This window comes from Pinus tabuliformis, chromosome J (assembly GCF_031772625.1).
Source record: "Pinus tabuliformis cultivar Carrire ecotype Pingquan chromosome J, CPIR1, whole genome shotgun sequence".
Lineage (NCBI taxonomy): Eukaryota > Viridiplantae > Streptophyta > Pinopsida > Pinales > Pinaceae > Pinus > Pinus tabuliformis.
The window spans coordinates 642,527,786-642,671,964 of NC_142295.1; the positions used below are offsets into that span (position 1 = coordinate 642,527,786).

Consider the following 144,179-nt stretch of genomic DNA (forward strand, 5'->3'; position numbering starts at 1 on the left):
ATGGTCGCCTTGTTGTGACCTCCTCCTCCTCTGGTCTTCGGATTTCCTTTCGCATAAACTTAATTAAGAGTTTAAACCTTTATTTCCGAAGGTTTTCACCATGGATCAGGTGATTAAGGTCTGGGACCAGTGATATGCAATTTTATTTGCATAATGTGGGTATTATCGGCTTAGCTCGACATCAGTTCCTCATAAGGCTAAGCCGATCTGTGTCCTAGGAGGGTCGACTTGGCTAGTTGGAAGACAAAATATCAATTATAAAATTCATTTCTTTTCTTTTCTTTCATATGTCCAAATAGGACATATACAAAATTAATTTTCTTTTTATAAAAATAAATGTCTGCTTCAATTAATTATGAAGACCGAACCTAGTTACATTTTCCAATAGGAAAGATTGTGGCCAACATGCATAGGTATGTGTATTGGCCCAAGATGCAAGAACAAGTACTAGGTTCATAAGAGGATGCATGCTTTGTTGTACCAACAAGCCTAGCAACAGAAAACAGGATCTATATCATCCCTTACATATACCCACTTGTCCTTGGGAGAGCATTTCCATGGACTTTGTGGGAAGTTTACCAACAACTAGGAAGGGACATGACTACATGTTTGTGGTAGTTGACAAGTCCAGCAAGATTTGTGTTATGATGCCCTGTAAAAGACCATCATTGGGAAAGAAGCAACAAACATGTCCTTTAAATGGGTCTAGGTGCACTTTGGGATACCATGGAGCATTGTTTCAAACAAGGATACAAGATTTCTCAGTGCATTTTGAACTACATTATGAAAGAAGATGGACACAAAGTTGAAGAGATCTACGACCTTCCATCCATAGACAAATGGGAAGACAAAAGTAGTCAATAGGACTTTGGTGTAGCTTTTAAGGGGATACAACCAAAAGAATTTGAAGACTTAAGATGAAAATATGGTATATACACAACATTCTTGCAACAGAGCAATCCACACCCCTACTAGAAAGTCCCCATTTGAAACTTGTTTTGGATATTTTTTGCCTTCACCTTTGGGCATTTCATGTGCGTAGCAAGGAAGAGTGAGGGAAGATCTTACAGGAGAAGCCTTGAGAGTTGAAAAAATTATAGAGAAGATCAGGTAGATCCATATCCAAGTACAAGAGACACTGCAGAAGTCACAAGAGAAATATAAGGCCAAACATTATCAACATAAAACAGAGAAATTGTTCAAGGTCTAAGACAGAGTGTGGCTACACTGGAACAAGGAGAGGCTACAGGGGCCTAGCAAGAAAATCAAGGTGTTGCAGTATGGTCCCTTTGAGATACTAGAAAAGGTGGGTGATGTCTATCGACTCAGTTTACCACCATATATGTGCATTTTCTCAGTTGTGAATGTAGAGAATCTGAAACTCTATTAGCTTTCCATGCTAGATCAAGAATAGGAACATGTCCTACCTTATGTGGAAGATTTAGCACCAGATGCTCAGTCAGAGTTGACAGAAGATATGGTTTTGCAAAATAGGTTTAAAACTACAAGATAAAGGCGGCATGACCTTCAGCAGATTGGGTTGAAAGAAGAACTTCTGGGCAAAGCTAAATGGTACACCCGAGAGAAGGTGGAAAAAAAATTCATCACATCATTCAGTAGAAGCTTTTGGGGACCAAAAGCCTCCCAAAATGGGGAAGTGTGATCCAGATTGGATTATTATATTGTTTTTCATCCATCTCGATGCTTTCATATTGGAAAAAGTGGAGGATCAACTCACATGATCCTTTTTACCGACAAGACCCAGTTTTGGGCAAAATGGGTATGAAACCTTCTAAGAGCGTTTTGAAGCACCAAACGATGCTTTTCGGAGTAAAACTTTGTTGCTTTAGCACCACACCTTTTTTTTTATCCTACAGACAGAGACCTTTCCAACAACACAAAAATCATGTCAATCAAAGTCCGTATGTAAAAGTTATGTCACTCAGAAGTTTACCTTCCTATTTTCACCACCATAATTTGAGAGGATTGCACATCAACCCCCATTAAACATGAAAAAGGGCTAGCCACGTGATTATGATAAAGAAGACTCTCAAAAATTCTATATTGTATCTCTAGTTAAGAGTTGAGGTAGTCAAACCGAGCCACTAGGAGGAAAAAGTGTTACATTCGTTCAAGTGCATTTGTTCCATCGCTAAGCAAAAATAGACAAGAGGGATAGGAGATAAAGCTCACAAAAAGGATTTGTGAACTGTTGTAGCCCACAGGCCTTAGGCCATACTTCTTTGTACTAGTAGTCATATTTCCATTCAGAGAAAAAGAGTAGAGCGGTCTCACCTTCTAGCTGGGTTTTTCTCCCGAAAGGGTTTCCTAGGTCATATCTTGTGCCAAATGTGTTTGTGAGCTTTTATTTTGTCATTATCTATTTTCTGCATAATTTTAATTTGCATGCATACACTATTAGCAGTGATCTACAAATCTATAAATCTAAAGAGATATAAAACTGTAAGTGTAGATTTGGGGATTTAAGTATAATTTTATCATATATGTTGTGACGAACTGTCCAATGGAATATCCACAACAGTTTACAGGTCATAAAAATATGTTTATTCGACTCGATTAACTATATAAAAGCCAATAATAAGGGCAATAAATTAAGAGGATGGTCCATAGTGCCAAGATAATTAGACCCATTTAAGCACAATTAAAAAATCTATTGAACTATTTATACCCTGATAATAACATATTAAGATTTATAAGATTTAATTAAATATATTCACAAAATTTACCCCTTACACTTTACACTAACTTATATTATTATATTCACAGCTACTAACTTCATCTATCAATGTCTAAGTACTTGATAATGGAGGAGGTACATAAGCATTGGAGATTATTAGAAAACCATAACCAATGGTAAGATTCAACTACTAATCTAGAAGCCCTTCAATTCACTGTCCATTGTAATGTGAACATGGAGTCCAATAGATATTCTTGTACCAACTCTAACCCGGTGACCTAGCTACGACACGAAGATTAGTTGCATCCATGATTGCCTACACTATGACTGGCCAACTTGCAATTTCTCAAAAATAAATGCCAATAAGAAGGGACTTCCTAGAGATGTCGCAATCATGATGATTAGTGGGTGGCACAAATATCCTTCCACCCATTCATTAGAATAGAGCACTTGTGATGAATATCCTTCCATCCATCCATAGCAATAGATCTCTCCACCGTCACCACGTTTATCTCATCTCCCACATTTAACTGTTAATCTTCAACACTTGTTTGTCCAGCAATAGTGCACTGAGCCTTTTCTCACCTTTGGTGTATGTGAATCCCTTGTAACAAAGGCCTTTTATACGTCTCCTTATTAAAATGAGAGCGATCAGAAGAAAAAACTTGCAACTCCATCGTCAACATCTTCAGAATGTTGCATATTGTACAGTTTTGCTATGCTACCTTGAGCAAACCTCCTTTAGTGTCTACAACACAAGAAGCCCCCATTACTTCACTAGACCCTTCAACCCCTACGTGACCTCATATACTAAGTAGATTGAAAAGCGTGAGGGGCATTTTCACTTGATATTTTAGTCGCATATTGCATTAGAGGCTTTTTCAAGTTAAAATTAACCCCAACTGATTTGAAATAATATTCCAGGTCAAACAATTGCTCCCATTTCTTTTGGTTGAATGTAGTCTTTTTAAATCCAATGCACAAAAAAGAGAAGATACCGTACATAAAAAATAAGCACCAAAAACAAAGTTTTACTTACATGACTCTCTGCTATTGTTCAAAGTTGAATTAGCAAGTTCAAAATAAATTCAAAAAACCAAAAAAAAACAAAAAATGCTTTTAGAGAATAACAAACCATAAGGGATGCCTACCATACCCTCCAACAATAGGGGCTGCCTAGATGTCCTTGATTTATACTGGACATCCCAACGATGCTACCTTTTGGCAGGGGACATCCTTGCATGTCCCATTCAAATTGGAGATGTTGGGTATTTCTCAATCATAATTACATCCCTGAAATGCAGGATACAGACCTACAACATCCAGGGATGCATCCTTCGGTGATTGACTCCTAATGGGACAGATCATAGGTCAAGAAGACATGCAGGTAATCCTGAAACGAAAGCTCAGTTGGCTACCCCTGAATTCAAAATCTACTGTTGCATTCACTCGTAATTAGTAGCATCTAGTTATGGTACTCTGTAAATTACACAGTGAACAGAAACAAACACTCTTCAGATTGTAAGGAAGTTTTGATATGAAAGGGGTTACTAAAAAACTGTAGACAGTTAACTAATTTAGTACAGTCATCATCTAGCAAAGGATCCAGATAATATATTCCCTCGAGTAGGAGAGGCACAGTACGGTTGTCATACCAGCATGGAACCAGATATAAAATGATTCTATGATAAGGAATCAGAAAACTCAATGTGATAAGCTGCTTGGAACAAAATGTTGCTCACTTCTGTATCAGAAAAGTACCAAAATAAAGAAAAAGACAATAGGAATCAAGATTGCAACAAAAAAAATCCTATAGAATTGTATGTCAGGGGAAAAGAGGACAAACAATAAATAAAAATCCAGGTTTAAAAATAGTATAAATGTTCTACTTCAAGAGTAGAATAAAATAATGAATAATTTTAATAATAAGAAAATTAGAGTTGAGCATAAGATAATGTACAAAAACCAGTGCCAATTGGCACTTGTTTCTTGACCTCCTTCTCTTCCTAATGCGTTGATGTGGAACAAAGGCAGTTGTTGAGAAATCTAGTCAAAAGATTAGTATAAAGATCAGGCTGGCATCTAAGATGGCCAACATGGGGTGACCATACAAAGTCATGGGAGTCCACCTGTCGCCCACATCTCTTTTGTTCTTCAACAAAATCCTTCACAATCTGAACTGGCAGCACCCTATCACCAGAACTATAAAGGTACAACTGGGGATATGGAGGTTGGTTCCTTGACATTAATTCAATTGTACGATTGAACCTCCTGCACAGAACCAGGCACCAAACAAAATTCTTAACAATGATAAGAAGAATTGAATTTATTAGTCACCACATTTAAAGTCCAAATTTGGGAACATGATTCCTTATAAGACAGTGTAATGAGAATCAGACTTTTAGATGATAAGTTCTTCAGAATGGCACACCTTTTAACACGTGGGTGATTAAAAAAAACAGAGAAAATTTTATGCAATAATGCAACAACTACTGGTTCCATAGCATTAGGCTTGCCCACTGCCCCATCTGTTGCAATGAAGGAGCTTCTCTTCTTAAATATTGCTATTGAAAACCCCTTTGCCCACATCTGCAGCAAATTCAGAAGCCACCCTTACATATTAATCCTAGTATTTGACCACTAAAAATCAACCAAATCAAATTGCACTTTGTATGGAATCATGATAGAAAGATGTCCTAACAGTCACCTGAGGATCTGGTTTTGCAAGAGGTGAGGAGTCGATTATACATCCTTTCATCTGAGCAGTCAAATGCTGATAATGCTCTAAGATTGTATCTAAGACGAAACTGTATCTGTACATCTATGCATATTCTATTAGATTCAATAACCCGCAAAAGCAAATGAATTGAGGAAATACATAGCAGATATTGTAACATTAAATATTAAATTGGAAGAATTGTCAAAGATTAGTATTTGATGTATAGACGGAAAAAAAAAAACATGTTAAGCAACTCTCCTACATCCAACCAAACGGCTCCTCCAAGACTCAATACCAAGAAAAGACGCTACTTTCAACAAAGAACATGATTGCTTGTGCAATAAAATCTATGTAAAAAATAAGACAAAGAAACACTGATCATGGTAAGCTCACTACGTACCAAACACTAACCAGTACACCAGCTGGCATCATTCCTACAAAACTAAGGCCACCGTATCAATAATTCTCTTTGAAATGTATACCTGGCCAAAAGTAACTTTGAAGAACAAGAATTGTGGAAGATATAACTTTAACACCCATTGGTCTGTAGGATCCGTTAAACTTGGCATTTTAAATAGGTGCTGACCTCTAGTAACAATACCAAACTGGCAATACCCAAAAAAGAAATCTAAACGTAAGATCTTCATCTGGTAACCAGATCTTCCAGATACTCAATTCGAAGAATTATCCAAACAAATTTGTCTCAGTAGTCTTCTTGTGAGCAATGAACAGCATTTTCAATGAAGGCAGGTAGATTAAAATAAGTCAAATTTCTATTTAATCCACATATTCCAGGTGTTAGCATGCATTTTGGACCATAGGCATAATGGTTTTGGGGTTGTTACCCCTAATACTGGCATGAGTTGTAAATTATGACTCTCATCACATCACATAGTTTCAAGGGTGACATATGGGTATACACACCTCCTTTTTGCTGGGAGATGGTTCACTTTTGGTTGGGCATCTTGATGATTGTGGATGTTCTTCTCTTCATCATGGTGATGCATAGGATGCTACATGTTGGATCAGTGGTTAAATGATGGCATATTTTGGTTGATGGAGCTTTGGGGCTAGGAGTTGGTGGTTGCAATTGATGCCATGGTGAGAGGTGTGAGATTGTCTTTGGTGCTATGGTATTAATGAAGTTGTTCGTTGTTAGCCTATCACTTGATCTTATCATTATGACTTTGGCTCACTGTGCTGGAAAAATTACTTTGAAAGGTCAACCGCTTTAGACCCTCTAAAACATTATAAAACAAGTGAAGCAATATGAAAGGCTATACTATCATAAGAAAGGGATCACCTACTTTATAATCCCATACTAGCCTAAGCAAATATTAAATCATGGTTCAAAAGGTAAAGCAATGGCAAGGTCATTGTATAGGTCATGGTATATCACAAAAAGGGATCAACTCTTCTAAACCGTAGTATTCAAAACCAGTTGATTCAAACCGTAAACCCCGGTCGATTCACTACCTGGAGGAACCTAACTGGTAGAAAAATCTGTTTTTTCATTTGCATGGGCTAGGGTTTCCATTAACAACCAGCCATAAACCGACTGGTTTATGATGGAACTGGTCGGTTTTTCCATAAACCGGTTAGTTTATTGCCAAATCGGCCACAAACCCCGTGCAAATGGTTTTTGGGTGTTTTGGAGCGGTTTTGAGGGAAACTAGGGACTTTTCCCCTCTAAAAATAGCCCCTCCAAGCCTTAAAAGGGATGTATCTCCTCTCATTTGCCTCACACATCTCATTTGGAGTTTTTGTGAGCTTGGAGAGTGTTGAGTTTTTGCTGGAGTAGTGGAACAACAAAGAGTTTGGGCTGAGTAGTAGCCACCATGCCTCCCAAAGCCAAGGATATTGCATGGGCTCATTGTGATATGAATGATGGCAAAATGATCTACAAATATTGCCAAAAGTCTATTGAAGGAGGGGGTATTTAGAGGCTGGTACAACACTTGGCTAGGATAAGAGGCTATGTAAATCCATGTAGAGCACCAAATGAAGTAATAGGGCATATTAGGAAAGAATACCTTCATAAGTTTGAGACTCAAGCAGCTGAGAAGTTTGTGACTCGTCCAGTTGAAAAGTTTGAGACTCAACCAACTGAGTTTGATCATGATGGGCACTGATCATGTTAATCATTGACATGTAGAATTATAGTAGGCCAGTGGCCCCATAGCTTGTAGCATTGTTTTTGGACTCTAAAGGCCATTTAGAGCCTCATTGACTATGTATTTTGTTGTTGATATGTATTGCACTCAGTGCCATTTTGATATATTCACCTTTACATGGTATATAGAGGAGCAAACTTTGCATATTTTGTCTCTATTGCTAAGTTGCACGAAACGGGGAAACAGAAACGAGTTTCCGAAACGGGAAGCGATACGAAACGCGACCTCCCCAAATTTTGGAAACGGGGAAACGCGAATATATATATATTAGAAATATTTAAAAATTATTAATATATGTATGTGCAATCATAAAGCATTAATGATACATTTACATTATATGATTATAATTTATTACATTTAAACATTAAGATTAAATTTACATCACATTTACTCATGAGTCATGAATAATCACATAATGAAAATAAAAATATAGGAACTGGAAAATCCAAAATCAACCTTTATTTATATTAGTATATGAGGCTGCAAGTACAATAAAGACTATAAGGCTGTAAGAACTATAGAGACAAGTCACAAAAGACTAATCCTCATCATAACAATCATCATCAAAAACAGAAGCAGCAGAATGCTCAACAGTGGATGGTGGTGCTGAAGAAGATGATGCACCAATTCCACTTCCAAAATCGTCCTCAATATTCAGGGCAGCAATAGAGAGATCCAAATCAGGATTTTCTGCATCCACAACCCATTCTTTAGAAGGACCACTGTTGTATTCTGGACCCCTACGAGATGCAAGGCGAAGGTTGGAGTGCACATAAACAAGATCCTCTGCTTTCTGTGAGCCCAACCTATTGCGCTTCACAGAATGAATAAAACCATAAGTGCTCCAATTCCTTTTTGCTGATGAAGAGCTTGCCACTTGTGAAAGAATACGAATGGCAAGGCTTTGCAAATGTACACCATTTGCTCCATGACAAATCCACCACCTAACTGGATTCATGGTGCTTCTCTCCTCCAAAGCTGATATATCTGCATAATCATCTATTCCTGCAGCAAAACTGGCAAATTCCTCCTTTACCTCCCTATGTAGATGAGAAGGAAACATTCTCATAAGTGCTTTTTTCACCCTAGCTGAAACAACTGCCAGTCTCCAAGAGAAACGACTTGCTAAATAGTGTGATGAGAGAATGAGACAAACTGCTCTTTTATAACTTTAGAATAGGTTTCTAGAACATCCTGGAAACCCTGAAAAAATTTAAAAACAAATTAAAAAACAACTGTTTTTTTGGGGAAACGTGGCCCGTACGGCCTGGAAACGCATTTCCGGCCGTACAGCGACGTTTCCCGGCCTGGAAACGCGTTTCCGGCCGTACGGCCACGTTTCCGTTTCGGGAAACGTGGCCGTACGGCCGGAAACGCGTTTCCAGGCCGTACGGTACGGGGAAACGCGTTTCGTTTCATTTCCCCTGGGGAAACGACCCCTAGGGCCACATTTCCTGCAACTTAGCTCTATTGGTTTGGAATCATGGTTTTAAATCTTAAAAATAGTTTTTCAATTAAAAATTAATTATGTCATTTATTTTTTTAAAGACCGATTCATTGAGATCTGACCAGTCCTGGTTTTACCGGTTCTGGTTCGAAACCCGGTTTGATAGGTGGATCAGTCCAGTCACCGGCTCCAGTTTTGAATACTATAAAGCATCTATTTAAATTCACTCATCCATGGACCTGTTATCACACAAACTCATAATCTTATGATAAAATCTGAAGCTCAAGTGTGATATGAGTGAAACTCAAAAGGCGGCAATTGTCACCTCACCAACCCTCCTCTCACTTCAAACAAGTTCTCCTCTGGCTCAAGGGGGCTTCCCTAGGTTAAGATTGATGGGGCTTAAGGCGATGAGGATCAAGATGATATGGAGAGTAAACCTAGCAAAATGGTTTTGAAAGAGTTTTAGAATATGAAACTAGTGTCTTCCTTTTCATTGGGCATATGGGGTCACCAGGGCTCCCTTGAGAAGGGAGAGAATGGACATAGGGTGATGACTAAGGATGCCCACTACTAACCTTCGAAGATCCTCTTATAGGGTGTTGACTAGGGTTGTCCACTACTAACCCTAAAGGATCCTCCTATGACTTTTACAAGCTTCAAGACAACTTCAAGGAAAGGTTTTCCACTAGTACTCTTCCTAGGATAGGATTTATCCAAGCATAATACAAAGACGTGTATCCTCACCACTAGATAGTTACATTTGAACTTTGTATACTCAACAAATAAATCCACAAGATTCAAAGAGATCACTTGCTCAAGAAATCATTTCTATTTAGAGATTCTCTTCTACCCATCACACTAGGTCCATTTACCTTTCTCCTTTTATCATTCATTTCATTGTTGCTAGGTTCTTTATAATCCCACTCATTACTACACAAAGTGAGCCTAGTAAACAATAAGTAACCCCCCCCAGCTCCGATTGGGAACCTTTCCTAAATCTGAAGTGACAAGAGAGTTGATGAGGTAACAATAGACAAATTCCTAAAATCCACAAGGATAGTACCCTAGTTTTGGTACTTCAAGCGAAAGGTGCTAGTTTGTGTGGTAACACACTCCATTACCCTTGTTCCCTCTACTTCAAATGGCATTCCCCCCTCTTCAAATTGATTGTTTCCTCGTTGTCATTGGCCCATTCAAATCCCAACAAGGCATGGTAATACCCCTTTCATCAACAATTTTGATGATTTTGAAAGTTGTCTATTTCGATGACTTAAAATTATGCCATTGTCCTTATAATCCCCAAGTTGACCTGAACATCCTCCATGCAATAAATAGGATCTATCCTATATTAATTCGCCAACCAAAATTGAATGGGAAAATATACTAGACATGGTTTTCCCATCATTTCCCATGATATCTTCAAGAGGATTTTCATCTCGAATCCCAAATCCAACATGATATCCCCCACGTCACATCCATGGTCTAAACATCCATCTAGACTAATTTGTCAAACTTTTCTCTTATATAAAGGCACATAAATATGTCCTTTTCCCCCTTCGATCAACATGCCAAAGGCCTATCTAGACTTGCCCATTTATTCTCCATCATCCAAGAGCCTAATGAAGATTTGAAAGAATTTATGAATCAGTTTGGTCGAGACAGTCCCTCTTTTAAGTACTTATTATGTTCCTTGGTTGCACTCTTTCCATAAATGCTCAAAAATGATGGATTCGAAAGATGTATTACAAATTAACTCTACTCACAAAAGCCTCCATTCAGAAATTTCAAGCTATTGTAGTGTTTCTTGCATCATGAGCTGCCTTAGCGACTACTTCATGTAATGCTTTCAAAGCTTCCTTAAAATAGATATACTTTATTACATTGAACCCAAGGTTTGCAAGAGCTTATTTCCTTATATTAGGAGGCTCTTACTTGAAATCATCGGTTCTTATGCAAGCCCCTCCTAATCACCACATTAATCCAAGGATCCTCAGCTCAACTATATGGAAGAGCTATGAATTCACTAGGTTTGCATTTCTTTGTCTTACTTTAGTCTCCCACTTGCTTATTAGGTTGAGACTATCCTTGAGCAATGGCCCGTGGTCCTACAAATACCACATCTCAACATCCTCAGATATGGACAATCTCAAGGGATGTGTGCCACCTCATCATAATTGTAGCATCAAATGTGCAACACAACCATTTCAACCATCTCTATATGCTCCTGTATACCCACCTCTAAAACTTCCACCATATCCTCCTCAACGCCCCCTCTCGACCAATCTAGAATTCGCCTCCTCCACTCAAATGATCTCATCACAAATCATTCCACCAATGCCTATAGGGAAATAGTTTTATGTGGTGTGGGTATTCGTCCTACAAATATCATAAAGAATAGTACATGGGGAAAATTAAATTTTTAAGCATCCAGGAAAGAGGTGGGTGGTGGCCATAGGACCTACAGATTTCACAATATTCACTTGTGATGTTTCCTAGGAATATGGTTGGTAGCAGCATCGAGTTAGGTGCATGTTAACCCACAGGTTTGTTTATGTTACCAATGATATGGTCATCTTGGCCTCCACACTTGAGTGTCTAAAAAGACAATTGGATGGTCTCATGTTGTTTTGCAGCCTTCAAGGATTGACAATCAACCTTGGGAAAACCAAGGTGATGATCTTCAATTGCTTGAAGAAGTCTCTTTCAAATTTACACTTTTACTTCAAAGGGAAGGACATTGAGGTTTCACTTTTCAAGGCCTAGGTTTAGGTTGACGTAAGCCCTCCGAACCGAAGTGAATAAGAGTTATGGGTCTTGTTATCACAAAATCTAGCATGCCTACAACCTAGTGCAAAGTGTTGAAAATGTAGCGAGTAAAGGTCTTTTGGCTTGTGCTTTAGCCAATGAAGACCTCAAGTTGTCCTCATGAGTTAAACTTCAATTAGGATGAGTTATTTCCAGTTTATTGGAATAATCACCAAATTAGCATGTGTAGAGTTGGAGCTTCAATTAAGTGGAGTCTTCATCAGTTTGACTACAAAACGAGGTGGCAGTGACCAATTCAGTTAGAGCGAGTTAGTCTTCAATCTTGACTTAAGGAAGAGCGAGTTAGATCTCTAGTGTTGATTGGAGAGAGCACGAGTTAACAACTCTAGTGATGATTGGAAGGAGAGCGAGTAACACTCTCAATTAACTTGCTATCAGAGCTCGAGTTCTAAATTTTAACTAGCCTAATTTAGCATGGATCGAATCTATAAAGAGGAGGATGAAGGCACGAGGAATCACAAGTTTTGTGCACAAAGGTTTGTGACAAGACAGAGCTCACAAGTTGTGAGAGAGCCTTGTTTGTGGAAAGCGCAGAGAGATTGTGTCCTAAGTAATAGGAGATCACAAGTGTGCTAGGATTTAGGAGTTGGGATCAAGGGTTGGCAGGGCAAGTCCAAGCTAGATCAGCAAGAGAACAAGTATGTTCTCATAGGGACAGATTGCTTTGTATTTGATTCAATTGCTCAAAATCAATAAAACCATGTCAAGGAGAAGGTTTTCCCAGTTGGGTTTCCTGAGAAAAATAAGCGTGTCGATTTGTGTGATGTGTTTTTATCTCTGTGTTTTAATTATGCTGCTTATGAATTGTTAAGAGACTTTGTATCTTGGTGAAAGTAAACTAGATTTCAGTTTTCAGTATTCATCTAAGTAGTTGCAAAGTTTTCATGGAAAATTTAACATGGTATCAGAGCAGAGATCAGCATAAAGACCAGCACCAGATTGACCAGTCAGTGAAGAGCACAGATCAAGCAGGAGGTTTGCATTAGAGTTTGAAGAGAAGTTGTTTTTACAGGCATTTGTTTTGTGCTGATTTAAAAACAAAAACAAAAACAAAACAAAACAAAAAGATTCAAGTAAAAAAGAGCAAAAAGTGCACATGATGTGCATGATGTAATGGCTGGGGCGGATGGCTTTCACACCCCCCACCCAAGTTCGAATCCTGCCGAGGTTGTAAAAATGAGGTTGTAAAGAGAGTGGGTCCTACCGAAGCTTACAAAAAAAAAAAAAGGAGAAAAAAGTGCCCGCCTTTTTTTTAAAAGAAAAAAAAATGAAAAAAAAGTGTAGCGCGTGGTGGTCGACAGCCCAACTGCTGCCAAGGCAGTTGGCCAACCAGCTGCAGCAATGGAAACGCGCAACGAAGGGAGGTCAAGAATGTCGTCGGCAGATCTGGAAGTCGAGACAGTTGTGTGTCAAGAATGGGAAAACATGGGACAGATAACAAACGACCTGACTAAGCCGCCACAGTCAACGGGCCACAAGAGCATGTAGGAAGATTGTGATATGGCAACGGTAGAATGCTCGAGCAGAGGAGACTCTGTGGCTAGTATAAACACAAAGCCAGCCGACTAGCTAACGACAAAATTGCAGCTTCGACACCCTATATCAGAGAACGATGTCAAGATCCTCCAGCCGTCAAGAGTCTGAATCCGGCAGACAGACAACTACGACGCCATGTGTGCAGAGGTGGATCGTGGGGAGGAGTGTTAGCCGAGTTAGTGATCGACAGTCGCATGTAGCTGGACACAGGCTGTCAAGGTCAATATCGACTAAGACAAAAGGCCAACAACCCGGCAAAAAACGCAGGAAGTGTTGGCTTGGTGGAGACGCAGCCGACTGCTGCAAAGCACGACGGGCATAGCAGCCAAGGAATCGAGCTACGGAGTCTAGTGGTGTGTTGATGGAGTATAGACTCCAAGATCCACGGCTCCCACACAAATGTAGCCGCCAATGCAGAGTACAGAAAGGTAGATCCAGTCAGGGAGGACACTGAGCAGCTAAACGTTACCATAAACTATCTCATGTACAGGAGTGTCGGTCAAGTTGCTCGGGCCGAGAACAACTGAGCAAGGTTTTAATAGTGTTGTGATAGAAGCTGAGAGCACAGGGGCTATGGTCGATCAGTGGGTAGGGGACAACAAGTTTGGGCAGCGAGTAGCAGGCTTGGGTAGCCGCCAATGCAGAGTACAGAAAGGGAGATCCAGTCAGGGAGGACACTGAGCAGCTAAACGTTACCATAAACTATCTCATGTACAGGAGTGCCGATCAAGTTGCTCGGGCCGAGAACAACTGAGCGGGGTTTTAATAGTGTTGTGATAGAAGCTGAGAGCACAGGAGCTATGGTCGATCAGTGGGTAGGGGACAACAAGTTTGGGCAGCGAGTAGCAGGCTTGGGTAGCATGCAGAGGACCGTGGGTCAAGAAATCACAAGGTGTTGAAGTCGGCACCGTGCAGGAGTTGGTAAACAGTCAAGCCAACAATCACAGCAGTCGGAGACGGCTACAGGGCATCGTCCCGTGGGCAGGGTGCCATGTCGGGCATGATCAAGGAGCTACGAGATGCAATGGTTAGCCAAATTCATTGGGCAAGGGATCTGCCGCGACAGGTATGGGCCAACGGTGGTTGGCAGAGATGGTAGCATCTAGTGGCAGGTACGAAGGACAGTACTAGCAGCCAGTAGGATTGGTGGAGGTCAACCCTCCGAGGGAGAGAGGGAGACCACACTAATCAGGGGATTGACAGCGAAATTCGTGGGTGTCTCAAAGGACTGAGACAGACACACATTCGTGCTAAGACTTAGCACAAGATCGATGTTAGTGATAGAGAATGGGTAGGAGGCCTCTTCCAAATTTGTCGGGACCAGTTGGTATGAGCTAACATTGATGGATGCTCAAGAGCTAGATTCTAGGAGCATGGTTGGAAGGAACGGTCTTCAGATCAGATTCTGCAGCAGAAAGCAAGGAAGTCTTCTAGTTCAGAGGGAGCAGTTGTAACAACGAATAACGTGGTAGTGTGGAATACAGAGATAGGTGGATGAGGTTCTTCCAAAAGTACCTTCCTCGCTAAGAGGGAGTGTTGAAAATGTAGTGAGTAAAGGTCTTTTGGCTTGTACCTTAGTTAGTGAAGACCTCAATTTGTCATCATGAGTTAGACTTCAATTAGGATGAGTTAATTCCAGTTTACTTGAATAATTGTCCAGTTAGCATGCATAGAGTTGGAGCTTCAGTTAAGTGGAGTCTTCATCAATTTGACTACAGAACGAGGTGGCAGATACCATTTTAGTTAGAGAGAGTTAGTTTTCATTCTTGATTGAAGGAAGAGAGAGTTAGATCTCCAGCGTTGATTGGAAAGAGCACGAGTTAATAGCTCCTGTGATGATTGGAAGGAGAGCGAGTAACACTCTAAGTTAACTTGTTATCAGAGCTCAAGTTCTAAACTTGAACTAGCCTAATTTCGCATGGATTGAATCTATAAAGAGGAGAACAAAGACACAAGGAATCAAAAGTTTTGTTCATAAAGGTTTGTGACAAGACAAAGCTCACAGGTTGTGAGAGAGCCTTGTTTGTGGAGACCGCAGAGAGCTTGTGTCCTAAGTAATAGGAGATCACAAGTGCACTAAGATTTAGGAGTTGGAATCAAGGGTTGGCAAGGAAAGTCCAAGTTAGATCATCAGGAGAACAAGTATGTTCTCAAAGGGACAAATTGTTTTGTATTTGATTCAATTGCTCAAAATCAATAAAACCACATTAAGGAGAGGGTTTTCCTAGTTGGGTTTCCTGAGAAAAAAAAGTGTGTCGATTTGTGTGTTGTGTTTTTTATCTCTATGTTTTAATTTTTTCGCTTATGAATTGTTAAGAGACTTTGTATCTTGGTAAAAGTAAACCAGATTTCAGTTTTCAAATATTCATTTAAGTAGTTGCAGAGTTTCATGGAAATTTAACACAAAGCCTCACTAGGCAACCTAGGACATATGGCAACAAAGAGATTATCCACCAATGATTTAGTGGCCTCTCTCCAATGATTTAGTGGTGGATGTTATCCCCACAAGGGAGGCTTCCCTAAATAATTCACCAATGAGATTCAACAAACCAGGGCTCAAGGGTGATATAAGGTCTAATGGTTATCAAGGAAGGTACTAGCTAGGCCTTGATGACCATGTTAAGAGATACAAGCAATCAAGCACACTTTACACCAATCCCAATATAGACTAGAAGAGGTTGCTATAAACTAGGGTTTTTACGATATGCATGTTTACAACATGCAAAAGTATTTAGCAGCGAGGAAATAGTCTCTAAGAGATAGATTCAATAAAGTATCAAATGCCATCAAGGGGTAAGCCAGGTAAAAGGGAACTTATGTGGTTTTTAATGATTGAATATGCATAAAACAACAATAGAAGCCTAAATGTCAACCCTAATTTGGGGAAAAAAACACAATTGATGCTATATTTTGACTTTTTAGTTTATCAAATGCAACTTTTATCAATAGGATAATGACATATGTGTTGAATTTTCTACAAGATGCACAATAGAATACAATTTTCTGCCAGATGATTACTTCCTAATAATTGTCATACAGTGTTCTATGCCATTGATATAATTGAGCAATTACACTTCAGAAAATATCAACAGTAAATGCAGCGGAAATAGTAAAGATCATAGAAAGACAGTGATAGAAAATAGAGACAATATTTTTACCTTCGGAGAAAGCCTAGCAACTTTTCTTTAGGAGAAATTATTCTTCAGCAAGGTTTACAAATCCACAATTTGTCTAGAAATATGTGCCACATATACAAGTCCAAATACCAGTTAAACTTGGTCAAACTCTAGCAAGTCAACACTAGTCAAATGCCCAAAATAATCAAAAGTCAATGTTGGTCAAACTGTCAAAATCTACGATCAAATCGGCCTAGTCAAAACTTGGACCTACGGTAAAATTTGTGAGCAAATCAGCACATGCGGCCTACAGTCAAGCCTGCATGTGCGGCCTTCGAAATTCGGTCAGACAAAACAATGAACGTTCAGCCAAACAAAACAGTCAATGCTTGGTCAAACAGCTCAGTGAAAGATGGTTAAAAGCATCCTCTTCCACATGTGTGGTTGTCCAAGAGAGAGAAATAGACCTTGAAAAATCAGATCAGACTTGCTCTTCATTTGTTGTGAATGAGGCACCACTCTCTGTTTATACTAGTCAAATGGGGTTAAATAACCCAAGGAACACGTCCCTTCACCCTCCTAGGCTAACATGATTTTTTTGGGCCAACTTGTCATTCAAAAATCCAATTTTTATTTTAATTCTTCATAATTTTTCTAGGCCGACTTAGGCATGCGAGAATACCTCCCGATGCTACACAAAAAATCAACACTCCCTCTTAGTGAGGGAGGTATTCTCCTTGGCTGCAACAAATTTCTCCTTAGCTGAAATTTCTCCTCCACAAGAAAAGTTCATGAGCTTGCTATGTTGATGTAGTGTCTTTTCACATGCACGTCTATAGATCACTCCATCCTAGAGTAGGAAATGTGAGTATCCTGGGCCATTTACCCCTAGCCAAATCAGCATAGCTCCTCAAGTAAATGTATCAATCTCCTCTAGTCAAATCAGCATGACCCAGCCAAAGTCCTTCATGGCTTCTCAGGAGAGGATTTGCCCATGGACCATTCACCCCTAGCCAAATCAACATGGCCCAGCCAAAGTCCCTCATGAATTACAACAATCTCCTCCAGTCAAATTAGCATGACCCAACCAAAGTCCTTCATGGCTTCTCAAGAGAAGATCTATCCAATCCTGTAGTTGCCCTGGGCCATTCACCCCTGGTCAAATCAGCATGACCCAACCAAATCAACATGGCTACTCAGGTGAATGTATCCATCTCCCCTAGTCAAATCAGTATGACCTGGCCAAATCAGCATGGCTTCTCAAAAGATGGTCTGCCCAATCCTGCAAGGACATCAACACTCCCTCTCAACAAGGGAGACATTCTACATCACACTAAGCTTATCTCTGAAGTATACAAACTTCGCTCTAGGCATAGGCTTGGTGAGAATGTCAGCAATTTGCTCACTTGTGGCTATGTACTGGAGTTTCATTACTCCTCTCTACACCATGTCTCGGATGAAGTGATATTTGATCTCAATGTGCTTTGACCTTATCAAATAGCCTTGCACGTAGCTTCCAAAGCCACACTGCTTCCTGAATTGCAGCACTAGCTGCAATATACCCTAATTATGTTGTAATGAGTGCAACAAAAGCCTATTTCCTACTAAACTAGGATATCATAGCTAATCCCAAGTTGAAGCAACACTCCCAAGGTGCTCTTTTTGTCCTCTGCATTCCTTACTCAATCTGAATCTGTATATCCTTACAGCCTCACTTCACCACCTGAGATATATCTCAAACCATATCCAGTTGTACCACGCAGGTACCTCAACACATGCTTTGCTACAGCCTAATGTATCTACCTTAGCTCAACCATATACGAGCTCAAGGTGTTCACAGCAAAGCAAATATCTGACCTAGTGTTAACCAGGTTCATCAAGGATCCGATCAACTATATGTACATCGTGGGATCCACCAAATATGAATCTAAAGGAAAATCACTGAACTTCTTTAGATTGGTCACCATAGGTGTAGTCATGGACTTGTAGTCCATCATACTGAATCTCCTCAAAATCCGAACAATGCACTTCCCTCTCTGAGGAAGATCTCATATGGTCGTTGCCATACCTCCAATCCCAAGAAATAGTGCATCAAGCGAAGATCCTCCATCTTGAACTCTAAGGCCAACTCCCTTTGACACCGAAGCAGATCCTCTTGTGGTAATCCTAGTTGCTTCCTTTGTCACAGAATAAATTCTTCTACCACTGCTACTCCCTCTGTCACTGAAGCATACTCTGTTGTCTAACATGGTCCCCTCAAAGAAAGCATATAGCTCCTAGAGACCTCCCATCTCTAAGCATCTTTTCTGACAATCTAAACACATGACATCCTCTTAGAAGGTTGCTCCTTCCATTTTGCCTGATTGTCTGCTTCCTCAAAATTGGAAGCTCTTCCAACCATCTATCACAGTTCTGGAACGTCCTAACAATCTTTACAATCCTCCCTTTCGAACATCAATCACTTCCTGTTGAGTTTATGCTTGACCCCTTAAGCCATACAAGAACCTGACAATCCAGTGACTGGAGCAAAAACCACCTCATAGTCCACTCCCTCTTTCTCGGAGAACCCTTTTGCCACAAAACTCACTTATATGTTGCCATATATTGCATGAATCATCGCGTTGGCAACCTCCACAATGGCCCTGTTCTTCCTTTTGCCCATTCAAGAGGCCATGGAAAAGGAAGGAAAAAATCATAAGCAAAATACAAGGACAAGAGGCCAACTAAAAATAAAAGTAACAATAATAATCAAGGGAAAATAAATATAAAGTACTTAGCTCTTGACCTGAGGAGTGTAGGGAGTTGCCAACTTCCTTTCTGACAAATTTGTGAGTCTCGAAAACTTGTCATATGCCTTGTCCACAAACCGAACATCACTACAATTATCAATTATTTCTAAAGGAAAAATTTCTTTGACTTCTTCTGAGGTGGATGCTTATCATCATCATCAACATTGGTTGTTGATGCATGTTGCTTTCCCTTCCTTTTCTTCTCAAGACACTAGGAGGCATTGCTAAATTTAGGTATGTTCTATGCTAGAGCAATTTATTTAATTTTCATAGATTAGCAATCACATCAGCATAAAGTAAACTGCAGATAGAACATAAATATAAATCACAGAAGACAAGCCAAGACAAGAGGACACAAGATGTGGCGCTAGCCAGGGACAAACCCCAATGTGGGGAAACCCTTGTCAATTCTTCTTTTATGTTCTTCAAAGTTCAGCAAAGAAAGAGAGAGAGAGAGAGATAGTACATTTACAATAGAAGTAAACACTTTGACTTTTGATATCGCATGAGATCAGTTGAAGACATATGCTTCAACTGATTCTCTGAGGTGACTCCTTCACCTATTTTAGTGCTGCATCTCGTCCATTTGCCGCAACTTACCGTGTAGCACCATGCTGCCCCATCACAGTGCTGGACCTAAATGACTAAGCTGCTCTCATCTATGCTGCATCTTCCATGGTCTCGCCCATGCTTATGATTACATTCATCACGATGTTGTCCATGCTCCATGTATCATTGCGTTGCCCAAGCACATGATCTCATACATCATGCTGCCCATGCATCATGCTGCCCATATATCCCATGATGCTGTCCATATTCATCATGTTGCCCATATATCTCATGATGTCCATATTCATCATGCTACCCATTATCTCATAATGTTGTCCATGTTCAGCATGCTGCCCATATATCTCATGATGTTGTCCATGTTCATCATGTTGTGTCTTTCATGCCATGCCATGCCATGTCATTGAATATGCCGACACAATTCCACTGAAGATTGTTACAGTCATACCATTGATTGCTATATCAACATTGCTGCCCCTCAAAGATGACAGCGTATATGACTGGCACCCTTATATTTGACTACGGCGCCCAATGTAGCTTACCCTGCAGCTTGATTGTGGACTCATGTCCTTATGACTGCGTCTTCCTTTACTGCGTAAACATATTTCCAAGTGTCCCTTATGCCAGCGTATAAGTGTCTCTACAGCTGCGTTGAATATCTCTCCACTTCAGCGTGTATATCATTGACAGCGTGTATATATATCATTGACAGCGTATCTACACTTCTCATATGCGTATCTTGGTTGTGTTTAAAGTGTCTATAACCAGCGTATAACATCCTCTATGATCAACAATGAACAACGTATATATCTCTCCATTACCTGCATGTAAGGTCTCTTGTGTCTGTGTATAGATGTTTCCAGAGACACGAATTAGGGCATCACGTTGACTGTAATTAGGGCTTCATCTACAGTGAGGGCATAGTATCTCTCCTTCTCCAAAAACTCAAGACGTGGAGAGGACGAGATCACTTAAGAATTTGTGTGCAAATGACATCATATCCTCTTCTATTTATACCAAAAACATATAGGTCGAATAGACATGACGTTTGGGCTTCTTGAGCCTACATAAGTCGCAGGTCAAGCCGTCGGCTTGATAATATTTACATAATCAAAATAAATTCATATCTCCATAAATACTTATCAGAATCGGATGATCTTTGGATCAATCCTACACCTCTCGACGAGAGGGATCCAATAAAAATATCAGCTGCTATAAATAAGCTGAACCACATGGAGTTTGGCCCTAGTTGCCAATTTTAACACTTCCTCTCAACTAGGGAGAACTCCATCCGCTGATCCATATGTCCAATGGTACTGTGTTTGCCATCAGTGCCCTGCACTGCTTTGCCTAGCTCTACTAAGCTCTGCTCAGTTCTGTTGGCTCTACTCAGCTCTACTGACTTTGCTCTGCTCTGCTCAGCTCTGCTGGCTCTGCTCAGCTTTGCTGGCTCTACTCTACTCAACTTAGCTCTGCTGAACCATGAAGAAGAATCGATCGAGAATGTCTCATACCATTCTCTACTAACCCGAAGTCAGTCTCAGAGTGCGTACCACTGGTCCCAGACTAGTCTCAACCGACCCAAAGTTAGCGTCATAGTGGTTACCACTCCTACTACTGGTCCCATACCATTATCATCAGTCTCAGAGAGTGTACCACTGGTCCCAGACCAGTCTCAACCGACCCAAAGTCAGCGTCATAGTATGTACCACTCTCACTGGTCCCAAACCAGTCTTCCACTGACCCGAAGTCAGTCTCAGAGTATGTACCATTGGTCCCAGACCAGTCTTAACTGACCCGAAGTCAGCATCATAGTGGGTACAACTCCTACAACTAGTCCCAGACCAATATCATTGATCCCAGATCAATGAAGGTCATCCTAGCATAGGGAGTATGGTAGATACAGCGATGCGTCCATTGGTACTACTATGGTCCCTATCCTCGTTTCCCTGCTCATTGATCAGATGAGAGGTACTTCCCATGAGTCCCAGACTGCATGGGTAGGATGCCTCGATAGGAGAAATTAATCAATCCTATCCTCACAAGAGAACTAATCATCCTACTACACAATCGCCATGGAGAACACATCATCCAGGCCTCACAGGAGAGCTAATCATCCTGCTACATAATCATCATGGAGAACACATCATCCAGACCTCACAGGAGAACTAATCATCCTGCTCCATAATTGTCATGGAGAACACATCATCCAAACCTCACAGAAGAACTAATCATCCTGCTATATAATTGTCATGGAGAACACATCATCCAGACCTCACAGGAGAACTAATCATCCTGCTACATAGGAGAGTGAATCATCCTATCCCACAAGAGTGAATCATTTTGTTCACAGGAGAGCGAATCATCCTGTCCACAAGAGAGCAAATCATCTCGTCCTACAAGAGAGCAAATCATCTTGTTCTAGTGCACACCACCAGGGGAGGGTGAGTCACCCTGTGGTTGTATGTTGCTCGAGTAAGAACCGCAAGCCCCCAGAGCTCCCAGAGCTCAATGTATGCAACATGCAGGACCCTTGAACAAGGATCTCTTGACGACTCCAAGTCGTTCGGGAAAATCACAAATTTGATCTTTCTCCTAGGGCTTTAGCGACCTGTAAATCATCTCAGTGCGATGGAGCCTCCTTGCTCATCAACTTACCATATCCCAGATAAGGTAGTATATGATGTCTATGTGCTGAAGCAATTGTCGAATACGCGATTCCTCAATAATCGAATCCCACCTCCAGTTGTCACAGAGAATCACAATGGTATTCATCATGTGTACTCACTGAAGAGTTTCCACAACCAGGCAACTTCATACAAGGTCATACTCGTAGTTATGTATCCAATCTCGACAGTACTTATAACAACCAACTTCTACTTCCTGCTCATCCATGATATCGAAACAAAATCCAAAGACAACCAGCACTGAGAAGTGCTCTAGTGATCCTCCACACTGCCTGCCCAATCAGCATTCGAATAATCATGCAGTTTTCATATTTCCGGTAGTGTATCTCAATCCATGAGAGATTGTGCCCTGAAAATATCTCAGAAGATTCTTGGCACGAATCCAGTGAGGCTCAACCAAATATGAGCTCGCCATGCTAACTGCAAAACATACGTCCGGAATCCAACTCCCTCTTACTTCTGCAAATGAGAGGGTTTGCACCTGTTAGAAATAGTTAGTCCGCATAAGGTGTCGGTATGAGAGGTCTATCATCCACAACCTTCGGATAATGGTTTGGATCGGTTTCACTCCTAGTGAATCTCAGCTTCATCAAACAGCTATCAATCCTCTCAAACTACGCCCGGGGTGTTCTGCTTCAAGTCATAGAGGGCTTTCTTCCACCTGTATACATGAGATTCCCGTTCATGAATCTCAAACTCCAAGGGTTGTTTCAAACCTGTGGACCTACTACATGAGGGGAATGGTCCCCTTGTAAGATTTTCCTTCGGTACATCTCAGACATGTACTTTCATGCTCTTTTTGAATTCAGGCTTCCCTGTCACCATCTGACTCACAGACCTCCGATGCTATGTGTCAATGGACATGGTCCCCAGTGGACTTCCTTAATACAACCCTAAACTCAAAAGCATCTTTGAAAATTCTATTTTCAAACACGTACCTTTCCATCGACGAATGCCACCTTAAAACCTTTGACTTCCATTCCTGGGGTTCCTTGCTTCCTTGAAGAGTCGATCATGTCCTTGATGACCTGCATCTCTGCCATTCAAACACTCCTTCACATAAGGGCCGAGATTATAACCAAGACATCTGCCTTTCCTTCCACCCTTAGATCCGAACTTCCCAATGAAGTGATCCTTAGGTAGGCCATCAGAAGTTCCGCTGTGCCATTCTGATAATATTCTTTGCTTCCACTTCACCCATAGTGAATGAGAAGAGGGATAATAATCCCATTGATCCTTTTGTCATGTCCCAACTGTCTTTAGTGATTGCTCTTTCACTCTTGCTTGGGCATTGTCCTCACCTCACCTCTGATACCATGTTAAATTTAGGTATGTTCTATGCTAGCAATTTATTTAATTTTCACAGATTAGCAATCACATCAGCATAAATTAAACTGGAAATAGAACATAAATATAAATCGCAGAAGACAATCCAAGACAAGAGGACACAAGATGTGGAGCTAGCCAGGGACAAACCCCAATGTGGGGAAACCCTTGATCAATTCTTCTTTTATGTTCTTCAAAGTTCAGCAAAGAAAGAGTGAGAGAGAGAGATAGTACATTTACAATAGAAGTCAACACTTTGACTTTTGATATCGCATGAGATCAGTTGAAGACATATGCTTCAACTGATTCTCTGAGGTGACTCCTTCACCTATCTTAGTGCTGCATCTCGTCCATTTGCCGCACCTTACCGTGTAGCACCATGCTGCCCCATCACAGTGCTGGACCTAGATGACTGAGCTGCTCTCATCTTCATGCTGCTCATCATGCTGCATCTTCCATGGTCTCGCCCATGCTTATGATTACATTCATCATGATGTTGTCCATGCTCCATGTATCATTGTGTTGCCCATGCACATGATCTCATACATCATGCTGCCCATATATCTCATGATGCTGTCCATATTCATCATGCTGCCCATATATCTCATGATGTCCATATTCATCATGCTGCCCATATATCTCATGATGTCCATATTCATCATGTTGCCCATATATCTCATGATGTTGTCCATGTTCATCATGCTGCCCATATATCTCATGATTTTGTCCATGTTCATCATGCTGCCCATATATCTCATGATGTTGTCCATGTTCATCATGTTGTGTCTTTCATGCCATGCCATGCCATGTCATTGAATATGCTAACACAATTCCACTGAAGATTGTTACAATCCTACCATTGATGACAGCGTATATGACTAGCACCCTTATATTTGACTGCGGCTCCCACTGCGGCTTACCTTGCAGCTTGACTGTGGCCTCATGTCCTTATGACTGCGGCTTCCTTTACTACGTAAACATATTTCCTAGTGTCCCTTATGCCAGCGTATAAGTGTCTCTACAGCTGCATTGAATATCTCTCCATTTCAGCGTGTATATCATTGACAGCGTATATATATATATATATATATATATATATATATATATATCATTGACAGCGTATCTACACTTCTCATATGCATATCTTGGCTGTGTTTAAAGTGTCTATAACCAGCGTATAACATCCTCTATGATCAGCAATGAACAACATATATATCTCTCCATTACCTGCGTGTAAGGTCTCTTGTGTCTGCGTATAGATGTTTCCAGAGACACGAATTAGGGCATCACGTTGACTGTAATTAGGCTTCATCTGTAGCTAGGGCATAGTGTCTCTCCTTCTCCAAAAACCCAAGACGTGGAGAGGAGGAGATCACTTAAGAATGTGTGTGCAAATGACATCAAATCCTCTTCTATTTATACCAAAAACGTATAGGTTGAATAGACATGACGTTTGGGCTTCTTGAGCCTACATAAGTTGCAGGTTGGCTTGATAATAATTACATAATCAAAATAAATTCATATCTCCATAAATACTTATCGGAATCGGATGATCTTTGGATCAATCCTACACCTCTCAACGAGAGGGATCCAATAAAAATATCAGCTGCTATAAATAAGCTGACCCACATGGAGTTTGGCCCTAGTTGCCAATTTTAACAGGCATGGTGTCCAAAATCATGACAAATGAAGCACTTGACCTTTGACATATCCTCCTTCTTCTTTTCCTGAACAAGAGCAGGGCTTCTACATGTATTCTTCTTATCAAACTTTCCAAAGTCCCTTCTTCCTTTTCCTTTCCTTGTGTGAGGTGCAAGAGCTTGAGTTTCTTCATCCTGCGAATTCTAAAAGCTATTCCTCGACAACAATCTGGTCTCCTCTTGGACACAATCAGTCCATAGCTTATCAAACTTGGTAAGTTTTTCTCGTGCACCAATTCCCTGAATTAATGGCTCCCATGAGGAGGGGAATCCATTAAGTCACTATAAGAAGCATTGTATCATCAATGGTATATCCAATGGCTACAAGCTCATCTCTAATTTGGGAGACTCTCATAAGATATGAGACAACAAAATCTAATCTAGTCATCATGACATTAAGGAGACAATATCTCAAGGTTAACTTCCTACTAGTGTTGTTGCTCTCATACAATCCTACCAGAGCATCATATACTTCATTGGCAGTCTTCAATGCAGCAACATGAGGAATCAAGTGGTCCTTTATGGAATCTATGAAGATTCTTTTCGCCTTGGCTTCATTCTTCTTATATTTGGCTTTCTCCTCAACACCCTCTAGCTCTAGAATGACTTTCTCCACAAGATCCTGAAGCTAATTCTCTTCCAAGGTAAGGAGTATCTTGTTCTTCCAAGATCTGGAGTTGATGGCACCATCTAACCTATCTTCAACTCTAAGACTTGGTGCCGTTTTGACAAGAGATCTCAAAACCAAGTTATTGAACGCTTGCCTCATAAGCTGACTTCAATGCTTGCTCTTTCAACAAAGCTCTAATACCATGTTGAATTTTCTACAAGATTCACAGTAGAATATAATTTTCTGCCAGATAATTACTTCCTAAAGATTTTCACGCAATATTCTATGTCGTTGATATCATTGAGCAATTACACTTCAGAAAATATTAACAATAAATGCAATGGAAACAATAAAGTGTTGAGAAATATAGGGGCAACAACATAGGATGATTTCTCTTACTTTGATAATTGTTTGTGGTATATTTTAACTTCACTTAATTAGCTTCTTCTTTCACTTGATTATCATTAGTGTTTTCTTCATCAAACAGCTAACAAACCATAAACAAAGTACACAAGATATAGGCAATCAGCCAAGGCCAAAACCTATCCAATCTTTAGAGGAAAACCCACAAGAATTCTTCTTCTTATAGAATCTTCAATTGACGAATTCCAGGACTTAGACCCTTGACCAAAAACCCCTCCAAGACAAAGTCAAAGCTTCTTCTTGATGAACTTACTCTTCCTTCCAGTCAACATTAGTCAAACTTGTTTCACTACTTCAGATTTCGGCCCTAACTCAAAATTTCGGCTTGTTGTTGCAGACCTGCAATTTCAGCTTCTTCTGTAAAAACCCTAGGTCACACGTGTGGCTTGAAAATGGACAAATTTGCCTCCTTTCAACTTCGCTTGACTTGACTTCCTTTCTTTGACAATTCGGCTTGCTAGAGAGACCTTCCTTGACCCAGATTTTGGTCCTTGATGATGACTGCAACTTGCTGTAGAAGGAGGCCCTAATTCACTTCGCACGTGTGAGAAGAATACCCAAGAAAACAATCCCAAAACTCGATTTTTCTTCTTTCCTTTTGTCCTTCTCTTCCTCGCACTTTTGCTCTTCCTTGATCGAACTTGTGTGAGTTGTGAGTGAGTCCTTGAATGAGGTCGAGTCCTCCTTTATATAGGCTTCATGTCCATCTTTGTAGGTCGACTTGTAACTGCCTTTAGGTCGACTTCACCTTCTAGATAGGTCGACTTGTTTGTTAGCACTTGACGAGGTCTTGGAGGGTCATTTGACTCTATTTTGACTCAAATAATTTCTTTTACAATATGTAACATGCCCCAAATGGGTCTTTCATACATGACAATGACTTAATGACTTGTAGACTCAATGACAAGCCCTAGGAGCTCACAATGGGAGCTTGACCTAAAAATAAATTTCCTTGAGCATGAAACCCATGCCTCAAGAGAAACAATAATATATTTATTTTTCTCATTACATTAAATACATAAAATCATGATTACATATGTCATTATGAAGACCGAACCTAGTTACATATTTCAACACTCCCTCTTAACTAGGGAGGTATTAGAGCTCACAATGTAGCTTGACCTAAAAATAAATTTCCTTGAGCATGAAACCCATGCCTCAAGAGAAACAATAATAAATTTATTTTTCTCATTACATTAAATACAAAAAATCATGATTACATATGTCATTATGAAGACCGAACCTAGTTACATATTTCAACACTCCCTCTTAACTAGGGAGGTATTCATAATCCACACAAGGTACTTGGACATTCTCAATCTGAAGAATTCTCATAAGAGTTGGATTGGTAAAACCATCTATTTAGCATCATATCAACCAGCAATATCACATAGCAAGGCCTTGACTAACAACTTTATCTCTCCACAAAATCAGAGCACAGTGATGGTGAGACCAAAATGACTTATAGACACCATCATCATTGTCTCTCAAGGCACATACCCCAGCTAGGTTTTCCCAGGGTATGTCCTCCTAAGACTATTCTTATCTTGGATTCCTAGTCCTCAAAGAATATCAGTCCTTTGCGACTACTCTTCTTTTGGATGCCCTACCTCATCCTCAAAGAGTATCAGATTCTAGATGCTTACCCAATCCTCCATTCATTCTTCCAAAGTGAAGACAAGAATGATGTATCTATCTCTCCCTCTCAACTAGGGAGGATATACCCATTCCTATGAGGAATGTGTTAGAAAATCATAAAGGCGAAAAGATTTTCTTATACATGATAATTACTTGTGAGGTTCTTGACTTCTTATTAAGTTTTCTTTATATCTTCTTTCTTTAGTTCATCAAGCAATTGCCAAAGAAAAAGCACACAAAACAATAGACACCAGATATAGGCACTATGCCAGGGAAAAACCCCCCCTGAGGGGAAAACCCAGTCAAAACTATCTTCCTTTCAATAGTATTGTTTGAGACTCTTCACCCTAGACAAAGACCAAAACCTTCCCCCCACACCAAGTCAGCTTCCCAGATCTTTGACCTCTCTTCCAGCAACTTCGACTATGTAGCAGCTTTCGACATCATGGAGCTTTCGGCATCAGCGAAACTTGGAAGACTTCGATCTCTAAAGCTAGGGCACAAAAGAGAGAGAGAAAGGCACCAAAAGTTCGATTTCCTTCTTCTCCTTAGACTCCACCCAACTCACACTTCCTTCAGCTTCTTTAGACCCATTTCGCACTTCTCCAGCTTCCTTAGAGATATCGAACTAGCTTGAGATGAGATACTCCAAATGAATATGACTTGCTTCTATATATAGGCTTCAAGGGAGGTCGAATTGATGTCCTTAGGCCGACTTGATCTCTTCTAGGCCGAGTTCATGTGGACGATACATAAATTATATTTGACTCAATAGTAAACCTTTTTACATGATTCAAAAGTCCAAGAAGGGTCTCTTTAAAAGTGCAATGACTCTATTGACTCATAATAAATCCTAGGAGTCCACAATGGGGACTTTGACTAATATAATGATGACCCCAGCATGAAACCCATGCTTTAATAAGTCATTGTTACAATAATAAAAATCATTTTCTTTATTCTTTTGACAAGTACATTTCATGATGACTCAAATACATTAATGAAGACCAAACCTAGTTACATTTTTCAATAGAATGTCCCCATTCCTATAAAAGGAATGTACCCAAGCTCCCTCTTAACCAAGGACTTGATTTTCAATAACAGCTTTCTAGCTTTGGTGGAGATCATGGGACTTTCAGTTGCTTGTAGAGCTCCTCCTTTCGATGTCATGAATTTCATCTTCATCATTGTGGAGTCTTCTTCTTTTGGGAATTCTTCATAGGGCATCGGCCATCCATCACATTCCTTCATGAACCATGTCAGTCATGTCATTCTCTTCCTCATCGGAAAGTGATCTTTTAATCCATATCTAGCTTTTCTTCATACAGCTACCTCTTCCAAGTCATGTTTCCTTTAGGATCTTTGATCCCACCACATGATTAGTAGTTGTGGATGACTTCCACAACTCTCTTTTGGTAGCCCTATATCAACCCATCCAGATATTGTTCAAAAATAAAAAAATGAACATTAATCAAAATTACCTTTTGTGATGGTCCTTCATCATGAAATCTGCTTGTATTAACATCAACATCCTTCATACATATTGACACATCTCCATGATATTCAATGTCAAGGGTATCCTACCTTTCCACACTTCATCAAGTCTTCATACCTTTTCCATGGAGATGGCATGGTCAATTCTTCTAGTCATCGGATGTTGATTTCCTTTTCTATGCGATCATAGTTGCATCTCTCACGATCTCTTATTTCTTTCTTCACATATTGCTCTCCAGGAACTTTCATCTTTGTCAACCACCTCATATTCCATATGAGGACATATTATGTTGATTTCATCTAGTCAACATGTGAACCATACCTTCATGCATCTTTCCAAAGGAGGAGATCCTTTTTCTTTGATCATGCTCATGAGATAGAACATTTACCCATGCAACCATATGACGACATGATTCAATTAAATACATGCATACATACCTCTTTCCTTATTTTGGTCATCTAGGCTTCCTTCGGCAACTTTCTTTCCTTGATTGAGAGTTCTTCAATCATCTTGACCTGCTGCTCTTCTTTGTCATCATACCATCATCCTTCTAAATAATGAATCCCATACAAGGTGGAATTCTCAGTGAGACACTTGCTTCTTCCAAGAGAGGTGAACCTTCTAATGAAGATTCCAGCGAAGGATCTTGATTATCCTCATCCTGCAAATGCTCATTTCCTAATTAGTAATGATGTACGATGAATTCCATGCTAGATGACTCTACCCATAAGTACTACTTGTGCTTTTAATGAGGCTACTAGGAGCTCCTTCCTTCTTGAAGACTGCTATAGATTTCTACTTCAACTATCTTTCAAGCTTCTTATAATGATGTCCTGAGCTCTTACTTCAATCGTATGCTTCCAATATGATGTCATCTCTATGCATCCTATCATACTATATTGCACTTTCTATCTAATTGTAATTCTTTAACCATGGTAGAGGTCTTCCACCTTCTACTTCTCCTTGCTATGAACTAGGCATCCATTTCTATAATAACATCATGAATAGTGTCGGAGAATCTAAGGGTCCGTATAGTTCCCTCCTTTCATCATGCTTCTCAAAACAAATGATCAGCACATCCATCTTTACTTCTTGTACCTACAATATTTACTAACAAGCACCCTGAGAAAAGTATACGATACCAAAACATGATGTCAAGTTATCTTTCTAGGGTTTTTATGCAATCAAGAGGTCATCCTAGGGTTTCTTAAGTTCAAACCCTAGATCATATTATGTCACACTAGGGTTTATCCCATGCCCTAGAATCCTAACAAACCCTAGAAATAAAATCATAGGGAACAAGTACCTTAAGGTTAGGGTTTCTTACTACTAGGGTTTATTATGAGCCATCTATAGTTCAAAATACAAACCCTAGAGTCATAACTTCAACCCTAAAACATCTTATGATGGACCCTTGAAAATAAAAATAACATACATACCTCATGGATGTACCTGTAGTGCTCAATATTTTAGGATGCCATGGTTCCTTCACAAAGGTATTGTTATCATTGTTGACCTTTTTTTTCTATCTTCAAGATTTTCTTTCAGTTCTCTTCTGCTGGGACCTGCTTCTCCACGAGTTCCTTTAAGACATAGAATGATTATAGCTCCTTTCTGCTACCATGATGGCTACAAGACTTCTTTGCAACAGAACTTCATAATGGAGATTCTTCTTGTTGCACTTATTTTCTGCCTGTAGTTCCTTGGTTCAACTGCTTACCAAAATGTATAGATGATTATCAAGGCAATTCCTTTGGAAGGTCAGACTTCTTGAATGCTTAATTATGTTACAGAAAACAAGTATATATGATTGGTGCCTATGCTCTTAGTGTCACAGAAATTCGATTCACCACAAATTGGGTTTTGCAATTAGTGATAGATAATATGAAGTTCTCAGTCTTCTTGAGGAGATCGATCCTTCTTGAGGATGCCTAGAAGTTAGGTTTTGTGGTTGCTACAAATGATTTGGAGATGCAAAACAGCGTTTTTTTCCAGGCTCAAAGGTTCACTCTTCTTGCTAAACGATTCAAATTGCTTTGAATTTTTTTTTGAATTATGCCTTCAGTGTCTTGAAACAGTGATGTAGTATCACTCTGTTATGCACTCAATTCGGAAGTCTGCTTACTTGGTGAAGGACTGATATTGTAGCCAAAACTTCAATTTAACTTTGGAATTGGTTTGGTTCCTTTCAATAACTTGAGAGAGAGATATAGTTCACTGTAACTTATTTTGCTATTTTGAGATCAGAACTTGAGAATTTTGTGCTCATAATTTTATCGAGCCTTCTTCCTGAGTTTGGCTCTTGAGTATCCTTTGAAGATTGATCCCATTGATGATTTCCTTGTACTTCGACCTTGAGTGTCCTTCTTGATGTCTTCTTTTGATGCCTTGAAGTTTTTTCAGTGATCATTTTGATGGTCTTCTATAAGCTGCCTTTCCTTAACTTGTCACCTTAGCTCTGATACCATGTTGAGAAATCTAGGGGCAGCAACATAGGATGATTTCTCTTACTTTGATAATTGTTTGTGGTATATTTTTACTTCACCTAATTAGCTTCTTCTTTCACTTGATTATCATTAGCGTTTTCTTGATCGAATAGCTACCAAACCATAAAGAACAATAAGACAAGGGCACAAGATATAGGCGATTAGCCAAAGCCAAAACCTCTCGAATCTGAGAAGAAAACCCACAAGAATTCTTCTTATAGAATCTTCAATAGATGAATTCCAAGACCTAGACCATTGACCAAAAAACCCTCCAAGACCAAGTCCAATCTTCTTCTTGATGAACTTCTCTTCCTTCTAACTCGGAATTTCGGCTTGTTGTTGCAGCCCTACAATTTCAACTTCTTTTGGAAAAACCCTAGGTTACATGTGTGGCTTGAACATGGACAAATTTGCCTCCTTTCAACTTTGCTCGAATTGACTTCCTTTCTTTGACAATTTGGCTTGCTAGAAAGACTTTTCTTGACCCATATTTTAGTCCTTGATGATGACTACAACTTGTTATAGAAGGAAGCCCTAATTCATTTCGCACATGTTAAAAGAATACCCAAGAAAACAGTCCCAAAACTCGATTTTTCTTCTTTCCTTTTGTCCTTCTCTTCCTCGCACTTTTTCTCTTCCTTGATCGAACTTGTGTGAGTTGTGAGTGAGTCCTCGAATGAGGTTGAGTCCTCATTTATATAGGCTTCATGTCCATCTTTGTAGGCCGACTTGTAACTGCCTTTAGGCCGAATTGTTTGTTAGCACTTGATGAGGTCTTGGAGGGTGACTCTATTTTGACTCAAATAATTTCTTTACAATATGTAACATCCCCCAAATGGGTCTTTCATACATGAGAATGACGTAATGACTTGTAGACTCAATGACAAGCCCTAGGAGCTCACAATGGGAGCTTGACCTAAAAAAAATTCCTTGAGCATGAAACCCATGCCTCAAGAGCAACAATAATAAATTTATTTTTCTCATTACATTAAATACATAAAATCATGATTACATATGTCAATATGAAGATCGAACCTAGTTACATATTTCAATATGAAGACCGAACCTAGTTACATATTTCAACATAAAGATCATAGAAAGATGGCCATGCACAATAAAGACAATATTTTTACCCTAGGAAACCCAACCTTGGGAGAAAACCCAACAACTTTTCTTTAGGAGAAATTATTCTTCAGCAAGGTTTACAAATCAGCAATTTGTCTAGAAATTTGTGCCAAATATACAAGTCCAAATACCAGTGAAACTTGGTCGAACTCCAACAAGTCAACGCAAGTCAAATTGCCCAAAATAATCAAAAGTCAATGCTAGTCAACTATCAAAATCTATAGTGAAATCGGCTTGGTCAAAACTTGGACCTAAGGTAAACTCCATGGTCAAATCCACACATGTAGCCTACGATCAAGCCCGCATGTGTGGCCTTAGAAATTCAGTGAAACAAAACCGTCAATGCTCAGTCAAGCAGGGCAATCAATGCTTGGTCAAAGACAATCAAAAGTGCCCCCTTCTACACACGTGTGGTTGTCCAAGAGAGAGAAATAGACCTCAAAAAATCATATCAGATTTGTTCTTCATTTGTTGTGAAATGAAGCATCACAATGTCTATTTATAATAGTTTAATGGGGTGAAATAACCCAAAGGACACATCCCTTCACCGTCCTAGGCAACTTGACTTTTCTGGGTTGACTTGTCATTCAAAAATCAATTTTTTATTTTAATTCTTCATAGTTCTTCTTGACTAACTTAGACATGTCAGAATACCACCTGATGTTGCACAAAAAATCAACAATATGGATGCAAAGTTATCATAACATGCAAATTAAATCCAAACCCTAACCCTAGGTACCATGAAATTAGGAAAATAAGTAGAAATTTAAGATGATCACCACAACTAGACTAGTACCTTCATTCAATTGAGAAATGGAGTCAATTAGGGCAAGGTCTATGATATAGGGCCTTGGATTAAGAGGATGGAAAGCTAAATTTCTTCCCTTAAAAGCACTAATGACTTCTCTATATGGGAGATTTAAGGTCATAGGATGCATAAACTAAGTTCCTTTGATGTATTCTTGCAAGACAAATTTTACATACCATAAAGAATCAAGATTTCAAAATATTGCACATTTTAATATGGCACAAATAGAAACCATAATTTCATAAATATAGCATGCAAAATGGAAGATAATAGTAATAACATTTCACAATTCCAACAAGAATCACTTTATCAATCCCAAAGAAGTCTCTTCATAGAGAAATCTCCCTCCCAGTACCATTCGCTCCATTAAATGTCCATTGTGTCCAAGAGAAAAGCACAAAAGAACGAGTGCGGACTCCTTTAGGGAGAAAGGAGTGAATGAAAAAATGATGATGAATAATGAAAGTGACTTCCCTCTATTTATATGAGGTCAACCAAATCGATCTTCATAATTTTACAACAAAGAGCCCTAAAAGTTTGCTTGGAGCGTTCAACTAGGCCTAAAGGTCACAAGTTGACCTTAAGATAGCTTTAAAACATAAGAAATACATCAAAACCTCCTACACGTGTGGGAATAAATGTTATCCAGCATGACATCATCCTCTTAGAATGGACAATTTCCATCAAGCAAGTGACGAATGGGTCCATGAGTGCTCCTCGCTCCAAGGTAATCATCAAGGTGCACAGGTACTTTACTAAGAAACATCTCCTCCACCATGATGCCATCATCAAGAAGGCTCACATCACTCTCTTAAGACATGTCGGATGATGTGTCAAACTCTAGGGAAAGCATTGGCATCTAGGCATGGTGTGTTAGCCCTCCAAATCATCTTAGTGATCTCCATCATCCTCTGGACTCTAGAATAAGGCAGCGTCCATCAAACAGGGTCAAGGCTAGCTTGGGGGTGTCATGGGTCCATCGGGGCACATCATCAAACAAGCCAACGTCTTGGCTTCCTGGCTCAACATTTCAACATATGGAGGTGTAACAAGGGGTCTACATGTTAGTTTCATGAACCCAACACCTAGCATTTAATTCTTAGCATAAAACTTACTAAATAAACACATAACTAGGTTCCTAACAAAATATTCAGTGGAAGCACAATTATACAACCAATCTCAATCACATAGGACACAGATTTCTTCGCAATCAAATCGATTCATCATTAATAATGACTCAGAACCTATTTGAACTCTTGTCTTGGGATAATGGCCCAACTGAGGAATTAAATATACAGCAATAACCTCAAGTTTTCTACCTGATCAAGCCCTAGATTTGTCCTTTGATCTTCCTCAGTTGATCTGAATCTTTCTCCCTCACTGCTCCTTGCACCTTTCTCAAACCTGGCACACTAGAGTATCATCCTCCTCCTGAGGCTAGTGTCGTTGTATAGTGTGTCTATCTCCTCTCCTCAACCTTGCTTTTATAACTTTACATTGAGCTAAAACCCTAATCCTAACCCTAATCTCAAAGTGATTGACGAATGAGATTAGATCTTGCCTCACTTGAGATCAATGGTTAAGATTAAAAAATACTCACTAAAGTAAATTACTTTTCTTTTCCTATGTTTCTATTAACTCAATAAGCCAACATTATGCATTTTTTTCCTAAGATAGACTTAGGCTAAGTTACATTAGCAACTTACTCAACCTAGAGCAAGTGTTTTAAGGAGATGTGGGCAACTTCTGCATGCTTAGACACAAGGCTTTTGTGGAAGTACCTGCTCGAGCTACAAACATCAACACTCCCTCTTCACAAGGGAGGTACTTCTGCCCCCTGGAACTGTCTTTGATCATGACTTCTATTCGATTCCTTGGATGCTCCCTCTGAACTGGAAGCCTTTTTTGCCACCTGGTCTAGAAAGATTCTCAAAGCCCAACTCCCCTTGGCATTGTTCCTAGAAGCCTCCTGCTCCAGAACAACCTTCTTGACAATCTTGGAGGAATCTGTCGACTACTCCTCGCTACCTAAACCCTAAGGCAACTCCCTCTAAGCTACTAAACCTTTGGAGCCTCTCACTCCTTGTTCTATGTCACTGCAATGTTTCTTGCCATTGCTCATGTGCTAAGTCCTTCTAGCACTACTATTGGTTTGTCTCGGTCCTTTGAGACACCCATGAAATCTGTTGCCAATCCCCCCACTGGTACAGTCTCCCTCTCTCCCTCTAAGGGCTAACCTCTGCCAATCCTACTAGTTGTTGGTACTTTCCTTTGTACGGCTAAACCTTGCCAACACTCACACCTTGTCGCAACAGATCCCCTGCTCAGCACCTCCTTGCTCTCCATTGCATCTCGCAGTTACTTGATCATGCCCAGCCTGGCACCCTGCTCACGGCACGATCTTCTACAACATAGCTACTGCACCCACAAACTTAGCCATTTATCAGAGCTCCCCTAGGGCTATTGACTTACTGTCAATGGCTCAGTCCTTGACACCCTACAGCTTATGTTGGCCTACGGCTCTTCTAGCTCCGACTTTCCAATCTCCTCAACTTGACTTGGTTGGCTTCCACTGGGGACTGTCAGCCACCACATGTGGCCTGTATATCTCTACCCAACTATTGCCACCACAACAGTTGATCCCATGTTTTTAGGTCGTTTCGCTTCTATGCATGGAACGTCTTAGCCTTCTTTTTCTTGCAAGGACTCGATCTTATGACCGTTAATGCCCAGGCTCCAAATCCTCTAGCTTCTCAACAATATGACAACCTCCATGTTAATTTTCAGAAAAATCGGTCATCACAGCATCCACCATGGCCATGTAATGTTGATACTTAAAATAAAGTGTCGCTTGCAAACCTCATGGCCAAAGAAGTGATCGTTTCCAACCACGAATGTAGGCATCACCAACACGACATCGTCAATTTCCCATCACCTACCGCAAATCAGCACCACAGCATGCTAATTTTTCTTTTCCTCAATCTGCGCAACATGTCCACCTACCTTGCCGGCTCAATGTTTTGTGACCGTCTGCATCTACCTGCATTAGTCGTTCTTCCTTGGCGCGCCTGCTCCTCACAATTTTCCTCCACACTGAGCCTCACATGCAATCGGCCTAGCTCCCTTGCCCCCCTCACTAGTGTCAATCTCCTTGTTGGCAACGGTTGCTCTACGACACCCTCGTTGTCTTTGACCAGCCGCCTATTGGCACATCCCAACGCCCAATCCCTCCAATCACATCTATCCAAAACACAGGAGGATCTGCGTCACGGGCTTGCTTGTTCGCATGGCAACATCGTCCCCCACGGTGGTCTCCTTGTCTGGCTTGGTGGCTACTGTGGAAACTGGGTCAGTTGTCATGCTTGTCAGCCCCACCGTTTCCTCCATTTTTATCATGCTCCTTAAAAAAAATCAACCCTTAAAAAAATTCTCTTTAGTCGTTCAACCTGTTACCGCTCAAACTAACAGGGGTCCTAGGAGGGGATCCTATAGAGCAACTACTAGGTCAAGGGGCAACAACAGAGAGATAGCCCACTGTCACCTCATGTTAATTTTATATAGAAATGGTATGTTCTATGCTTAGCACGATTTACTTCAATGTTCCTTTAGCAGCCCAATAATAATTTCCAATTATTTCCAGTAGCAATCACATTAACCATTAATCACATTGACAATAAATGCAGATAGAACATAAAACAAAATTGCAAAAGACAAGTCAAGACAAGAGAACACCGAATTTGGTGGATGCGAGCAACAAAACCCAATGTGGGGAAAACCCTTTGATCAATTCTTCTTATTATTATTCAATAGTTCAATAGAGAGAGAGAGCAAAAAAAGTCAATACAAAGTCAAATCAGCCCTGTCAAATTCTACAGTCAAAATTCAGCCCTAACTAGAAAGTCAAGGTTGGTCAAAACAGAAGCAAATCTTCCTCAAAGCAGCTCAGTCTTCCTTGGTCAAACTCGGCCTAATCAGGATGATGAATTCAACCCAAAATAGCTCGGTTAAACTCGGTTAAAGGAGAGAGAAAACTGTTGTAACTTTTTGCAACCAAACCTAAAGTCAACGCAGGTCAACCAGCGCAAAATTCTTCGATTTTTGTGCCCAGCAATGCAGCCTGAGAAAATACAATCTTTGACCCAAAAACCAAAGTCAAACTCAATCAAATGCACCTTGGTCAACACTGGTCAAACCTGTTCCTGAAGTCTGAAATTCTACAATTTCGGTTCTGTTATTTAGCCTAGAAATTTTGTCCTCCTAGCTGCATGTGTGAGAGAGAGAGAAGTTGCCCAAGTTGTACGAACCAATCTAATGAAGAAAGAGAGAAGAATGTGTGAGTGATGGATGTCCAAATGAGGTGTGAGGTCTCTTCTATTTATACACTTCGTTGTGGGTGAAGAGACACATCCATTGGGCTTCTTGAGCATACATAATGATGAAGTTGACCTAATCAATTTGCACATGTGTGGGCATAAATTCAAAATCACAGTTCTACTTTTCCGAATGAGATGATCTTTATATCAATCTTGGACCTCTCGAAAAGAGAAATCCAATGCAATCATCATCTCCAACAAATGAGTTGTCCCAAGGTGGAATTTGGCCCTAGTTGCCAATTTTAACACTCACTCTCAACTAGGGAGAATTCCCCCTGCCAATCCATCTGTCATCATCATGTCATCCTGTCGTCATGTACCATCTTTGTCATCTTTACTCTGCTCTGCTCTGTTGAACCATGAAGTAATAATGAAGAATAATTGATGGAGAGTGAGTCACAAGACCTTACCACTCGCCACTTACAAAAGTCAATCCAAAGGTAGAACCTCAAATGATCCCAAATCAAGTTGTTGAACACCATTCATCCTATACATAGGGAGTACGGCAATACACGATGCGTCCATCAGTGGTGTTATGGTCCCTATCCACATTTCCCAACTCATTGACCATATGAGAGGTATTTCCCATGAGTCCCAGACTCCATGGGTAGGATGTATGTTGGGGCATCAGCAGCAGAAGGTGAACCACTCATCCTGCTCATATGACATAAGAGAAGGTGAACCACTCATCCTATGCTATGTCAATCGTAGGGGAAGGTGAACCACTCACCCTACACGCATGTGTCTAGTAGGGGAAGGCGAACCACTCACCCTACACACATGTCACCATGGGGCATCATAGGGGAAGGTGAACCACTCACCCTATACACAGCGCGCCACATAGGGTAAGGTGAACCACTCACCCTATGATCGCTCACAACTCCAAGAAGTACCCCAAGCCCCTAGGAGCTTCTAGAGCTCAGTGTCCAACTCAAGCAGGACCCTCATGGGAGGGTCTTTCCACGACTCCAAGTCTCTCTCAAAAGGTTAAGAAATTGACTTTCCCCAACAGCGTCATGAGGATATATGTGACCTGCTCATCAGTCCTGATGTGTTGGAGCCTTATAGCTCCCCGTTGTACTGTATCCAAGATAAAGTGGTACCTGATATCAATGTGCTTGGAGCGGTAGTGGAACACGAGATTCTCTGAAAGGCGAATCCCACTTTGGTTGTTGCAGAAGATCACGATGGTATCCAGCATGTGCTCAAATAGCTCACTGAAGAGCTTCTTCAACCAAACAACTTCACAACAGGCCATACTAGTTGTAATGTATTCGGCCTCGGCGGTGCTTAGTGCAATCAATTTCTGCGTCCTACTCATCCAAGATATCGAAGCAAACCCCAATGAGAAGCAACATCTAGACGTGCTCTTACAATCCACCACACTGCCAACCCAGTTAGCATCTATATATCCATGTAGCCTCAAATTCCCGATAGTGTATCTCAAACCATAGTTGATTGTGCCACGAAGATATCTCAAGAGATTCTTAGCAGCAATCCAATGTATGTGATGAGGCTCGACCATAAATTGACTCAACATGTTCACAGCGAAGTATATGTCAAGATGGTAGTTTACCAAGAACATCAGGGCCCCCACGGGTTGTCTATATTCGAAAGGGTTCGCCAAAACGGGCCCAGCAACACTTCCACATACCTTCTTGAAGTTGAGTTCCATCGAAGTAGACACGGACTTGCAATTCACCATCCCACCTGTCAGAAAGAGATCATCCACATAAAGGACCAGAATGAGAGGTTTGTCATTCTCAACCTTGAAATATAGGTTAGGGTCAGCATCACTCCTTGTAAATCCCAACTTCATAAGATAGCTATCAATCCCTCATTCCAAGCCCTGGGGGATTGCTTCAACCCATAGAGGGCTTTCTTTAACCTGCATATGTGTGTCCTTTGATCTTGTACTTCAAACCCCTCAGGTTGTTCCAAGTAGACTTCCTCCTTAAGCGGGCAACGCAAGAAAGCAATCTTAACATCCATTTGGTGTAGGCTCCATCCTTGAGAGGCAGCAAGAGCTATAATCGAACAGATAGTGGTATATCAGGCAACTGATGCAAATATCTCATCATAATCCACCCCTTCCTTTTGAGAGAAGCCTCGAGCAATGAACCTGGCCTTGAATTTTTCAGCACTTCCATCAGCTCTATGTTTGATTTTGTAAAGCCCTTTAGAGGTGACCACAAATTTGTCCTTGGGTCTAGGAACCACATCCCAAACATCATTCTTCGTGATGGATTCATACTCCTCATTCATCACATCCTTCCATACTTGATGTTTCACGGCTTCTTCGAACGTACAAGGCTCAGATTAAACGATTGTACTCATGGCAACAACGTATCCTTAATACCTAGTGGGCTTCTAACTTTCACGAAATGTCCCTCTTGGATCAATATGCTTCTCAGCATCTTCGAGAGTGCCTTTGAGCCACAACTGTCTTTTCCTTGAGGTAGAGGGATCACTAGGAGGTGGATCAATGGGATCCATCGGGCCTTCAACATCGGGCATAGGCTCATCGAACGGAGGTTCACCCTACTTTCCTGTAGCATCATCATTTTCCTTTCCTGGAATGGGGAGATCTTTGGCTTTCCCAAGAGCAGTGCCTTCATCGAATGTAACATCATGGCTTACTTCCACATCTCATCGACCAGACACATAGATTCTATATGCCTTTGAATTTTCATTATAGCCCACAAAAGTTCTTTTCTTCCTGCATGCTCCCAACTTGTTTCTCTTCTCTTTAGGCACATGGAAATATACGGGACAACCAAATATTCTAAAATGAGAAACATCAAGCTGCTTACTAGTGAAAACTTCTTCGGGTGTCTTGAAACCCAATGCCTGATGTGGACACCTATTTTGAACATATACAGTGGTATTTGCAGCTTCTCCCCATAAGAACTTCGATAGACCTAGATCATGAAGCATGGCACGGGTGGCTTCCATGATCGTTCGATTCTTTCTTTCAGCAACTCCATTTTGCTCGAGAGTGTATGCAACAGTTGTCTCCCTCTTAATGCCAGCTTCTCTACAATAGTTATTGAATTCATTTGATTCATATTCGGTCCCATTGTCAGTCCTCAATATTTTGATCTTCTTCCCTGTTTGATTCTCCACCAAGGCTTTGAAAGCACAAAACCATTTGAATAATTCATCCTTCTTCTTCAAGAAATAGATCAATGTTTTGCGAGAGAAGTCATACACAAAAATAGCATAATATAACTATCCTCCTAATGATGTTATGAGCAACATACCAAATAGGTCAGAATGGACCAGTTGAAGAATATCAAAAGTTTGACTTTCGCTTGAGGGGAATTGTCCCCTTGTAAGTTTCCCAGCTGCACAACCCTGACAAACACCTTCATTATTCATGTTGAAATCAGGCACACCTGTGACCATCTTCCTTAACTCGGGTAAGGCTTTGTAATGAAGGTGGGCAAATCTTCGATGCCACAATTCAGATTGAAGAGAAGTGTCGCAAGGCATGGCTCCCAAAGGACTTCCTCCAACTTGATAAAGACCATCAACCCTAAATCCAAGTGTAAATGCATCTTTAGGGTTTCTTTGCCAAAGACGTAACTTTCCATCAACGAATGCTTCCTTGAAGCCTTTATCTTCCATCACAAAAATAGATACCAGGTTCTTCTTCAAATCGGGCACATACAATACTTCTTGTAGATGGATGGTTTGACCTTGATTCAAGTGAAGAGTGATGGTACCTATTCCTTTCACGGGATAGGTGGCATTATCTCCAAGTATGATTTGCAAGTTAGCCTTTTTTTCAACCAAATTCGGGAGGGCCGCTTTGTGCCTAGTTAAGTTCCTTGAGGCTCCACTATCAATCAGCCAATGATCCAATGCATCTAGAGGAGAGGTAATAGATAAAGCAGAAATAAGATAAAATTCATTTTGTTTTTCTACAACATTACTTTCCTCATACCTGGAATTTCTTGATCTTTTGGGAAGACGACCATTTCCATATCGAGCAGCGGGAGCATTTCTCTTTCCTTTGTTGTTGAACTTGTTGTTCCTTTGATTGCCATTGCCTTTGTAGTTGTTGTGGTTGTTGTTGTCATCATGACTATGAGTATCCTTCTTGTGAGGACACTCTCTAGCATAGCGGCCAAACCTGTTGCGATTGAAACATCTTCCTTTTCTTGCTTCTTTGAATTCCGGCTTAAATCCTTGACCTTGTCTTCTTGGACCAACATTATTCTTCCTTTTAGAATGAGCGGAGAAAGCAGTAGAATCATTTCCATTGGAGGGCTTATCTCTCTCCATCATCCTTATTTCTTCTTGAGTGCATCTAGCCAATAATTCATCAAAACCCGGAATACTGTCATTATTGAGGATGGTGGTGTTGAACACAACCCATGCTCTTGTAAGGCCTCCAAGTGCAATAAGAGTGAGCTCCCTATCTCCAACAACTTCTCCAGTAGATAGGAGATCATTCTTAATTTCGGTAATCCTCATGAAGTAGGATTGAATGGACTCTCCTCTATCCATCTTGATGTCTTTCAACCAGTTCCTGAGAAAGAGAACTTGATTTGCATTGTTTACTTTGAACATCCCAACTAGCTTGTCATACATCTCCTTAGATGTTTCCAAATCAAAAATATAGGCAACCAAAGGCTTGTGAATGGAATCTACAATTATTTCCTTAGCTTTGACCTCACCTTTCTTATGCTTTGTTTTTGCAGCAGCGGGTGCATTTGAAGGAGGCTCCACTACTGTTCCCTTTACATAGTCGATCGCATAATTCTCTTCTAAAGTCAAATCCAAAGACATCTTCCATGCATGATAGTCGGATTTGTCTTTGAGCTTGTCCTCGGATTTGAGGTATGATGTAGTCGTCATTGAAGCTAGCTCAAAATTCTTGTCCAACCGCTTTCCTTAGTGACTGCTTTTCTCACTCTTGCTTGGACTTTGTCTTCACCTGTGCTTTGATACCATGTTAATTTTAGATAACATTGGTATGTTCTATGCTTAGCACAATTTACTTCAATGTTCCTTTAGCAGCCCAATAAAAATTTCCAATTATATCCAATAACAATCACATTAACCATTAATCACATTGACATTAAATGCAGATAGAACATAAAACAAAATTGTAGAAGACAAGTCAATACAAGAGAACACCGGATTTGGTGGATGCCAGGGAAAAAACCCCAATGTGGGGAAAACCCTTTGATCAATTCTTCTTATTATTATTCAATAGTTCAGCAAAGAGAGAGAGTACAAAAGTCAATACAAAGTCAAATCAACCCTGTCAAATTTTGTAGTCAAACTTCAGCCCTAACCAGAAAGTCAATGTTGATCAAAACAGCAGCAAATCTTCCTCAAAGCAGCTCAGTCTTCCTTGGTCAAACTCGCCTGATCAGAAGGATAAATTCAGCTGAAAATAGTGCAGTCAAACTCGGTCAAAGGAGAGAGAATATGGTAATTTTCTGCGGTCAAACAGTAGTCAAACCTGAAGTCAACGCAAGTCAACCAACCCAAAATTCCTCGATTTTTGTGCCCAGCAATGTGGCCTAAGAAAATCAAATCTTTGACCCAAAATCCAAAGTCAAACTCAGTCAAATGCACCTTGGCCAACGCTGATCAAACCTGTCCCTGAAGTCTGAAATTCTACAATTTCGATTTTGTTATTTAGCCCAGAAATTGTCCTCCTAGCCGCACGTGTGAGAGAGAGAGAAGTTGCCCAAGCTGTACGAACCAATCTGATGAAGAAAGAGAGAAGAATGTGTGAGTGATGGATGTTCAAATGAGGTGTGAGGTATCTTCTATTTATACACTTCGTTGTGGGTGAAGAGACACATCCATTGGGCTTCTTGAGCCTACATAATGATGAAGCCGACCTAATCAATTTGCACGTGTGGGCATAAATTTAAAATCACATTTCTGATTGTCTGAATGAGATGATCTTTATATCAATCTTGGACCTCTCGAAAAGAGGAACCAATGCAATCATCATCTCCAACAAATGCGTTGTCCCAAGGTGGAATTTGGCCCTAGTTGTCAATTTTAACACCTCAGCTAAGGCTCCCTACTCTTTATGGACTTTCACCAATGGGAGGAGACCCGGTATAAGGGAATCACAAGAACAAATATGTTAATGAAAGGATGAAAGGTGATTCCCAAGGCCTATTTACAAGAGAGATTCAATTATATGGCTTTCTTTCTTGAAAAGCAAGGTGATAGGCTCTCTAGGAAGAGTTAAGAGGATTCTTGAGGCTAGGGTTTGGGAATATATCTTGCCAAGAGGGATCCTATACCCGAAAAACCTTATAAAGAATTGGCCTTTATGTGATCTTTGTGAAATTACAGTTGTAAAGTTGCAGGACCACACACGACTAAGTGGACCCAAAATTAAGTAAAGGATATGGAGTTGATCAACCAAGGAGGGGCTTGACCTAATTAGGCAGGAGAAGAGGATCAAAGCACAAATTCTCTTTTGAGGATTGAATACATTGATCCAAATGAGGATACTAACCAAGGGAAACCTAGGGCAAGAAATGGTCTTTGAGCTAGGGTTTGCTATATCTTGGGATCCCACTGTTAGAATTTCTTCAATTTTGAAGGGCTTCTAGAGATAACACCATCACAGTAGTGGACAAAAATTAAGGTGTTTGGATGCCTACAATAAAATTCGTTGGATGCCCTAAGTGACCTATTAGGGCTAGGCCTAGAAAGAGAAGGAGAAGGTGAGAAAAATATTCTTTTAAGTGACCACCAATGGTTGGATCAATGCCTTGCCTTTGGGAGAGATGGAGTCAAGGTGAATTTGTGATTTGGAGAGACTATACCCAATCAAGGAGACCTCTAGACAACTTCACATGGCAATTAGGGCATGAGAGTAGCTGCCAGAAGATTTTATACTTTGATATGCAAAAATTGATGACTTGTCAAGGTGTTTTCAACAAAGATAACCTCTAGGAACATTCACCCATTCATACATGACACATGCAATGTATGCAACACTTCAAAGACCAAAATTTCCACCATTTCGCATAGAGTAGCAGTAAATTTCAGACCTATATAGCGAAAATCCCAACAACATTCATGTGACAAAGTAAATAACAAGAATAAACATGAAAAAGATCACTTACATGTACAATGAGTATATCCAATCATCAAATTATGCCAATAATGAAGCTCCAAGACCAAGAAGATAGAATCCAAACATCAAAATTCATCCATGAAACCAAACTCGTCCTCCAAAAGGGAATGTGAAATTCTCAAGTAGCTACTAATTCCAAATCCAAGTGACGATGAGAGAAATGAATCACCTCTCATCTATTTATACCATCTCTAATGAGTTCGATTTGCCTAATTGGCCAAATTAAAACCCAAATAATAAAATAATGTGCAATACTAACATCCCTTGGTGACAAGCCCACCAAGATAGCTCAATAACATAAAAATAGGCCTCTCAAGAAGGTAAAATGGTCAATAAAATGAGTTGTTGGGCCTTTGAGTAGACTTAATGAAACCCAAAGTGTGCCATGGTGAGAAAATAGACTCTAAACATAGTGGACAAGGGGTTGGCCCCTTGTTTTCCAAGCAAGTCATTATGGTGCTCCCAAGTGGTTGTGGGGGCACAAGGACATCCTCATGGGTCTCAAAGTGGATCAAAATGCCTATAAACCATATGTAAGGGCTAGGATGATGACATAAGCCCTCCCTTTGTCTCCTCCAGTGAGACACGTCCTCATTTGGACCCTATAACATCTCCCAAGTGTATGGTGCAAGTGTGGAGCCAGCTAGGCATGGTGAACCAGGTACATCATCCTCATCCAAAAGGTGGAACACAAGCAATCAATGAGTGGTGATGGGAATCCATGAAGTAATCTCTGTTATGGTGGAGGCGCATTGCTCTCAACATTCACCCTACAAGTGCAAATGTGGCCCTCTGAAGGGCTAGGAAACCATATAGGGAAACCAAGCCCCAAATGGAGACCCACCTGCAATCCTGCACAAGATCCAATGCGTCACCTTGCCCTCCAATACAACAAATCATTAGAATAATCAAGTAAAAGAGCCTACAAGTCATGGAATCAATGGGGCACTTCATAGTGGCATGCCCTTCCATAGTGGGCTTTGGCATGTACATTAGTGTCTCCAAGCTCAATAAGGGGGAGTTAATCAAAGGCCCTATTAAGTGGTTTCAACCTTTAAAGGGGGTGACATGTCCATGGTACATCCATCAAGTGGTAGGTGGAAAATGATATAGTAATGGAACGGAGTGGGAGTCAAGGAAATGCTCCAAACCACATGCCATGGTACAAGGATAGCTATAATAAGGGAAGCCCACACTTTGGTATATGAGTGTAGAAGGGAGCAAATTGTGGCTCATGAATTACTCCAGCCTTTGTTTTTCCACCCTTCTTCATATGCCTTTTGCCTTTGACTGATTTTTCTTCATAACTACTCGGGGCTTCAGGGGATGAGAGCATGATGTGTAGGATGTAGCAGTAGGTGCCCCTTTTAAGGTGGGGTATTTCATTGCCCACTAGGGGTTGGGACATGTTGAAAATAACAAGAAGAAATGTTAAAAATAGAATCCAGAAATTCCAATTTTATTTGTCCTTGAATTATATTGTGAATTAAAATTGTAATTATTTTCTCATACAAACTTGTAATAGTTAATTAAGTTAAGTTGACTTAGTTAACTTAGCAATTTCGAGCTGGAAGTCTTTTGGAAATCATGTATATGTTCTCCTTAAGTTTTAGGGGTCCAGAATGAGTTTATTTATGAATTCTAATTACATAACTTAGTTTACTGAGTTATGTTCAGTTAAATTAGTTCCAAATTGTTTGTGGAACTAATGGAGAGTTAACAGTTAGTTGGTGCACTAGTGCATCCACAAGTGTCACTCTAGTTAACTAAAAATTCCCTCATCAGAAACTCATGCATGTCGATTCTGAAAAAGACCCAGTTGAGACTAGAGTGCAAGAACAATGTACTATCAGTGGTATGATTTACTGAGTTGTAAATATCATTCATGCAATCAGGAAAATGACCTAATGGATTGCGCAGTTTTGAGGAAGGATTTCCCACTTTAAATACGGGTTAATGCTCTCAAGAATTGTGCAAGGAATTAGAAGCTTAAAGGCTAGGAATTTGGCTAAGTATTGGCCAAAGGAAGTCATCAGACGGAGGATGGGAAATACTTGTGCAGGTTAAGCTCAATGTTGAGCAGAGCATATTGTATTCATCCAAATTCTTTGATCAAGGGCGCAAGGAATCAAGGGCTTGGAGAGTAGCAGAAGAGGCTAGATATTGGCTTGAGCTTGCTTGTGAGCAGGGAGATTGATCATACTAAGTGTTGGGACTGTTTTTGTAAGAAAAAGCATTGTATTCTCATCTTGGATTTCTGATTTAATGCAATACAGATAGTAGGGGGTTTTCAATTGAGGCTTTCCCAGATACTTATTGTGTTACGTGCCATTGATTTATCTTCTTCTTGTTCATATTGTTTTCATCGATCTATTCGCTTTCGCTGATTGAAAGTAGAAGTAGATTCTTGTCCTATGCTTTAGTAAATTGCATGAGCTTGTGAGTCTACAAGAAATTATACATGCTATCAGAGCAGGGTTTTTTTTGGGCCATGAGTTTGCAGTGCAGATCTAAAAAAAATTGTGCAAAATTTTCAGAAACAAATAGCATATCTGGATTCCTTGCGAAAAAATACCCAAATTCAAAACAAAAAAAACGGCCAAATCAGAGTTCAGATGAGGGAGATATCATTGATTCAAAATCAACTCTTTTTCTAGAAAATTTCATGGCGGCGGGACAAATGAAACAAATTGGTGTGCTAGCCAAGAACATGTATGCACTTGAGGTTCAAGATGCATGCAAAGCCTTGAGGAGCAAGGCAAAGGTTAGAGACTTGGTGGTTGAAAAGGGAGAGTAAATTACCTCTCAACACGCAGCCCCAGAAGATGTAGTCTTAGAAGCAGCGTCAGGAAGTTGTGGAGCAGCCATAACTAGAGAAGCTGAGAGGAGACCGAGTGGAGGCATCCACTCATGCAGAGACCTCCAGTAGGGGAAAATTTCGAGCCAAGTGCATAGCCTCCAAGTGTGAGGTGGGGCAATGTGAAGTGATAGTCCCAAGAGGGATGAAATTGGGCAGGGTTCATTGAGAGGTTTTATCTCATGGATCGTACCTTGCCAAGGGAGCCCAAAGTACATAGCAGCGGGAGGAATTAGTGGGATTGATGCAGTCAAAGATTAGAGTGACAGATACTAGAGCAGTCAGATACTGAAAAGCACAAAGAAGGGTTGACAATAGTGCAGAGAGGCAGAGTCAGTAGAAGCGCAGAGTTTTCAGTCGACAAAGGCAATAGCAGTCAGAGACTTTAATGACAGATGCATCATACTGATTCAGGTTGGATTTTTTTTTGTTTCTGGAGTTGTTGTAAAAACAACACTAGAGAGAAGCGTTGCATGCAGAGCATTTCAAAGGTTCAGGATTGGGATCGAGTTGAATTCCTTTCTTGTTGAGAGGGAGTGTTGAAAATAGCAACAAGAAATATTAAAAATAGAATCCAGAAATTCCAATTTAATTTGTCCTTGAATTAAATTGTGAATTAAAATTGTAATTGTTTTCTCATACAAACTTGTAATAGTTAACTAAGTTAAGTTGACTTAATTAACTTAGGAATTTCGAGTTGGAAGTCATGTATATGTTCTCCCTAAGTTTTAGGGGTCCAAAATGAGTTTATTTATGAGTTGTAATTAGATAACTCAGTTTACTGAGTTATGTTCAATTAAATTAATTTCAAACTATTTGTGGAACTAATAGAGAGTTAACAGTCAGTTGGTGCACTAGTGCATCCACAAGTGTCACTCTAGCTAACCGAAGATTTCCTCATCAAAAACTCATGCATTTCGATTCTGAAAAAGACCCAGTTGAGACTAGAGTGCAGGGACAGTGTACTATCAGTTGTATGATTTACTGAGTTGTAAATATCATGCATGCAATCAGGAAGAGGACCTAATGTATTGCGCAGTTTTGAGGAAGTATTTCCCACTTTAAATACGGGCTAATTCTCTCAGGAATTGTGCAAGGAATTAGAAGCTTGAAGGCTAGGAATTTGGCTAAGTATTGCCCAAAGGAAGTCATCAAGCAGAGGTTAGGAAATACTTGTGCAGGTTAGGCTCAAGGTTGAGCAGAGCATTTTGTATTCATCCAAATTCTTTGACCAAGGGCAAAAGGAATCAAGGGCTTGGAGAGCAGCAGAAGAGGCTAGAGATTGGCTTGAGCTTGCTTGTGAGCAAGGAGATTGATCATACTGAGTGCTGGGATTGTTCTTGTGAGAACAAGCATTTTATTCTCATCTTGGATTTCTAATATAATGCAATACAGATAGTAGGGGGTTTTCAGCTGAGGCTTTCCTCAAATACTTATTGTGTTATGTGCCACTGATTTATCTTCTTCTTGTTCATTTGTTTTCATCGATCTATTGGCTTCCGTTGGTTGAAAATAGAAGTAGATTCTTGTCCTGTGCTTTAGTAAACTGCATGAGCTTGTGAATCTACAAGAAATTCTACAGGACAATAATGGGTTCCTTAATGTGGAGGGGGCTCATCTAGGGCCCATAGGAACCAGGGTGATGGCCATGACTAAGGGGTAGAGCTCATGTTTGGCTTTTGCCCACGTGCTAAATTTGTATGTCACGACCATCTTTTGCATTTTGTGGTACATTTCCAATTGAGAGTGGCCAAATTATGCTTTTTATTTTCTTTTTAACTGCATCAACCTTCGGGGCATCGTTCCAGGCTCGACCCAAGGTGTGGACAAGGGGAGGGGAAGGGTAACCCTATGTGGACCCAATGGACACATGTGGACACAAATGGGAAAAATGATGAATGGGGTTAGAATGAGTAGAAGGGAGTGATGTATATGGTGTTGGGAAGCAAGACCACGCAACCAAAACCAGGATTTCCCATGTAATGCCAACCTTAAAGCTAATGGCCAATAAAGGAGATCCACGAGACTAGTATACAAGGCTAACCACCAAATCGGGCGGAGGAGACAAGGGTACAAACCTAGCCCACTCTTTCCATTGAATCCCCCCACCAATCCATGCCCAAAAGTATCCATGATAAGTAAGGAAAATTACTCAACAATACCGATGAAAAGCCATACCTTCGGGATTGGGAGGCCCACCTTCAAACATATGATCATAACAGATGGGCGAGGGACCACATGGATGCCTCAGGTGGCAGAGATAATGGCACATCGAGTTATCTGGTGGCTGCAAGGCGCTGTTGGCTTCCAACTGAGGACCATCTAGGAAAAAAAATTCTCCTATGCATACTACCCACATGTGGTAGGTAACATAGCTAATTTACTTTAGCCCCTAAAAAAAATTGCTCATATAATCATGGTCACACCTGGCCCCAAAGATCCAGTATGAACACGGCACCTGCGATTCCAAGATTGGGTTTTTTCTTCACAGTTCTACCTCTACTACCATGTTATTTTCCAAGAACCCAACACCTGGCATTTAATTCTTAGCATAAAACTCACTAAATAAACACATAAATATGTTCCTACCAAAATTACAAAACCAGCTCAATCACATATGACAAATCTTTGCCCAATCAACTTAGTTCATTATTAATAATGACTTAGAACCTATTTGGGCTCCCATCCTGGGATAATGGCCCAGCAAAGGAATTACATATACAACAATAACCTGGAGTGATCCACGTGATCAAGCCCTAGATCTATCCTTCAATCTTTCTTGGTTGATCTAGATCTTTCTCCCTTGCTGCTCCTTGCACCTTTCTTGGAATCAGCACACGGGAGTATCACACTCCTCTTGATTCCTTGTATAGTGTGTCTATCTCCTCTCCTCAACCTTGCTTTTATAGCTTTACATTGAGCCACAACCCTAATCCGAACGCTAATCTCAAAGTAATTGACGACCTAGATTAGATCTCGCCGCACTTGAGATCAATGGCTAAAATTAAAACCTACTCACTAAAGTAAATTACTTTACTTTTCCTAAGTTTCTATTAGCTCAATAAGCCAACATATTAATATGTGGTTTTTTTAAGTTCGACTTAAGTTAAGTTACATTAGCAACTTGCTCAACCTAGAGCAAGTGTTCTAAGGAGATATGGGCGACTTCTACTTGCCTAGACACAAGGCTTGTGTAAAAGTACCTACCTGAGCTACAAACTTCAACAATATAACCATGTGGAGGCTCCTCAAAGCCCAACGTTCATCTCATCAGGGAAACATTTGGGCTACAAAGTCATCTCTACTCTCAAGATTGGGAAAAACGACCTCTTAATGGTGCTAGATAGGATCTCTCCTGCATGAGTAAGTGAGATTAACACCATTAAGGACAAAAACCATTAAAGTATCACAATGGATAATATTCAATGTTAGGAGCACAAAAATAGTTCACATAAACCTTGTCTTCCAATATCTTTCTAGCTTAGGATTGGTAAAAAAGATACCATGCTCGTGTTAAGGATGATTATGCTTTTAGCCCTATTAGGTGTGTTGTCGCACAAAATGTCTAGGCACCGCGACAACGCTCAAAGTAAGGGTTGTCACTCTAATCCTTACTCCATTTAGACTCTCTCCTAGACAAGTCAAGGGGGGTAGTCCCTGAGGTGAATGAATGAAGATAGCTAGTGGAACACAAGCTCTAGGAGACTTAAAGATGGACAACTTTACGAATGTAAATGAGTCTTGGTTAACTGAGATAAATAAATCAAACACTAACACGACCAAGACACAACCACAAGATAGAAATGATTATAGACGAATGTCTTTATACTCAATTAACCATAGACTAAGTAAAAACAAGTTATCCAGAGCAATTTATAAATGTGACAAATAGTGACGATCATGAATGATCAATGCCCAAAACTTTATCTAGCAATTAAATCCTGTGAAAAATTATGAAATTTAAATGCTAAGCAATGATTCCAGATTTAAAATGATTTTCATTAATAACCCAGATCTAGAATAATTTATCATTCTCCAATAGTCAATGATTTTAAAACATTAATCACACCTGACAATAGAGAAATCACTACCACGAAAGGACACCAAGGAACTTTAGATTAACAATTTAATTATTCCTTAGGCAATTAATTTAATGTGGTAAAATGAAGAAATTAAATTTTTTAATGTGACCAAAAATAATAAAATCAAAAGGACTTTAATAAATTAAAATTTTTAATGGGCCATAGGCCACATAAAAATTTAATTTTTTAAATGCAAAAGTGTAGGTCCTCTTATGATTTAATTCCTTAGTAATCTCATAGTCACAAAAATGAAAAAAAATTAAACTTTTTAGATTTTTAAAAGTTTTTTTAATTTTTTAAATTTTTTTACATTTTTTAATTTTTTTTTTAATTTTTAAAACAAAATCAAAATAATGAAAAACATAAAAAATCAAAACATAAAAATAAAAAAACAAAATCATAAAAAAAGAATAAAAGGAAAAGAAGAAGCATCAAAATTAAATTAAAAAAATTGAATCTAGAAGTTAACCAAAGTAAAAAGAACAAAAAAAAAAAATCAAATTAAAACAAAATCAAGACGAAACTTAACCAAAAAAGTAGATTTTTATTCGTTATTTTTATAAAACATCAAACGTTTAACCAAAACTAAAAAAAAAATCAAAAATGAAAAGGAAACTAACTAAACCCTATGCTAACATAAGAAAGACCAATAAATTAAAAATGAAACCTAAAACTGACCATACGCATACAAGTGAAGTAAATAAAATAAAAAAATCGAAATGTTTTGAGTGTTTGTTGTGTGCAGGTCGATGACGACAAGGGGAGCTCGACTTAGGAGAAAAGATGATGTAGGCCGAGGTGGAGATGCAGCTAAGGGATGCGTTGAAGAGGAAAGGAGAGGAGTCGGCAAGGGGTTGCAAGGAAACGCAGCAGAGAGAGAAGGGCAACACGCAGATAGGGACGCAGCTAGGAAGGGAAACGTAGAGGAGAAGAGGCAACAACAGCAAGGAAGGGAAACGCGGAGGAGAAGAGGCAACAGCAACAAGGAAGGGAAATAGAGGAGGGAGCAGACTTGGGGGATGAGGACGCAGGTTTGCAGCAGGTTATGGCGGCCGCATATGGAGCCACGAATGGGTCAATGGCAGCGGATTCGATGGAGGAGAAGCCGTGTTTTTTGTAGGGGATGAGGGCTGCAACAAAAAAGAAAAAACGCAAAGATAAATAAGTCAAAATTTGCAACCGAATATAATGGAAGTGATGTATGTAAACTGAAGAGACAGTGAACCAAGCAAGCTAGAAAAAACGCAACAGACAGAGGGGCTATGATTTTTGGCAGCAAAGGAGGCAAGAGGGTTCTCTAAAAAAAATTGAAATTTTGCAACGATCCAAAAACCCAGGCAGCAAATCGAAAAAACCAATTAGCAAAGAAATGGTAGCCCAGAAATTCTTTAAAACATTTCCAGTATACTTTTGTTTCAGATTTCCTTGAAACCCTTATAAAAATCTCGAGATTTAAAAAAAATTCAAACCCTTGGACCGCAAAAATTTGAATAATATCCCTAGAAAATTATGTTGATAAACCCCCAGAAATCCAGATCTTACCCTTCAGGGCCTAAATCTGGACTCTACACAAATTTCATTTTCAGATCTATAGTCGCACGACAACAAGAAAACACCCAAACGATATATACAATGATAAAAACTAAAACCCAGAAAAACGCACGTTAGAAAAATGATTACAAAATTTACAAACTACACAAGAATGGTATATCTATCAGATCTGAGGAGTATGAGTCCAACTCTGCTCCCAGATCTGATAATCTAAGGCCTTCAACACCCAGATCTATCAATTTCCCCACACAAAAATTAACTAACTCGAAACCCTTCGTGCATCACCAACAAAAAATCTTATGATAGCCCGGGATTAATTTTACTGGACTCCTCAGAAAACACGGATCGGGAGTTCGCTAGTCCAACTGAAAACTTCCCCTAACACCCGAGGATCTAAAATCAAGATTTCCTTGCAAAACTTGTTCCAACCGTTAAAAATAGAGCAAGAAAATAATAATAAAAACTCAGACAAATAGAGATACCTGCTATTACATTCAAAATTTAGATTATTATTCTAACCCCAGCAACTGAGCAAGATACCTGTACTCAAATCACTCTTTAGAAGCTACCATCAATGGCTTTAGAAAAAATTATGCATGAAAACAACACATCTTACAATATTCCCATGAAGAGTAACACCAGCAAAACTTAACCCCAAAGTCTTTCTTTATTATCCAGAAAAAGATTATACAAGAGCTTCTTGCTAAGCACACAACTCAATTTTTGGATGGATCAACTGACAAATGACTTTCCATTTAAAGATAAATCTTCCAACGGTTAGTTCGAGTGATCCTCGTCAAAGCAATCTCGACCATTGATAAAGATTAAAATTTCTTTTAATCTCATCTGTCGAAATATTTAAATATTTAGGGAAATTTGAAATTTTTAATTAAATGCATTTTAAATAACTCAAAAATTAAATTTTTGAGTTAATTTCCCCAAAATTTTGACTTTGACTTAACCCCCAAGGATCAAAAATTTAAAATTTGACAAAATAATTGATTACCTTAGTCTCGGGATCTTTTAAAATTTAATTTTTAAGGACCAACGAAATTTGCCTTTGGAGAATTTAAATTTACCTATGACCTAGAATTAATTAAATTTCTGGCTTAGGATTTTAATTAATTTTTTGCCAAAAAAATTAATTAATTAACCTATCAGGGGATAAATTATTTTTTCAACCCTCAAGACACTTTACATCATGATTTTCGTATTTTTTACATCATAAGGGGAAAAACCCAATTGAAATAGACCCTCACAGACTACCCATTTCTGTGACACAAACATAATCCAGCAGACCAAGCAATTTGTAATAAATTAACCTAACCAAATAGTTAGGATTATTCACAAATTACTTTTACATAGACTCGATCTAAAACATTAGGATTTGCCTAAGATCCTAGCGACAAAATCCATTCCAGCTTTGGGGTAAGACTGGAGGAAAACTCTGCCGACCATCGGAGAATGGATCGGTGAGACAAAAAACCTCCTAGAATGAAGATCGTCACTAGAAAAGCATGTTTTCATAGGTCGTTACATACATGACACGGATCTGCTGAGATTATTTACATTACACACCTGCAAAAAGGGTTTACATAACATCTTGGAAGCAAGGTTAATGATGACAGCTGGACAGCACAGACACATCGATCAAATGCTATCCCTTTTGCAAAAAAAGGGAGTGTACTACTATGGATCGTTGACACGTAGTGGTCAACATCTGACTCTACTTGGGGACACGTTGTTGCACCAGAGGAATGTGAGAATCCAGAATCTGCATCCACGCAACACACAATATAACATAAGTAGTGTCCATCCAAAAATCATCATATAACGTTGCGCACAGGAAAGATATAAGCTCTTCATTTATTAATTATCCTAATAACATGAAAAACACAAATCTAACTACAAATTGAAATACTGAAATAATAGGGTGTAAGGTTAGAAATACAATACAAATATGCCCCATGGCATCAGATGTGTTCAATATATTGCATACTAGGCATTTGCCTACTTTCAGGAAAATATGTCGATTGTTTCTCGGATGTGCCATGTCCAATCCTGCACATGGTAGAACTTTTTCCTATCCAAAAATCACGCTGCTTGCGGCCATTAGATGCATCGAATTTCTTTCTCATTCTCTTTCTCTTGCGTTTTTTCTTTGTGGCAGGCTGTATCACTGATGATGTAGAACATTTTGCTTGAAAACTCTCAGACGAAGTATGTAAGATATGCATGACATGTCTTTCTTCATTCTACATCTGCTCTATCAAGAATGATGGATCAGTCGCACAGGGGTTATGAGTTATAGCTTGATCTTTTTTAATTTCTTCTTTGATCATGTCATTCTTAGTTAAATCTTCATTAATGGAGTTAGCATCTTTCTTGGGATATTCACAACAAGGTGGGACCTGTCATTTCCTCTCTTCCAGCCTCTTATGTAATGAACTCATTTCTTTGGCATGTCTTACTATTAACTTCACTCGATTGAGTTCAGTTTTCAAGAATCTTTCTTGCAAAGAAACATGATTAGCTTGCATAGTCTTTATTAGATTCTGAATAATGGACATTTGATTAGAATGATTAACTTCCATTATTTTAATCTGTCTTCGATGATATTGATTCCCTCCATATTAATGACACATGGTATCTGCTTTTCTTCTATTGCTAATAATCTATTCTAAAGAGATATTTGACCAACTTCCATGTCCTTTATAATTTTATCATTCTTTGCTTTCATGCCCATGAAGCAGTTTTGCATATAGTTTATCTCTTTCTTATGATTTGCTTGCATGGTAGCTAACTGATTATTATAATCGAATCTCATGATGGTCATTTCTTCATCCATAGTTGACAATTTGTTCTGAATCGAACTTATTTCTTCTTGATAACTTGCTTCCATGGCAGTCACTTGATTTGAATGATTGAATTCCATGATCGTCATCTTTTCCTCTAGGGCTAATAACTTGCTTTGCATAGAATTAATTTCCCTGGCATGATCAACTGTTAATCTTGCTTGATTAAGTTCCATATCTTTAATAAGTTGAGCCTGATTAACTTCTGCATTCTTGCTTACTTGAGCCTGATTTAATTGTATGTCTTTAACCATTTGAATTAACTCCTTGAAATCATTTTCAACTTCTATAGTTTCCTTTACTTCAGCTTTCGCTTTGACTTTGTCTTTATCTCCATATCTATCTTCAAAGGCATCAATGATTGATTGTAGAGAATCAAAAGTGTTATTAGGGAAATTAACAAACCAATCTAAAGCATCTCTAGATAAGGTAAGAATGAAAATCTTCATCTTCACATCTTCATATTTAAATATGGGAGACACTTGCTTATACAGAGGTTGACATTCTGGAGGTAAGTTTTGGCAGTAAAAGCATTGTTACCTTGAAAAGGAGGAAACTCATCGATGATGTCACCAAAAAAAGAAGGATAACCATGCAGAGCTCCTTGAATATTAGTAAAATTGCAAGGAGGAAACAAGTCATAATCCATGATGACTTGTTTAACGGGAAAAAGATGGCCAAATGGATATCAGAGAGAGAGATCCCTGCTCAAGAAAATCAAAACATCTACAAGAAGCGAGCTTCTAGCAGAAATTCTTGTAAGAAATGGAAGAAGTGGAGCCGCCACTTGAGCATGAATCTCCCACAAAGTTTCCAAAGGCGAAATGGAAAAGTTAGTGGATGGAGGCAAATGGATATTCAGGCAGGGCTCTTTATCTGGGATTAAATGAATGAATAAGTGGAGTCGCCACCCAAAGAGGAAACCAACCGGAATGTCCAGGTGCAGAAAGTGAAGATGAAAGGATTAGATGAGAGAGATGACGAGAGTTAGTATGAAGAGACGAAATGACACCAGAAAAATGAGATGAAATGCCGTAAAGCCAAGGTCCAATAAATAAGTCCTTGGTGGCAATGCCAAGAAGTGTTGGCTTTGCCAGCTCGAATGAGAGATGAGAAATGAGAAGAATGATGAGGAAATGTCATTGAAACGTCGAGAATAAAAATGTTGTTCCACTCAACGGGCTAATGAATGGCGGAAAAGATTAGATGATTAGAAAAATGTCATAAGGACCAAGGACAGAAAAACTCTATCCCCGACAACAGCGCCAAAAATTGTTGTCGCATACAGTGTCTAGGCATCGCAACAATGCTCAGAGTAAGGACTGTCACTCTAATCCTTACTCATTCCGTTTAGACTCTCTGCTAGACAAATCAAGGGGGGTAGTCTTTGAGGTGAATAAATGAGGATAGCTTGTGGAACACAAGCTCTAGGAGACTTAAAGATGGACAACTTTACGAATGTAAATGAGTCTTGGTTAATTGAAATGAATAGATCAAACACTAACACGACCAAAACATAACCATAAGAGAGAAATGATTATAGACCAATGCTTTTATACTCAATTAACCATGGACTAAGTAAAAACAAGTTATCTAGAGCAATTTATAAATGTGACAAATAGTGACGATTATGAATAATCAATGCCCAAAACTTTATCTAGCAATTAAATGTTGTGAAAAATAATGAAATTTAAATGCTAAGCAATGGTTCAGATTTAAAATGATTTTCATTAATAACCCAGATCTAAAATAATTTATCATTCTCCAATAGTCAATGATTTTAAAACATTAATCACACCTGACAATAGAGAAATCACTACCACAGAAGGACACCAAGGAACTTTAGATTAACAATTTAATTATTCCTTAGGCAATTAAATTAAAGTGGTAAAATGAAGAAATTAAATTCTTTAATGTGACCAAAAATAATAAAATCGAAAGGACTTTAATAAATTAAAAATTTAATGGGCCATAGGCCACATAAAAATTTATTTTTTTAAATGCAAAAGCATAGGTCCTCTTATGATTTAATTCCTTAGAAATCGCATAGTCACAAAAATGAAATAATTTTAAACTTTTTAGGTTTTTAGATGTTTTTTAAATTTTTAAATTGTTTTAGATTTTTAAATGTTTTCTTTTTTTATTTTTAAAACAAAATCAAAATAATGAAAAACATAAAAATTCAAAACATAAAAATAAAAAATAAAAACAAATAAAAGGAAAAGAAGAAGCATCAAAATTAAAATAAAAAAATTTGAATCTAGAAGTTAACCAAAGTATTAAAAAAAAAAAAACAAAACAAAATCAAAATGAAACTTAACCAAAAAAATAGATTTTTATTCTTTTATTTTTTTTAACATCAAACGTTTAACCAAAACTAAAAAAAAAAAATCAAAAATGAAAAGGAAACTAACTAAACCCTATGCTAACATAAGAAAGACCAATAAATTAAAAATGAAACCTAAAACTAATCATATGCATACAAGTGAAGTAAATAAAATAAAAAAATTGAAATGTTTTGAGTGTTTGTTGTGTGCAGGTCGACGACGGCAAGGGGAGCTCGATTGAGGAGAATAGATGATGCAGGCCGAGGTGAAGATGGAGCAGAGGGATGCGTTGAAGAGGAAAGGAGAGAAGTCGGCAAGGGGTTGCAGGGAAACGCAGCAGAGAGAGGAGGGCATCACGCAGAGAGGGACGCAGCTAGGAAGGGAAGCGCGGAGGAGAAGAGGCAACTACAGCAAGGAAGGGAAACGCAGATGAGAAGAGGCAACGGCAGCAAGGAAGGGAAACGGAGGAGGGAGCGGATTTGGGGGATGAGGATGCAGGTTTGCAGCAGGTTATGTCAATCGCGTATGGAGCCACAAATGGGTCAATGGCAACGGATTCGATGGAGGAGAAGCAGTGTTTTTTGCAGGGGATGAAGGCTGCAACAGAAAAGAAAAAACGCAGAGATAAAATAAGTCAAAATTTGCAGCCGAATATAATGGAAGTGATGTATGTAAACTAAAGAGACAGTGAGCCAAGCAAGCTGGAAAAAACGCAGTAGACAGACGGGCTGTGATTTTGGCAGCAAAGGAGGCAAGAGGGTTCTCTAAAAAATTTTGAAATTTTGCAGCGATCCAAAAACCCAGGAAGCAAATCAAAAAAACCAATCAGCAAAGAAATGGTAGCCCAGATACTCTTTAAAACAATTCTAGTATACTTCTGTTTCAGATTTCCTTGAAACCCTCATAAAAAATTCCAGATTTAAAAAAGATTTCAAACCCTTGGACCGCAAAAATTTGAATAATATCCCTAGAAAATTATGTTGATAAACCCCCAGAGATCTAGATTTGACCCTCCAGGGCCTAGATCTGGACTCGGGCCTAAATCTGGACTCTACACAAATTTCTTTCTCAGATCTATAGTTGCACGACAACAAGAAAACACCCAAACGATATATACAATAATAAAAACTAAAACCAAGAAAAACCATGTTAGAAAAATAATTACAAAATTTACAAACTACACAAGAATGGTAAATCTATCAAATTTAAGGAGTATGAGTCCAACTCCACTCCCAGATCTGATAATCTAAGGCCCCCAACAGCCAGATCTATCAATTTCCCCACACAAAAATTAAATATTTAAATTTTAAGGAGGTGCTAACTCGAAACCCTTTGTGCATCACCAACAAAAAATCTTATGATAAGCTCGGGATTAATTTTACTGGACTCCTCAGAAAACATGGGTCGAGAGTTGGCCGGTCGAACTAAAAACTTCCCCCAACTCACGAGGATCTAAAATCAATATTTCCCTACAAAACTTGATCCAGCCATTAAAAATAGAGCGAGAAAATAATAATAAAAACTCAGACAAATAGAGATACTTGCTATTACGTTCAAAATTTAGATTATTATTCTAACCCCAACAACTAAGCAAGATACCTGTACTCAAATCACTCTTTAGAAGCTATCATCAATGGCTTTAGAAAAAATTATGCATGAAAACAATACATCTTACAGTATTCCCATGAAGAGTAACACCAACAAAATTTAACCTCAAAGTCTTTCTTTATTATCCAGAAGAAAAATTACACAAGAGCTTCTTGCTAAGCACACGACTCAAAGGTCGAATGAATCAACTCACAAATGACTTTCTATTTAAAGATAAAGCTTCCAACAGCTAGTTCGAGTGATCCTCGTCAAAGCAATCTCGACCGTTGATGAAGATTAAAAATTCTTTTAATCTCATCCGTCGAAATATTTGAATATTTGGGGAAATTCGAAATTTTTAATTAGATGCATTTTAATTAACTTGGAAATTAAATTTTTGAGTTAATTTTGACTTTGACTTAACCTCCAGGGATCAAAGGATTAAAATTTGACAAAATAATTAATTTACCTTAGTCTCGAGACCTTTTAAAATTTAATTTTTAAAGACCGACGAATTTTGCCTTTGGAGATTTAAATTTACTTAGGACTTAAAATTAATTAAATTTCTGACTTAGAATTTTAATTAATTTTTTGCTAGAAAATTTAATTAATTAACCTATGAGGGGATAAATTGTTTTTCCAACCTTCAAGACACTTTACATCATAATTTTCATATTTTTTACATCATAAAGGGTAAAACCCATTTGTAATAGACCCTCACAGACTATCCATTTCTACGACACAAACATAATCCAGCAAACCAAACAATTTGTAATAAAATAACCTAACCAAATAGTTAGGATTATTCCCAAATTACTTTTACATAGACTCGATCTAAAACACTAAGATTTGCCTAAGATCCTAGTGATAAAATCCATTCCAACTTTGCGGTAAGACTGGAGGAAAACTCTGTCGACCATCTCAGAATGGATCGGTGAGACAAAAAACCTCTAGAATGGAGATCGCCACTAGAAAAGTAGGTTTACCTAGGTCGTTACCATAACATGGATCTGCTTAGATTATTTACATTATACACATGCAGAAAGGGTTTACATAACATCTTGGAAGTCAGGCAGATGATGATAGTTGGACGGCACAGACACATCAATCAAGTGCTATCCCTTTTGCGAAAAAATGGGGTGTACTGCTATGGGTCGTTGACACGTAGTGGTCAACAAGGTGCTACTAGGCCTTAAGGGAAAAGACATTGCATTGATAGACCGATTAATCCATAGGTGCTTGTGATAAAAGTGATGATGGTATGGGAAAGACTACAAGGAAAATGGCCATAACCATGGTACCAACCAATGTTTTACAACTCGGACTCCGACTCCGACTCGGCCGAGGATCGACTCCGACTCCGACTCCGACTCGGTAATGACTCGGACAGCTCGATTTCAATGACTCGGTCGTTGTAAAAAATACATTAAATATTTATTTTTTTTATAAAAAAACATAATTTTAAATATTTTAAACATAATTTTAAAGATTTTCATTCAAGTTTCCAAACACACAACATTATAATATACATGGAAGACAACATATGATCAAAGTAGGCTCATGAACCAATCCATTATATCAAAATGGTACCCAATGGCAATAGTAAATACATAGTCAACTGTAGTCTGTCATACATGATCAAAGACTCAAGAGTCAAAACAAAATACAAATAACCAAGGAGGCTAGTAGCTACTGCCAGAGGAGCTAAGATCATCTCGACCAATCTCTGGATCATCATCATCAGAGTCAGACAAGGGGCCCCATGGCTCCTCCTCATCATCATCGTCTCCAACTGCAACTGTAGAAGTGGTGCCAGTACCACTAGGCTGTGCAGCAGATGCAAGCTGAGATAGAGTACAAATGCGGCTGCGCTTCTGTCGTGGCTGAGCAGAGGAAGGCGAAGCACCTACAACTGGAGTCCTACTAGCTGGCTGTGAGACTGAGGCTGGTGGATCGGGATCTGCATTCAACTGAACAGGCTGCAGTGGATGTTCAACATCAAGTTGATCAATCTCAAGATCCTCATTAGGATCAAACTCTGGTAGACGACTCTCCACTACCCAATCTGATGTTGGATCAATGTCTTCCAACACAATGGGATCTGAATCAGGTCTTTTGTTCAGCAATTGGTTCCGTCTGAGCCGAAGGTTGTATTGGACAAAAACTAGATCATTCAACCGTTTTTGCTCCAAACGGTTTCTCTTCTTTGTGTGAATCCTCTCAAAGACAGACCAATTGCGCTCACACCCAGATGCACTGCAAGTTTGACTCAAAATACGAATTGCAAACCTTTGCAATTCAGGGCACTGGCCACCAAAGGCCTCCCACCATTGTGCTGCAAAAAACATAGGAGTGTAATGAATTATGAGTTAGATGAAGGCTGAAGCTCAACAAAATTACAAATTATATCTAACTTTCAAATTATAAATGATTTAACAAACTTTAATAAAAAAAGTAAAACCATTAAGAAATTGAAAATTGAAATTTTTGTTTACCTGGCTCATCTGCTTCTCTTGCAATCTTTGCTAGGTTCTTCCCAAAGGTACCTGTTGCATTGCTGAAGGATGTGACCTGCTGATGTATCAGCAGCTGATCAGACTCCGATGGGACCATGCGCTCAATGCAATCAACCAGTCCATCTCTGACCTCCCCCCTCAAAGCTCCTGACTCCTTAGCTTTATAATGATACCGTGGGTTCAAAAAATACCCAGTTGCATGTATAGGGCGATGGAGTTGATTGTTCCATCTTTCATCAATGATTGCCCAAATGGGCCCATACTTTGCCACTCTATCCTTGTATGCTGTCTTTATTTGCTCCTTTGCTTGATCCATAGCCTCATAAATGAAGCCCATAGCCAACCTTTCCCCATCCACCAACCGCAACACCTTAACTAGTGGCTCAGCAAGCTTCACAATCTCTGCTGCCTTTCTCCAAAAAGTTTCATCATGGACTTTCCTTTTCAATTCTCTGCCTTCTGGTTTGTTAGACCAATTGCTTTGATTCCATTCATCACTGGAAAACATCTTTTGCAAGTTTCTATGTTGGGAAAGCATAGATTGCAATGTCAAAAAATGTGTAGCAAATCTAGTGATGGCAGGCCTAATAATATCCTTGCCTCCAGTGTGTTTCCTCATGAGACTCAAAACCAGTGTATGATTGTAGATAAATTTTGTTATGCTTTTGGCATTATCTACAGTGTTTCTGACCCAATCTAATTTTCCAATATCCTCAAGCATGAGGTCTATGCAATGTGCAGCGCATGGGGTCCAAAAGATGGTCTTGTGTTTTTCCTCTAACAGTCTACCAGCAAGAACATAGTTAGAGGCATTGTCTGTGATGATTTGAACAACATTAGCCACCCCCACATCCTCAATAACCTCATCCAATAGCTGAAACAACAAGTGGCCATCTTTTACCTTATTAGATGCATCAACTAATTTTAAAAACATGGTTCCCTGTGGGCAGAAGACAAGAAAGTTTATGATGGTACGGTTTCTTTGATCAGTCCATCCATCTGACATGATGGTACACCCTGTTCTTGCCCATGATTCCTTGAAATCTTGCAAATACTCATTAATTGATTTAATTTCTTTCTGCAAACGAAACCCCCTTAGCTCTTGCATAGTAGGGCCTTTGAAGCCTTTTCCAGCAGCATGTATGGCCTCAAACATAGGCTCATAATATGGTGAACGAGCAGCATTAAAGGGGATATCAGCATCATACCACCATCTAGCTATGTAGTCACAAGCAGTCTCCCTCAATTCTTTCTTCCAATGGTCATCTAAAGTGGGCTGAGCAAGACCTTTACTAATACTAACTTCAGGACCATGTGCATCTGATGGAGAGGAACCTGAGTGAGTGAAAAAACTTTTGATAGTCCCATCACCCTTCATTCTACCCTTTCCCTTATCTTGAACAGAAGCAAAAGAGGGAGGAACATAACGGAAAGGGTTTGATGCATCAGTTTGAGGGATAGAGGAAGAACCCTCAAACTCATAGTGGGGGTTGGCAGCCATCATTCTTTGTATCTCCCTCTTCCTCCCAATTTCAGCCTGTATCTCTTTTTGCCTAGTCTTTTCTTCTTTAAATTTTTCAAAGCTTTCCAACAAATTCTTTCTAATCTCCCCAATTTGATCAGAGGGACATGGAGTAATATTGCCTTTAATCCCTGCCAAGTGTTGTTTCAGCCTATGAATCCCCCCAGGACCTGACTTAATTTTCCTATGGCAAAACTTGCAACACATCTCACTATCAACCATTTCAACATATGCCCAAGCAGGATCTTTTGCTCTAGGTGCCATTTTTTTACTAGGAAAACAATCTGAAAATGAAAAAAAAAAAAAAAAAAAAATTGATTCAATGTTCATTTATTTGACTAAAAACACTCTCTAAGCTATCTTGATATGCACCTAAAATTTACTAAGTAAAAACAGATTTATAGAGGTGGAAAAAAATACCTCCAGGCACAAACTGCCTCCTCAAGCTTGCTCCAAGAATCAGCTCCTCAATGCTGCTCCAAATGGCTGCCCAAGAAGCTCCTCACTCCAGCTACAATGCTCCTCCAAGACTCCTCACTGCTGCTCCAAAACAAGCTCAAGAACTGCTCACTAACTCTCAAAGAAGACTCTCACTCAAATGCATAAGACTGCTGTGAGTGAAATGAGAGCATTTGGCTGTCTTAAATAGAGTTTGGGAGGGGGAAATGGACCCCAAAAGCATTTAACAATCTACCATTACCCTTTGGAATCCACAAACCCTAATTAACTTTACCAAAAAACAGCAAAAAAGTGAATTTAATTCATAAAATACGCTGCCCAGCCGTGCTTTTAATGACTCGGCCGAGTCAATACGGACCCGGCCGGGTTGACCGAGTCAGCTATGACTCGGCCGAGTCATTGGATGACTCGGCCGAGTCATAGCTGACTCGGTCAGCCGAGCCGGGTTGCTGGCCGGGTCATTGTGTTGGGGTTTGACTCGGTCCGAAACGGCCGTTTCGGTTTCAACTCGGCCGAGTTGTAAAACAGAGGTACCAACTAAAGGAGGTCCAATATCTCTAAGTGATATAATGAGAAGAGGGAGCAATCGTGCAAGCACGAGTTACCCCTTTCCTCGGCCTACTTTTTCCACCCCTCTGGTGCACCTTTTACTTTAATAATTTATATTTTCTTGCTTGCATAGCTTAGAAGTCCCAACTTGCTTTATGCTTTTCCAATACCCCTTAAAGATGTAGCAATTTCTCTCTCATCCAGGTTGGGACACTCAAAAGTTCCTTTATTTATATAGAGCATGAAAAGTTGAGGAACTAGGTGATGGCTAATGAGGGGGGTGGAGCTCATGCTAGGATTTTTCCCATGTGCTTACTGTGTCCCAGCGATCTTTTGCATTTTTCCCTTTCTTTATTTGTGGCTTCACATGCTTTTATCTTTTCTTCGGCTGCATCAACCTCTTACGGAAAATTTTCAAGCCCGGACTCAAAGATGAGGATATAGGGTGCCATTCCCAATGACAAATGGCAATCAACCTAAAGAATGGATATGGATAAGAAGGGGAATATAGACGGTGCTGAGTATGGATTACCATGGGCATGCTACTTCAATTAGTGCCTCCTATTAGTGCCCCTCCTAAAGAAAGAACTTCAATGGAGGTCACACTGGACTAGGGGCAAAGGGTAACCTCCCAGGTGAAGCATGGGAACAAGGGTACAATCAAGAACGGTTAATCATCTAGCTTGGTCTATGATCCATATTAGTATGACCCAAAACATTAAATGAAAGCACATGCTTATAGAATTGGTTAGAGTGCCTTCCAATAGATGACCCGCCAACCTTCGAACAACATGCAAGATGGGAGAGAGCACTGACTAGAACATTGGTGGAGAGTTCTAATGTAAATCTATCTATGAGCCATCATAGGGCTGCTGGCTGGCTGAGAAAAATTTTCTCCTATGAGCTACCCACTTTTGGTGGGTAACAAGTCCCTCGTGCTTATAGAGAGGCAATGTTTCCAACACCATTTTCAGAACATATCATCCAAACTAGACCTCATGGATTTTATCATCAAACTAATTTTTTTGCACAGTTCAAAAGGTTTGGGAATTGAGGCTACTAGAGTAAAATTGGGCTCACACCAAGAGAGTTCAAACCCTCTTACTTTGCATCACCATCGAATGCAAATGGACAATCCCTCAACCCATAATCCACACAGAGTTTGTGGCACAACCCTTGCAGATCAAGCCAAACTTCAGACTAGTAGAGTTGATGCATCACCTCCAAGGATTTACCATTCCGTCAATATGCAGAGATTAATGCCCATATCTAGCTTACAATCCATGGAGACCATCACCCAATCACATCCCCCCCCCCCAAACAAGGAGAGTACAGTGTTGGTATTCAAAGGTTTGTCACTCCCTTTAGACATTTGATATATTGATAGATCAACTTCCCTAGTTCATGTACTCTTTAGACACCCCCAACCATCACTTGCCTAGTAAGTAGGAGATGAACATGATAATCAAATATGATATCTATAAATAATATATACAGGTCACTTGGGCCATCCCCCCCTCCACCTCTTGTAGTTAGAGACGCAAGATGGCCTTCTACGCATAGCACTTCCCCAAGCTCAAAGACGCCCTCATAGTGTCACAGTATGACCCCCTTACATGCTTTGGCATTGGATGGTTGAGACTTGTAGCTCAAATAGGAACTTCAGCGCATGTTCAATGTGAACATGTGAGAAGTAGTTCAAGATATTTTCAAAAAAGAAAAATATTATCGAAAAGTAATTATATTTTGTAATTCACATTAGTAAAAAAGTGAAAGTCTTATATTTAGCAGTTGAGTTTAAAATTGTATCTCATGCATGACTTACACTAACAAAAATTGTAAAAACAGATTTTCTACCAAAGTATAAGGACAAGGCAGGGTAGAGGCTTTCTCACACACTTGAGCAATTGAGTAAATTGACTGATAGAGAGGGGGAGAGAGGGCCACAAGGAAAGTCATTTCCAGTAGCATGCAATCTTGCATGAACATACAAACAATATCATATATCTATCTGTACTTTAACTTTGTACAGCAGTCATACATCCCATATAGCAGTGTCGTGCAGAGACAATTGTTGTTGATGATTTTTCAACAAATGTACCTCTCAACCAACTTGTAAAAGCTCAAGTTCAAGATGATCTTTGATAACCCTACAGCATTGTTTTTTGGGCAGTGTATGGAGATTTCCAAGTTTTTCGAAGAAATGAATAGCTTATTTGCAGAAGTAATTACATGTGTGTGAGAAATTAATTTTTATGCTTCTACCTACGGAGCGTAGAGAAGATGGTGACAGGCTGTTTTGTTAAGGCACTCCGTCGTGAAAAGGACATCGGTTTGAAACTTGGTGGGCAAAAATCCAGCCATGCTAAGGGTTGGTGTGGCCCTAGACAAGTGCGATCCCCAGGTGATTTTGATGGCATAGATGCCCCTAGATCATGGCAACTCAAGCCACAGGTTAGGCGTGCTAGTCATCTCAAGTCTCACATTAGCTAGGAAACAAAAAATTATCATGCTTCTACTATTTAATTTCTAGCTATTGTATGCTTGATGCTTCTACTATTTTATTTCAGTGTTAATTATATTCAACAATCTATTTGTTTGAATGAGATCATAAGAGCATTAGTCATCTAGGACTTGAAATTCTAACATGGTATCAGGATTCAAAGCTTGATCTCTAATTGATATTCTCAGAGATTTTCTTTAATAAATCTATTCCAAGGAAAAAAGAATCATAAGTAGAAGAATTTCAAAGTTCTATTTTTTATTATTGGGGAGTTTGTGCAATAAATCTCAGAGAAAGCAGTAATGGGCCTCTAGTTTGAGCAAAGATAAGATAATGCCTCGAACTTCATAGCATTAAAAATGAGGGTTACAATCTTACTAAGAGAGAATAATCTCTATGATATTGTCAAGGACATCGTGACTCGACCTGCAAAGCCATAGGACTTGGCAACTCACAACAAAAAGGAAGTGAAGGCCAAGCGAATGATCTTGGATGCCATAAAGAACCATTTAATCCCTCATGCGTCTGGGAAGAATATAGGAAAGGAGATGTTTAGTGCCCTGGTTAGTCTTTTCCAACGTCAGAATGTAAATAGAAGATGATATTGCAGAAAAAAACTCAAATCCATGGACATGACAAAATGAGACACAGTGACTAATTACCTTATGAAGATCACACAGATTTGTGATCAGTTTGCATTGATTGGGAGAAGGTTGCAGATGCAGAACTAGTAAACATGGCACTCAATGGTTTCCTAGCTTCATGGGAACCATTTATGAAAGGTATTTATGCTCGAGAAAACCTTCCTAACTTTGAGAGGCTTTGAGATGATTGTATCCACGAGAAGAATCGAATGGAGTCAAAGATGAGCAATAAGAGTGGTGATAACCTAGTTCTATTTTGGTTAGTCAAATAAGGGCAAGGGTAAAGGACCCAGCAAGGGTAAGGGAAAGAATGAGTCAATCTCGCAACCAAGGAAATACTTCGGTAAAATCAAGTGCTTTGTTTGCCATAAACACAGTAATTATGCATCATAGTGTCTAAAGAAGAAGGGTAAGGGGACGCAGCAACAAAAACAAGTAGCACTCTCTATAAAAACTCATATGAACGAGTTTGTTACCAAAGTTCGAGAAGGATCTCTCCATGATACTTGACTTTCTACTGGCACGATTCAAAGAGATGCAGAGTATGTGGACAATGGGGCGTCTCAACATATAACATCAATTTGGCAGTTTTTTTATAGTCTGAAGAAGCAAGACTCAAGAGTATAGGTTGAGCTTGGTGATGATGCTAAATACCTAGTAACAGGAGTTGGTTATATTCCCTTCCAATTCAAGTTAGATAAATTCTTTAGATTTTGATATGTCTCATTTGTGGAGGTCTCAAAAAGAATTTTCTTTTCAATCATGGAGAATAAGGGCTTCAGAGTGGAGTTCAAAAACCAGGAAGTCCTCATCAATCTAAAGGATTCTAGCCCAGATAAAACTCAAGTAATAAGGGTTAGATATAAAATAAGATAATGTTATTAATATCCAACAGGTGACCACAAAAGTAAAACAAGGGGATTGTCGGGTATTGTTATTGCCTGAATTAACAGCCTCAACTATTGAAAATTCTAGTACAATGTAGACTAGTACTTATTTTTGAACACTGATAATTACTTGTGATGATTATATATATATATCCTGACCACAAAAGTAAATCAAAGGGATTGTTGGGTGTTGTTACTGCCTGAATTAGCAGCCTCGACTATTGAAAATTCTAGTACAATGTAGACTAGTACTTATTTTTTAACACTGATAATTACTTGTGATGATTATATATATATATGATAATTACTTGTGATGATTTTATACATATATATATATGATAATTACTTGTGATGATTATATATATATTCTTTTTAACATTTACAACTTCTTCATCAAGCAATTATACTTCAAAAAATAAACCATACAAGAATAGGAAATTAGAGATCATGATGCACAATATCGACATAATGATTACCCCAGGAAAACCCACTTGGGGTAAAAACCCAGCAATTCTTTCCTTGGAGAATCAATTCAACAAGAGATATCAAAGTCAAAAATTATGGACAAACTAACATAGTCTAGGTGAAACACCATGGGCCTCATCAATGATAAACAAGTTCACTCTAGAAAGAGATTAGAGCACGATGCTAGGAGGCTACAGCCTCTAGGACCATACTCCATCCAAGGTCAATTGGCACAGGGAGTATGTCCTTTGTTGGACCATTCTCCCTAATTCAGGTCAAAGTACTTGACACATGGAGAAAGACAATCCACGGACCATTCTTCCTAATTCAGGTCAATGTACTGGATACAAGGATAACATCCCTAATTCTAATCAGAGTACATGACACAGGAAGAATGTATGTCCATGATGCTATCTAATCTATTAAACCATTCTCCCTAATTTCGTTCAATGTACTTGACACAGGGATAACATCCCTAATTCTGGTCAAAGTACATGACACAAGGAGAAACCATATCCATGATGCAATCAACACTCCCTCTCAATGAGAGGGGCATTCTCCACAAGACCAAGCTTGTCCCAAAAGTACACAAACTTCACTTTAGAAAGAGGCTTCGTAAGAATATCAGCAATCTGCTCATTAGTGGAGATGTATTGGAGCTTAATTGCTCCCTTCCACATGATTCCAATGTGCTTCAACCTCCCATGGAAGACAGGATTCTCTAAAAGCTTTATACAGCTTTGATTGTGACAATATATTACGACCGATTTTAGCACCTCATCAAATAACCCTGCAAGCAATTTACGAAGCCAAATTGTTTCACAACGAACTGCACAGGCTGCCATATATTCTGCTTTCGCAGTGTTGAGTGCAACGAAGGTCTGCTTCCTACTCATCCAAGAAACCATCGCAGAGCCCAAACTGAAACAACCACCAGTGTTGCTTTTTCCCATATTCGGCACTTCCAGCCCAATCAAAGTCGAAGTATCCCTGCAGTCGAACCCCATTGCTTGCAACATATCTTAAACAATAATCAACAATACCATGAAGATATCTCAATACATGCTTTACAGCAATCCAATGATCATGACTAGGTTCCATCTGAAATTGGCTCAATGTGTTCACAGCAAAGCAAACATTTGGCCTAGTATTAACCAAATACATCAATGAACCAACCAGTTTCCAATGTATAAATGGATCAACGAGATTAGAATCAAAACACCTTAGTTTCCTTAGATTAGTTATCATAGGAGTTGTCATAGGTTTATAATCCATCATGCCAAACTTTTGGAGGATCTTGATAACATACTTCCCTTGACCAAGGAAGATTTCACCAGGCTTCTACTACACTTCTAGTCACAAGTAATAGTGCATTAGTCCAAGATCCTTCATATCAAATTTAGCGACCAACTCCCAATTACATCGAAGAATGAGATGCTCCACACCTGTTAAAAATAAGTCACCCACATACAGCAATAGAATCACAAACTCATTCTTCACAATCTTTATGTATAGGTTCAGATCAGCATCACTCTTGACGGAACCAAGCCTTGTCAAATAAGCATCAATTTGAGAATACCAAGCTCTAGGGCTTGCTTCAATCCATACAACGCTTTCTTCAATCTGCATATGTGAGACTCTTTCCCATGAACCTCAAACCCTTGAGGTTGTTCTATGTATACCTCTTCATCAATTACTCCATTGAGGAAAGTTGTCTTCACATCCATTTGATGTATATTCCATCCCATAGAAGTTGCAATAGAAACAAGAGATTTAATAGTTGTGTACCTGGCAGTCAAAGCAAAGGTTTTGTCATAATCTTCTCTCTCTTTCTGGGAGAATCCTCTAGCCACAAATCTAGCCTTGTATTTGTCAATGCTTCCATTTGCTGCATGCTTAATCTTATAAATCCATTTGGAGGTCACAACTGACTTTCCTTCGGGCCTTGGTACAATCTCCCATACATCATTCTTTATAATTGATTGATACTTTTGCATCATTGTGTCCTTCCAAACTTGTTGACTTGTTGCTTCTTCATAAGTAGAAGGTTCAGAATTGATGAGCTTAGTCATCAAAGCTGCATACCCAGAATACTTCTTTGGTTTCTTGCTTTCTCTAAATGTGCCATGAGGAGTTGCATGTCCTTCTGCTTCTTGAAGAGTAGATCTAAGCCACGTTGGTCTCTTCTTGATTTCAGGAACAATAATGCAGTCCACTGGTTCACTTGGTCCTTCAAGCTCTTCTTGATGAACTTCACATGGTTCTGAAGGATGGGAATGCCTTGGACTCTCTTCCTTAGGAGACTCAGGTTCTTCATTATCATCAAAGTCCATGAGGACTTCTTTGGACTTCTTAAAGGCAACATTCTCATCAAAAGTGACATCTCGGCTTCAATTTGACATTAAACTTCAATGTAGATTCAATAGGCTTTTGATGATTAACTGTATCCAACAAAGATTCCCTTCTTTCCTAAAGGGTCAAGCTTCTTCCTCTTGTCCTTAGGAATGTGAATGTAGAAAAGGGCAACTAAAGATTCTTAGATGATCAACCCTTGCCTTGCCATTCACTACCAAGACAATACAATGTATATGATATAAATAGTCGACAGGTCCACCGATTCCAACCCAGCGTTGAATATTCCATTGTTGATATGTTAACGCCGATCAAAGGTTATGGATATGTTCGTTGGAGTATGATTAATATGGCAGAGGTTAGATAAGTATGGTCAATGGTGCAGCCGCCAACCATGGCAAACTCTGCAAAAAAAATTTACCATATATAACACATATCATAACAAATCAATTCGGCGGCATATCGTTAACAAGGAACAAACACGTGGTGTAACGGTGAGGCTTGGAATTTGTCGGCAGCGTGTCAGGGGTTCGACCCCCACAGGTTCGTCCAAGAAATTTTTGACCAATAAGGTAAGACCACATCGCATTTCGCAATTGGGCCACGTGGCACCTTGGGATTGGCCCAATTTTCACCAATCGAACGCTACCACTTGTCAAGATTTCATTGGTCCATGTGGTGCAAGAACCATGACCACGGAACCCTAAAGCGAAACCACGAATTATCGGAACCATGATTTGACCAACCTTGACTTTGACCTTTTGACCTCTTTTGACCAGAACTTTAACTTTGAATAACTTTTTCATAGAGTCGGTTTTTTCCCGTTCAAGTTGCATTGGATTCATTTTTTCGAGCTCTACATAATGACGTTGGTTTCACTCGAATCTGATGACTTTGAATTTTTGGCCTTTTTAGATCCCTTTTGGATCAGTAGATAGTGGAGTTTCTAGACATTTCTCTGGATATCGAGAAGTCCTCTCAAACCTCAAACCTGATTGAGAGGGAGTCAAATTTGAAAATCATCCTTGGAGACAATACTACTCATCCTGTGAAGGGTTTTGGTTCCATCAAATTTCATTTGGACTTCGGTAAATATGTTCTTCTTCATGATTTTATGTATGTTTTGGGATTAAAGAATAACTTGGAATCCATATCTGCCTTGGAAGAAAAAGGCACAAGAGTAGCTTTCATCAAAGGAAAAGTCCTCACATGACCTATGGAATCCCGCATGAGGGGTGCTTTTACTTGTGAAGGGTTTTGGTTTCGTCAAATTTCATTTGGACTCTAGTGAATCTGTTCTTCTTCATGATATTATGTATGTTCCGGGACTAAAGAAGACTTGGTATCCATATCTGCCTTGGAAGACAAAGGCGTGAGAGTAGCTTTCATCAAAGGAAAAGTCCTCACATGGCCTATGGAATCCCACATGAGGGATGCTTTTACCTTGGGATCTAGAATTGAAGGACTCTATAGAATCAATGGTGTTGAAGAATTTAATTAGTATCGGTCTTCATAATTGTATTTGAGTCATGATGTAATGTATTCGTCAAAAGAAAGAAAAAAGAATTTTATTATTAAAGAAATTGACTTATCATCGGTTTCATGCTTGGGTTAATGGTTTATAGGTCAAAGCCTCCATTGTAGGCTTCTAGGGTTTATGTCAAGTGTCCTTGTACATGTCATAATGTAATAGACCCTTCCTGGGCATTGTCAATCAAGAAACAAATTTATTTTGATGTAAATTAGGTCTTCTAGGCTAGCGAAAAAGGAGGACTTTGTCAAGCACAAACAGTCGAAATTTTCTCTCACACATGTGAAGTTGTAATGTTCCTAAATAGGAATACAAGTGATATAAAGCAAATAATTTGTGCAGCAAAATATAAAAACGAAATACACATTAAACACCCATAGAAATGCTACAAATATGGAACTGTTGAGCCATTTTATTACTTCTTTGAAGGCAAAATACAAATGATAATAGAATGGTGCACCTGGGCTTGTCTCAGTGGACAAGCATGACCAAACCCAATTGAGAAAATGGCTGATCCGATGACTACTCCAACTATTGCACCAATTTGCACTGCGCTGCCCAGAAAACTGCCTTTGTACTGAAGTTCGAATGGTTGAAAGGTCCACTTCCTATGCCCAGAAAATTATATGCTTTTAACCCCGGACTCTTTGACGTAAACCCAGAAAAACCCACGAAGGATTTTCGCTGGTTTAGACTTCTGGAATTCGAACCCCTTGGAGCCCAACTTTAGCTGCAACTGCAAAACTTGGCTTGTTGGAATCTGCCAGTAAATCCTCTCAGAAATAGTCCCAAAGTGCTAGGCTGACCCCTACTATCAATCCCTTGACTTCCCAAATGGGTTTGCGGCCTATTGTACCTACTCCTAAGCTCCACGAAAATTGTTGGACTGGCCCTTTGCGTTGTCCCCAAGCCTAGTAATTCGAACTACTGGGATGTTGGCTTTGTTGGCTCTTAAACTCACAAGGAATGTTGGCCTATTGTTGCTCTCTCAGTCCTCTAACTCTCCCGGTGAATGGTTGATCACTGATAGCTCCAACTCTTCCTGCATATTCTCCAACTAGCCAAAAATATGGACTCATTGTTTGTAGCTGACTGAGAATGCTACAACACACTTTCGGATCTCCTGAAATGACCATGGAACTACCTCCCTAGGGCGTGCATGGAAGGTCCCCCGAAGGAAAGGTTGAATCTCCCGCTTGAGAGATTCATGGCTAAACAGTCGGTTGACTCAGCTAAATAGTAGAGCGAACAGTCAAGTAATTTTTGTTGCAAGGTGTAAGAATGAATTCAAACGAGAGCTTCTTCCTCCTTATAACTCCTTCGGCATTCCTTGCCTCATGTGGGCCCCTCCATCCACCTATTCGACTTCCCTCCAAGACATTCGAATGGCCCAGTCTGAATTCTCATGTGGGTGGCCCCCACATTCCACTAGCAGCCAAATAAAGTTGAATTGCCTCCTAGGTCCCTACGTCAAAAATGATGGGTACTCTTCCTTAGCCAAAATTGTGCAAAATTGTGTCGCAGCACCCTGTTACAAATGTATTTGAGAAGGGACATGACAGTCCTCCCCTCCCAAATGTCGCTTGCCCTCAAGCAACCTCAAAGTTTGGTGCTCCAAAATGTGCTCACCCTCCCAGGCGACATCCTCATCTGGCAAGTTCTTCCAACACACCAAGAACTCCCTGATGATCCTGCTCCTCAGTTTCCTTTCCCTGCTCTCCAAGATGGCCTCCGGTTCCAAAACCATGCAGCCCTCATCATCCAGTGGGGGTAAATTAATTGTTGTTTTCACCTGTTGTACCAACACCTTTTTAAGGCATGAGACATGGAATACATTGTGGATCTTGCACCCTTGAGGCAGCTCTAGCTCATAGGCTACCTCTCCAACTCGTCTAATCACCTAGTAGGGCCCATAGAAGCGCAGTTGTAGCTTCTTGGCCCCCTTTTGCTTCAGCGTGGACTGCATGTAAGGCTGTAGCCGGAGGTATACCAAGTCCCCCTCCTCGAAATGCCTCTCCATCCTGTGCCGGTCTGCGTACACCTTCTGTTGATTTTGGGTTGTCACCAAGTTATCCTTGAGAGCCTTGAGGATGTCTTGGCTCTCTTGGACCCAATCTTTGGCCTTTGGGGCCCAGTTGTCTCCAAAAACAATGTCAGCAAAAGATAATGCATCATATCCATATAAAGCACGGAAAGGAGTCATACCAATGGACATGTGGTGAGTGGTGTTGTAGCAGTACTCGCCCAGATGCAACCACCGAATCCAAGCCCTCTGCTGACCAGTCACGTAGTTCCTCAGGTACCCCTCCAGCCACTGATTAACCCTCTCGGTTTGGCCATCTGTCTGAGGATGGTAGCTGGTGCTAGGAGTGAGCTCGGTCCCTACCAATCTGAAAAGTTCCTGCCAAAAGCCTCCCATGAACCTGTTGTCCCTGTCACTCACAATGTTCTTGGGGAGCCCGTGCAACTTGAAAATCTCCCAAAAGAATAGTTTTGCAACCTGTGCAGCCGTGTATTTGGTGGGGATGGCGAAAAAGTGGGCATATTTGGTCAATCTATCGACCACTACGTAGATGCAGTCCTTCCCCTGCACTATGGGGAGCCCTGTGATGAAATCCATAGAGATACTTTCCCATTTCCCCTCGGGGATGGGAAGTGGTTGTAGCAATCCTGCAGGGTGGATCAGCTCCCCCTTGTTCCTCTAACATGCCTCACACTCTTGTATGTGCTTCAGCATGTCCCCCTTGAGGCCCTTCCACGTGAATCTCTCCCTGACTACCATATATGTTTTCGGAACTCCTGGTGCCCGGATAATGGTGAGTCATATGTTGCCTAGAGCATCCTCTCTCTCAACTACGAGTTGGGTACTAGGAAAATGTGCCCTTTGTAATATATGACCTCATCCATCACTCGATAACGCTCATCTGCATGGGTACCCTCCAAGACCTCACATGCCCTCCTATCCTTAGGGTACTCCACCAATAGCTGAGCCTTCCAATCATGGCAGATGCTCATGAGGAATAACTCAGTTGGTCTTCGAGATAGAGCATCAACCACCACATTGTGCTTTCCCCGCACATACTCTATGTCGAAATCGTAGGCCTACACCTTGTTGACCCATCTTTGTTGCCTGTCATTGAGGCCCTATTGCCCCATGAAGTGACGAAGACTGTTGTGATTAGTCTTCACTCGAAACCTGTTGCCCACCAAGTACTATCGGCATTTGGCCAATGCATGCATGATGGCCAGCATCTCTTTGTCATTTATGGAATATGACATCTCAGGTGGTAGGAGCTTCCGACTCTCGAAAGAAATGCGATGCCCCTCCTGTGACAAGACTGCTCCAACTCCGACCTAGGAGGCATCACACTCCACGGTGAAGGGCTGGGAAAAATCCGGAAGTGCCAAGACCGGGCAAATGCTCATCACCTCCTTGAGGCGATCGAAGGCAACCTCTGCTCCATCAGTCCATGTGAAAGCCCCTCTCTTGGTCAAATCGGTCAAGGGTGTTGCCAGCTATGAGAACCCCTTGACAAACTTCCTATAGTAGGTGCAAATGCCCAATAAGCCCCTCAGCACAGTCACATCTCATGGTACTGGCCAATCCCGGATGGCCCGTATCTTCTCCTCATGGACCTTTAGCACCAATGATATGCCCTAAGTAGAGCATCTCTGTCAAACCAAACTCACACTTGGATAGCTTGGCATAAAACTGTTGCTCCTCCAGGATGTGTAGTACCTCCTCCAAGTGTTGGAAATGCTCCTCGCATGTCTGGCTATAAATCAGAATGTCATTGAAGAAAACCAGCACGAACCTCCTCAACTGTCCCCGGGAGACATGGTTCATGCATGACTAGAAAGTGGTCCGAGTGTTGGTCAGCCCAAATGGCATGACCAAGAACTCAAAGTGCCCATAGTGGCACTGAAAAGTTGTTTTAGGGATATCCTGATCCCTCACCCTGATCTAGTGGTACCCTGAACGCATATCGATCTTAGAGAAGCACTCGGCTCCTCTAAGCTCATCCATTAGCTCATCTATGTGGGGAATGGAGTACCGGTTCTTCAATGTCTTCCGGTTGAGGGCCCGATAGTCAATGCACATACAAAGGGTTCCATCCTTCTTCACCAATACCATTGAAGAAGTGAAGGGACTGGAACTTGGTCTGATATGGCCCAATGCTAACAGCTCCTGAATGGCCTTCTCTATCTCATCCTTATATGCCTTGGGATGCCTATAAGTGATATAAAGCAAATAATCTGTGCAACAAAATATAAAAATGAAATACACATTAAACACCCAAAGAAATACTGCAAATATGGAACTGTTGAGCCATTTTATTACTTCTTTGAAGGAAAAATACAAATGATAATAGAATGGTGCACTTGGGCTTGTCTCAGTAGACAAGCATGACCAAACCTAGGTGAGAAAATGGCTAATCTGATGACTGCTCCAACTATTGCACCAATCTGCACTACGCTGCCCAGAAAACTGCCTTTCTACTAAATTTCGAATGGCTGAAAGGTCCACTTCCTATGCCCATAAAATTATATGCTTTTAACCCCGGACTCCTTGGCCAAAACCCACACAGGATTTTGGCTGGTTTAGACTTCTGAAATTCAACCCCCTTGGAGCCCAACTTCAATTGCAACTACAAAACTCAGCCTGCTGGAATCTACCTGTAAATCCTCCTGGAAATAGTCCCAAAGTGTTGCGATGACCCCTACTATCAATCCCCTGACTTCCCGGATGGGCTTCTGGCCTATGCACCTGCTCCTAAGCTCCATGAAAACTGTTGGATTGGCCCTCTACACTGTCCCCAAGCCCAGTAATTCGAACTACTAGGATGTTGGCTCTGCTGGCTCCAAAACTCACAAGGGATGTTGGCCTATTGCTACTCTCCCAGTCCTCTAACTCTCCTGACAAATGGTTGATCATTGATAGCTCCAACTCCTCCTGCATATTCTCCAGCTAGCCAGAAATACACACTCCCTGTTTGTGGTTGAATGAGAATGCTGCAACACACTCTCGGATCTCTTGAAATGACTATGGAATTGCCTCCCTAGGGCGGGCATGGAAGGTCCCCCAAAGGAAAGGTTGAATCTCCCGCTTGAGAGATTCATGGCTAAACAGTCAGTTGACTCAGCTAAACAGCAGAGCGAACAGTCAAGTAATTTTGTTTGCAAGGTGTAAGAATGAATCCAAATGAGAGCTTCTTCCTCCTTATAACTCCTTGGGCCTTCCTTGCCTCATGTGGGCCCCTCCATCCACCTATTCGACTTCCCTCCAAGCCATTCGAATGGCCCAGTCCGAATTCTCATGTGGGTGGCCCCCACATTCCACTAGCAGCCAAATAAAGTCGAATTGCCTCCTAAGTCCCTAAGTCGAAAATGATGGGTTCTCTTCCTTAGCCAAAATTGTGCAAAATTGTGTAGCAGCACCCTGTTACAAATGTATTTGAGAAGGGACATGACAGAAGTTGCTAAGTTGTTGGAAGGGCCAAAACTGTAGTCCTAAAGTTGAGCCGAAATTCTAAAGCTGGAGGTCGAAGTTCTGAAGCTGGGGGTCGAAATTTTGGGTCAAAGTTGCATTTGAGACGCTAACACTTGGTGACTTTGGGAAAGATCATCTCTTGGAAGGAAGAGTTGATTTGGTGGAAGAGGAAGGTCTTTTGGTCTAGGGTCTTGGTCTATCTCAACTTGAATTTGCTAGTGGAAGAGTTTGACTAGGTTTTCCCCTATAGAGGGGTTTTAGCCTTAGTTGAGTGCCTACATCTAGTGTCATTGATCTTCGTGTTTTGTTTTGATGATTGCTTGATGAAACAAAGATAAAAGAAGAACATAAGAAAGTTAATAAGAACACAAAGATATCACAAGTAATTATCAACATAAGAAAATCCTTTTGCCTTTCTGATTTTCTAACATGGTATCATAGCTAAAGTGAAGAAAGAAGAAAAAGGCAGCATGGAAATCTATTGAAGAAAAGGGGATCAAAAGGTCATTAAAGAAAAGGACTATACAAGGAAACTATTATCTATAGGAATTATGTCAACTACAATAAAGGGAGAAAACAAGCTAGGAAGAACCTCCAACTACAGGGCATGGAAAAAGACGATAGATCCTATCCTCGCTAAGCACAAAGTTTTGGACCTTGTTCAAGGAAAAGTCAAGAAGCCTACAAATGATGCACAGAAAGAGAAGTTCAGAGAAACCGAAATCTTGGCCATGAATCTGATAGTAGATGGAGTAAAGGACAATCTAATCCCATATATATCCAACATAGACTCTGCACAAGAAATGTATGAAGCCCTCTCCAAGTTGTTTACCATCAAGAACATTGGTCAGATAACTAGCCTCAAGAATGACCTAAAGACAATAAGGATGACAAGAGACGATATTGTGTCATCATATTTTGTAAGGATATCTAGAATAAGAGATGAACTCTAAGCAATAGATGAGGTTGTACTGGGAAAAGAACTCGTAATTATTGCTCTTCTAGGTCTACCAAAATCTTGAAGTTCTTTTACATCAGAAATTAGTAGTTGAAAGGATACTCCAACCTTCGAACAAATGCGGAATGCATGGAGTCAAGAAGAAGCCTGAATATCATTAGTAAACAACAACAAGAAGGATGAAGAAAACAACGCCTCTAATGCCTATTCTGCTCATCGCAAGAAGAAGGGAACCTTCAAGAAGTTCAAAGGATCAAAGAAGAAAGTTGACCTATGCAAGATTGAATGCTACAATTGTCATACGATGGGTCATTAAAAAAATCAATGTCCTGAGAATCCAAGGAATAAGAAGAGAGATAGGGATCCAGCAAATATTACCGATGAAGCTCCACCTAAGAAGAACAAGACTGAAGAATCAAAAGTCAAAGACTTATACTATTAAGTCCTCTCTTACATGTCCTTCTTAGTCTTCTATTCTAAGTTTTGTATTGTTTTCCTTTATGTTTTGATTTCTAGAGTTTGTGATGTAGGAGCATTTAGACCTAGTCAGCAATGTGATGGTATGATCACATGTTGTGGCTAACAAAGGGTTGGAAGACAAAAGATTAATTAATTTTATTAATTTAAATGTATGAGAGTGTTTTATTTATTGTCAAAATCTGAGCAGAAAAGGGTATAAGTAGCTGATTGATCCTCCCTGCGTGGAGATCAGGCCAAGCAGTTAGATTATCTAGTTTGAATAGGATATGAGGGATTTGAAAGCTTAAATTAGCATTTGTTTGAGAAAAGAGTGGAGTAAAGAGATTCTTTAGGGAAGAATGAGAGATTTCTGGATCTGAACTAAATGGGTTCATGAATCCACATTTTGTATAAATTGTAATCTTTTGGAATGAGTGAAGGGGTTAGATTCAGATGGAAAGATAGGATGGATGAGCGAGGGCAGAACTGAAACAGTCGAGTGTGACTGTTTCTTCTGTAAATATTTATCAATATGAATACAGTGTGGATTGTGTATTTCTTTGTGTAATTTAGTATTGAGTGTGTTTATAACTTTTAGTCTCTGGATTGAGGATCTGAGAATTATTGTGTTTGTTGATACTCAGAATATAGGATAAGAGTGTGTGTTCTGTATATAACGCAGAAAACTGGTTGATGTGGATTATCCCTACCAGATTAGCAGACAGAGATTGAATGAAGGAATGAATCATCATTGATCACAGGTTTGATCAATGATGATCTGTTTGTGAGAAGATTGTAAGTGTTCTATAATGAATGTGCATGCGGTTTAATACAGGAAACAGACCCGAAACATCAAAAGACTGAGTTGATTGATAATTTGTGAAGAAACCCCAAAATAAGTCAGGACCATCCGTTGGCTGGCAGATCTGACGGTGAACAGCAACTGCGGGGGTAGGAGAGTACAGATTTCTTGATCGTGGTTGAAGCCCCGCACTTGCTCCTAGTCGTCGATCTCATATTCAAACTCTTAGATCACAGTCGATTGCGGGGGTTAAGCCCGTTTTTAAACCGTGTGCTAGTTGAAGTCCCGCAAACCGTAGATTTGATGGCCTCTTATATCCAACAGATATCACGTCATAAAGTGATCGAACTTTAATTTCAAAAACGGACCCGAAAATCTATACATCAAGGATTTATATTCCTTATCGGCTCCATAAGAGTGGTCAAAGTCGGTGGAAAAGTTGGACCCGATATGTTATCAACGCGGGTTAAATCTATTTGAGATCCAGTTGGATGCGGTCGAAGTGGGACCGGGCTCATTGACAAGTTATATCTTTGTTTTTCGTTGATCGGGTGTATAGTCGGGTTTTCTATTGTTTTGGGTTCCGATAATTTGATGGGGTTTTGTTAAGTTAAGTGAACAGGGATTTAATTAGTTTTAATTCCAAATTTATGAAAGGGTGTAACCTTGCTTCACTTTGGAGGTTATGTGGGCATAACTCATAGGTCCACATGGGATTTTTAAAGGATGTCAGTTACGTGGCATCATTTTTGGTATCAGAGCAAAAAAGGATTCTGCATAGAAGTACAATAATGTTAAAGATTGGAGATATTTGCATGTTAGAACAATCAAAGTAAAATCAGAGCTCAAAAGAATTTAATGCAAAGGACACTGAGATCAGAATAGGGAAAAGGTGAATCCTCTGTCAGCAGAGAGATTTGTTTGGATGTTTGGAGAACAACAAGGGAGTGAAAATTTCCTTTCAAACAAATGAAATTTCCATGTAAATTGATTGAATGATTGGTTTGATTTGAAAGCAAAATTGAAGTAGAAGGTTTTGAATTTAAAGTCAAATAGAAGAGTGGATTGCTATGACTGAAATCATTTAAATGATTTGAAGAATTTTAATGATTAAGGATTGCTTAAAGTATTGTTGAAGACAATGATATTGATGGTTGAAAGAACAGAGATTGGGTTTAATAGGACTGAAAGAAGAACCACTACAAGGAATGAATTTTGGAATTTGTAGAAGCAAGAAAGGATTTGCTTACAACAGATTATCAGAAAGAATTTGTAGTGTGTCATGAATTTGGAAATATAGGTGAATTTCATATTTAATCTTAATCGTAAGGTGAAGAATAGTTGCTGACTGTATGGAGTCTTTTGAATGGAGAAGTTTAAATGAAATAGTGAACAGATGAATCATTTGGCAAAGATTTAACTGATGGAATGGGAATTAGTTTTAAGACATCTTTGAAGGAAAATTGGCAGGTTTGAAAGGTGCTTTGATGTATCTTGAGATAAGATTGTATAGGTCAATGGAAGCAGCGAAATTGCTGGAAGGAAGAATGAATTGTATCAGCATCATAGCACATGAGCTATGTTAAAGAAGATGAAGCAAGAAGAACTCTCAGATGAGTAAAGGTGACAGTACCCAATAGTAAATGAAATTATTGAATGAAAGAAGGAAGTGAGCAATTGAAGATGCAGCAGCCTAGAGCAAGGAGTGTTCAAGAGAAGCTGAGAACAACTTCCAACTGCGGTTGGGTAGAAGTTGTTGAGGCAGCTCCACAATTGTGATTGTGGGTAGAGTTGTCTTAAAGATAACAATTCCAGCAAGAGGAGTGTTGGGTAGAATTGCTAGTCAGTGAAAGGTTCGAGGAAAGAACCAATAGATGCCAAAAGGCTAAACTCATAAAAGTTTGGTGAGGCATGAAGGAGACTTGTTACAGATGAAAGAAAGGGCTAGTTGCAGCTCACCAATGAACAAGGAAATTTCACCAGAGGAAGAAATTGACTATTGATAGTCATAACAGGGGTACGAAGGAAATTCACAAACAGAGCAAAAAGAGTGCCGAAGCAGTTGGACTCAAAAGAATGAGTAAAGAAGAAATGGGCATAGAGTTGGCTGAGATGAAGGCAGAACTCAATCATTTGAAGAAGTTGGTACAGAAAGGAATCAGAGAAGATTTGGAACAAGGAATTTATGTGGGGAAAAGAGTTAAGTGGCCTGTCAAAGAATTGTTTGCTGAGAAATTAATGCTTCGAAAAGTTGAGGATGAAGGAGTAGAATACATTTGTGAACCAAAGAAAGGATCTCTCCTTGGGGAAGGAGACAGTGATGACAGTGATGATAATGACGAAGAGATGATCTATACAGATCAGCATGAGAGAAAGGTGTTGGTAGCATCTTCACAGGCAAGAGAATCTCATAATTTTGGGATTAATTATTTGTGTGAATGTAAAGTTGTAGGTATGCAGCCAAATGAAATTGACTCTATGAAAGAGGCAGAGACAAGAAAAACAAAAAAGGAGGTGCAGGAAGACTTTCAAGACTTCAATTGGTGGAGAAAATTAAAAGGTATGAGTAAATGGTTGTGTCTTCTCTTAGTGAAAACTTATTGGATCATGTTAGAAGGAATATTAACATGGATAGAAAACCAATGGAAAATGGACAGAGGGAGAGAAGCTAATGCATTGCAGGGTTGTGAAGAGAAGAGAAGCAAAGCTAACACAGAGAACTCAGCTGAAGAAGTTAAGTCAAGGAAATCTTTGAAAGATCAAAGTCTTATCATAGAAGAGAAGGAGACATTGTTGTCTTATTTGGATAAACTGAGTGTTGGAGAAAATTGTGAAGGACAGGGGGATGTTATGCAAACTTATGATAAAATTGTCAAGCAAAGTCAAAAAGCTGCAGTCCCAGAAGTTTTCTTTGATGAAAAGGAAATCAAAGATGTTGAGGAAGAATTTCTCAATAACTTAGTGAACTATCTGAATAGTTCAAAGGAGCATGAAGGTCTAGTCAATGAGAGTTCAGATGAAGAGCCTTGTATTTTTGAAACTGACATGATGTGTATATTTTCAGGTTTGATAGGTGATGAACAACAATTGGGCAATGTGTTCATGCATGTTGATGAAGAAGTGAATCTATTTGAGGAAATAATTGAAATAGAAAGATATTTTGAGCATGTATTTAATACGTTTGAGAATGATGGTATTGACAGGGAAATTGTCATGATTAAGGAAGCTGAAGACAAACAAATGGAAATTTGTGATGATAACCAAAATAACCAAAATGAAGTAACTTCAGTAGAAAATCCAGACAGTGTGGAAAATGTGAAGGAATGCATGATGATGTTGACAAATACAGAAGTTCAGGAATTCTGTGATTTTAAAGTGGATTATTTTTATGAATCTGTAAACCATGAAGAAGCTTTAGAAAACCAGAATTTTGTTTTTGTTGTAGGTGAAGATGAAACAACATTAATTAGTTGTACAAAAGGTGAAAGGATACTTCACAATGATATATTTTAGGAGATTTTAATTCTTGAATTGTTGAATGACATTTTTGTGTCAAAACAGGGAATATTCTGTAATGAATAAGAAAGTGCTCAAATGAAATTTATTGACAGTTTTATAAATTTTGCAGAGGATCAGTATAAGGACTTGATGGCAGAGTTATCTGTGGAGACAGAAATCCATAGTAACTTTAAATCTGATAATTGTGGCAGAAATTCGGTTTTATACAAGAAAGAGGAGTCATATGCAAATGATATGCTTATTGGAGATGAAAGAATATTCAAATTACTAGAAAAGTTATTAGATGAACCTGATAAGATAAAGGGAAAGATTATCTTTAATGATAATGAAAGGGAAGTTGTAGAGTACAAGCAACAGTTTGTAAATGACAGAGGTGAAGAAGAATTGGACAAAAATTTCATAATTTCTATGGTAAGGGAGAATGTACAGCAAACAAATGTCAGTGGAGTTCAGCTAAGAACAAATTGTAAAGAGGAAGTTGAAAAAGTGTGGAAGATGAAGTCAGTTAAGAAGAGGGGCAGCAAAGGAGAAATTAACAAAAGAAATTTGTATCAGCAAGGAAAGTGGACAGCAACAACATAAGATTTGGAATCCTGGAAGAACAGAAGTGACAATGGCAGAAGAATTGAATCAGCAGCATGATGAAAGTGATGACCAGTTACAAAGTAAAGTTTGGGATACTGGATGATCAGCAAAAGAAACACATGACCAGGAGGTCATGAAAACTTTCAACTTTGGGAGTCTAATGCAGGAGCATTTAGACCTAGTCAGCAATGTGATGGTATGATCACATGTTGTGGCTAACAAAGGGTTGGAAGACAAGAGATTAATTAATTTTATTAATTTAAATGTATGAGAGTGTTTTATTTGTTGTCAAAATCTGAGCAGAAAAGGGTATAAGTAGCTGATTGATCCTCCCTGCATGGAGATCAGGCCAAGCAATTAGATTATCTGGTTTGAATAGGATATGAGGGATTTGAAAGCTTAAATTAGCATTTGTTTGAGAAAAGAGTGGAGTAAAGAGATTCTTTAGGGAAGAATGAGAGATTTCTGGATCTGAACTAAATGGGTTCATGAATCCGCATTTTGTATAAATTGTAATCTTTTGGAATGAGTGAAGGGGTTAGATTCAGATGGAAAGATAGGATGGATGAGCGAGGGCAGAACTGAAACAATCGAGTGTGACTGTTTCTTCTGTAAATATTTATCAATATGAATATAGTGTGGATTGTGTATTTCTTTGTGTAATTTAGTATTGAGTGTGTTTATAACTTTTAGTTTCTGGATTGAGGATCTGAGAATCACTGTGTTTGTTGATACTCAAAATATAGGATAAGAGTGTGTGTTCTGTATATAATGCAGAAAACTGGTTGATGTGGATTATCCCTACCAGATTAGCAGACAGAGATTGAATGAAGGAATGAATCATCATTGATCACAAGTTTGATCAATGATGATCTGTTTGTGAGAAGATCGTAATGGTTCTATAATGAATGTGCATGCGGTTTAATACAGGAAACAGACCCGAAACATCAAAAGACTGAGTTGATTGATAATTTGTGAAGAAACCCCAAAATAATTCAAGACCACTGTTGGCTGGCAGATCCGACAGTGAACAGCAACTGCAGGGGTAGGAGAGTACGGATTTCTTGATCGTGGCTGAAGCCCCACACTCGCTCCTAGCCGTCGATCTCATATTCAAACTCTTAGATCATAGTCAATTGCGAGGGTTAAGCCCGTTTTTAAACTGTACTAGTTGAAGTCCCGCAAACCGTAGATTTGATGGCCTCTTATATCCAACGGATATCGCATCATAAAGTGATCGAACTTTAATTTTAAAAACGGACCCGAAAATCTATACATCAAGGATTTATATTCCTTATCGACTCCGTAAGAGTGGTCAAAGTCTGTGGAAAAGTCAGACTCGATATGTTATCAACGCGGGTTAAATCTATTTGAGATCCGGTCGAATGCGGTCGAAGTGGGACCGAGCTCATTGACAGGTTATATCTTTGTTTTTTGTTGATTGGGTGTATAGTCGGGTTTTCTATTGTTTTGGGTTCCGATAATTTGATGGGGTTTTGTTAAGTTAAGTGAACAGGGATTTAATTAGTTTTAATTCCGAATTTATGAAAGGGTGTAACCTTGCTTCACTTTGGAGGTTGTGGGCATAACTCATAGGTCCACATGGGACTTTTAAAGGATGTCAGTTACATGGCATCAGTTTGTAGGTCTAATATGTCTTGTTAGAACATTTTTGAATTATTTAGATAAGTTGTAGGTATCCCTCAGAAAGATTGGATTAAGAGGGAGCCTTCACCATTTTACCAAAAGATAAGTATCTTGTTCCTTGATTCCTCTTTTATGTTTAGTTTCCCTCTCATATCAAGATTTGTTTGTATTATATGCTTATAACCTTTTATATTTTTCTTGGTTAAGAAAGCTTGCAAAATATACAAAGGTTTTATAGGAGACTTCAAAGGAAGACTTGAATCAAAAAGGAAGTTTTGTTAAAGAACAGCTCCAGGTATGCCTTAAAAGCTTTGTTGCAAAAAGGTATGATCATTCTTTTTTCGAAATTTGTTTTACATCACTGACATCTTTATGTCTAGGGTTTTGAATCTTAATGATTCTTGTTAGTGTGATTAATCATTAGATTGAATCTACCCTCGTTATACTATATGTTGTCATTTGATCATTCTTGTAAAACTCTAACCCTTAGGGTTCACTGTAAAACCCTAGACTCTTAATTTTAAGGGTATGTTAATGTTGATTATGAAACCCTAGTCTTCTTAGGGTTTGTTGATAAAGTCTAGAACATATGATGAAATCCTATTCTTTTGAAGTTTAGGGTTTTGGTAATGTCATGGTAAAAACCCTAGTCCTTTAGGGTTTGTTGTTAATGTCTAAATGAAACCCTAGATTTTTAGGGTTTGGTGAATTAGGGTTTATGAACAAAACCCTTGTAATAGTAAGATCCTAGGACTATAACCCTAGGTGTATATTCATCTGTATGATCAAAACCCTAGCCTGGTCAAAATTATTGTATATCTAACTTTGATGTATTGATGTTTGTATCTTGGGTTTACCTAATAGATATTGATATGAGATGCTAGTGCATGATAATGAAACCCTAGATATGTATATGCAAGTATGCTATCTTGATGAAATCTAGGGTAGAGATTGATATTCTAGGGCATGATGATATTGTTTTCAGTTATTGATATGGTTTAGCTTTGATGATAAAATCTAGGGTTTGCAAACCCAAGTAGAGTCTAACATGAAATTCTAAAATAATATTGTTGAAACCTTAGATGTATAATACTATGATTGGATTGTTATTGCTGATATCTAAGGCTTTATGTCTCCAAGATGGAGTCTTGGGTTTATGACAAAACCCTAGCAAGATATTGAAGTATATTATGTAAAATGTAACCTTTGCTCATTATGAACCTATCTAGGTTTAGGTATTTGATGTCTAAAGCTTGAATGTTTTGATGCTTCCATTGTAATGACGTGATTTTGATATAGTTAACTTCATGCTTCTGCATATTTGTATTTGGTCGTACTTGCTATTAAAGTTTTGCAGGCACATAATCTTTAGGATGTTGAAGATATTCAAAATTGAAGATGATAATGATGATGAGCATAATGAAAGAAGTTATAAGACTGATAATGATCAAGATTACCTTGATGACATGAGAAAGAATGAAGTATATTCGATGTTGTTGTTCTCCCTAAGTTGAGAGGGAGCTTGGATAGAAAAAAAGGTACATCTCCACGGTTGAGAGGGAGAGTATATTATGACAGTAATCGTAAATACTTTGAAGAAAGAATAAAAACGATGAATGAATATTGATAGATTTGCAAACAAAAGATTTGAGAAGTATTGAGGTTGTATCTGGTGCTACTGAAGAAGTAAAAGAAGAAAAGATTCTGACAAGTTGTATCTGGATAACTTGATGATATAAGTAGCATCAGAATGATTAAGGACCCCGAAGGTTTGTGTTTACTTGTATATATACTTGAAGGTTTATTATTGATTGGCGTTGTGATTATGCACGATATCTCTATAAAAGATTGAACGTTTGTAAACATGCTTGGAAGTAGCAGATATATATCCGATTTAAGGAGAGACAAGGCATTGTGTGTAATACAAAATGCCTAGGAAGACATCTAGTTGGCCTATGTTTTGATGTCTAGATCCCAAAGTGGGAAGGGTGGTGTTAGTCATGGAGCTCTGACCTTGGATGCGCACCTAGATACCTGGGTTGGTGATAGAGCTTAAAACCCTGATGGTACCTAGAGTGGCTAAAGCTTGAGTTCACCTTAGTCCCACCCGATTAGAGTACCCTGGTCAAGTATCTAATTTGTAGCACTGCGTGTGTTGTGACTCTTCATAAAGTAGATCACTTTGAGATCTTCCATGTACCTTTGTATATATGTAATTATGAACACCTCCCTAGTTAAGAGCAGTGTTTTAAAAACCAGTCGATTTGAACTAGAAACCGTTCATTAGCCGACTGGGTCAAACCTGCAGAAAAACTGGGTTCGACCCCCCACTTCGCCCAGAAACCACAAAAATCGGTCCTAACCGGCCAATTTAGGACAGAACCGGTCGGTTTATGGTCAAATTGGTCGATTCGCTGCCAAAGTCGCAAAGCGCACTTTAGGAAGGTTCCAGCGTGTTTTGGAGGGAAAATAAGGGTTGTTTCCCTCCAAAAGCACCCTCTCCAAGCCTTTAAAAGGAGCTCGCCCCCCTCATTTGCCTCATACATCTCATTTGGAGTTTTTGTGAGTTTGATTGGGACCTTGGAGAGTGTTGAGCTTTTGCTGGAGTAGCGGAACACTAGAGAGTTTGAGCTAAGTAGTAGTCATCATGCCTCCAAAAGCCAAGGATACTGCATGGGTTGATTGTGATATGATTGATGGAAAAATGATCATCAAATATTGCCAAAAATCTATTGAAGGAGGGGGTATTAACAGATTCAATACCTTCAGAAGTTTGAGACTCAAGTCACTAAACCAATAGAGAAGTTTGTGACTCAAGTAGTTGCAAAGTTTGGGAGTCGAGACTCAACCAACTGAGTTTGATCCTGATGAGAAGTTTCAAGTGATAATGTTGATTACTAATATCATATATGTAGATTTGTAGTAGGCCAATGGCCCCATAGTTTGTAGGCTTTGTTTTTGAACTCTAGAAGCCATTTAGAGCCTCATTAATTATATATTTTGTTGATGATATGTATTGCACTTGGTGCCATTTTGATATATTCACCTTTACATGGTATATATATGAGCAAAGTTTGCATATTTTGTGTATATTGATTTGGAATCATGGTTTTAAATCTTAAAAATAGTTTTTTTCATTAAAAAATAATCATTTCGTGTGCTTTTTTAAAACTTGTTCATGTGGATCTAACCAGTCTCGGTTTTACCAGTTCCGGTTTGAAACCCGGTTTATTAGGTGGACCGGTTGGGTCACCGGTTCCAGTTTTTAAAACTATGATCACAACCCAATCCTACAAGCACTCATCCTCCTAGGTCAAAGTCAAACACAACTTGTGCACATCCCTCCAATCTTAGATATGCAACATCACAATCCAATGAAAAAACTGGCCTGCCAACATGTTGTCCATCAGATGAAGCAATCTTGATCATGCCAATCTCGTCCATGCCAAAGCAATCCACGAGTTTTCTCAACAATCCATGGCAAATCATAAGAAGCCCATGATCAACAACCTGCCCTACAACAAACTGTTGTTCACCAAGTTCACCACTAATTCACCAGAACTCCCAGCCAACCTCATTGCCAAGCCAGGCAAGACCACATCTCCATGTCTTCAGTTGAACCCTCTGCTCCATGATCTAGGCAATCTCAACTCCCTTTGAGTTGCTTCGTTGTGCACACTCTAATTCATTGGCCCTTCAAAGTAGCTCGAATACCATGTTGTTTTTCCATAGCACTGGAATCTAGTTTAGGGTCTTAGAATCACTAACACTACCAATCCAAATACCACAACAAACCACTTTGCATAGCGGAACATAAATAGCAGTAAATCAACATGTGCACAAAATAGACAATTTTTTACAATTTTTCAACCCTACTTCATTATATTAACAAACTGTAATACAACTACCTAGGGCTCCCGTACCAAGGATAATGGCCCTCATACGTCCACCAATACAAGAATACAAACTAGGGCTTGTTGTCAACAACTATGACAACCAAACTGCCCTGAACAAAATACATTGACCGTTTAGTTGATGTAGAGCTCCTCACAACTACCTTGGTCGTACCCTAAACACACATGTTGGTCCTTCTACTCCCAATCTGCAACACTTCCCCTATCAATGGTTTTGGTCCTTTAGGTCACTGAACATGGTTCTCCAATCTACCCTCTAGTTGATCATTAGTCCATCAACAACCAACACATAGGTTCTTCTAGTCCACTAGCTGCTCCTTAGTCCCTCAAGGTCACAGCCCTTTAAAACTTCTTGCCAACTAGCTGCTCCTTAGCTCCTTAGGGACTTCTTCCCACTATTGTCTTCCTGCGTTGCTCCAATGAAGACAAACTTTGGGTTGGAGGGTTGTCGCCTATCACTGCAAGATGTCCTCCTCTTCAATGAACTTGGGTTGGTCAAACTGCTCCCTTTGACCTCCTTCTTTAGTCCTTCAAAGATTAGTCACTAAGCATTCAAATCTGCCTCTCCTAGCAGTCCAAATGTCCTTCTCTGCACTGCACTTAGGGCTCCCTTGAGCACCTACTTGTTTCCCTCCAACAACCTTAAGATGCCCAATACAAATTGTCCTATACTAGGACAACCATCCACTAGCAACAAGACAACTTATACACATCAAACAACATACCTTTTCCTTACTTCTGGGCTGGTGTACACTGTTGTAGCTTCTGCTGCCTGGTTAGGGCTTCTAACAGACCCTGTTAGCCCTCTCCAAATGCTCCCAAAGTCCTCCTACAGCTGCGGCCTTATCTCCTTTATGGATTTGAACTTCCTGCTCACCAAAACAGGGCTCTCGACCCTCTTGAATCAACCCAACTCAAGCTCGGCCTACCTGCAATCCCAACAGAAACCCTGCGACCCACAAATCAGAGATATTTATGCCACAAACCCACACCCAAATCAGCCCAGATCTGCCTTTGTAGCCTTGGCCTGCACTCTTGATCTACTCAGCCCTCAAACAATCATGAAAAGACACTAAAACAAGCTCTTTTCTCCTTCGCTGGGGTCTCCTTAGATCTGCGGCCACTTTAGATGTGTATCACATGAATTGTTGCACTTTGGATGTTCACATTTGAGCATTAACATTACCTTTATTTATATGCTTCTCCTTGGGTTTCAACGAACTATCCTTGAGAGCACACTCTAAGCCTAGCCAACTTGTTCTTTGTGCCACAAGCCCACTTGAAACACATAAAAATTGATATATTGGTTTCTACATGTCCTTTCTTGGTGTTCTTTGTGGCCCCTAGCTCCTTTTAGGGTCCTCTACAGTCTCCAAGGGTTACATGTCCAAAACTCCTTGTGGTTTCACACCCACAACCTTGGGTGCAAATCCCACATGCTTGGGTTCTTAGCCCACAATAGACTTTGTGGTGCCAATTCCTCCACAACCCTCTAGCCTAGGGTTTGGAGTACCTCCCAAGCTACAAACCTCAACAATAAGCAGTAATAAGAAGATACATAATATTCACAAGTAATTATCAAGAAGAAGAATCAAACATTAATCTACTTCGCACTTGATTCTCCAACACAGACCATGATTAGAACCAACATATGCAAAGCTATATAGCTCCCATGAATGTACTTTTTGTATTTCTACTCTAATGAAAATACCTTTACTTACAAAAAAACAACATTAATTAAATTTAGCAATCTATTTGTTTGATTTAAATCATAAGGACATTAGTCACCTAGGGCTTGAAATTCTAATATTGGAGGCATGGGCTTACGATCCCCTTAGGTCAGTTCAAAGTGTGCTTGCATCAACTTCAGGTGGAAGTTGAGAATTAGATTCATAGGCTTAGGATGCCATTAGGTCACAATGTGCTTGCATCAACTTTAGGTGGAAGTTGAGAATTAGATAACACAGGAGAACAATTTATGTTAAATCTTCCGTAGACAAGAAAAAGAGACAAAGGAGCACTTTATATTTTGACACTCCCATTACTATGAGATACTTACGTAGTTCCATTGCTTATTTAGAGAGTCACATAGCTCCCTATCCACCTTTTCCATATCCACACCAATGATGCCTAGCATTTTATTTGGGAGAGGCCCTTGGGCTCAAAGCTCACATACTCTGAACACTACCCAACTAGACACTACTCAACAAATCACATCTTTCCTCTTGGTGCTCTCAGTGGATGGGGGAACCAAGAGGCAAGTAGAGTGCAGCACCATTCCAATGCCCAAACCCATGAGACCTTGAGAGGCAGAACAACCCCTAACTATAAAACTCATGAGGCCATATCATATGATGCTTTGGCATAGTGCATGCCTAACCAGCAAGCAAACACCCTCCACCAAATCCTGACACGGGTCACCTTCTTAAGAAAAAGAGCCATCTCCTAGGCCATATCTAGCTCCTCCAACTAAATTTATCTATAGAGATTCTTTCCTTCAGCATCAGATAGTGGGATAGCTCTACATTCGACTTCGTAGGAGGACTCGTCTCTTGTTGGTCCAACAAGAGGCACCTAGAGCATTGAGACTCTCTTGCCCTTGGCTCCAAAGCATTGTATTTTCTTTTTAGCATTGTACTAGTTTCAATCTAGATCTTAGAGATTAGCTTTGTTTCTTGCTTTTATAGAAATGGCATTTTCACTCCCACTTTGTACCGCCACATGTGAACTAAACAGTCTTGTCTTATCTTATCTCTCAACTAGAAGATTGTTTTTGTTTTTTCAAATTTCTCGTAATGAATTCAAATCTCTTATCCTAAATGGGTGTCTATTATTGAATGGAATGGGGCTTGTTTGAAATATTTTCAAACGTTGACTAGAACGAAATATGGACAACAATTGTATTGCTCTCATTCATTCAACAAGTTATTCCTAGGGACAACTCAAGAGACTGATAATATTCATTTGGTTTTAGCTATATTTTTCAATGTAGCTCCCAGAGGTCATTAAATGAAAATATTGGCCTATATTTTACTCAAAGCAACACTACACTTTTAGATATGAATAAGGTTAACTTTGCTAAATTTCCATGAAACTCTGCAACTACTTAGATGAATAACTGGAAACTAAAATCTAGTTTACTTTCACCAAGATACAAAGTCTCTCAATTTATAAGCAGCAAAATAAAAACACAAAGATAAAGACACGTCACACAAATTGAGACACTTCTTTTTCTCAAGAAACCCAACAAGGAAAATTTGCTTGCTTGATGTGGTATTTTATTGATTGTCTTGGAGTAATTGAATCTATTACAAAGCAGTCTATCACTCTTGAGAAAGTTTTATGCTTCTCTCACAAATCTCAGCTAATACAGTTGTTCTCAACCTACCTTGATCACTACTTGATCTTGGCCCTCTAGCTCGCAACCAACCCTCTATTAGCTACTTGACTTGCTCTGCAAAACCTGCTTCCTTGCTCAATTTTGCTCCTCCTTCCTTGCGCATCTTCCCTATTTCCTAGCGCACTTTAGGTCCTATTTTCTAGCACACTTGTGCCCTATTTCTTAGCGCACTTTCTGCCTCCTATTCTTTAGGACCCAGCTCCTATTCTCTATGCACAACCAACTCCTAAATCCTTGCGCACTTGTTCCTCCTATTTCTTAGGAAACAATTCCTACGCTCTCCACAATCAAGGCTCCTCTCACAAACTCGTGAGTTGTCTTGTCACACAAACCTTGTGCACAAAACTTATGAATTCCTTGTGCCTTCGTCCTCCTCTTTATAGACCTTGTTCAAACATGCAAGGAGGTCCAGTTCAAAGTCAGAACTCTAATTCCTAATTGACGAGTTAATTGAGAGTTCTTCTCATCCTTTCTCCAATCAACACTGGAGCTCTTAACTTGTTCTCTCTCCAATCAACATTGGAGACTAACTCGCTCTAACTGAACTTGTAACTGCCACCTCGTTTTGTAGTCAAACTGATGAAAACTCCTCTTTAACTGAAGCTCCAACTCTATGCATGCCAACTTGATGATTATTCCAGTAAACTGGAAATAACTCATCTTAATTGAAGTCTAATTCATGAGGACATTTCAAGGTCTTCACTATCTAAGACACAAGCCAGAAGACCTTTCTCGCTACATTTTCAGCAAACTTCATATAGAAACTTATCCTCAAAAAAAATTCTTACCCATGGAACAACCTATAGAACTTTTTACTAAGTGAGAACGTCGTTTTTAAAATATGCATATAGTTTTTTCCAGTCTTAAAGTGGCATGTAAAGGACAGAAAAATATTTACTAAAATAAGAAGTGGAGTCAATTTGCACTGCACTTGCAAAGCTTTCTCTTTAAATTGTGTAGTTTTTAAAGTACCTCACAACCTACTAAGAACATATTAATTTAGCACTCTTCGAAAGCCACTACATTTATGATTTAGTTATAATTTGCAGTAACAAGTAGCACGATCTGCCCCTTAGTTTGCCTATCTATATTGACCAATATGAAATGGCTATTGTTTCCCCTCATAAATCATTTGGGGAATGGAACAAAGAAACGGTTATTTTTGTGCTCATAAATATTGATGAGCAAAGAGTGGTCCATATTGTCAGTGAATTTACTTGGGTCTGTACCATATTTATTTTAAAATATTATTTTCAAAAAATAAATAACAAGCACCTTGTCAATCGGGTTTATCTCGAGTGGTTGGGAGGAATGATGGTTATCTTCCCTACCTAGGTTAAATTTTCACAAGTGACATGTTGAGCTTATATTGAGTATATTGTTGTAATGGCTTCGAGCTTGTTATTGTATAGCCTTGAGCCTTGAGGGAAAGGTGCTTTATTTTATGGAAAAGTGTTAATTTTAGGATAACAATGGTATCTTTTATGCTCAGAGCAATCTTACTTCAATTTTCTTTATTAGCCCAATATCATATCCAGTATAGCAATCACATCAACACGATAGTAAAATGCAGATAGACCATAAACAATAACAGCAGAAGACAAACCAACACAAGAGGACACAAGATATGGCACCAACTAGAGACAAACCCCAATGTGGGGAAACCCTTGATCAATTCTTCTTATAATTTTTCAAAGGTTCAGCAGAGAGAGAGAGTACAATTTACAATATTCACTTGCCCAAACTGATCGAACAAAACAGCAGAAACAAAAAGCCCTAACCAGAAATTCAACGTTGGTCAATAGGGCTGAAATTGACCTCCAAAACAACTCGGTCAACCTTGGTCAACTCAACCTCCAACAGCAAGATAATGCAGCCCAAAACAGTCTGAAAATAACCAATCAAATCTGATCAACAAAAGTCAATGCAACAACCTGAATTAGGGCAATCAATGTTGGGGTCAAACTGCCTCGATTTTTGTGCCCAAAACAACGACCTGCCCAAACAGAAGTCTCCCTCACAAAACCAAAGTCAAACAGGGTCAACACTGGTCAAAATCAACCTCTTGAAATTTCGGCCTCCTGAAATTTCGATCAAATTTGGTCATGGCAACAGCTAGAAAAGACAGTGTTCCTTTCCCAATTGTGGAGAGAGAGAGGCCCAGAAATCCGTACCCAATCAAGATGAGAGAGAGAAAGATGAATGATATGAGATGCCAAAATGAGGAGAAGGCACCTTGTTTATATGCAACGTTGAAGGCTAGAAGAGGCTAATTTGATGGCTAGCCGACCATGGTTAGCCGACCTTGACAATTTGTCCATAATCAAAATAAATTCATAACTTCATTTGTACATGTCAGAATGGGATGATCTTTAGATCAATCCTGTTGATCCTACCGCCTACACCTACCTACAAATTAGTGAGAAAAGCCTTCAACCCCACAAGGTGTGGTTGGTGGAAGGGAACTCAGAGAAGAAGCTGTCACACTAATCCTGACTCTCTCCGTTTGAGCTATCTCCTAGTTTAGCTAAGGGGGATGGTCCCTAATGAAAAGTTAATTTAAAAAGGATGTGAGTTTCTAGGAGAATTGTTAGAGTTAAATAGATTATCTTTTTAAGATTTATAAGCAAAAAATTGATATGAGCATGAAATACATAAACAACCAGTGCCTTCCAAGTATTTGCTCTTTAAGAAATGAAATTGTATTTTGCTTAAAATGAAGTGAAATGCTTTCAAATGGAAAACCAAAATAACCCTGAAAAGTGAAACGCTAAATTGTTAGCGCAAGATATTATAAATGCTTTCAAGATGAATAAGTCTACAAATCAAAGCATGGAAACTATCTTGCTCAAAAGGATACGAAAATAACTCAAATGTTAGACCAAGATGACAACAAAGTATGTTACAAAAATAATCTACAAGAGGCTAGGCCAAAGAGTATGAGCAAGCTCTCCTCTTTGACTAGCCATGACTTAGCTCTTTGAAATAAGCAGATATTGATAAATGAAGTGCAATACGTAAAAAATAAATTTTTCCAAGTTTGATATTTTGATGCAATAAATAAAAGCTTTAAGAAACTTGAAAGAATCCCTGCAAGACACAAATAAGATATAGATGAGACTTTGGAATTCAAAACATGCAGGTTCTCCTTGAATATTTTTCAAGAATGGGTTGATTCCTCCGAGAATTTCTCCTCACACTTGAAAATCTTGACCAAATAATGATTCATCTACAAAACTTCACCACAAATCATTAAATCAACATGAAATTAAATAAGTGCAGTGGAAAGAATTCCTAGAGATACATCTATTATCCACTAGAAGATTTATTTTCCTAAAGCAAATAATTAATTCTTATGCTAATATGAGATAGTTGCATACTAACATAACTTAAAACAAACATGAAAGAAATAATGACATGAGGAAATAAATAGAAGCATAACAACAAGTCAATAATTTACCACACATGTGCTTTCAAAAAACTACCCGCGCGTTGTTGTTGCCTCTGCGTGCGCCCCTCTGCGACCTCTCCTCACAGCCATGGCTTTAGAGGGAGGCTCTGAGCCTCCTTCCTCCCTCCCTCCTGAGCTCCTTGCCTTCAAGCAGCTGGTAGGCCACTGCAGCAAGCGTCCAATTTCAGCCTCCCAGCAAAAGTTCGTCAAGAAGATGGAAGCAATCCCGACCATCGCTCTTCCAGCTGAAGAACCCTGTCGTGTTGCCCTAAATATCGCAGAAAGAGGACTCATCGGCCAGTTCACTGGGTTATGGCCATCACCAAGAGCCATCGAATCGTGGGTGCAACGCAACTGGAGACCGCTGGTTTCAGAAGGAATAAAATGCCACTTCGTCGGTAAGGGTTATTTCGTTTTCATTTTTTACTGCATTGAAGATAGGAACCTCATCTTTAGAAACGGGCCATACTTTATGGGTCCCCAGAGTCTATACCTGAATAAATGGACACCGGACTTTGACCCAACCCAAGATGTGCCCTCGCCTATCCCTATCTGGGTGCGCCTCCCTCATTTACCCTTGCACTGTTGGAGTCTGAATTCTTTAGAATCCATCGGAAACACCCTTGGAAAATACATTGACAGAGCAGACAGGAAGGGACAATACTCCTGTGCCAGAATATGTGTCGAGGTTGATCTGGAAGTTGGGCTTCCAAAAGCCATAAAACTAACAGTGGCAGAATGGTCTCACGTGCAAGAATTGGATTACAAGCAACTACCTTTCAAGTGCAGGCATTGCCATGGATACGGGCACTTTGCAAGAAACTATAAAAAGAAAATTGAGGAAGAAGCAGAGAAGATGAAAGGAGATCAATGGACAACGGTGCAGAAGACGGCCTCATCAAAGCAGCCCAGCAAGCCAAGAGGGAAAGGGGCTCAAGCGGGACCCATTGTGCCATCCACAGAGCTACAGCCGGAAGGGGCAGCACCCCCTAGAACAGATCTTCCCTCAAATTCCTTCGCAGCTCTCAGCACACAAGAAGAATCCCCTGTTATAACAAGTGACGTGGAACAGCAGGTCAATCCCTCATTAAACAAAGAAGGAAACGCAGGGGTTCCCCCTACTCAAACCGACTCCCCAGTAAGAGGCTCTTCGCCACCCTCTTATGTAAACATGACAAGAAAGAAGCCCTCAGAATTCACTGGCTCATCGGAAGATGAGACATTTGAAAGGCCCTCGAAGCAAGCAGGGAGGAAATCCCTCAAGGAAGCAAGAGAGGAAGAAGCAGAGAGGAAAAAAATGCAAGGAAGTCAGTGCACTTTAGAAATGTCCATTGGTCGAAATACCAGAGCACGGCCACCAAAGGGAGGCCTCTCCTCCACTGCCCCAATTAGATAATGTGTATAGTCTCTTGGAACTGTAGAGGCTTGGGGAATCCCATGAAGGCTGCAGTTGTTAAAGATCTCATGAAAATAGAATCCCTAGAGATCCTCAGGCTCCAAGAGACAAAAATCGAAGGGGAAGCCCTTCTAGATTTAAGCAGAACGAATTGGAAGATCAAAGCGGGGATGGTCGTAAGTGCAAGGGGCACCTCAGGAGGACTTGCCACGGTGTGGATGGAGGAATTGTTCCAGCTAGAAAACTCCTTCGAGACTCAACATAGGATTTACACCGAGCTTCGACATAAAGCAAGTAAACTCACTTTCGCCCTGTTTAATCTTTATGTTCCTGTTCTTTACCTTGACAAAAAAGAGTGTTGGCAAACACTTCTCAATTTTTTAGACAGCTATTCTCCCATGAACATTGTAATCACAGGAGATCTAAACATCGTTCTTGAACCAAAAGAAAAAAGAGGGGGTAACAATACCAAAGATCCAATGCTTCCCCTTGTGGAGGACATAATTCAGCAGTGGGATCTTCTTGATCTTAAACCCAAGAAGGGGTTATACACTTGGACCAACAACAGAACAGGGGCAGCACATATCTCAACCCGGCTTGACAGATTCCTAGTTCAGAGCACTCTTTTGATGGATAAGAGAATAGTGTCATCAATAATCCTACCAAAGCTCACCTCAGACCATAAACCCATCCTCTTACAACTCGATGAGGAAGAAAACCTGGGGCCTATACCGTTCCGCTTCAGCCCTTTGTGGATAGAGCAGGATGGGTTTATGGAAGTTGTTGCCAAGGCTTGGTCCATCACGGTCACCGGGTCACCCAGTTATGTTTGGGAGCAAAAATTGAAAGCAACCAAAGCAGCTCTGAAAGAGTGGGTCAAAACACCTCCCAACACCTTCACCACATATAGAAAAGAAGTTGTCCAACAGTGAGCAGAATTACAATTGGAGATGGAGGGCAAAGACATAACCACGCAAGAGTTGGAGAAAGAACATTTTGCCCAACTTGCTTCTTTCAGCTCCTTCAGAAAAGAAGAAGAATTTTGGCGGCTTAAGTCCCGTAGCCTATGGTTGAAAGCTGGTGACCGAAACACAACCTTCTTCCACTGGCAGTTCAGAGCCCACCTCTCCCGGAATCACATTTTAGAAATCACCTCAGCAGATGGGACAGTCGCCAAAGGTTTTTCCCAAGTTAAAGAAGCTGCTGAAACTCACTTTCAATGGTTATATGCAGAGGATGGAATAGGAGATGAGGCGATCTCCAATGACTTCCTCTCCCAGATCCCTTCCTTGGTTAATGAGGAGAATAACTCAAATCTTATGAAGCCCTTCACTAAGGAGGAAATTAGTAATGTAATTTGGGACATGGAGCCTGACAAAGCCCCAGGCCCCGATGGTTTCTCAGCACATTTCTACAGAGCTTGTTGGACAATCATCAAATCTGACCTTCTAAGAATGGCAAAGGCTTTTCAGAAAAAGGCAAAAGTGGGAGGCAGCACCAAATCCACCTTTCTTGCCTTAATACCCAAAGAAGTGAATCCGGCTACCTTTGACAGATTTAGACCCATTTCGTTATGTAATGCCTCTTACAAAATTCTTGCTAAATTGCTTGCAAACAGAATTAAACCCCTGCTAAGTAAGCTTATTTCTCCCAGTCAAGGAGGGTTCATAGCAGGAAGACATATTTTGGATAATGTGATACTTGTACAGGAATCCATGCATTCCAGTCACCAAAGGAAGGAGCAAGGGATGTTGATCAAGTTGGATATGACCAACGCCTTTGATCAGGTTAAACTATCATTTCTTTACAAAGTTCTTCTCTCCTTTGGATTCAGCCCAGCTTTTGTGAACCTGATCAAGGCCTGCACTGACAAACCTTGGATTGCCCCACTGGTAAATGGCCGACCTGCCTCTTATTTCCAAGCTTCAAGGGGGATAAGGCAAGGATGCCTGCTATCTCCCTTTCTGTACATAATAATGGCAGACACCTTGAGCAAGAAACTGATAGCGGAAAGAAACAAAGGTACTCTCTCGGGCATCCGACCGACGAATGGAATAGAACCAATCAATCATGCGTTGTTCGCAAATGATTCTCTACTGTTGGGAGGAGCTTCCACACGAATAACAAAGGAATTCAATGGGATCCTACAAAGCTTCTGTATCATTTCAGGAGCACTTATTAATAAAAGAAAAAGTGCAGTGTACAGTTGGAATACAGAGGAGCAAACCACCCTTCGAATTGCTAGAATCCTGGACTTTCCGAGCTATGCCTCCTAGGATAAAATACAATACCTGGGACTACCTTTAACCCTGGGGGTTAACCGAGCCTCACTCTGGACTGAAGCCATCAACAAGACCAAAACCAAGATAGCTGCTTGGGGTGGGCAGTGGTTCAACTATGCTGGCAAGCTAATCCTCATAAAGTCTGTCCTTTCCTCTCTCCCTATCTATCAGGCCTCCTTCCTCCTAGCTCCAAAGACAATGACGGATCAAATTTCACAGCTGCTCAGAAACTTCCTATGGCAAGGAGGCAAAAGGAACGAGAGGAAATTTCACTTAGTTGGTTGGGACACAATGAAAAGGCCAAAGTTAGAAGGAGGTCTCCAGATTAGAGACCCTGGCCTAGCCAACATTGCTTTAGGTGGCAAAATTCTTTAGCAGCTCTACTCCAACAAACACCATCCAGTCAGCGAATTACTTCGGAATAAATACTTCAAAGGCATCTCATTGAGAAACCTCCAAGCGGACAGTGTTCCCAAAGGCACGCCGCTTTGGAACCTATGCAGAAAAGGGCTTGCCACCTTCCAAAACCAACTTTACAAGGTGCCTGGAAATGGAGCAAATATTTCGATATGGCAAGATAAAATCATGGGCAATTCCCCCTCGAAAATACAGTGGATTTAGCTGATCTTCGTGATTGGCTCTCCCAGCTCGGCTTGCACAGTCTTGCCGACATTTCTGCTTGGGACAAACAGGGGAATTGGGAGGACTGGGTCTTCCCCAACCTACCAGCACATTTACTTCACCAAAAGCACCTTCTCTTGGACAAGTTGAAGGGCTCGGCACCTGTTAACTTACATGCATCGGATCTTTGGAGATGGGGGAAAACAGGCTTCTATACCTCTACGCTTGGCTTTGCAGCCTTGCAATCCACGCAAAATCAAGTTCTCAACCCTTTCATCTGGCAGCACATGTGGGACGCATCCGAAATCCCAAAGGTGAACTTTTTTCACTTGGCTACTAATTCACAGGAAAGTGTTGACAGGGGAAAATCTTGCCCATAGAGGCATTATAGGGCCGCATTGGTGCATTTTGTGTAGATCGGCATCTGAAAACGTGGACCACCTCTTTGTAAGTTGCACCTTTGCACAATCTGTATGGGCTCTTGTCCTTCACGGTCTCAACGCACCTGGTCCTCTCCAATGCACAGTCATGGATCTCTTCTCCACCTGGGCTGCAAGGTACCCTAGGACTCTCAACGCACAATCACTGTGGAATCAAATTTGGCACTCCATTCCCAAGTTCATTTGTTGGAAGCTTTGGCTCGCCCGAAATAACTGGATATTCAACAATGTAATGTCCTCTCCCTTAAAAGTGGTTGCCAGAGCTAAGGCGTCCTTGATGGAAGCTCTAGGAAATTACTCCAGCAAGTTAGACGATACCCTCATAACTGAAGAACGAAGCTAGCTAGGAACCCTTCTCGTTCGGGACAATAAGAAGATACTTGCTCGCCCCACATTCAATCATGCTTGGCGCATTAGAACACTGGATGCAGAGTTCCAAACCTGGAGGAGGAAGTAGGGAAAGGTAACCGTTTTCTTTGATGGCGCCTCTAAAGGCAATCCAGGGATCTCTGGTGTAGGTGGAGTAGTCTACTCTCAGGATGGCTCCCGAATAGATAGCTACATTTGGGGACTAGGATAGAGCACAAACAATCAGGCCGAAATTCTCGAGCTTCTTAAACGTTGCCAGATTGCACAAGAGCATGGACACAAAGCTCTTTAGGTCTTTGGGGACTCAGAGCTCTTGATAAAGACATTAAACTTTGAGGATCACTTTAGCAATCTGGCGCTCAATAATACTCTCCAGAGGCTGCGGGGCCTGCTGGTTTTTTTTACCTCCTCCTCCTTTTTTCACATCCTCCGCAGCTCAAACAAGGAGGCAGAGGTCAAAGCCAATGAGGGATGTTGTTTGACACAAGGATTTTTCAAAAAAAACTCAGAAGAGCTCGCGTTGATTGCCATACCATAGGCACTGCGTTGATCAACATTTGCCCCGATCATCGATCTCTGACCCATCGACTATCGGCGCATCGCTTGATCGGCCCACCCCTTAATCGCATATCGGTATTTCGGTTGTCCATTGGTTAAAGCTTTTTCGCTTGACTTGTTCCGATGCAATTTGTTCCACCGATCGCATCGCTTATCAGTAAGGTCTATGGTCCGACGTTGCCGATAGCTTTTCTCCAATGCGATAATTCGGGATCGCAAATCGCAACATTTTAAGACTTGAGGCCGCCCCTTTGTAAACAACATTCGCCGATGCGATATTCCTCCAGGGTTTGATCCTATCCATTGGTTTATGAAATCCAACGGATCCTGCGCACTCTCCGTCTAGTCCTCTTATCCTGATTTCATTTTAAATTGATGGAACTTTGTGTTAACACACAGTTCTCTGCCATAATCTAACTTCACATAACATAACATTTAATTCAATATTTTTGGATCGATGGACAATCTCAAAACTCAGAAGGAGAAGATTGTTAGGTGTAATAAGGACTAGTGAACTCAAGTCTCCATGTAATGTCGGTTGTTTAGGCTACAGCCCAACCGTTGATCAATAAATACATTAACCGTTTCAGTTAAAAAAAAAAAAAATTACCACACATGCAATGAGAAGAACACCATCGCGCTTTACTCCAAAGACTATTGTATTATATTGCAAGTAGTGAATACAATCCCGTTGTCTCCTCAAGCACAATAGCTCGTATTACATGATACAATATGAGCCCATGGCTCTATTATATAGAGAGTTGGGAGAAAATCTCAATGAAGAATGACAATGACAAATGGCATTGGAGTTAATCCCAATGTAGAAGTGATTAAACAAGTGGCATGAGATGATAATCTCAAAGAGAAATTCGAATTTATTGAATAAAGCTCCAAAGCCAAGTGTAAAAATCGAATTCTGGCAAGTGAACATCATTTTCTTCTTCCCTTGTGTGCCAAATTTGAATTTTATGATAGAATGACAAGTGTATATGGGTGGTAACCCATGTGGGAACAATTTCCCACAAAAATCTCTACCAAATATTCTCCCAAGTCCTCCCAAATGTGCATTAACTTCACAAATTCGAATTTCCAAGTAAACAGCTTTCTCCTTTAATGCCAAAAATTCGATTTTATTTGAGCACGTCATTTCCTTGATTTTAGGAGTCCACATCACCTTGGGACTTCACTTTAACTCCCCCATAATTTTCCACCTCATTTCCACAACATTTAGCATGTGTAGATATTTATTTTTCTCTATTTATTTAATTTTTGGCTTAATTAATTGCCAGATTTCCCACTAAACCTAGGCAAAGTGGGTTTTGAAGGTTCAAAACACATTTTTAACCCATCAAAATGTGTCATAGTAGAAAGTTGAGGGTGAGAGGTGTAAATTTCATTACTCATACCCCATACAACTTCTCTAGACATCACTTATTACATTACAAGTACAATTTTATTTGCAATTTTTGATTTGCAATTTTTGACCTGCGAGAAATCTAAAAAATTAAAAAATGACTACCTAGACCTAACTAAATTCCATGAAATTTTTTGTGTGATCTAGTATGGTAATATACATCGACTCTAGACACTAAGATGTGTTAGAAACTCAAACTTCAAACCGTCACCCCGGCTTTAGGTAAAAAGTGAGTGAAAAAACTCAGAAAATTATCCACCTCTGAAAAAAAAAGGATAATTAACCAGATAAAAAAAACACTCCAAGGTGTACTCATTTGTTGGTCGATTCCCAACATCCTAGGCCTGTTACATACTCAAAACTCATCATTACTGGTATCACTTATTACAATTCCCCGCAGGGTGTGGAATCTGGGTACAAGAAAGATGATGAGAAAATAGAAGTAGAGTTAAAAAACTCTGTTGACTGATGATATCTGATGGTACAAGTGTCCTCTAGATCATCCTTGGGCATGGAGTCTTCATATAATCATCAAGTGCCACTCCAGTGGTCAACATTTGGCTCCATATGGGGATGCATGCTAGATATGAAGTGATAGTGTGCAAGAACTTAGAATCTGCATCCACCAACAAAAGACATATATCAGCAGTATCCATTCAAAAATATCATCAAGTACATAAATGAAGCAATGGAAATTTATTCTAAAAGCATAAATGACAATTTATTCATGAAATAAAATGACGAGGGATAAGGTTAGAAATATGATACAGAAAGATGCCCCATAGCATCAGATGTCCTTAATGAAGTTCATGCTGAGAACTTGCTTACTTTTAGGCAGATCCATGGGTTACTTTTCTGATGTGCCCTGTCCAATTCTGAATATTTGAGGACTTTGATCAATCCCAACACTATGTTGTACATGGCCATCAGATTTACCAAATCCTTTCCGCTTTTTTTTTCTTCTTAATAGATTGTGATGTTGATGTTGAGGTGATCAAAGTAGACCTTTCTGCCCGATTTTGAAGATGCTCTGATGGAAAATTCAAAGTATCCAAGACTTCTTTGACTTGCCTTTGTCCATTTTGCTTCTGCTCTGACATGGGTGATGGATCAATCTCATAAGTATAAACTTGATTCCCCTCAGTTTCCTTGCTATCCAAGTCTCCATCAATTAGCCATTTTTCGATGGAGTAAATAACTTCCTCATAATGAGATGAAGATTGCTTCAGTGGACTGGGAAGCTTATGATTTGTTTCTTTGTTCTCTTCCCATTCATCATTTAACCTAAGTTGGAATTTTTGTACCTGTAATCTTTCCATTTTATCCAACCTATTGTGAAAAGTGACTTGATTAGCTTTCATAACACTTATTTCCTTGGCATGATTTGTTTCCATGGTGTTGATCAATGTTTTAAAACTCCGACTCCGACTCGGCCGAGGGTCGACTCCGACTCCGACTCCGTATCAACTCGGCCGGTTCGATTTCAATGACTCAGTGGTTGTAAAAAACACATTAAATATTTATTTTTTATAAACACACATAATTTTAAAGATATTCATTCATGTTTCCAAACACACAGCATTAGAATATAGATAGAAGACAACATATGATCAAAGTAGGCTCATGAATATATCCATTATATCAAAATGGCACCCAGTGCACTGTCCAATACATATACGATGATGATATAGAGATCAAAACAAAAACACATAACCAAGGAGGCTATAAATGGCCTCTACAACAAAAGTCTGTGACTAGTACTACTGGCTACTGCTAGAGTTGCCAACATCATCTAGCTCAGTGTTACTTGGGAGCGGGAGCGAAAGTGGGGAGCGAGAACGAAAACGGGAGCGGGAGTGAAAGTGGGGAGCGAGAGCGAAAACAGGAGCAAGAGCGACATTTTCAAAAGCTCCTGGTTTGGGAGCAAATCCCAGAGGAGTTCGACAACCAATGTCACTAACATCAAGGTACATAGAGGGATTGGTGCTCTTGATTAAATATGAGTTCCATATCTTAATACATGACAAAATTCAATGGAAACATTGCAATCCTCCAATCTTGAAATCCTGAAAAACTATTAAGTCTGCTGGATTTTGAATGAAATCTAAAATTCTACTTTCTCCATATGAAATCCAATGAGGTCGGAACCACTCTCAAACATCTTGAGTCATTTCATGGTAATGTTAAAAATTTAAGTAAAAGGATGAAAATGAAGATTAAGGAGGATGTCACTTTTACTTTAAGAATTTAACATTACCATGAAATTTGAATAGCATATCAATACTAGGAGAGGGGAATGGACCCCAAATAGCACTTAACCAATTTAGAAAACACCTTGGAGTCCCCAACAATCAGCTAAATGTTAAAAAGTTAAAAAAAAATTAGAAAAATCGTTGTTTTTTTGGGTGACTGGCCGGATTTAATGACTCAGCCGAGTAGATGTGGAAACGGCCGGGTTGACCGAGTCATAACTGACTTGGTCGAGTCATGACTTACTCGGCCTCCCGAACTGGTTTTTCTGCCAGGTCATAAAATTCTTCAATGACTCGGATCAACTCGGCCGTTTCGGATTTGATTCGGCCAAATTTTAAAACAGTGGTGTTGATTAATTACACTTGTTTTTCTTCCATGGTGAGCAACCTATTTTGAAAAGCAGCCATTTGATTAGAATGATTGACTTCCATGGCTTTTATTACTTGTGCATGATTTACCTCCATGGTCTTAATGAGTTGAACTTGGTTGAGTTGCATATCCTTAATCATTCGAGTCAACTCCTTGATGTGATCCTTATCATTCTCATCAGTTTTCGCTTTGATCTTTCTTTCATCTCCATATTTTTCTTCAAAGGCATCAATGATTGATTCTAGAGAATCAAAACTGTTAGCAGGTAATTCTATGAACCAATCCATTGCATTTCCATCTAATGAAAAGATGAAAAGTCTCATTTTAACATCCTCATGGTTAATATCATGGTACCATTTGCTCACACTAAGAAATTCCTAAGGTGAGTTTCAATACTGATGGCATTGTTACCTAGAAAACTAGGCAACTCTTCAATATCCTCAATGACTTCATCCGGAATGAAATTTGGATAGCTTGAAATGTTAGTAAAATCACAAGAGGCGAACAAATCATTCATGATGTCATGCTCACTTAACCCTGAAAGAGCAAATGGATACCAAGGTTAGTAAGAAATCTACAAGAAGCAAGCTTCAAGCAAAAATCCTTGTAGAAAATGAAATAAGTGGAGTCGCCACTTGAACAAGAATCTAACTCTAAAATCCAACATGGGGTATCATAGGGGAAGGTGAACCATTCACCCTGTACACAGCGCACCACTAGGGGAGGGTGAGTCACCCTATGGTCGCTCATCACTCCAAGAAGTACCCCAAGCCCCCTGGAGCTCGCTATCCATCTCATACAGGACCCTCATAAGAGGGTTTCTCCACAACTCCAAGTCGTTCATGGAAGGTTAAGAATTTGACCTTCCCATGGGACTTCGTAAGAATATCGGCAACCTGCTCATCGGTCCCAATATGATTGAGCCTTATTGCTCCCCGTTGTACCATATCCCGGATAAAGTGGTACCTGATATCAATATGCTTGGAGCGATCATGAAACACGGGATTCTCAGAAAGACGAATCCCACTTTGGTTGTCACAGAATATCACGGTGGTATCCAGCACATGTCCAAACAACTCACTAAAGAGCTTCCTCAACTAGACAGCGTCACAGAAGGCCAAACTAGCAGCAATGTATTCAGCCTCAGCGGTGCTTAAAGCAACCGACTTCTGCTTCTTGCTCATCCATGATATTGAAGCAGAACCTAGAGAGAAGCAACATCCTGATGTGCTTTTGCGATCCACCACACTGCCAGCCCAGTCTGCATCAGAGTAACCATGGAGCCTCACATTCCCGACAGTGTATCTCAGTCCATAAGTGATTGTGCCCCAGAGATATCTCAAGAGATTCTTGGCAGCAATCCAATGTATATGATGAGGCTTGACCATAAACTGACTCAATGTGTTCACTGCAAAACATATGTCCGGACAGGAGTTCACCAAGAACATCAGGGCCCCTATGAGTTGATGATACTCAGAAGGATTTCCCAAATCGGGCCTGGCAGCACTTCCACATAACTTCTTGAAGTTAAGTTCCATCAGTGTAGTCACGGACTTACCACCATCCCAAATCTTTCAAGTAGCTTCACAACATATTTTCCTTGACAAAGGAAAATCTCCCTTGGCACGAGTGGCTTCTATAATGGAATGATTCTTTCTTTCAGCAACAACATTTTGCTTCAGAGCATATGCAGTAGTAGTCTCCCTCTTAATGCCAGCTTCCCTGCAATAGTCATTGAATTCATTTGACTCACACTCGGTTCCATTATCGGCCCTCAATATCTTAATCTTCTTCCCCATTTGATTTTCCACCAAGACTTTGAAGGCAGAGAACCATGAGAATATTTCATCCTTGTTCTTCAAGAAATATATCCAAGTTTTGCAAGAGAAGTCATCCACAAAGACAGCATAATATAAATATCCCCCTAATGATGTCACAGAAAACATACCAAATAGATCAGAATGAACCAATTGCAAAATGTCTGTGATCTTGTTTTCACTTGAGGGGAATGGTCCCCTTGTATGTTTTCCCTCGGCACATCCTTGACATACACCTTCATGCTCTATTTTGAATTCGGACATACATGTAACCATCTTCCTTGCATCGAGTAGAGCCTTATAGTGAAGATAAGCAAACCTCTAGTGCCATAGTTCGAATTGAAGAGATGTGTTGCATGACATAGCTCCCAGTGGATTTCCTCCAACTTGATATAAACTGTCAACCCTGAATCCAAGAGTAAATGCTTCTTTGAAATTTCTTTTCCATACACGTACCTTTCCATCGATGAATGCCACCTTGAATCCTTTGTCTTCCATTGCTGAGATAGACACTAGATTCTTCTTTAGATCAGGTACATATAGTACTTCTTGAAGATGAATAGTGTTACCTTGATTCAATTGAAGGGTAACATTCCCAACTCCCTTCACGGGATAGGTGGCATTGTCTCCAAGGATAATTTCCAAATTTGTATCCTTCTCTATCAAATTTGAAACAGCTTCCTTGTACATGGTGAAGTGCCTTGGGGCACCACTATCAATCAACCAATTTCCCAAAGTATCCGAAGCAGAGGCAGTAGAGAGGGCAAATATAAGATAAAATTCCTTTTGCTTAGAATTTACAACATTAAACTCATCATACCTAGAGTTTCTTGTTCTTTTAGAAGCTCGGTCATTTCCAAGTTGAGTAGCGGAAGCATTCGTTTTCCCTTTGTTGTTGAACCAGCCATTCCTTTGATTGTTGTTGTTGCCCCTGGCATGATTGTGATCATCATCATGAGATGTGTCCCTTCTATTTGGACACTCCCTAACATAGTAACCAAACTTGTTGCAAACGAAGCATCTTCCCTTCCTTCCATGTTTGAATCCTGGTCTTCCTTGACTTTGCTTCTTTGGACCTGCATTGTTCTTCCTCTTGGCATGAGCGAAGAATGTGGTAGGATTATTCCTATTCGAAGACATCTCCAATTCCATCATCCTTGTTTCTTCTTGAGAACATCTAACCAGCAATTCTTCAAAACCTGGAATTCTGTCATTACTGAGAATAGTAATGTTGAACACATGCCATTCGGGAGGAAGACCTCCAAGGGCAATGAGAGTGAGCTCCTTATCAGCAATAGCTTCACCAGTTGAAAGAAGATCATTTTTTATCTTGGTAATGCTCATGAAGTAGGATTGAATATCCTCTCCTTTTCCCTTCTTTATATCCTTTAGTTTGTTCTTGAGGAAAAGAATTTGATTTGCATTGCTAGATTTGAACACGCCATCCAACCTGTCATATATCTCCTTTGATGTATTCAAATCGAAGATGTAAGCAACTATGTGCTTATGTATAGAATCCCTGATGACCTTCTTGGCTTTGACTTCACCCCTCTTGTACTTTGACTTAGTAGCAGTCGGTGCATTTGAAGGAGGTTCTGAAATCTTTTGAAGGAGGTTTTGAAATCTTTCTCTATACATAATCCATAACATCGTGCTCTTTTAAAGTCAAATCAAGAGACATCTTTCATGCATGATAATCAGACTTATCATGAAGCTTATCATCAGACTTGAAATAAGATGTGGAGGCCATTGAATCTTGTCTTTGATCAATGATTGCTCCTCTTAGTCATTGCTCTTCACTCCTGCTTGGGCTTTGTCTTCACCTCAACTCTAATCCATGTTAATTTTAGGATAACAATGGTATGTTCTATGCTTAGAGCATTTTTACTTCAATTTTCTTTATTAGCCCAATATCATATCCAGTATAGCAATCACATTAACATGATAGTAAAATGCAGATAGAACATAAACAATAACAGTAGAAGACAAGCCAACACAAGAGGACACAAAATATGGCACCAGCTAGAGACAAACCCCAATGTGGGGAAACCCTTGATCAATTCTTCTTATAATTCTTTAAAAATTCAGCACAAAGAGAGAGTACAATTTACAATATTCACTTGCCCAAACTGATCAAACAAAACAGCAGAAACAGAAAGCCCTAACCAGAAAGTCAACGCTAGTCAACAGGGCTGAAATTGACCTCCAAAACAGCTCAGTCAACCTTGGTCAACTCGACCTCCAATAGCAAGATAATGCAGCCCAAAACAGTTTGAAAATAACTAGTCAAATCTGATCAACAAAAATCAACGCAACAACTTGAATTAGGGCAGTCAAAGCTGGTCAACACAGGAGTCAAACTGCCTCGGTTTTTGTGCCCAAACAAAAGTCTCCCTCACAAAACCAAAGTCAAACAGGATCAACGCTGGTCAAAGTCAGCCTCCTGAAATTTTGATCAAATCTGGTCAACAAAGCAACTAGAAAATATGGTCTTCTTTTCACACATGTGGAGAGAGAGAGAGTCCCAGAAATCCATACTCAATCAAGATGAGAGAGAAAAAGATAAATGAGATGAGATGCCAAAATGAGGAGGAGGCACCTTGTATTTATATGCAACGTTGAACGCTGGAGGAGACTAATTTGATAGCTGGCTGACCTTGACAATTTGTCCATAATCAAAATAAATTCATAACTTCATTTGTACATGTCATAATGGAATGATCTTTAGATCAATCCTACACCCTCCCGGAAAGACGAATCCAAAAAAAATAGCTGCTACCTCATAAGAGCTGTCCAAAGTGATGTTTGGCCCTAGTTGCCAAATTTAACAAAAAGGAAAGACAAAAAAAAAACCCAGGTGTCTTACCAACACTCATTACTCATTACTCATTCATTACATAAGGACTAAAGACATATTTGCCTAAATTGCCATCTTTCTCACAAAGGATTCTGTCAAGCAATGGTGTTAAGATGACTCAAATGACTCAAATCGAATTTATGAGAAACGTGACTCGTTTTTACTTTGCTTCAAGTACCTAACAATCTACGTTAAAAATTTCACAGGTGGCTACCCTAATTTACCTGGCAATAGCAATCTTAACAATTGCTACGTTAAAGATTGCTGATGCAATGGAAATAGCAATTGTGCTAAACGACCCTACTATTATTTGCCATGATATTTCTTAGAGTAGCTTGTAAAATACTTGAATACAAAAACCATGGAACTTGAGCCATTTTGTACAGTAAAACAACTGAATGAAGATAAACTAATCCAGGTCCAATAAAACTTCTTGGCATACCCTGGGAGGTGCTTTAAAAGAGCGTTATAAGCTGCAGGATTTAGTCAAGCATAATTGAATTGAACCTTGAAATAGGATACTAACAGAATGCCGTGCAAAATGGAGCCTGGTTGGGAATTGATCTAAGTTTATCTATTTATCCGCCAAACAGTATGCTGATCACTGAAAGTCGATGATGTATTAAGCCGACTGCCAGGGTTCCATTCTCAATCTGGTTTGACCATAAATGGTATGAATTTCAAAGGGGTAAGGCCAGGTGCAGGTAAAGGTGTGGTGTGTCGCCTTGGGGTTTGTTTCTGGAAACATTTTACAGAAGGTTTTCCCACAGAAAAGCCCATTTAGCATTATTACTTTTGTTCGGAATTACGAAAAACTTGTAGCAGAAATCTGTGTGAAGCCAAGGAGAATTGCTACTTTTGTTGTTTGATTTATCTGTGAGGGGGGAACTGCATTTGGTCAGGTTACCTTTTATTTTACCACTCAGTGCGAAGATAAACTGCTTCACTTCAAAACAACCCTTGACAAAGTAGGTTTAACCTGAGGCAAGGCCAGGAGAATTGCCCATCATTGATCACAATTTCAAATCACAGGCAATGCCATTTCTCTCACACCCACAAGATAAGCCTTAACACCGCGGGCAGATGTACAAAAATGCACGTTACAACAACTAGTAAATCTTGGGGAGATTTTTTCCGGAGATATCCTTTTGACAGTGAGGAACTCATGAGAGAAAAATATTATAGGTGATGAATCAAGGAAGAAGCGATGTAACTTACGCGAGCCAGCCGGCACAACAGGTGTGAACTATGAGGCTCCTGGTGTGTTTGTCCTTGTCCTGGCTGAGCCACTTGTCCAATGTCTGTAACTTAGAAGATCCACCATGGGAAGAGAGATAGTAATGGCGTGGATACCACGAGCCGTGTACCACTCTGCAAACTCTCTCAGATGTCTTTGCTCGGAGCCTACCCACCCTATCAACAGAGCTACAGCTGCCACAGGGCAGTTCCACTTTTCCCCTGTTTGTTTTGCACTGTGAAATACATAATTTTGGCCCCCACCTGACTTTGGGTTTGAGTTTAATGTGTGTAATCTTCGATTAGACGCTCCAGTGGTGAACAGGAATTCAAATTGGTCGCTATCTGGAGGATCATTCTGCTGCGAGTAGTAGTAGTAATTTCTGATGATTGTTTTGGGAGGCAAACAGTAAAACGAAGAACAAACCCGCAACCGACTTATTGTTGTTATGCTTCTCATCAGCGGCCTTGAACCAAACCCAAAAAGATAAGCCATTGCTTTGGATTGGATTTTATCAAAATTTATGGAATTGCAGAGTGATCATTCATTTAACATTTATCGTTTTATTGCAGGCATGCGCAGATTCCAAAACTTCTATGCACCTTTTTTAGGATTTTTTTAGGAGTTGTCTATAATGTGATTTTTTGGAGATTTGGTGACGGAATCCTGTGGAAGAAATTGAAGTTAGCATATTTGGATTCAGCACCCTGGAAAACCCTTGGACGGTTAAACTAGCTATCAAACTTGGAATTCCAATAAATTACTACCAGATTTTGACAGAAAAACCCACCAAAAAACTTTCAAATTGCATTATAGACAACTGCCTTTTTTTTAACCCCGCCGTGAATTGTTTTATTAGAATCACAGCTACATTCGGTTGATACATTCAGTTGATATTAGGTTATTCATTTTCCCCATTTTTAATTAAATGATCCAGTACCAAGCCAGACTTTTAATTAAATGATCAATTACCAAGTCAGACATTCTGATTGGTGTATGAAATTTTTGGTTGATATTAGCTTATTCATTTTCCCATTTTTAATTAAATGTTCCAATACCATGCCAGACTTTTAATTAAATGATCAATTACCAAGTTAGACATTGTGATTGGTGTATGAAATTTTAGAGTCAGCTATCCACACTAAAAATATTTTTTAGTGGTGATTTGACTGTTAAATTTATTAAAATATGTATTTTTTGATTTTATTTGGTTTTGAAATTGTGTTTTTTTTAAGAAAAACATATTTTTTAATAGGCACATTCAAATTTTACCTAAATAAATAATCTAATCATTTTATTTAAATAAATAATCCATATTAAATTAGTATTTAAATGGGTAATTTATATTTTATATATATATCTCTTCAATTATTGGACTATCATGATAAACCCTTTGTTTGCAAAGTTATTTGGAAGCATGCTAAATAACAAAATTAGTAAGTGGGCAGAAGAAAAAGATAAGTGTGCTAAAGGGCAAGCAGGTTTTAGACCTAGATATTCCATAGTTGATCATTGCATAACTTTGGGAGAAAAAGGAAGAAGTTTTTTTGTTGCTTTGTTGATTTTAGAAAAGTGTTTGACTCGGTTCCTAGGGATAAACTTTGGCAGAGAATGGAGGAACTTGGGGTTCCTAAACATTTGAGAGCAGATGTGTATAGGCTGTCTGAAGATGTGAAAGTCAAAATTAGATCTTCAGTCGGCATTTCTGAAAGTTTTAGAAGCGATATCGAGGTCAAGCAAGGTTTCCCACTGTCTCCTACCCTTTTTGGTTTATATATCGACAAGCTTGAGGAGTGGTTAAATTCGCAAGGGGGTGATGGTATCTATTTGTGAAAGTTTATTATAAGGCTTCTTTTGTATGCAGATGACCTTATTCTGATTACTAAATCAGCTCTTGGTTTGCAAGAGCACTTACTATCCCTTGAGCATTTTTGTAGAAGTGTGGGGATGCAAGTCAATATCAGCAAAACGAAAGTAGTGGTCTTCTCTAAGAAAATAAAACATAACCAGCATGAGTTCTACTTTGAAGGCAACTGTCTGAAAGAAGTTGCGGATTACAAATACCTCGGGATTGACTACAACAAAAATCTAAGCTGGAATGGTTGTAGAAAGAAAAGAACTTTGGGGCGTTGGAAAGCATTTTATGCTTTTCAAAATAGGTGTAGAGAGGCAGAGTTATAGGACTGGAAGACCACTCAAACTCTTTTTGGGCTTCTAGTGATTCTCTATGGTTCTGAACTATGGGCTAGCAGTACCTCTGACATGCAGTGGAGACAAATTGAGAAAATTCAGAAGCGTTTGATTACAAACAAATTTAAGATTAAAAGTGCAGTTCCTTATGATATCTTGTTAAGTGAAATAGGGATTGCTCCTATTGAAGCAATTGCTATGGTGCGAGCCATAAGGTATTTAAAAAAAAATTGAGCAAATGGAAGGGGGTAGATGGCCTAAGGTTGTCTTTAATGATAGATTGTGCTAGAGCAGGAAAACTTGGATGCAACAAAATAACAAATGGTTTAATAAATGGGGTATTTGCTTGAATGTGTGTCCCATAAACAGCAAAGAGATAAAAGCTTTTGTTATGGAAAAGTTCCACAAACGTACTTGGGATAAGGAGTTATGAAGAAAGAAAATTTATTATATTGAAGTGTTTAATCCCACTCATAATCATCAACCAAAAGCATACATAGAGGCCAATATCACTTAGAGAGCCAAAATTCGTATTGCTCAGTTAAGGACTAATTCTCATCAACTCCGTTGTGAAACAGGGCGCTGGAAAAGGCTAAAGGAAGTGTGGGAGGAAAGGGTATGCATTTTTTGTTCTTCCGAAAAAGTGGAAACAGAAAAACATTTCATTTTAGAATGTGAGGTCTTCAAAGACAACAGGGAAAGTTATGAAGATATGTCGGCAGCTAGCTCTTGCGGTAATCTATTTAGCGAGGGGTTTGTCAAGAAACTAGGAGCATTTATTATGAAGCTTCACAGAACAAGTGTCACACCCCCGGGCCTGCAGTAGTCTTTCAACCGCACTTGGTGAGATGTGCACCACCTAACACTTTCTTTTCACCAATACTTATGTTCATGGACTACGCCTAACCACTTGTCCTACTTAGTTTGTGTTTCTCAACTAAGTATTATTATTATTCCTTTATACCAATGAACACCCATACACATTCATTATCCACAGCAATTATACATGAATAACACAATTGCACAGTATAAAGGGAGGGGTAACTCCCTGAACAATGAGTCTGCCGAATATATTATATTATTCAACTTTCAAATATTTACAATGCTTTACAAGTATACTTGGAAACACCAAGTTTCATACTTAGCCAAATTTTACAACATGCCACACCATCGTGTGTCAACCGAGTTCCTTGCCCGAGTTGGGCGGGCGCGCTTTCACATGAGCTGCCAACTACACTCCTCAATCGAACTTCATTTACCGCTGCACAACGGGGGGCGACCTCACCTGAGTCACCCCGCGTTTCCTCTTGCACGACGGACGGGCAACCTACCCGAGTCACCTTTCACACGACGGGCGGGCGACCTACCCGAGTCACCTTAGACACCCTTCGTATTTCCTCCACCGAACGGCGGGCACCTTCATCCACGCCCTCGCCTTTCAACCAAGTCTGCGTGCTATCTCCGTGTGGTGCTACCCAAGGGCGGGCGCATTAGAACTGCGCCTCCTTGTTGCGGCTATACACCTCTTCCTTCGCACTTTTCTTGTCCACCGAAAGACTTCGTTCGAATGTGTTGTCCGAATGCTCCAACGCCTCGCTATATTTATACAATCGATTGGGCGAGTCGCTGCCCAGGCTGACTCGACTACCGCGTGCCAAAACACCCCTACACATCGCAATCTTGCCATCTGATTGTTGGTCGGCCATCAATCCTTCGTTCAAGTTTGTCATCACATGTAAGTCGCCCTGTGGGTTATGTAACATGCTCCCCACACTATAAACATTATCGCACATCCACCTAATGCGCATTATGCTCATGCACCTTCGCACATTTTGGACTTGGCTTCAAATTGTTCGCTCGCACTTCGCACCGGTGGGTATGTCAAGGACCGCAGGTCCTTACATCCTCCTCCACCTGAAGTCATTGTCATCCTCGACAATCATACCATCCCGGTAGCCATCCACCAAGATCATCATCTCTAACTGTCTCATTCTCGGTCCATGATATCGATCAGTCCATACATTGCAACATCCCTGCAACATATGCAAAAACCACTGTCTCCATCATGTGTCGTCCCATCCTGTGAACTGTCATCCTCCTCTTCCTGCTGCCAACATATCTCTGGTACACTGCTAGCCCTCATGACTCGAACTAGTCGGGTGATCAGTCCAACTGTCACACTCAAATCATAAGAATGTCCATCCTTATGTCTACACCAGTCTTTCTCAGACTCTGCCACATCCTGGACTCACCAAGAATCTCTCCCATGCTCAGGTCCATGGAAACTCCATCCCATCTACAACATGCCATGATGCTAATGCCAAACCATTCTTGCACCATCTGTCATACCTGCTCAACCTTCTTTAAGGACTCTGCCATGAGCAGCTAACAATGAGCCCCCATCTTTTGTGTCATATAAGAAGATGTAGAGGGAGTAGAGCCTGAAGGCTCACCCTCACTAATAAGCTCAATCCATATGTCAGCATTCTCTATCTCCATCCTCTGCAGATATGCCATCTGGTCCTCCTCATGGACATTCGGTCTCACATAAACCTCCTCGTCGTCATCATCCTCCACTTATTCTAGCCTTCTTGACAAATCCAAGATACTATCAAAAAGTGACCTGATAACCAATGACTACTTGGTAAGCTTTGCCTAAGCAGTAGACAACCGCTTACATACATCATCCAAGCGCTTCTCATCCTCCATCTGTATCACTGCTAGTTTAAAATCAGGCTTTGTCACACCAATGGTTGGAACACCAATGGGTACATCTTCCCTTCTATCATAAATGTACAACTTCTTCAAATGAGGAACAGTCATAACATCATATTGTTTCAAGAATTCCATCCCCGGCACAACCTCATGGTCATTAATTCGCACTATAGTGAAGTCGACCCGGTCCACTCACCTAGTGTTGTGTCCACCCTTTCAGCTACACCAAGTATAGAATTAGGAGGAGAATTCACTGTCTTCATTTGTGCCTTCACTGGTACAAATTTCAACCCAATTCTTCTCGCAACATCTTCACTCATGAAGTTATGAGTAGCTCCACTATCTACCATAGTAAGTACCTCCATACCTCCAATCTTCATCCGAACATACTCCAAGTTGTTCCTTTCAAGATCTCTTCGAGAGACCACTTCTGTAGCAGCAACAGCTCCAAGAATCCACATCATCCCCACAGAAGGTTCTTCATTCTTCGCATTAGATTGTGCAACAGCGGCCACTTTCGATCTTGAAGGACAATTCTTCACCGTATGTGGTTCAGCACAAATCCAACACTTCAATGGCTTCTTCGTCTTCGTCTTCTCATCCGATTTCAAAGCATCATCTTTCTTCTTCTCTTTTGGCTTATCGAACTTCTTCTTTCCATCAGAAGCTTCATCATAATGCTCCACCAATCGATCCACAATAGCAAAAGCTTCTTCAAGTGTCTTTATCTTCTGCCTCTTCACTTCATTGTGTGCCCAAGGTTTCAATCCAATAATGAAGTTGAACACCTTGTCCCTCTCCACCATGTCAGGAAGTTCCAGAACTGCACTTGCAAACTCCCACTAATATGTCTATAGGTTCCCTGTCTGCTTAATGAATTTAATCTTCATCCTTGCTTCCCACGTTTCATCCTGAGGACTGAAATGAGCCTGCAAAGCTTTCTTCATATCATCCCAAGAAGTAATGTCATCAACACTACCATTAGAAATCTGATCCATCCGCCTTCTCCACCATATCTTAGCATCTTTTGTCAGGAATTGAGCAGCCACTTTCACCCTTGTCTCATCATCGGATAGATCCAAGCGTTCCAAGTATTGCTCCATATCCCATAGAAATTTACCAAGAGTCTTCGCACTCCTTGTACCATCATAAGATTCTGGTTCCTTGACTTTCACATGAGACACTCCTCCACCTGAGTTATGTCTCACGGCCTTCTTCAACACCACGATCTCATCATTTGCATCATCAAGAGATTTCTGCAAGTTCAAGATCTCTGCCAGACCTCGATCCCTCGCTTCTCCAATCTCCTTGACTTCCCCTTCAAGTTGTGTACACTTAAGATCAGTGTATTCATGCCGAGTTTGGAGTTCATCAAGCTCTTCCCTCATATTCACATGATCCTCGAGTTCCTTCGTGATTCGAGTCATCTTTGTAGTCCAGTAAGATTCCAATGCCTCCATTCTCTCTAGTATCTTGTTTATAAAGGCCTCGGTCGCATTGTGGCTAGATTCACCCGATACAACATGAGTTTCACCTGCCATCTCTGCTTCCTTCTTCCTTCTTTGTGATCTAGTATCGACCATCCACCAACTTCACCTGTACCCTGCAAACCGAACCAGTTCTTGTTTCACTTGTGTGAAACCAACTTCCTTCACCTACAAGTACCTGTTTCCACTGTCACTTTGTCACGAGCAAACCTGCTCTTCATTCACCAGCTCCAACTGTGAGCTCTGATACCAACTGCACTTCAGTGTAGTTGTGTAGCAGCTTCAACCTTCAATGCCCGAATCAGCTGCTCTCATACCAACTGTCATGCCCCCAGGCCTGTGGTAGTCTTTCAACCGCACTGGGCGAGGTGCAGCACCATCGAACACTTTCTTTTCACCAATACTTATGTTCATGGACTACACGCTAACCATTTGTCCTACTTAGTTTGTGTTTCTCAACTAAGTATTATTATTATTATTCCTTTATACCAATGAACACCCATACACATTCATTATCCACAACGAATATACATAAAGAACACAATTGCATAGTATAAAAGGAGGGGCAACTCCCTGAACAATGAGTCTGCCCAAATATATTATATTATTCAACTTTCAAATATTTACAATGCTTTACAAGTATACTTGGAAACACCAAGTTTCATACTTAGCCAAATTTTACGACATGCCACACCACCGTGTGTCAATCGAGTTCCTTACCCAATTTGGGCGGGCGTGCCTTCACACGGGTTTCCAACTGCACTCCTCAACCGAACTTCGTTTACCGCTGCACGACGGGTGGGCGACCTCACTTGAGTCACCCCGCGTTTCCTCTTGCACGACGGGCGAGTGACCTACCCGAAATCACCCGAGTCACCTTTCACACGATGGGCGGGCGACCTACCCGAGTCACCCGAGACACCCTTCGCATTTCCTCCACCGAATGGCGGGCACCTTCATCCGCGCCCTCGCCTTTCACATGTAAGTCGGTCTGTGGGTTATGTAACATGCTCCCTACGCTATAAACATTATCGCACATCCACCTAATGCGCATTATGCTCATGCACCTTCGCACATTTTGGACTTGGCTTCAAATCGTTCGCTCGCAATTCGCACCGGCGGGTATGTCAAGGACCGCAGGTCCTTACAAAAAAGGTCGAATACATCACGCAGATGAAAAAACAATCTATCCCATACGCTATCTTTAGCCTCGTAAACATTAAAATAATTTTTTTCTTTCTAACAAATTATATACTATGAATTTTAGTGTGTTCATACTTTTGTACTCATTATCTATTTTCGAGAACAAAAATAATCACAGTCGATTGGAAAAGTATCTATGATCAAGAACAAAAGTAATTGGAGTGGATTGCAAAAGGGTGTCTAAATAGTTATAAAATTAAAAGAGAATCCATAGAAATTATTTAATTTCCCAAAAAAAACAAACATTAAATTGGAATAGCGTGTCAAGATGGTTAAAAAAATTTGAGAGATAAAAATCTATAAAAATTATTTAATCTCCCAAAAAAAATCTTTAGATTTTAATAATTATTAAAATAATCTTTGAAAAAATAGTTATTAAAATAATAAAATATTGATTAACTCTTGTTATTGAATACGTGTCGTATGGGAATGTTTACGCGAGAATCTGAGTGGTCAGAGGTGAGGGAGAAGCGTACACAAAAAAGATAAAGAGTACTGAGAAAACAAGTAAATTGGTGTCGACCATCAGTGTTCTTCTTATATGCCTACATACGTTTGACTTCCTCCTATTGGTTTCATAGTGACTCCTATTGGTATTAGTGAGAACCCCTAAATATTAATTCAATAAAAATATGGACCATAACTTTAACCAAAGAAATTTGAAATAAAAAAATATTATATTATATTAGAGGTTGAAGTATTAATAACTATTAAAAAAAATATATATATATATATATAATTGAGATTTTTTTTTGAAAAATTAAAGTATTAATAATGAAGTGATCTAATTTATAGATTAAATAGACTTTTTTACTTAAATTTGGCAAAACAATTTCAAGAAAGAATGTGAATTTTTTTAATGCGTTTTTGAATGCATAAATGGATTTAACACCCTAAAAAATTGCTCGGGCGCTCAAATTCTATACATTAAATAACTTAAACTCAAGTTTTTAAAAATCTCTACTGGATTTTGTTTAAAATTAAACAAAAAAATGTAGTGAAAAAAAAAAATCAATTTCTTTATAAATTAGACTAAGCCATTAATAATTATTAAAAGTAATAAAAGTTTCAAGATATAATAAAATATTATTAGAAGGAGAGGGACTAATACAAATATAAAATAATTAATGAAATGATAATAAAAGATATATGAAAATAATTAATGAAATGATAATAAAAGATATATGAAAATAATTAGTGAAATGATAATAAAGGATATATGAATTATTAGGGGATAAAATATTAATTAAAATGTTTATTTAGATCCCCAAATGGGGGTGAGAAATAAGGCAATCACTCCTATGCGTGGATGATGATGTCAGACACCTAGCCGATGGTGCGAAGGTCGGCCTCTCTGTCCTCTCACAACGATCTTAGTATAGGTAACGCTAATGTCGGGCATGTGAATTTCCCATCACCCTTGTTGGGAGAGGGAGCAGACGATTTGGTAAGCAATTTGGTTATTGTGGCAGTTTGTTGGTCAAGGCTTGAGCTCAAATAGCAGTGTGAACCTCTGTGTTTGGCATCCTCACTAGGACTGGTGGCGTTTTCGTCGTCGGTGCCCCGTCCTTGGCGTCAGGGTTACTAAATTGGTTGTTTTCTTTTCTCGTGGGTGGCCTTTGGCTTCTCTAAGCAAGATAAGGGCTCGACACACAGTAATTGGGTCGATCTGTGAGCTTGGTAGTGGGTGGTTGAGTATTCAAGCTTTTGTCTCTCTTATGTATCTTCAAGGTAGCGGGTTTTCTCTTCTAAGCGGCTCTCCCCTAGGGTTATGCATTTGTAAAGGTCTCCCATGGTGGTGGGGTGTCTGCTCTCAGCGCTTATGGTTAGTGTTATGCCTGTGAGGGGTTAGGGTTTGTGAATTGTTGGTTAATAGCTTCACCGTTGGTTTGGGTTCTTAGTGTCTGGTAGTTACCCTGGTCGAACCAGTGAATGCTCTTCTAGTGTGCTTGGGGGGCTTCCCTATAGTCATAATTCGAGTGCGGGTTAGAAATTACTTGCTCATTCTGTATTTTCCTGGTGACAGTAGCCTTGTTGCGATGCGTCTGAAGTCATGTAACGCTCGTTCTCTCCTTCCAACCAAGCGAATTTCAACTACTCTGAGAGGGTGGGGATCTCATTTGTAGGTGGAAATGGCAGTCGAAGTATCTCCAAACTCTGATCGGGGTGGTCGCACCATTGGTAGAGCGGGTTAGATGGCTTCCGAGGGTCGTGGTGATTCGTCAGTTATTCATGGTGGTCCATCAGCTAGTCGTGGGGGGAGCACCCTGTGGACTCTGAAGAGGGGTGGGGGTACACGGCAAAGGGGCGCTGGTAGCCAGGTGAAAGAAAGACGGCCTGGGCATGGAGCCATGGCGGATCATCATTGTTGTCTGGATAACTGTTGGGATTTGATTTAGTTTATACTAGACCGCTTGGAAACCTCGGAGAGGGTGCGACAGGAAGAACATGTAATGGTCATTGCTACGTTGAAAAAGGTGCATTACTTCTAGTGTCATGTTCGGGAACAGGTCATGGTGGTATGGCGTGGTAAGAATTTGCTAACATAGAAGGTGGAGAAACTGGAGTCATGGATGGCGCACTTCGAGGAGCACGTATAGTGATCCTTCCGCCCTCCTCCTCCTCTAGGGACTACTTCGAACAATCTTGCTTCAATTAATTCAGATGACTGATCATGGTTACAGGTGTTTTACTAGTTTTATATGTTTTTTGGTGCTTTTGGCCTCCTAAGTTGTGGAAGGTGTCTCTAGTTGTTCTTTTGTTTCTTTGTGATATGTTGATTGCAGTAGTCGATAAACCTGGTCAGGGTGAGACTACCTGCATTTTGAAACTGATGTACTCCTTTTTTGATGAATGAATAGAAATTTGACTTACAAAAAAACAAAGTTTGTTTAGAAATTGTTAGTTAAAAAGAGATTGAGCACTCTTAAAAATAAAATTAATCATTAGCAATTAAATTAATTTATTAGAAATTAGGATAATAAATATGGAAATTTGAATGGAGTGAAAAACAAATTAGAAGATGCAATGATGAAAGATTAAAAATGAAGTGGTTGACCAAACAAGAAATTAGGATTGAATGAGCGATAATTAATTATACAACAGGATACTAAGGAAGAACAAGAGAGAAGACAAGCAAGGTGGGGATTTTCAAGCTAGGACAAGGGAAGGTTTAGATAAGAGGAAGGAAGAGGGTAGGGGGAAGGGAGGGAACAAAAAAACTATAAATAAATTCAGGAGGTTAGGTCATTGACTAAGGCTATGGATAAGGGGTTTCCATGAGTTGTTGATTTTGTAGTTGTCTTCCCTACTGAAGTTATCCAAGTGCTTTTCAATTTCAATAGCTTCACGAATTAGGGAGGTGGACTGGAAAGGAGCAAGAGCGAGGATCTTAGTTTGGTCAAAGCTAATGAGATGCTTGTTTTTTGTAGGAGTGCTCTACAAGATCAGACTTCAGGGCCTAGTTGTGATTTATTTCGACGATGTGATCCTTTAAGTGGGCTTTAAAAGACCTTCCAGTTTGGCTAATGTAAGACTTGACACACGAGCAAGGGATTAAGTAAACCCTTGGACCAAGCATTGGATTCATCTTAACTTTACGAGACCTGAATAATTGTTTACGGTTTTGAAAGGCTTGATTAAGGTTTTGAAGTTCTTTTTAGCTAAGAATCTGGAAATATTATCACTGGTATTTTTTATTTAAGGAAGAGATAAGAAAGCCTTGGGAGGGGGAAAAGACTCTTTGGGGCAGGACCAGCAGGTAGATCTATATACTTTGTTGATTTGGAATGAAGAGTGGACATTCTTGATAAGGACTTTTGAAAATTGAGCTCTTTCTATGGATAAAAATTGTGAATCGGAAGTTCTCAACACTCTATTGAAGAGGGCATTTAGGATGACAGACTTTTAAGTTAGTAGATGATGAGAGTTAGCATGGAGGTATTGGTCAGTGTGATTTTTCTTGCAATACACCTAAAATGAAAGGGACCACTAATAACATTTCCAGATTCTTAGCCAAAAAGAACATCAAAACCTTATTCGCGTAGTATAACTAATAGAATAAATGGCCTTTTCAAGGCCTTTTTTTCTGGTTATTTTTAACCAAAATCTACAAAGAGTTTTAAAAACTTGATTTTAAGTTGTTTGATCTCTAGAATCTGAGTGCCCCAAGGGTTTTTCAAGGTGTTGAAACCATTTATGCATTCAAAAATGCGTTTTAAACAAACAAAAAATTTCAATCTTGCTTGAAATTGTAGTGCTTGATTATGGTGAAAGAGGTCATTTCACCTATAATTTAGGTTGCGTTAATCGTTATTCAAAGCTTTCAAAACCCTAAAATAACTATTCAAGTTTCCTAAAGTAAAGATGGATCCAATGCTTGGTCTAGGGGTTTACCTAATTTCTTACTCGTGTGGCAAGTCTTACATTGGCCAAATTGGTAGGTCTTTCAAAGCCCATTTGAAGGAGCACATCACCGACATGACTCACAATCGGGTCCTAAAATTTGCTCTAAGAGAAAACTTCTTCAAAACCAAGCACCTTATTAGCTTTGACCAAAGTAAGATCCTGGCTCTTGCTTCTTTTCAGTCCACTCGACTGATTCATGAAGATCTTGAAATAAAATTAGTCAATGAATTACCCTCCTAGCTATCTTTATAGTTATCCCCCCCCCCACCCCCCTGTTTGTCTTCTCTCATGTTCTTCCTTAGTATCTTGTCGTATAATTTATTATCACTCATTCAATCATAATTTCTTGTTTGGTCTCCCCCCTCCATTTTTAATGTTTCATGGCAGTGTATCTTCCAATTTGTTTCTCTTTCCATTAAAGTTTCCATATTTATTATCCTAAAATATAATAAAAATTTAATAGCCTAGTTGTTGATTCCTCTAGGCACACACACACACACACAAATCCTAAATTTCTTTTGGGTTGTTTATACCTTGGACTCTCCTCATTGATAATTTCTAAACTAGCATTTGCACTAGATGTTGCAAAGGAAACGTCGTAAGTAAATAGCCCATATGGAAGAAGAGCATAGATGAAAAAATATGTGATATGTTATGTGATCTAACTATAACCGAATTTGAGTGAAAGAGTAATCATAATGTCAAATGTAATACAATAAAACAATCTATTCAAAACAAAGGCATGTGCAACTTCCTTCACAAGTGCTCAATCCAAGAGCTTATTTTCATTGATAATTGCATCCCAGACCATACCTTTGTCTTTCATCGCCTCAGCCAGACTAAACCCTTCACCCTCATATAGTAATGGTTCGAGATCAAAATTCTTAGCGAGTATTATCCAGAGGTGTTTCCATTCACACACGTCTTCATTAGCACAATTAAAGGCCTAGTTATTTAAATAAGGGTCTGTGGCAGCCCAAATTTCGTGTTATGAAATCAAATTTGCATTAGATGCATCCATAAATTGTTCCCATGAAATATTGTTCACTCAGTATTTGAAAGACAACCCCTCATGTTCACAAATGGCAATGTATACACACATTGTTCCTAAAACATTAATCAAGCTCCAAGGAGAGAAGCCAAATATGTGTGTCAGATGGTGAATAGACCAAGTTAATCCTTCTTTCTTCTTTGCAACCTCAAATACAATATCCTCGAGAGTGTAGTAAAAATTGGGCACAGGTAGCCTAGGAAGCTCTTCGTGAAATGGTGCTTCATGGGGCTGATATTTCCCTAAAGAATAAGAAAGATCAATATAATGATGCTCTTCATTAATTCAACCATATTATATTGAAGAAAGAATATTGGAAGACCAAATAATTGCTCACCCCAGTTTTATCAGAGTTTCAAGGACCAATAAATTTACTTAGAAATAGATATGTAACTATAAACTAAAGCACTTACCTCATGAGGGCCAAGGGAACCTGTCCACCAGGAATACCAGCTCTTTATGATAAAATGCACACTAATCCAAACACCAATCTGTCACAATAAACATCACCATCAATTTCAAAAATATATGCATTCAAAATTAGCATAAAAATTTCCACAGTCCATGACTTCATTAAATCTTTCCTACCAATCACATACTGCTAATCTATCGGCTCTCAGTGCAATGTTACAATGGCACAATAAGAGATTGTAGCAAAGCAATTAAAATAATGAGCCAATGATTGAAATTTCCATGGATTTCTGCAAAATTCTTACCTAAGAAACGAGCCAATTGAACTGAATGAGAATGAGATGTGATTTCCAAATAAAATCAGTGTTGTAGTTAAGAAAGGAAACAATTGAGCATAGATACGAATTATATTCCTGCAACAAATTCACTCACTTGAGCAAAGGGATTGAACGGAGGGCATGGTAAAATAGAGATAAAAATCAAGTTATGATATTTATATGGGTGAAGCAGGATGGATGGTAGATCCTTGGGTATTGCTAATACAAGTCTCCTTGCGCTTTGGCTACAAATTCATCATTGCATGTACATGGTTCTTATTGGTCAGGTAATGTGACTTGGTCTAGTGGATTTATCCCAAGATTGCATTTGCATTAATTGAAAAGGGAAGTCTTGTTTGTGAATGAGCGAAAAGAATTTATTTTTAGTATGTATATGTTAGGTAGGCTTCCCTTTAAGAGGAAATTTTTTTAGAAAAATAACCTTTGTTCCCATATCTCAATCATTTAATACTATTAATATGGAAATCCAAATAAGAGATGGAAAGGCACAAAAAATGATAATGACAATGCCATAAATAAAAGAGACAACTCTCCCCCTATTCAAAAGAACAAAATTTTATACAACATTTTAAATAATTTTATAACCTCAAATAGATAACACTTAGTTTAGACTCTTGGAAATATCAGTTTAAATGACAAATATAACTAATGTACCCTGGACTGACAGCTAAATAGACTTGACACTAAATATATTATAATATATTGTCACAACGTAACATATGTCCTCATCGATGCATCATACTTCTATATAAAATTAAGATAATAATGATCTTATTGCTGGCGAATACATAAATTTACTTTATACTTTGAAGCATAGAATAGAAGATAAAATAAGTAGCACTCTTTCTCACAATAGGATTATGCCTTCTACACAACCAAAAAAGCTCAATCCTAGCCAATCGTTAAGCTAACATTTTAGTAATGATTGACAAGAGGCAACAAGAAATTATACTATTGTTTGTCATTTAATTCTATGCTTCTATAAATCCCATAAAAGACATTGAAATTATGTCTTTATCATGCATGATGGTGAAGAGAGCTATAACATAAGTAGAGAATGAAAGGCCAGTTTTACAAGATCTGCTATGTAGAACTATCTTGTCCATGTTTAATATGAATTGGAATTTAATAACGGGAACAAGTAGAAGATTGTAACACTTTGTAGCTTCTGAGAGCATCAATCTCATGGATGCTTCCACAAGGTGAGGGAAAGGCTAACCAAACTTGCTCCTCCCTTGGGCACCCTCGGTCCCTTATTAACAAGAAAACTAATTCCTTATGGCTGTCCCCAAATCCTTCACACAATAATTTTGTAAAATTAAATAAATCTGTTGGGAAGCCAAAGACACCATCCAAACTTACAAGATCCACATAAATAAATGTTCAGAGAAACATGTGTTGGCTCCATTTTTTTGAGAGGATGATCCCAAGACATTTCTTTGGGTATAAAAAGTGTTCATAAATGGTCATGCCATCAAATTACTACTAATATGTCCCACTGCGAAGTGAGGAATGTTTGAAATGAAAAATTAATGAGAAATGTTTTACAAATGACTTATTACGTAAAAAATTTATATTCAATCCTGAAACTCTAGTTGCACACAACGATGGAAAGGTAAACAACTAGTAAATAATGGATTAGAAACAAATAGGGATTTTAAGAAAGGTAAGTAATGAATTCTAAAAAAAAGGAATGGTAAAGAAAAATATTTAAAATATCTAAAGCCCTTCCTCCCACTTCGACCACTCAAGAACTATCATGCTCCATATGCACTTCTATCATTCAAAGAATATGACACTTCACACTCCACTTTTGTAGCTGCTTTATCATCAATTCACACAGAAACCAATACTGATAAGAATTTATTCATGGTATATATCTATCAAAATATATGCACGTTGAATATGCATCTTCTTAGCCAAGGGATCACAACTGCCTTTTATGTATATTGGAAGTACATAAACTAATAACCAGAAAGTATATCCAGACCTAGAGAACCGAATAAGTATTCAAATACACATATCTCTATTGTGTATATATTATATTTTCAAGGGCAGTTGGGTCTGTTACCATGCGTTTTCTAGCTAGCATAGTAAGGGCATAGATCATCACTAGGGGGGACACAATTGCATCTCGCACAACATGTACCGCAGGCTCTTAAACACATGTTATGGAAAGATGCTTTTGCGCAGCTTCGTTCACATTATGTCTCAAAGTGCATTGAAGAATTAAAAGAAGCAGTGATGGAAAGGATCAACCTTGATTTCATACTCAGAACTCGACACTGTGGTTGAGGAGAACCGAATGAGGGAAAGGTAGGGAAGTACTTGCAATATGTTCCTGAGTTATAATAAAGATAAAGATCAACAAGCTAAACGATTGCACAAATCAAGATTCAATTGACAATTAAAGCAGTGGGATCTAACAATGGATGAAATTTCAATCGTCTAACATTAGATCTGATGGTGCAGAGGAGTGTAGAGTGGCAGTTGGGGGAGTTATTCCCAGAGGGAACGCCTTACAATGTAAATATTAAAGAGTCGTAATTAATATTTTACTTTCTTAAGGTCTGATAGACCATATTGGTCTTAGTGGGATTTAATCATTATATATTACATAACCTGCAAATTGAAACATTTTATCTATGGACTACATTATCCATATTAAAATATATATATTTTTTATTAAGATATTTTTAAGTATACTACATAATTGTGCATATTAAAATATTTTATTGATAACTCATGTTGAATTTTTTAATTATTACGAATATTTTTAAATGTCATATATTAATTTTATATTAAGAATCAAATCAATTACACATCTCCCTCTTTTAATTCTTATTACTAAGTACGATAATTTTCTTTAATTAACTTTCAATTATTTTTTCTATGGACATTGAATATTTTACTATATACATCGTTACAATCTTTTCTTTTAACATTTTTCTTTCTATATAGATATATATGAAGTTGATATCGACATAAATTAGTTAGCATAGATCTCATGGATGCTTCCACAAGGTGAGGGAAAGGCTGACCAAGCTTTCTCCTCCATTTGGCAACATCACTCCCTTATTATCAAGAAACATACTTCCTTATGGTTTTCCCCAAATCCTTGACACAATAATTTTGTACGCGGGGAAGCTAGAGACGTCATCCAAACTTACAAGATCCACAGAAAGAAATTTTCATAGAAATGTGTGTTGGTTTCATTTTTTCGGGAGGATGATCCCAAGAAGTTTCTTTGGGTACACAAAGTGTTTGGAAATGGTCATGCCATCAAATTACTATTGATATGTTCCACTACAAAGATAGGAATATTTGAAATGAAAAATTAATGACAAATGTTTTACAAATGACTTATTATGTAAAATATTTCTATTCCATCCTGAAACTTGGGTTGCACGCAACTACAGAAAGGTTAACAACTGGTAAATAATGAATTCTAAACAAATAGGGATGTTAAGAAAGGTAAGTAACGAATTATAAACAAAAAGAATGTTAATGAAAAATATCTAAAAATATATAAAGCCCTTCTTCCCACTTCAACCACTCAAGAACTATCACACTCCATACACACTTCTATCATTAAAGGAATATGACACTTCACACTCTACTTTTGTAACTTCTTTCTATATCATCAATTCACATAGAAATAAATATTGATAAGCATTTATTCATGGTATATATCTATTAAAATGTATGCACACTGAATATACATCTTCTTAGCAAGGGATCACAAATGCATTTTATGTATACTAGACATACATAAACTAATAGCCACGAGGTATGTCCAGAGCTCGAGAACACAATAAGTATTTAAATACACCTATCTATAATGCATATATATTATATATTCGAGGGCACTTCCATGTGTTTTCTTGGTGGCATAGCAAGGGAAGAGATCATCATTTCCAGATGTGCCAAGGGGAACACAATTGCATCTAGCACAACACATACCATAGGCTCTTAAACACATGTTATGGCGGGATGCTTTTGCGCATATTCATTCACATTATGCTTAGCAATGTGCATCGAAGAATTAAAAGAAGCAGTGATGGCAAGGATCAACCTTGAATTCATACTCAGAGCCCTCGACACCATGGTTGAGGAGAACAAAATGAGGGAAGGGTGCAAAAGTACCTACAATATGCTCTTGAGTTATAATAAAGATAAAGATCAACAAGTTGAATAGTTGCAAAAATCAAGATTCAATTAATAGTTGAAGCAGTGGGATCTAACAATGGAGGAACTTTCATTCGTCTAACATTATATCTAACGACGCAGAGGAATGTAGAGTGGAAGCTAGAGGAGTTCTTCAGAGAGGGAACGCCTTACAATGTAAATATTAAAGAGTCACAGTTAATTTATTGATTTCTTAAGATTGGATAGACCACATTGGTCTTAGTGGACTTTAATCATTATATATTACATAACATGTAAATTGAAACATTTTATCTATGGACTATGTTATCACTTAGAACTAAAAATTGATACATGTAATTTTCTATCCTAGCCCGATGACAAAGGTCTGTGCTAGTTTAATTTCAAATTTTCATTTTTAATTTCTTCCCGTAGGATTTGGAGTTTTTAAAAGAGTTTTTAACTCAATTTGTTCTCAACTCCCATTGGTTCCCCTCTACCCATCATTGTTCTATAGCCACCTCTTGTCTTATGTGAGTCACCGTGCCTTTTCATGATTTCGCAGCGCTATTCCAATTCGCCAATTTTGTAGCGCAATCATAACTAGGCAGTTTCGCAGCGCTTCATGATTAGGCAGTTTCGCAGCGCATCATTAAAATTCAAAACTAACAGCGCTGCGAAATCATGGATTCGTACATTCCGCAGCGAATCTTTCCCGAAATGTCAAGTCCGTTAGGTGAGTCATCAGCCATGTCTTCTCATGTCAGCCCATATACCTTTCTTATCACATTTTAACGCTCATTGCCACTATCACCACCACTAGATCTGTTGATATGCACAAATTATTATTCCCAAGAAATTTTACCGTGCATAAACCATAATGATGGCCGTAAGTCCTGCATGAATGACAAATCTGCAAGATTATATCTTGAAAGGTTTTAAACGGAAGAGTTTAAAATTCAAGCGAGGCTGATAATCAAGCGAGGCCGAATTAAAAAAAAGCTGAATCACAATTCCAACCGGAGCTGGTAGTCTTTGTGTGCGAAGATTTGGAAGAATCCATGGAGAAAAAAGAGCACAGATCCAGCAAATGTCTAAGGACTGAACCCGAAGGCCTGGATATAACGCTGAGAAATGAAGAGGTGAAGAAAGCGTTTAAAAAGGCCGGGTGCTGGAACTTTTGCAAAAAGTTACAAGGAGGACATGCACAGGTAACTAAGGAATTTGCACTTAACTTCACTGGTTTGAATTCAAAGGTAGCCATGTTAGAAGTGCAGGTTTCTCCAGAAGTGATATCTGCTGTGACAGAGATCCCAAGAGGACAAGAGGAATGGTTCAAAAATTTTAAATTTGACATGAATCCTTGCAAGGAGTTTTTGAAGGATGATTATGTAAATGAAGATTTAAGTAAGGCAGTGCCCAGGAATTATGTCAAAGAACATTATGCTCTCTTACTCACCTGCATACAGAAATATTTGACTTGTGAAGGAAGGTATAACAAGGTTTATTCTTACCATTTCAAACTACTTCTGCATTTCACCGGGAAAGTCTCCATAGACTTACCTTTTTATCTGTTCCGTAGTTTGAGTAAGATGTGTGATAAGGTACAACTGAGGAAAGAGGACTGTGAAACCTCTTTGTTTCATCATGGTTTGATTAAACTACTGGTTTTAGATGGGCTCCAAAAGATAGACAGGGATTGGAATTCATTCATTTTTATGGCTGGCTTCAAAAGCCAGACTGGCCTCACTCCCCAACCTGCCAGGGATTTTACAATAGCTGAGCTCCAAACAGAAGCAAGAGCTAAAAGAGTTACAAAGTCACAAGTAAGATCACAAGTAAGAAAACCAGTGAAGCCACTCATCATCCAAGATCAACCTCAGCAATCAACTAAGGAAAAAGTTCATGGTAAAAAGACTATACCTGAAACAAGCACATCTGGAGTAGTCTCGAGGGTAAGAACAAGAAGCGAGATAAATAAGGAAAAAGGTAAAGCTATAGCAGTTGAAGAAAGTCCAGTGTCCAAGGCAAGTTTAAATGATTTATTGCAGGCTATTGAATTTGAGTAGTCTCTACCAATTCAAATCGAATTAATGCAGTCAGAACAAGAAAGCACCAAGAAATCCAAGGCCTAAAAAAGGCTTAGATTTGATGTGCCAGCTGAAGAGTTTGTTTTTAAACCTAGAAGACCTATGACAAGGAGATTCCAGCAAGTACAGGAGGCACTGCCAAGAACAGAGGAAACAGGGGAAGAGACACAAAAAGACACGGGCAAAACAGTCATTGCATCTCAAGAAGATAATATAGCAGCCATACAGAGACAATTGGAATCAGCTAAATATGAAATTGCCAAATTAAAGAAAGCCGCTAGAAAACATGCAGCTATACATGCAAAGTATTATAAAACTTTATGGGAAGGAAATGCTGCTGTAGAAGCTCAGCTGAATTCAGTGGTTGATGGCCATTCACAATTTCACACATGGACAATACTAGCAATCAAAGAAGCCAAATACATAAGAAGGATCAATATGTAATTGAGAGCTGGGAATAAGGCTATGAGGAAACAAATTGAAGATCTGAAGGCACAATTAAATCAACTATCTGCTAAATAAGTTTTCATTTCAAGTAAGATTTTGTTTTAAAGTTTTGACAAATTTGCTTGATTTTATCTTTCTGAGGAAATATAAATTCCTATTCAACATGTGGAAAATCTAAAGGAGTTTTTGGCAATCAAATACTCGGCTAATAAAGGTCTCGGGTCAAAAGCAAGCTGTTTTAAAAAAAAAACTCAGCAGTTTCGTAGCGCGCTACGAAACTGCTGAAGGTGATGATTTTTACGCAATTCAAGCAGTTTGAATTATAAGCGGGAATTTTGAAAGGAAAACGTCTAAAGGGCATGCAAGACATCATCTGAAGCTATCAACAGTCAATTAGGTCAAGACAGGTGGATGCTTAAAAAGGTTTAATATTCAAATCCAATTTTTGTCGTAAAGTGAACACCTTTACCACAGTTCAGGGTATATCAAACGGTTTGCCTGCAAGAAACTTTTACTTGCACACATGTTCATGGGAAAAGCTTACAACGCATCAAGGACGTGGCAGTATTCTACATTTTGGGTAATTAAAGGCTAAAGGTCATGCTTCTGTGCATTCGAATATTTTGGAGAAAACTGAAGCCGAGAAGCAAGGGTAATCTCCTAATATTTCTGAGCAGTTAAAAAGATTCAGCATCCAAGGTCAACATGGAGCATTAAACACCCATCTCAGCTAAACTAAAAGAGGGCCAGATGTCAAAGAACGAGGAGAAGCCATCATGCATGTAATATGGAGTTAGAGTCATAGTTGATTTAGATCTCTAAAAAACTCCAGTCAGCACTTTGTTGTATTTATTAGTTAGTTAAATGGTTGATAGGTGTCATTAGAAGTAGTTTTCGAATTCCCCTCATGCTGGAGGAGGAATCTCGATCAGTTAGAATAAAAACTCTATATATAGCTGAAACAACAATGTAATCAAGGTTGGAAAACTTTATAACAGAGCATAGTATTTGGCTTATGTAAAAAGACTCACTTTCAATAATATAATTTTGATTTTACTTCTCAGGATTCATGAAGGATTTCTTATATTCAGAATGTGTGATGTTGTCCTTTTCTTAGTTTTGTTTACAGTGGTATGGATGTATAATCACTCAGAATTCACTGAATGTGCTCTGATTTCCTGTATGCATCTATAAACTGTGTGGTTCCATATGAGTGTATGTTCTGAATATTCAAATGCTGAATGCCCTGACTTCCATGTAAGGTCAAGATCTTTGTTATATTGAGGTGTTGTTGACTCCATAGGCCCAATGGATACTTGTTTAATGTATTTCCAGCATTCATATTTGTCACAGTTGTTCTACAAGAGTTAGCCATCTTATTTTTAATCAAAATCATTATTACACCCAGAGAGAGCCCTCTCAGGTTGAGGAGGCTAAGCCTCAGCCTAAAGTAGGTTTGAAATAGTTACTTAGAATCAACCTGACCAGCAACCTATCAGGGTCTGATTTTGAGATAACAGACTACATTATCCATTTATTAAGATATATTTAAGTATACTACTTAATCATGCATATTAAAATATTTTATTGATAACTCATGTTGAATTTTTTAATTATTATAAAAAATTAAATGTTATATATTAATTTCATATTAAGAAGCAAATCAATTACACATCTCCCTCTTTCAATTCTTATTAGCAAGTACAATAATTTATTTTTAATTAATTTTCAAATATTATTATTTTTTTAATTTTTTTTGGACATTGAATATTTTACTATATATACAATTACAATCATTTCTTTTAACATTTTCTTTTTATTTAGATATATATGAAGGTGATATCGATATAAATTAGTTAACATAGATCTCATGGATGCTTCCACAAGGTGAGGAAAAGGCCCACCAAGCTTTCTCCTCCCTTGGGCACCCTCAGTTCCTTATTAACAAGAAACATATTTCCTCATGGCTATCCCCAAACCCTTCACACAATAATCTTGTAAACTTAAATAAATTTGTTGGGAAGCTAGGGACATCATCCAAACTTACAAGATCCATAGAAAGAAATGTTTAGAGAAACGTGTTCCGCCTCCATTTTTTCAAGAGGATGATCCCAAGAAGTTTCTTTGGGTACACAAGTGTTCGGAAATGGTCATTCCATTAAATAGGTAAGTAATGAATTCTAGACAAAAAGAATGTTAATGAAAAATATATAAAAATATCTAAAGCCCTTCCTCCCACTTCGACTACTCAAGAACTATCATGCTCCATAAACACTTCTATCATTCAAGGAATATGACACTTCACACTCCACTTTTGTAGCTACTTTCCATATCATCAATTCACATAGAAATCAATATTGATAAGCATTTGTTCATGGTATATATCTATCAAAATGTAATATGCATCTTCTTATCAAGGGATCACAATTGCCTTTTATGTATATTGGACATACATAAACTAATAACCACGAAGTATATTGTCTAACAATGAGAGTGTAGAGTGGCAGTAAGTGGAGTTCTTCCCAATGTAAATATTAAAGAGTCACAATTAATCTCTTACTTTCTTAAGGTTTGATAGACCACATTGGTCTTAGTGGACTTTAACCATTATAAATTACATATCATACAATTTGAGACATTTTATATATTACATAACATGCAAATTGAAACATTTTATCTATGGACTACATTATCCATATTAATTTTTTTTTTTATTAAGATGCTTTTAAGTATACTACTTAATCATGCATATTAAAATATTTTATTGATAACTCATGTTGAATTTTTTAATTATTAAAAATGTTTTTAAATGTTATATATCAATTTTATATTAAGAATCAAATCAATTACGCATCTCCCTCTTTTAATTCTTATTAGTAAGTAAAAATAAACTTTCATTTTTTTTGGTATGGACATAGAATATTTTACTATATACACCATTATAGTCTTTTTTGTTAACATTTTCTTTCTATATAGATATATAAGAAGTTGATATCAACATAAATTAGTTAACACATATCTTTAAATATTTTTGAAAAGTCAAAGTTTTAAACATCTTACTCACACTTACTTGTAATTATTTTATCTCTTGTTAAAGTTGATATGAAATTTTGTTACATTATGTGGACATCAAAATATTTTATTTATGACTGGAGTATTCGAGTGAAATATTTTTATCACATGATCACAATGAGTTTGGGATTATTGATGTTTTATAATACTTTTAGTTAAAAATGACTAAACATGCATATTCATTATTGTTCTTTATTATAAAGGACATTGTTTTTCTATTTAGATAATATTTTATTTTTATTTTAAAAGGGACATGTTCCAACTCCACTTTAAGTAAAGAGGGAATCACACAACGCCTTCATAGGAATCACACTTCTCCCTCATATTGTAGAATACAAAATATCTTATAGATAATAAGAATACCATGTTTCAATACCATGAATCAATAAGTTATTTTTGTTTTTATTATTTTATTATTTATATTCACATAACATAAAAAAATAAAAAACACATTTCCCCATTATTCCACCTTAAAAAAATATCAACATAATTAAAATTAAAATTAAAATCATTCACTCAAATCATCTTCTTAGATTAATGTTGAAGTAATGCAAACTCATTTCTCAGGTTAATGTTAAAGTAATGCAAACTCATTACATGTTATTCAATTGATTTGTGAGAGTGCAATAACTGAATGTTGGACCCTATGAAAAGAACATTAGGCCAAAACATTAAAATTGCATATCGTAGCTGTAATGATATATATTTTTTTGCTAAACAATGGTTCGGTACAACTTTATTGCAAAATTAAAACTATAACTATAAAATGAAAATACCTTTTCGTTGTCAATGTTTGGGAAGCAGTGCAAGCTTATTCTAACGTATTCATGCGATTTGCAAGAGTGATAGACTATATATATTAAAGTTTTGGTTTTGAATGGTCCAGTACAAGTCCAATCCCAAATGAAAACTAGAAGCATTCAATTAAACTAAAATCATTCAATTAAATCACTTTGTAGGTATCAAGAGCAAGAAGCAACGTAAGCATATTATGAAACTAAAACCATTAAATTAAATCACCTTCCATGTCAATGCAGGGAAGTGCAATTAGTCCTTTAGTGGAAACAAGAATTAGAATCTCTCCAATGGACTTCAGTTGTTACAACGATATTGGGAAAGCGGAAGGGAGAATTAAATTCAAATCAACAAGCTTAGCCTTCATGCCTATACAACAACAATTATAATTGTAACGACATCCTTTACAGTTACTCTCCCCTCACTAAAATACTTTACTTGGTATCGACAAACAACATCTTCAACCTTATTTCTCTGATTTAACACATCTTCAACCTTATTTCAGACGTGTTGTTTGATCATGAACCCATATTTATGACACGTAATTGGTGCGTTATCGCTCATAAGCTCTCACCCATCTCTCCAGAGATTTGAGAAGCTTCCCAACAATTTGTTTGAATTTGCTTCCTTATTTTTTCTCTTCACTTGAGAACCCTTCCTTAGCAGGCCCAAACTACTAATCGGCCCTGCACCAAACCAGCAAATCGGTGGGCGGCTTTTGGAAGCTCAATGAATTTAGTAAAGCAATTTTTCTCTCACTGCGATCTTTCCCGTGAAATTATCTGCTCGTTTAATCCAAAAGTTTCTGCAAATTGATTCAAAACAATTCATTCCTGGTAAGTGTTTATTTTAATGCTAATCTTTGATATCTCATATATATATATATATATATTTCGCATAATGGTTACCTTTTGTAGCTTCTTTGGATAATTGGTTGGTTGGAATTTGTGAAATTTTAGGATATTTATGAGGTTTGTAATGGAAATCAATTTAACATTATCTTTATTGTTATTTTAGAAACAATACTCTAGAGGCAAACTCTGCCGAAAAGAAAAAAAAAAAAACCTCTTTTTCAAAGCACAACAATAAACTAGCAGTTGGCAGTTTATTGAATACCTTTGGAGAGTTAAATATGTGCCAAGATAATAGGAATTATAGAGGTGCCCAAAGGCTTGAGTTTTCACAAAGGATGTCCAAAGAAGATTTTTTTGAGGAAAAAAAAGGAGGGAAATATAAAGGTGTTAAAAGAAATTTCTCTGGTCGTTTCAGTGCAAAAATTAGCGATTCAATAGCAAAAAAAAAAAAGTGTTGGCTTAGAACATTCAACACACCAGAAGAAGTCACAGTTGCCTATGTTAACGTTGCAAGAGAGATGAAGGAAAGACGCTCGCAAATCAATTTGCAGGCTGAAAATCCGCTCTTTCATCGAGCAATTGCAACGGATTCAGTGTATCCGCATCATGTTCAATAAATCATATAGAATCAATAAATACTTCAACATAGCACTGAGAGATCTAAATTTCAAATTATAATGGTGATATTATAAAATTGCAAAAGGGAAAAAGAAATCATATAAAATGATAAAGATATCAAAATAAAGATGTCTACTTTTCGAATATATATAATCAAAATAAAGATGTTGGTTTGAAAAATCCTATTTCCGTACATTGAATTGGCATGTTCTTGCCAAACAATTCTTTGAAATTAAGTCTATTTTAGAATCCAATGGCAAGGATCAACCTTTAATTTATACTTAGATCCCTCAGCACGCTGAGGAGAACCAAATAAGAGAAAGGTGCAGAAGTACGTGCAATATGTTATTGGGTTATAATAAAGATAAAGATCAACAAGGTGAACAATTACACTAATCAAGATTCAATTGATAGTTGATAGTTAAAGCAATGGATCTAATGGTGGAAGAACTCTCAATCGTCTAACACTAGATCTGACGGTGCAGAAGAGTGCAAAGTGGTAACTGCTGGAGTTCTCTCAAGAGGAAATGCTTTACAACGTAATAACCATTTTAATTAATATTTTATCCCCTAATAATTCATAGATATTTTATTATCATTTCATTACTTATTTTATATTTGCATTAGTCCCTCTCCTTTTAACAGTATTGTTATTATCTCTTTAAACATTTATTATTTTTTATAATCATTAATGCTTAAGTTATTCAAAACAAATTCTCTCTAATAGTTGATCTTTAGTCAAATATTTTATTTAATCAATATTTTATTATTTTAATAATTAATAATACCTCAACGTCTAATATAATATGGAGTTGTCTTTAGTGCGAATTTTTGGACTTTTCGGGGCCGAAATCCAACGGAAAAATTTGAATTGAAATCTTGATTTGTATTATTTAAATTGGTTTTTTGTCTGTATATAGGGATTCAACCCCTTGAAAAAACCCCAGGACACTTCGATTGTGCAAGTGTTACCTATCAAACTTGTGATTTCAATAAATTCCTGCCGGATTTTAGAGGAATTAGACTGGAAAAACCCACTGAAGAAGCTTCCAAAAAGTCTCACTAAAGACAACTCGATAAAATATAATTTTTATTAATTTATTAAATTAGTTGACCTTATGGTCCATATTCTTATTCGATTAATATTTTGTTTAATATTTTATTCTTGAGGTCAAATAATTTATATCAATTGCCTTCTAATTTTAATTCAATTGAGAATTAAGTTAACTTTCATATCACAGTCCTTAGTACCTCTCAAATCCTTTATAACCATGTTGGCACTCTTTTCTGATCCACTATGATTGTTTCTCTCCCTAATGTTCGGTGATGAGTCCAACTCAAACGTTGGACAACTCCAAATTTTGCACCCAGTAGAATTCCAAAAACTAACATACAACATGATGATAAGTTGTGGAAACATACATATAAAGGTGTATAGTAAATTACATATGATTAAATTAATATTTTAATATATTTAAAAAGCGTATGGGAAATTGGGGGTGGTTTGGGCTAGGGTTCTCCATATTTGTAGCCATAGATTATAAATTGATCCTCTTGACTTTAGTAAATCTCAACTCATCCTCTCTCTGTCAATCATCACAAGCCTAACTCTGGTGTACTTATTTCCATTATGCTAGAAGTTATTTTAGATTATTCAAGGGACCCATTTGAAGGTGTCCAGATATGGTCATCCCTAAGGGTCTCCTCTACTCAAGAATGATCTCACTCTGTACATGTGAATATGCAATCTTTTCATTCAATAATACTCCCCTCGATAGTGTCCCATTCATCACTTATAATGTCTTGATTAGCGCAATCAAACACAAATGTTAGATCCATGCCAAGTGCATTGTCCAATATTTAATCCATTTTCTCGAACTCTCCTCCCTGATTTCCTAATTGTGGTTTTGGCATTAGAGTTTCTAGTAACCCTCCCTCCACCTGATCTCCACTGGAGGTTGTTATCCTAGTTGGCCTTCATCTCAAACCCCATTGTTTTTGCCAACTCGTTGTCACTCCATCCCCTTGTCACCTTCACACTCTAGTTTCCTCATCTCGTTCCTTACTGCTGAGATGTTTAGCGGTTGGATCGCTCCTACTCAGCAACCTCCTTCCTAGTTTCCACCTATCAAAAACCTCACAAGGCAAAATAATAAATGTATTAAGTAGAAGGTGAAGGAGCCTAGTTTAATATTGGGTAATGATATCTAACTAAAAATAGTTTCCATGATGGAAGAGATGGCCATTGTTGGAAGGTTCTTAAGCAAACAAATGTCCATGTTGGCCTTGCATACTTGGACGACAGAAAACTATGTAAAACTCCTGGGTTACACTCTTTTTTGTTTAATATTGGCAAAGGGGTGGATGGGGTGGATAACAAACTCCCAATAGGATGCTAACAATTTTTTGTAGGTAAGATGGTATTGGGGTTCCCAAGCCTTCTTTACAAAAGAAATGGTCACTTGATTTTGATGCCTGGGTGGAAAAATTGGATATAATCGTGATATGGGTTCATTTGCTTGGACTTCTCCTCACATTTTGGTCGAAGAATGTATTTAAGGAGATTAACAATATTTTGGAATTTTTCTATGAGGTGCTCCTCTCTTACCAACACACGGGTTATGTAATATACCTCACTCACACCCCAAAAACTAAAAATTATAATAATAATCAATAATTTTGTTTCATTATGAAGTTCTTCTTTCTTAATCATTCCTTCTCTCTATTAATGATGGAACTGAGCAATCTAGTTTTCTCATATATTATCATATTACTTCCAATTAAACTATAAATAACATGTACTACTCCTTAGGAGGTGATATTTTTTTCTAATGTTTAATCTGTATACTCCTTCAAACATGTACTACTCTTTATTTATCATGTATCATATAGGTGATTTTTTTTTTCTAATGTTTAAAGGACTTGTGGATATTCCTCATTGTTTGCCTAGGAATGAAACTATCCACTAATGAGTTTATAACTCATTACACTAGATTATTGCTCATACTAATGCATATTCTTTATTGACATTTCAATCAAATATGGTTCTAGCACCATTTCATAGTCGATAATTGCTCATACTAATGCATATACTTTATTGACATTTCAATCAAATATGGTTCTAGTACCATTTGATAGTCGATATTTGCATACAAGCATCCTTCCTACCCTTTTTACCACTATCATAAACTTTAACGAGACTATGGTGATGAACTTGTATTATAATCAAAACTCATTTACAATATCGTGGAGCATATTATGTACATGATATTAGTTATATCTGACCAACAACATAATACAATATAAATGGTTTGTCTTGCTCTCTCATTTTTAATGTGGTATTATATTTGATGTTTGGCTCGACGTTGTGGTAAAGTCTATGCAATTAATTGTGAATCCTCCAAATTGTTCTATCCATACGCGTGGCACCGTGCCAAAGTAGCCATGTATTACCGAACGAATGCTTGGGATTGAATCCCACATGATCGATGATGGAAATAGGCTCAGGGTTTCCCATGATCCATGATGGAAATAGGCTCAGGGTTTCCCAAAATCTATCTTAATGACTACCAAAATTTATTCATTTCCCTTATTTTCTTCCCTCGCTTTCATCGCTCTAGAACTAGGGTTTCAAGGTTAATTTTTATATGACAATTTGTATGTAACATGGTGTTGGTGTTGGTCTCTCGCATGTTTAGCGGAATGGGATTTTCCGACATTGCAAAAGATAAATGAATTCGAGACTCCTTCTGGTATTCTCTCTTGCTTGCATTATGTTACCTACAGTTTGTATTTTACGCCCCTTGGATAATTTTAACGTTTTCTCTATTTATATTTGCAGGGTAGCCTAGATTTCTCTCTAACAACCATCCTTTTCAATATTTACCCTTAAGACTCTTAGAAAAGGTTTCTGTTTTGTTTTGGATAATGTTCTTGTTTGACTCGAATAGAGTTCGGCTATAAGAGCTACAACCTTTTTTCATTTGACCTCCATACGCCGATAACTTTCCTCCTTTATAGGTGTCTACAGTCCTCCTTTATAAAAAAATTAATTTCAATTGGTTTTCGTTAAGATTATGGCTCCCATTCTTTAGAGAGAATTGTCAATCTTGCTCTTCGTTTATGTATAACTCAGTGATGGATTTACATAGGTACTC

The 144,179-nt window shown here is 38.9% G+C and overlaps 2 protein-coding genes across 2 annotated transcripts; both read right to left on the reverse strand.

Annotated features, from left to right (window-relative positions):
• Window positions 1-4,481: 4,481 nt before the first annotated feature.
• LOC149228562 (uncharacterized) lies at window positions 4,482-114,693 on the reverse strand. The gene is made up of 5 exons (XM_089380805.1): window positions 114,370-114,693; window positions 114,180-114,262; window positions 5,406-5,511; window positions 5,130-5,287; window positions 4,482-4,969 (listed from the first exon to the last, which is right to left on the reverse strand). The coding sequence occupies exons 1-5, from the start codon at window positions 114,691-114,693 to the stop codon at window positions 4,705-4,707; spliced, it is 936 nt and encodes a 311-aa protein (XP_089236931.1). The 3' UTR covers window positions 4,482-4,704.
• LOC149228563 (uncharacterized) lies at window positions 5,663-64,381 on the reverse strand. The gene is made up of 4 exons (XM_089376866.1): window positions 63,427-64,381; window positions 62,908-63,266; window positions 5,900-6,022; window positions 5,663-5,764 (listed from the first exon to the last, which is right to left on the reverse strand). Exons 1-4 carry the CDS (start codon window positions 64,379-64,381, stop codon window positions 5,663-5,665), a joined length of 1,539 nt encoding a protein of 512 aa, XP_089232992.1.
• Window positions 114,694-144,179: the final 29,486 nt, after the last annotated feature.

Excerpts from the sequence above, each read along its gene's own strand:
- LOC149228563 (XM_089376866.1), bottom strand. The coding sequence starts at position 64,381 with ATGTTTTTAAAATTAGTTGATGCATCTAATAAGGTAAAAGATGGCCAC. Across the intron at positions 63,267-63,426 it reads AAGAGAAGCAGATGAGCCAG|CACAATGGTGGGAGGCCTTT; the intron begins GTAAACAAAAAT and ends TGTTTTTTGCAG. Across the intron at positions 6,023-62,907 it reads TTGAACATCCACTGCAGCCT|TTTGGTATTGTTACTAGAGG; the intron begins GTTCAGTTGAAT and ends GGGTATTGCCAG.
- LOC149228562 (XM_089380805.1), bottom strand. The coding sequence starts at position 114,693 with ATGGCTTATCTTTTTGGGTTTGGTTCAAGGCCGCTGATGAGAAGCATA. Across the intron at positions 5,512-114,179 it reads TGTTGTGCCGGCTGGCTCGC|ATACAGTTTCGTCTTAGATA; the intron begins GTAAGTTACATC and ends ATAGATGTACAG. Across the intron at positions 5,288-5,405 it reads TTGCAAAACCAGATCCTCAG|ATGTGGGCAAAGGGGTTTTC; the intron begins GTGACTGTTAGG and ends AATTTGCTGCAG.